At 41.8% G+C, this 144179-nt stretch overlaps 1 protein-coding gene across 10 annotated transcripts; it reads left to right on the plus strand.

Annotated features, from left to right (window-relative positions):
* The first annotated feature begins 6486 nt into the window (after positions 1-6486).
* Positions 6487-93867, plus strand: LOC113023649 (axin-2-like). 10 transcript variants are annotated; one of them, XM_026169866.1, is made up of 16 exons: positions 6487-6674; positions 21261-21462; positions 34906-35120; positions 35295-35349; positions 39598-39715; positions 59082-59138; positions 79020-79963; positions 82493-82633; positions 85310-85412; positions 87218-87358; positions 87963-88384; positions 88470-88619; positions 88706-88939; positions 89075-89179; positions 89560-89685; positions 92209-93867. In XM_026169866.1, exons 7-16 carry the CDS (start codon positions 79131-79133, stop codon positions 92333-92335), a joined length of 2382 nt encoding a protein of 793 aa, XP_026025651.1. In that variant the 5' UTR covers positions 6487-6674; positions 21261-21462; positions 34906-35120; positions 35295-35349; positions 39598-39715; positions 59082-59138; positions 79020-79130; the 3' UTR covers positions 92336-93867. The 10 variants fall into 10 exon arrangements, with proteins under 10 accessions (XP_026025651.1, XP_026025649.1, XP_026025652.1 ...); XM_026169864.1 differs by lacking the exon at positions 6487-6674 and adding an exon at positions 8729-8980; XM_026169867.1 differs by lacking the exon at positions 6487-6674 and adding an exon at positions 8729-8980 and having other exon boundaries at positions 34906-35086.
* The last annotated feature ends 50312 nt before the right edge of the window (positions 93868-144179 follow it).

Here is a 144179-nt window from a genome sequence, read left to right on the forward strand (position 1 = left end):
ACAACATGCTCCTCACATGGTCCAGCTTTTCCCGTTAGGGGCCTTTATATCAAGTCCAGACTGCTCTCTTTATGAGATCACGGAGAACGCCTTGTTCAGCTCTTGATGGTGAAAAAGGGATATCATCAGTTATGGAGACTGTTGAGAACGGTTGTGTGTATCGAATGTCCCTGTCCCTCATTAGCTGGTGTCCTTATTAAGAGTCTCCTTGCTATACCCCAGAGAAGCCCAAAGACAGTCTTCCATGTCACCTACCCCTCCCCATCCCTCGCATATTCCCTCTGTTTCTCTGACATGCCCTTTGAACTCCCCCCAGTCTCCAGCTCCACAGCAACGCTTTGATACAGGCTTCCTCTTTTCTCTTCTCAAGGTGAAGTGCTGGCTACATGTGTGAGTGTGTGCTTTTAAGCCTGAGATGGCCAAAACATGCATTTGGGCCCAATTATGAATCGTTACCTCTCTCATTATTGTGATGATGAGAAGTTGATCCTGTTTTCTTTTGTTTCCCGTGCACATTTTACGTTGTCAAATGAAAACAATGCTCTGTTTGAGGGGGGCTGGAGAGCCTGGAGCCTATTTGGCAGAATAATAGAAGCAGCTTTTTCCACCATAATACATCATGACTTTTCCCAATTTTAACAAAACTCTATTAAATTGATCATTTACAAAAATTTTTACAACATTTTCTTTTCAAAGAAGAGAGTAAAGGTAGGGTGGAGTGGGTGGAGACAATAGCAGTTTGAGTCAAAGGGAATGGTAAAAATGGCCTGTATTTATATAGCGCTTTACTAGTTCCTAAGGACCCCAAAGCGCTTTACATATCCAGTCATCCACCCATTCACACACTGGTGATGGCAGCTACATTGTAGCCACAGCCACCCTGGGGCGCACTGACAGAGGCGAGGCTGCCGGACACTGGCGCCACCGGGCCCTCTGACCACCACCAGTAGGCAACGGGTGAAGTGTCTTGCCCAAGGACACAACGACCGAGACTGTCCAAGCCGGGGCTCGAACCGGCAACCTTCCGATTACAAGGCGAACTCCCAACTCTTGAGCCACTCGATGGGAGTGAGACCTGCTATGATTGATAGTTTGGAGATCATGGACTAAAACAAAAGGACAGGAGGCAGAGCTGGAGATGTTTAGGTTTTCATTGGAATGACCAGGATGGACAAGGTTAGACATTCAGAGGAACGGAACAGCTCAGGTTGTGGGGTCTGAAGACAAATGGCCTGGTAAATGGCCTGTATTTATATAGCGCTTTACTAGTTCCTAAGGACCCCAAAGCGCTTTACATATCCAGTCATCCACCCATTCACACACACATTCACACACTGGACAAAGACAAAGTTAGAGATGCAAGGCTGACAAAGAAGAGGCAAATGGATACATTGGAAAATGAATAATAATGAATATGTGGCTTAAAGGAGGAAAAGAGGAAGATCACATAGAAGGTTCCTGGATTTATTGAAGGACACACAGAGAGTTGGTGTGACAGCAGTCTAAGCAGCAGCCCTCTTGGGCCTTCCCTAGGGTGTCCTTCCAGCTGCACATTCCTTAAACACCTCCACTAAGAAAAATCCTACTTAGATGCCCAAACCACATAAACTCGACAACTCAACACTCAAGTCCGAGAAGTTCCTGAATGACCAAACTCTTCACCGTATCTCTTAAGGAGAATCGAGACATCTTTCAGAAGAAGCTCATTCTTTCATTCAAAGACCACCACTCGTGGCTGTGGGTGACAGTAGGAACTTACACTGACCCGTAAATCGACAGCTCTCCTCGTCTCCACAAATCATTACAACATCTGCAATGCTGCAGATGCTACACCAGCCTATCTGCCTGCCTCTTTTCTTCCCTGACTTGTGAGCAAGAGCCTGAAATATTTGAACTCATCCGTTTGGGGAAGCAACTGATTCCCAGTCAAGAGTGGACAGCCTTCTATTATGTTCATGGAATAAAAAGGTCCTAATTAAACTATTTAGACCTGCAGATAAAACCAAAGCTATATAGACTGTATAAAAAAGAGTCAGGCTATACCCACATGTACACGGGTATTTTTGAAAACACAGCGTTTTCCACGCGTCTGAGCCTTTCGTCTACACATAAACAGCATTTTGGATGACTAAAAACAGAGATTGTTTTAAAAACGAGATTTTTGAAAACTGGTGTTTATGTGTGTGCGATTTAGTCACACAACGTCAAAGGTGTGCGCCTTTTTTGACGTCATGCTGTGCATGAGCTAAATTTCTACAATGGCGAATATACACAAAATACTGTTCCTGTTAATCTTGCTATCTGCAGTTTTTACACACTTACATATACACACGCAGGTACTGTCCCTCCATATACTGTAGAAAGACTGCTTCTATGCACCATCTTTGTTTACTCTTTCCCTCCCAGGCTTCAAGGCTTCTGATTGGCCAATATTTCTTCACAGTTAGGATTATATCGCCACCTGTTGCTTTGGCATGTTCTTGACAGCGTTTTTTGTGTTTACATGTGGATGGGATGTTTTTTTTAAATGAAAACGGAAAATCTCTGTTTACAAAAATACCCATGTACGTGTGGACGAAGCCTTAGAGTTTGAGCTCTTAAACATTAATGACTTGAACCTGAGATTGTTTAGCTTTGTTCCCAACTGCTGACAGGCTGGTGATTATGTTTTGTTAGCTTTATTGTATTTTAACTGTTTGTGTGGGTTTTGTTGAAGTGTTCCAAGTGTTCAGTACCACCGCAGAAAACAAAATATTCATACCGCTTACAGCTGCAAACACACATTTCATGTGCGTGACAGGAAGAAGCCAGCCTATCGGGGCATGTATATTTCCAGGAAATGTTACAGTTTGAATGACGTTGATAAAAATGTATGCTCTTCCGCACATATTTTATGCTTTCACATGAGCTAAAACATTAGCTCTTTCAACAACCACCTTGTGCCCATGTCTCCATTTGTACTTGTGAGGCAGAAATGCCAGCCTCATGTCAGTGCAGCAGAAATAGGTCAAGCATCCACACACGCACAGTCACACACTCACGTACACACAGATAGAGGAATTACTCATTCCCTTTCATGGCCTTTGTAGATGGAGGAAGTGGATGCCAATGCAAAAAGATCAAAAATCCCTCCGTGCGAGAAACAAGTGTCCTCCTCCCAGCAGCCGAGCAGGAGGGAGGAAGAGTCGCTCAACAGGTTTGTGTCACTCCTCTAACACTGCAGCTTTTCACCGCGTGTCCTTGGTTGCTCCATCCTGCCAGGTATCTGTTTTTGGATCCTTTCTTCATGGAAATGTCTGTGCTATCCACGCATCAGTTTGAAGCTGCCTTTCCTCTTCCTGCGTCTGTGGAAAACACAATCAAAGAGAAAAATCAATGTATCCTCAAGCAATAAAAAAGCCAATAGCTTTCATAGAATCTAAATTTAGTGTGGAGTGATGTAGTGAGTCTCTGTTCCGCCCGCCTGAAATTTGCGATCCATTTTTCTACACGCATTTATTTATCAATCATTATTTTATGTTGTTGAACTGTATGAATCATACTTTTATGAACTTTATTTCATTTTGGCAAATAGAAGAAGAATGCATAGGTCTGGGTTTATATCCGGGAGCTAGAATTGGAGGTGATGCCGTTGATGGTAATGTGACAATATCAATTTCCAGAGGAGACTTAATGCCTGCACCAATTATGGGCTTATGAATTTACCCAGGTTCATTATACAAGCTATATTACATCCTGGACTTATCTAATATTAATATCGCCCAATCTTGATTAATAATCTTAGCTCATTTTCTCTATGATTGAAATATATCATGCAGATGACTCTGTAATGATTCGGTGTAATGTAGAAAGTAGCTCTATTGTTTGGGAAAATTGCTTCTTTTGATGGAAAAACCCCTTATTAAAATCCAGTTCTAACTATTACCTCAGTGCCCCCCCCCCCCCCACCCCTGCCCCCCACCCCGGGATAAAATTCATCAACCGATGAACAGTCATATTTTTGATACCCATTGGCCAAATAATGCCATTTTCTACCATTTGCAGCCTGCAGATGCTTTTCTAACCATCAAATGTCTGATAAAATAACATTTATCGGTTCTATCACACCACAGACTTGGGGAGAAAAGGAGGAAAAACATTCAGAAACTTTAAAATGGAAAAGTCTTTTTGATGGGAAGAGCTCCAGCGAGGGCAGTATCTTTCCAAATGATACTTCAGATCTGAAGCCAGTTTATAATTTCTTAGCAATAAGTGTGTCAAATTCTTGAATTTCAGCCAAGTTAAGTTCAGGGCTGTGTAAATCTGCGCAGCTTTTTGGGTCATGTCCATACTCACAGGCACACGTCGTCATATATCCTTGCTTTTATCCTTTTAATAATTTTAAATGGATTACCAGAATGGAATGTAGTAAATACATTCAGATTTTAAGTGAATAATGTATCTTATCCCATCCCTCACGCTCACTGCAGCACTCATCATGCTTCAGTTCAGTATGCGGCAAACATGAACTTCACATAGTGAAGAAATACAATTATGTTTAACCCCTTTCTCACCCTAGGGTTTCAAATATTGTCATTCTGTCACATGTTGCTAGCCTTCTACTTTAAAATTGTTGAAATGTTTACCTATGTTTATTTTTTTGACTGCGCGACAGAGAGATGTAGGGTAATATAATGACTGTAGTTTCTGAACCAAATGCATTCTATTCTGTCAAGGGTGTGATTTGCCATCACTCCTTCGATGCACAAACTGCACCAATATTGGAAAATATAACAATTTAAAGCTGGAAGCGTGGCACGCGCCAAAGGTTTGTTTGCCTCGTAGTTTGTGTCCCGTCCCAATTTGTGTGTCATACCAGGAGCTTTGACAAAACAAGTTTTAAAAGCAGACATGAAATACCTGCACTGCTGTATACCACTAGATGTAAGCCATTTTTTTCTTTTTCTTTTTTTTTTTTGGTGAACTGACCCTTTAACCCATGTTTTTAGTACAAACACAGCTCCTCTGATCTTCCTTAACTCCGTGGTCAAAATGTCAAGAATAGCAATTTTACAGCCTAAATGTGCAGGCTGTCCTAAACTTTGCTGCTTTGTCTTAATAAAGTTCCAAGTTGCAGTCATTTGTGGTCCCTCGCTGCTAATAGCATCCCCTTAAATGAGCTCCCATTTCCTCATCTCATCTGAGCCCAGCATGACCCACAGATAGGCTCTTGTAAATTCTACCCCCATCTGGCTCCTTTTAAGTCTATGTCAGACTATCCATAATCGCTGTCAAAATGGCATTCTGTCACCGCTGCTTGTTATGAGGTAGCACAGAGCAGGAGGCTGAGACATACCAGAGTCAGAACAGTCTAGCGAGTCTGCCAGCCCCCTTCATGTAACATGAGGAAATGAGTTTGTGTCAGGACTATTTTGGAGTTGCTTTGAAGTCTTATTTTACCCCCTTTGCCTCCAGGGGGACAGCACAGAAAGCAAAGGGGGGCTGGGTGGTACAATGTGGGGAAATTTACTGAAATGCCCTGATAACCCAAAAGGCAGTGCAGTCTTGATCTCGTGCCTGGGTGGTCAAATCACATATGCATCACCCCATCAAACCTGTCATCTTTGTTGCTGTGTCGCATGTTTGTGCTGCAAGATTTCATCTTTTTATGCCTGCTGTTGTACTCGTGTTCCTTTCTGCATGCATAAACATATCCTTAGGAGAAACTTTCATTATCCCGAGGCCTTCTTTTCCCTGTCTTTTATTTATGCTTTTTTTTTTCTTTTTACATTTTTTGCTAATCAAGTCTATTGTAATTCATGTATGCCTTCAAGCCTAGAACTGAGCAAACATATATGTTGTAGCGCAACAAAAACTCACATTGTTTGTAGAGTTTTTTGGCCCAGTTTGCTGTTCAGATGCATTCTATGTTGTATCCAACTCCTTTGGTACAATACTTGATAAAGACAAATGCAACAGACAAGGAAAAAAATTAAGACACATCACAATACCGCCACGAAAAAAGACGTATTGTTATTATCATATTGTACAAATTCATAGATCAATAAGCAGCAGTGTGTCTGTCGATATGAGCCGGGAGGGACGGACTCCTCGGTGAAGAGAGGGGGAGGGAAATGATCCTTAGGCGGCCTGAACAATGATTTTTATTCACTCTCTGGCAAACACAAATATGTACACACGCTGGGGAATATCTTAAAATTGGTTTGTGTGCTGAGGCATATATATATAAAAGAAAAAAGCCCAGAAGTGGGCAGTCGGCAGCACCTTGACCTTGAACAGCAGTTTTTAGCTCAGTGATGGGAGCCCATCTCAGAAGTCCTGTTTGCTACTAAACGGCAGCAGTAACAAGAGTGAAAACCTGCAGAACAATAATATCAACACAACGTTCATTCACACATGCGCACATGCACGCACACATCCACATGTACACATGCTTCCCACCCCCTGTTGCGTCCAGAGCGATGGTCCTGGAGTGGGACAGCGAGGAGGGCATCCCGCAGTGCTGTTTGAGCGTCCCTGCCAGCGCCAGACAACTTCACTATCGCTGCCCTAGCAGGGGGCGATAATCACATCAAGCTCCCCTGACAAGAGGCATTGAATTCAGCTTCGGTCCCCTTAAGAGTCTGGCATCCAGCAGTCTCTCGTGAACATGCTGCTGACGTTACAATGAGAAGGTTTGTGTTTTCATTTTTTCACTTTGTGCCATTGCTCTATTTTTTACTCTTTTTTTTGTGTTGCTGCCGCCGAAATGCATTTAGCAGTATTTGGGATTCCATGTGACTGGGGCAACAACATTTAGCATTTAGCAGTATCGAGTGTTACCGCATTGGAGAAGTGTTATTGTATTGGTGCCTTCTGTTTGTCACGGTGAATGCCATACAATGCATAGCTTATGTACCGAGGAATATTTATGAAAAGTTTCCATGGGAAAATTATTGCGTTATTATGCATGTCATTCAAATTTTCTATAGATTGTATCCTGGAATGGTTCCCGAAATGCTCAGATTGCTCTGTTAGCGACTTGATAAAAAGACTGAGAGCCATTAAAATGCTGATATAGATTTGCATTCAGGCTCAAACCCATGCTGGGTGGTGGTAGGGAAAAAAAAGGATACTATCTCTTTAAGAGGTTTCCGTAATCTCCCAAACCACACTTGATCAACGTATGCTAGCTCCTCTGGTTAGCAGAGGAGCTATTGTTTTTTCCAGTTGTTGGCTTTTAGGGTTTTGTTGTTTGTTTGTTTGTTTGTTTGTTTGTTTGTTTGTTTGTTTGTTTGTTTGTTTGTTTGTTTGTTTGTTTGTTTTTTCATTAATGAGTTTGTGGCAGCAAATGTGTTGCATGCACGGACTGGTATCTCCACCCTTACAAGGGTTGTGAATAGTTGTGTTTACATTTCATCAGCACCCTGATACTTTATCATATGGCTAAGTTGGCAAAATGTTATCCACTCAACGAGACTTAAACACCAAGGACTGATCCGGGGCATCCTTTTATCTTCAGAAATCTACAAAAACAGATGAGAGCCACACACATTTGTGGGTCTACAGAGTTTCCCCGCTACCCAGGGAGCCTGGCTTCCAGCAGCTCTGCCCCATTCATCACCTGCTTTCAATGGCCACCACCAAGCAGCCTCTGGCTAGAAGGCCAGGTAGGGTGCCGGGTGGTGTACAATGTTTGGGGGATTAGCAATCAAAAGCGAACGGAGGCTAGGGCTCTCTGTCCTGGCTCGCCATTCATTCCTAGCAGGGGAGGAGAACTCCAGCAGCGGCCAAGGTCATCGTCTCCAGCTCGGCAGGAGGTAACTGGGAGAGAACCCTGGGAACCATTCGTCTGCTTGGTGCTAATCGCAGGCTAGCAGGCTAGCAGCACAGCGGGTGTCTCACCCGCCAAACATTCATCTGTTTGTGCTCTTGGTAGCATGGCTGACAACAAGATAATGCCTTGCTTTTACTTTCCTCTCACTTTCCCCCTCTTTTCTCTCTACTTTCTGTCTTTTGTTGATGTCTTTTGCTCTGTTCCAGCCTGATTCTCTGAGATTTGTTTCACTTTCTTTGAACTTAACTGTATGCTGAGTTAGCAGAACGATGAAGTGGTACAATAGTCTTTTTAGTCTGGCATAAGTTGGCCTCAAATTTTCATGGGAATGATGTCGGTGACAAGTATTGGGATACAAGGATAAAGGCCATTTGAGAATAGAAAGTAAAATGTCTTTCTCAAAAGTTTGTGTCAAGTTTCCATGGTTTCCAAAAAACTGTCTAAACTTCAGTTCCCTTTGTAATTTTGCTTTTGTGTGTGGATGGGAAATCATAATATGGGGAGCAGGCTTAAGACTGAAAAGAAAAGCAAACTTTTTCATTGGTTAGAGTTAGAAGCTTCACTTTGGGTTTGCCATCCATTTTCTCAATGTCATGTGACAGAATAGTGATTATACTCATCGTTTTAAGCTGATTTGGCATCCTGTGGTGCGAGACATTGGTCTGAGAAACCCTGATGGGACAGCTGGTTGTAGACTCACAGACTGTGGCAAGCACAGTGGCCCATGCATTCTCCAACATCGCATGCTACACAGATTAGCTTAACCCGCTAGGTCTGGGAAGGGGGAAGCGAGCAGCGGTGAGGTAACGATGATGTAAAATGAATCGCTGTCGCGTACCAGGCGTTCGGAGGCAAGAGAGCAGCCGTGCCCCGCCACCCCACCCTTCCACAAACACACCCCTGTTGGGATATTGGCAAGTTGTCATGACGACAGGGATGTTCAGCTGATGAAGTCTCGCTGAGCGCTGTCCAATCAGATCGTGGAGCTACAACCGCAGCGTGAACAGGGGAGGACGCACCGATTCCAGTTGCACAATGCTGAGAAAGGACAGGCGAAACCTTGGACCACCAGCGGGAAATTGGCAATCCGGGGGAGGCAGTCAATGGGCCGCCATGGTTCGAAAATACACAAACAGTGGGGGTCGTGGATACAGGGGCTGCCAGGTAGGGGGTCTCCATCATGTCTGATGCTTTTAGAGTCGTGATTCTTTTCTGCCATTAATACAAAGTATTAATGCATTATTTATTTTTACTGCCGGTATGCCATGTTCAACATTGCCATTAGCACGGTTAACATGATGTTTCAGGTTGTTGGATGGAGCTATCGGATTGCTTTAGGTGCACTTTAGCAAATTGGTAAATCACTCCTGCAGGTGGTTTTTACAAAATTTCCACAGCCACAAGAACCGTTTCAAAAAGCAAGGCAAATTTTGTGAAGGGGGGAAATGTCATGTAGCATTAACTTTAATGCAATTTTGTATTCATTTCACTGCGGGATGTGGACCAAGAGTAGAAGAGGCTAATATGCAGAAACTGCAGGTTGCAAAGTGGACGAAAAACTCTCCTGGTGTTAGTTTGATCCAGGCCTTTTATTTCAAACTGCGGGGAGGATTTTTCTTTCATTTTTTTCATTTCTTTTTCTTTTTTTGCTGGCAGACCAAAGGAGAAGCTGAAGCTGTTTGTAGCTCTGTGAAAGATGGAGGGCTTGGTGGGGGCGCACTCTGGTTTTTTCCAAGCACTGCAGGTAGCCATTACGGACATCATCTCTTTAGCTTGTTATTCAAAAACCTGCAGAAACTAGAGCCGTTCACAAATAATATTGCTTTTCTTTGGAATATTGTCCTGTCCGTAAGATGGCAATAATTAGGATTTATTTTTTAGCAGTTCATTTGAGAACCAAACCTTATCTGCCCTCTCATTACCCCTCCCTCGCCCAGCTCCAGTCCCTCTATCGCAGAGTCTCTGTGGGACGCCATTTGACAGACTGACCCCCAGTAGTGCCTGTGTTTGACTCTTCAAACTTGAGAATTAAATGAAAGTTGTCAGCATGGCAAAAAGCACATTTATCAGCATAGTTGACTCTTTAAAATGTTCACTTTAGTTTAGCAGTTTTACAAATGACGGCTCAACAGCGTGATGCAGCGGGACAGTTTTGGGTTTTTTGTGTGGAAATGTCTGGGAAAGTGCTGGCATCTCATTTCTAAAGAACACTTGATGATGTAAAACTGGGAGAACTACAAAGTATTTCCTATTCATTGTTTTAAACTGCACAAGTTGCTTGTTTGAAAATTATGAAGTGGGTCCAATTAACTGTGGGTACAACTGTTGGTTAATTTTCCATGTGTGGCTTTTTCAGTCAGCAATGGTGGGACAAAGCAGTGGATACAACGGTTTCTTTTTTTTTCTTTGTTTTTGATAAATAGTAGGTTTTATTACATACTAATTTTGACTCAGCTCTTTTCTTGAGGAGAAAGTATAAAATCTTGTGTAACCAGAACCACATTTAGGGGAATTCAAAGTCAGAGGCTAAGAATGTTGGCTCTACTCAGATTAATGCCAGGCTTTAAGTAAAACAGAGGTTACATCACTTTTTCCTCCAGGCCACTATTTCTAATCCAGCCCAACCGAGTGGCCAAACCTTCACCTTCTACTATTCTTTATGGGGCCTGGTCTGTCCATTTAGAATGAGCTTTTGAAGCATTTTGGACGAAGCAGACCCAGCCTCATAATGGGAAACTGGATCCAGGCAAAGATCTAAACTACAAACTGATTGCTGTACTATTATGCCATTTAAGATGATAATCAGCACTGCTAAAGGCATGGGGAAAACACTATTTACTTGTTTAACCTTCATGCAACCCCAAGCCAACTGCAATCCAAACAACTTGTTACTAAAATGGAGATAATGGGATCAACTGCAGATTGTGAACTCGAGCATTAACACAGCGACGGCTTCAGAAAAACTTCACAATGTCATCGATATTTTTATCAAAAGTTGCCCAGTATCATTGTTAATGCTTTCATTTAGAATAGAATAATCCTGTAGATAAATATGCAATATCATTTAGGCTTTATAATATCCAAGCTTAACATTTCCTATTAGCCTCCCTCTGTGCTCTAAAGCATCTTAGTGTGTGTCTCTGCTGAAAAAATAGTCAGTTACACATGAAACCAGCTGACCCAGTGAAATGTTGCTTATTCACGCTCACTTCCGAGTTGGAGGGAAGGGATTTTCCCATTGCTCTGGAATTACACACCACAAAAGTTCTGGAGAGTCTGCAGACAATGATGTCAGATTGTTGCGGGCCGAGAGGGCTTTTGGTCGGAAAGCCACTGAAGTGAGATGATTGCTGTTCTTGTGATGCAGATTAGCAACGTTTTAGTGACTGGGGTTAGATGTGGTGAACTCTGTGAGTCCTGTTTTCTTTCTGACCTTGAGGCCTGGGGAGATGTTAACAACTCTGTATTGTCTGAAAAGATTTATCGATTTATTTCAAATGTTATTAGTGTTTATTCGATTTTTGTTTTGGCTATTACAACTCTGTTTTTCAGAAGATCTCAAGTACCATAAAAGTTGGCTTGATTAAGTTGTCAAAGAAGCCACAAAGGCCCTTGGGAAACCCAAAGCAACCTGCTTGCAATTCATTTATGGCATCATGTAATTAACTGCTAATGTCTTCCACTAAATCACATTTTGAAACATCTCAAAAAAGACGAATAAAAAGCGAATGTTTCACAGGGTTGAAGTCAATTGCTAGAGACATATGTGTCAGTAAATGTCCTCTTGATGCTGATTGGACCACCCAGAGGTTGCCCATCTAAAGCCATGTGGTTTCCATTGAAGAAGTTCCACGACTGCGCCCCAAAGGCCGTTCCCCTGCACACCAACCCCACAGATCCAGATCCTGTGATCTGTGGCTGGGGTCCCCTTCCGCAAATTACTGTGTTTGAAAAGAACCCGAGCATGGACAAAAGAGAAACAAGGCCTTCAGACTGCTCGAGAGGAAACGTCATTCCCTACCAGTCAGCCTGCATTCTTCCCAAGAGTGAACCAGAAGTAGAACCAACCATCTGACGACAGCCATCCGGCAGACACTTCACGGCTCACTCAGACCCCAGGCTGGAAATTTCTCTGATGACCAAGTGAAGATGGGGGGAAGTGGTTGTGGAAATTAATTGCCTATCACTTGTCAGTGCAGTGCAGAAAAACAAGCTCTGTGCAACCGTCCTTCTGAAAATCTGTCAGCCAAGGACAATGAATGCATCCCTTTTCTTCCCCACCTTCCTACATCTGATTTAATAGAGAGAGACGTGAAGCACAGACAGAGCTGTGAGGGAGTGTACTGTAGCAATGTGGTCAGGTTGTAAACACACAGACATGAAGAGGAAGAGCAGGATTACAAACAGGTTTGATCTCCTCGGGGCTGTCCAGAACGGCTGACAGAGGAGGAGGGGAAAGTGGGGGGGGGAGCGCTGGAGCGGCGATTCGGGCTCCTTTTATTCACTTCTCGTCCATCAACTACTTCTTTCTTGCCGGCAGCGTTGTCATTTGGGCTGTCCAGATATAACTGAAAGTCCGGCAATGAAAGAAACACTACAATGAAGCGAGAGACAAGCAAACAGGCAGACAAATGTACCTGCAGGCTGAAGTCTTGGAAAACAGCTGAGGCCCACCAATTTGTTAACAGCACAATTTTCAATAGAGTCATAACATTGCTCCCCCCACCCATCCCAATCTCCCTCTGTTTCTCTTTCTCCATTGTTCATTATTTTAAAGCACAGAGAGAGAGGCTGCGTTAACTTCTTCATTCAGAATGGTCAGTGGCGAGACCAAACTGCCAAACAAATCAAATTAAATTCCTCTTTAACGCTTCCTTTCCAAATGAATCAAACACTTGTTTTAATTCCAGTGAAATTGACTTCCATTTATCTTTATCCATTTGTAGTATTATCCTCTTTGTTCATATCCTCATTGGTGTAGGAATGAGCAGAAATAGGCAGATCACGAGATAATGATGGTGGGCCTTTCTTCCGCTGATGAGGTCCAATGTGAGGATGACACGGTCTAAAGATGAACAATCATCCTCCGGAGCCAATTTAGACAGGAGAATTAAAGGTCTTACATAGCTAAAGAGTGAATCACGTCCTCCGAGGTAATGTGTGACATCTAATATCATTTGTGGCTAAAAGGCAGAAATCGTCTAAAAAGAATAATTTTACATCTGCGGGAGAAATGTGACCCATCAGTTAAATCTTGTCTCCTTTAAAGAAGTTGTAAAGGGAAAAAAAGGATAATTCGGTGGTTTTATATAGTTTAACTCTATTTTCTTTATTGGCTGTGAATCACGTTTGCATTTTCAGCTCTCTGCAATACAAGTCTAAATGCTGTTCAGATATATTGACTAAAACATTTAATGATTTCAACTCACAGGTTCCTCAAAAAACATGCAAACTTTGATTTAATGTTCAATAATATTATATTAATTAGAGCCCTAGACACAGCTCTTTAGATGTAACACAAGTCCAAATGGCTTCTGGTAATGTAACAGAAGGTATTTTATTTTACTAGTTCTGAGTCATGTGACTGTATGTGTTGCACATGCAGAGGGGAAATCTGGTTCTTATAAAAAAAAAAAAAAAGGAAAAAGAAAAATTGAGCTCGTGATAGGTTTATGTATGTAAGCGCAGCCGTGATGGATCTGCAAAGACAGAGGAGAAGGAAATGACAAACGATAATGTCCCGCCAGTCAGTGCAGACACACAAACTCGTGGAAATGTACACACAAACACATGGGCATACACACGCACACATCAAATGGAGCTGGAACATCTGCCATACACCGGACCAGTGGTTTAGTTAAAAGATGAGGAGGGGTCTGGTGAATGCTCTGCTATTCATTTATCTCGCATTGCTGCCCATTGGTTTTAATTATGGTTGGCTCTTTCAAGTTAGAAATAGGCATGCTTCAAAAACAGAGATGTCCTTTTTGGTTTTTTGCCATTGTTTCTGTTGGGACTTTGTGCACTGGGGCATGGGAGCAGGGGGGTATATATGTGTGTGTGTGTGTCTGCATGCGTGAAATCTTTCTTTCTGTGTGCCTCCCTGTTCCTCCATCTGTCTATTTGCATGTGTACACACACTTTTGTAATTGATGAGCATTTCTTTGTGTGCGTGTCAGCATGTGCTCTGCCATGTATGTGTAGAATCGCTCTGTCTTATTTTCCCAGCACAGCTGCAACAGGACTGGATTGATGTGTAACCCAAGCCGGCACTTTAAAGGGCGAGAGGCCTGGACAGACGTGGTCTTGCTAGTATACCAGATGGGGCTTTATGATGAAAAGAGCATAATCCCCATCCAGGCGTCACTTCCATCACTTGTGCTCCACAAAGCCATTCAATTTATTGCAAGAAATAATATTTTTTTTCCAACAGTCCCAAACAGAGCAGAGTTTTTTTTTTAAATGTTTCTCTTGCATTCACACTATTTCTGTCTTTATCTTCCCTTTCTCACATCCCTCTGTTTCTCTATCTTTTCATATCTCTCCCATCTCCCTCTTATTCCCCCTCTACCCACTCACCCTTTGCTCTTGAAGACTTGCAAATGTGGCATTAGCTAATATTCAGAGAGCCAGGCAAGCGATCCCTTTTTATCCGCCAGGGCTCTACTGATTGAGCTACAGTGTGCGCATTGGAAATGAGTGCAGCGCCGATGCTGGCAAGCCCCATGCCTCTGATTGGTATTCAATATACATGTGACTGCAGGACATACTAGTTTGGTTTTATGGGTTTACTTTAGCTTTTACTCTCCCTTGCTCATCTTGCTCTAACTCCAGCTATTAAAAATGTCTTTCTTTACCACTGCCACGTACATAGGCGACAGCAAATCGGACAAAGGGGCAATTAATAGTCCAAGCCAGTCTTGTACCATAAATGTGGCCAGTATTTTGTAGCAGGACTGTCAGACAGTCCACTAAATTTGGATTTATCTTCTCCCCTCACTGCTGAGTAAAAGGCTACATTTTTGCTCTTCATCTAGTGAAACTTTATTACAAAGCATAACACAGAATGTGGGTCTCTATTCCCCAGTGTATTTAATTCATGTTGCCCTCTCATTATTTCAGAAATAAATGTAATCATCACCCATAGTAATTGTTATTCACATGGCGCACTTTTGTAGACTTTCTGTTAATAGCATAGCTTAATATAGTAAACACAGTAACATAGTATTTAAAGAGCATATATTACATAATAATCAACTCCTTTTTTTTATTAGACTCTGCTAGAGGAGCTTTGCATGAGTCACTGCATAAAAATAATCCTTTTTTCACAAATAATGGGACTTGCTGTCATCCTTGGTCTGAAATAGGACAATGTAGGTCTTCTTCCTTCTTTTAATCCAACTGTCTTCTGATTGGCTGCCCCTCCTACACAAAAGATTTTAACAGCAGGTGGGTGGGGCTCCAGTGCTCCTGTAGAAAACCTGAGCAGTTTGAAGCCTGAGCTTTAAGCTGATGTTATTTGAAGCTTAAAGTTCACTTCACATTAAACCCATGTTTAATATGAATATCCACCTTTGTAACAGTGCATATATATTATATATGAACTTGGTGTTGACTCTCTCTGCAGTATAGTATCGCTTCCTGTTCCTTTTACAAACGGTACAGTGTAGCCCACTTAAATAAAAACTTAGATAATGGCTTATTTCATAGTTTTCATATGTTTTTTCTCCAAAGCACACTCTTTGGTGAATAACCTGCTAATTATATTCACAGTATTCATTTACTGTTTCTAGGGATTCGCTAACTTAGCTTAATTAGTAGTTGACTCGTTAGCAGCATGGCCTCTTTACCCGTCCCTCATGCACTTTCCTGCTTAGTGTGTCAAGTGTTTAGTTACTCCTTGGTCTCACATAGTTAATTATTATTAATCTCTGTCTCTCTTACATAGTATGTCTTTTGTGCTGCCCCCACCCCCAACGCCCAACCAGTCACAATTTGATCTTCCTGTTAAAAGGGAGTTTTTCCTTCCTATTGTTGCCAAGTGCTTGCTCAAAGGGGGTTGTTTCATTGTTGGGGGAATACGATGGAAAATTAGGAAAACCATAATGGGTCCACGAAGTGTGTGTCAGCAGTACCTCACTTTGTTAAATCACAAATTTCTTGTGGGTTTTTTTTTCTTACGTCATAATACATACTCAACAGATTTTCACTTATCCTTTCAATTGAATGTTTTCCTAATCCTAATTTTCCCCCACAAACACAGGGGAACTGAAGATTTCTTTCTGTCTCAGTCTTACATCACACTTACAAAATGTATCAGGGATTGGGCTTCCATTTACACGAGCTGTAGTGCGCACAAAAAATGACATGGCAGAAGTAGCACGACTCAAAGACAAGTTATCTATGATATCCTCTCTTATGCAGTGATGTACAGCAGAGCACCGGTGCATCAGTCGTGTGATTTCAAGGGACTTTTAATCACTTCAAAAAGGGAGGCATATGAGGGGTGGTGCATAAATACATAAATATAATCTATCTGCACGGAGCGTTGAGAAGCACGCTATCAGTAAAACTCAAGGAAACACTGGAGTCTGTCCCATGTGATGTTGCTGTATGATCGGAAAAGTTATCAGAAATCTTAATAAGATATTTATGTGATGAGAGCACAGCATGTCTTAGTTTTGTGGGCCAGCAGACTGTTGAACACATGGATCTGTTTCCAGATCAAACTTCCTCTTGTACTCTAGGAGAGAGAAAAAGAGAACAGGGCGGTGTTGGTGGTGAGTCAATATTCCACTCCAGCCCAAGACACAATCTTTCCTCTCCTGCTCAAGTCTAAGGGCCTATCTGTTGGTTCTTTCTTGTGGGCCTTGTTCCAGATTTGCCTTGGCCCCGGTCCAGGTGTGGGAAGTGAAGTGTAAACAGTTTACAGATTGGCTGTGGCTGGGGAGGGCCGAGGGCTTTAGCTGGGAGGAATGTAACCTGAACACCACTTCACAGGGAAGCAACGCTGCAAGATGGAGCATTCGTGCATATTGTGTCGGGACCTAACAGGAAACTGACCGAGCAGTTCAAGGGAGAGTCGGCCGGTGAGAGTGGCTGCTGACGTCAGTGAACATGTGGGGGGGTTTCTGGCAGCAGTAAGGGGGCTGCCTGGCTTTTACCCCAAAAGCTATCTTGCTACAGCCAACATTTAGATTGATTGTAGCAAGTTGGGTTTTTTTTGCCATGCTTGATATTTTAGTGGAGAGTAGGAAGTAGAACAGGGTTACATAATTTCAAGATTTCAAAGCCTCATGCAGAAAAATCCCTTGATGTTGAATTTTTGTGATGAAACTTCCACCATAATAACTTTGGCCTCTTAGAAATGCAGGTTTGGGATCAATGTTGAGTTTAGTTAAACTTAATGCAAAACCTTGTGAAACATTTAGGCTGATTGTGGATCAAAGGAGTCCTCCTACATAGTACTGCGATTAGTGCTGGACTTCTGTAAAGTTGAGGGATTCAAAAGAGACAAAAAGCAACCTGTACAAACCTGAAACCGCTGTCACTACTGTGGGACAAGCAAATTTAATCCTACAGGTATCTCAGTCATGTCTTTTATTAACCTGTTCGTACACTGGAAACTACTCAAGAGTTATGGGTTACACTGAACAAAATTTCATATGTTGGTGAATGCACCTTGTGTGTTTCAGCACATCCGGCTTTAGGTGTGGATGCAGCAGTTCTGTCTGATTATCAGGCTAATAATAATGGATTTCATTTATATAGCGCTTTTCAGGACCCCTCAAAGCGCTTTACAATACCACTATTCATTCTCTCTCACATTCACACACTGGTGAAGGCAAGCTACAGTTGTAGCTACAGCTGCCCTGGGGCAGACTGACAGAGGCGAGGCTGCCATATCACGCCATCGGCCCCTCTGGCCATCACCAGTAGGGGGTAGGTGAAGTGTCTTGTGTCAAGGACACAACGACCAAGACTGTCTGAGCCGGGGCTCGAACCGGCGACCTTCCAATTACAAGACGAACACCCAACTCTTGAGCCACGATCGCCCCACCACTAACCCTATTTTGTTTCACTTCATTCATTCAGTCTGACATGTGTTCATGTTGGGAGGGGAGTTCCTTTGATTTAACTCACCAGTGAGTCAAAATTTTAGACTTGTTTTTCTACATGTTATCCTTGCAACAATTAGCGCAGACGTAACAGAGATCACGTCTCCATGTTCGCTGCCATTCTTCTATTGAGAGTTTTTGAGAATGTGCCTTGGCAGTGAAATAGAAAGATGACATCAATATCCAACAGATCTCTATCTCTGACAGTTAAAGTGCACCACACACTTGTAGCATCCACTTTAGGATGCTTTGTTTGTGCCATCCCTCTCTCTTTTTTTCCCCTTTTTGCTTCTTGGTGAAACTCTTTCTTTATAGACTGTCAGCTGTCAAACACTATAGACTCTATTAACACACATATGCATATGGATATGAATCTGCAGGATAGCAGAAACATGTTTTTTGATTGCATGCAGGGAAACAGTCAAGTTAATTTTAGTAGAATATTATTATTATGATTATTATTATTAGTAGTAGTAAACTGAAAAAGGAAGTCTTGATATCAGTTTACTCCACAGCGAGCTTCAAAAGACTGGCTGTAGACTGGAGATGATAAACTGAGTGTCAAATGAGAAAAAATGTCCACGTACATCACTATTAAGAGATTCCACTGAATTATATGTATAGAAAGCTAAAGGGATGACTTTGGCTATCAAATATTATCAAAAATAATTCGATCTTGTTTTGATATGGTTTAATTAATGACAAGGTGGTTGTAAATTTCAAAACTCATAGAAATAGTTTCTGTACAAACTGTCCTCAGATGATCGTACTTCATCGACTACATTTATTCTGTATGTTTATGCAAACACGCACACACACCAGTGTGTCAAGCATCATGCATGCTTAAAATCACCTGGTGTGTCATGATGTGGATGTGCCGTTTCTGTTGTCTGAGAATGAATGCGGCAGAGCCTGCTGTTGCTGTTGCACTAAACCTCAGCACAGGAAAATGAGGTGCTGGCAACAAAGAGCTTTGAGGAAGTAGACGCATATCTCCAAGGACACATACCACCCAGCAGATCAAAGGACCTAGAGGACGCGTTTGATGGGGAAACCACACTGGTTTTCAAAGCATTGTAGTCCTGAATCTCACTAGCTCGCCAAGGCCCATGATAGAAATTCTAATACGTCCGCCTGTCAGTTAATTGAAGCCCCATTCTGTCCCTCGGGGGAAAGCAGTCTGGTCTTTGGAGAGTATCTTTGTCCTGCTGCATGGCCATCATTAATTATTATTCCTCGATCACCTCCTCAATGACACAGTTTATTGTTTGAGTGTGTTTTTTTTCTGTCTTGTCACCATTCTCTTGTCTTGGGAGAAAACACTGATGTTTGACAGAGAAAAAGATCACAGCTATCCACATATTCACTCATATCATATCAGCCTACCTTTGGGGAAGTTGTGTGTTTGCTGAGGAGATGCTTGGTTGTCAGTGTTGTAACATTTGATCATGGGAAAGCGGGGGGGATTCGGAGTCTGTATCATTGTTAGTCTGCATGAAAGCAGAATATATGGTAGAGGACATGAGAAGGACATGAGAAGAAAATCAGCTAGAAGTTTGAAAGTCACTGTATTTAGCAAAGCGATTTTTCTTTTTTGTGTGTGCATATTTTACTCTCGATAGAAGAATAGATACTTGCTTCCAAAGAGCAGCCCTGTCAGTCTAAAGACATGTCCCTTCTTCTGCACAGACAAGCAATGTTCCAGACAGTCAGGAAGTCAGCCCTGCCTGTGTGCACAGTTCTTAGCGAGGAGGAAGTGATGAGCGATGGCAGCCAATCTGAGCTCATCCCCGTCTCGACATCTGGCAGATGTGCTGTGTGGTGTAAAGTATACATTTGATCTTATCAGAATATACTCGTCTAAGGATATCATGCTATCAAGATTAGGGTTATCTTGTCCAGAACTGTGTTTGACAACCACAAACCATGTATGTTTTTCAGCTTGACGTGGATGCGTTCCTAGTGAGCGGGGATGACGATGCGTTCTGCTGACAGTACTGACAAATTATCTCTCATAACATTGACGAATGGTATTAAGTTGCAATGATATCATAGCATTTCTGCAGCTGTGTCAGCCTGGAGCTCTCGCAGGATGCTCTGTATACATATATATATATATATATATATATATATATATATATATATATATATATATATATATATATATATATATATATATATATATATATATATATATATATATATATATATATATATATATATATATATATGTATGACACTCCAGCTATAGACGCTGGCTCTCGCTTTGGGGGTCTAAAGAGCACTTGGAACTCTTGATCAGATCACCGTGGTTTATTGCTATGGCACACAGTGTTTCTATAGTTTCCCTCTTTGTCTTTGTGACCTCCTATCTCCAGACCAAATGACCAGTTAGGGCCTTGAAAGGGAAATTGCATGCATTCCTCCATAATCGTAAGAGGTATTTACATATGCTCTCTAAATAATTATGTGGTCCAGCTGGGAGCATCCAATGAATTTTTCACAAAAGCACTTTCTGTTATTTACATTCCTAAAATGTAATGTGGTTTACTTATGCAGCTGGACGGGCCAAATCAAAGCATTCGTTCCCTGGGACCAAGTGCAGGCAGAAGGAGAGGGAGAAAGAAAAAGAGAGAGAGAGACAGGAGGGGGGCTGAGGAGAAAAAGTTCAAAGCGTGCAAGGTCAAGCTTGAGGGTCATTCTCTCAGTGCCTTTTCACAGCCTGCGTGAATACATAACCAGCAATTGACTTTCTAATCGGGAGGGACCTCATAAAATATGCGGTTTAACAATAACGATTATCATGGGCCCTTTTTTGTTTCCACCTTGTGTGTTAGTCTAGAAGCATCTAAAGTGAGCTGGATATGAAATAATGATGGAGCAACTGCTGGTGCTGGATTCCTTTTGGCTGCATGTTACGCTCCCGAAATACAAAATGACAGCCGACCATTTCCCTCTTGCCCGCATTCATAAAAGCCTCTCCCTTCTGGATTTTTCCTCTGATTGGATCAAAGCTTTGACCTGTGTTTCTAGGTGGCCTTTCCTGATCCCACTGGTGCCTCCAGAGTGGAGACCTTTGCGGGGGCACCTGGGAATTACCTGATCGGCGGCGTAGTCGGCGGCTGTCACCAAGCTCTTGTCTGTTTGATGTCACCTCTGACACCAGCCTCTGTAGCGATCACCGGGGAGATCTGACGCCCTTGCTGGGCTGTGAATAATAGAATACATCTACCTGTCTCAGACCACCATTGTCACCTGTGCTCTCCTATGATGAAATGTTCCCATGCTTACCTCCGTGGGTGATGTGTTCTTCCTGTCCGTTTCAGGGTACAAAGCGAGGTGATGGTGGCGAGCCATGGGAAGGATGTCAACAAGGTGGCTTAGCTAGCAGTGCCCAGTGTTCCCATAACGGCCAAGGAGTGCCTGAAGAGGAGAGTGGAGAGTCAAACATGGCAAAGGATGACAACGGAGAACCGGGGGAATGGAGGACTTCGCTCTCTGAGCAGACTCAGTGGACTTCAGTCAACAGTGAGAGACACCAAGTGATGTTCAGTGTGCTCTCCTTTCCCATTTGTTCAATCTCCAAACTCCCCCACCAACATGAAACTCATCACAAATTTGTGTTTGCATTTTTTAGTGTAAGCATTTGGCTCTTTTTTTGTCTTAAATGTTTTTTTCCCTCTTTTCTGAACAAGTGTCTGTGTTTTTATTTCATAGTATTCCACAACAGTCTCCTTTCCATGAACCGTTTGCTTCCAATCACCTGTAATCAATGACAGCTCCCCCGTTTCATCCTCTGGCCTGTCAGGCTTACCCCAACAAGACTGTGTAAGAGGTCAACACTTTAACATGTGAATCTGTGAGGTTGTTGAGGGTCGACAAGTGCCGATGCAAGTATGGATAAACGAACAGATAGACGGATGGATGAGGATGTGGTGTTTATAGTGGGTGATCGAGCAGCCGTGAGAAAGCTAGAGCTGCGGTTTGGCCTGACCTGTTGCTGTTTCGGAAGAGTCTGTCACTCTTCACATTAACTGACCAAAGGCAGCGCTCCTGCCAGTTGGCTGACGAGGGGATGTTTGATTTTTCTGAGATTGCGTCAAAATAAGGCGAATTTAGGAAGGGTTTTCCCCCAGCTCGTGATATCGGTCAGTACAAATATGCCACAGATGCACGTACAGTAAATCAGCACACAGGAAGTAATATTCATGGTAGTGTGGCTGCGGTGGTTTTCATCAAAGCCACTGTCCTCATGGAGCACACGTGTGTGTCAGGCATCATCTGCTGTGGATTAGCGAGGTCTGGGAATGTCTGTGGGTTGATCTGGCCCCCATCATTTTGTCACCATATGTCACTTGTTATACCCTTTCTAATAAATTTGACATATTTTGTACCGTATGTATAACCCGCCACATATGGATTTCAGCTTGTTTGCAAATTCTTTCTGCATAACATTCTGAACTTTATATGCACATCGCTGTCAACATTAAGCTCAATGTCAGCATTTAAAAACGGGATTCAGCAGTCTACTGTCAGGGCAGAGGAGCATTCACAGTGAAGGTGCCGTACAATGCATCAGGGCTTCCTCACTTCTGTGCTTTTTCTTTCTTTACAAAATTGTCTTTCTCTCCACCACCCGTTTTTTCCATTTAATTTTCTGTCCTAACCTTCCTTCTGCTCATTCTAGCTATCTCTCCTTCTCCCTCCTTCTACCCCCTCTTCCTAGCCTCTCTCTAAGCTGTTTGGAGATACATTCCTCATTCCTTGAATGCACACAGAAATGCTGGGTGCCCTGGCGTCAGCACTTCTTAAAATGGGCTGCTGCCACTGCTGCTCCAGCTCAAGAGAGAGAGAGAGTGAGATGAGAGCAAAAGGAAAATCCAGTAAATCGGCCAAACTCAGGAAAGTACTTTCATTAAAACAAGTTTCTTTGAGAAGGTGGAGGTTGATATGGAACAGCCTTATCAGAAGTGATCAGGCTGCAAAGGGCTACAAGCTTTAGAAAATAAGGATGCATTTCATGTGTACACATATGCAAGGTGGAGACTTTATTTGGCTGCAGGAATCTGCATCACTGAGCTGAGTAGTAAGCGCCTGTCTCAACTCTGTATTTCTCTGCTTGTTACCAGTTTCACTGAGAAACAGTTTCAGTCTGTGTGTGAACTGTGTGTGTGTGTGTGTGTGTGTGTGTGTGTCTACCACCTGCTAAGCCATTATCCCTATAGATCTCCTATTATCCAGTCCACACACGATGAGATTTATTTCTCACCCTGGTCAGTCTCCATGAGAGGTAATTACTAAGCAAGGAAACACGGGACTTCCTGGAAGAAGCTTATCAGAATCCAGACACCATCCACTTTCTTAAATGTGACTGCCAAGCTAGGACTGATAACACAGAGCTACACTATCCCTCTCTTTTTACATATTAACCACAGTGTCCTTCTTTTTCTTTTCTGGCTTTTTTTTATGCCATGATTAATAATTTTGGATTAACTGGGTAATGTGAAAGATGAAGCTGGGGTAATTCTGTTCTTTTCATTTCTCTTGAATACTAGTAATTATCTTAGCATCACATCATCTAACAGTGCTGTAGAGTTTTAGCAGTTTTAAACAACAGAACCAGGCTCAGGGAGGGGCCAGGTTTCTTCCTGAGTCTTTCCTTCTCAGTGTTGCCAGGTGGTCCTAGGAGGTCGTCTGACTGTTTGATTGTTGGGATTTTCTCTGTATTATTGGTATAAGATTGAACTAAATTGAATTGAACCTGATGAATGGTATCCAGTCAACAAGACACACCAGTCAGTCAGATTTAAAGAATATTTGTGGTTTATTGCAGCATACGTCTTTTCACAGTGTTGACCATCCTGATCGCTGGGGGGAAATGTGTATTCCGCAATCAGTTGGCAAGAGGTGGCAAGATTTTGCTGGCAATCACTAGCATGGAACTGGGCAAAAAGAGGTACACACACACCTCCCTGTGATTGAAATAGGTAGTCATCTTATTACAATTTAAACCTGTAAAAATTTAGCTCTGTATAGTCTAAGGAGCTTGGAAAGAAAAGCAGCTGGACTTCGGTAAGTTGAAGACATTTCACCTTTCATCCGAGAAGCTTCTTCAGTTTTAAGGTCAAAGGTGGAGCTCCTTAGACTGCGATGACCTGGATGACTGAGAACCTTGACAGACTTAGCTCTGCATAGTTATAAAAATGAAGAAACTGGTCATACAAACTAAAACGTGCTTATAGTCATTTTCTGGCTTTTGTGTCAGATTGTAAATATGTGTATTCATGCCAGTGAGGCAGACATTTTAACATGAGAGTCTCTGGGGGTTGACTCGCTTATGGAGCCAACCACAGGTGGCTAATCAATGAGCTGCTTTTTTCGCTTCGGTCTTGGCTCCAGGGTCTTTACCTTACAGTATAAAGCACATTGTTGTGATTTGTAGCTATACGAATAAAACTGAATTGAACTGAGTTGAATCTTTCACTCTTGCCACGTAGTTATAATTCACACAGTACATCACTAAAACGACAAAAACACAGCCTTTAATAAACTAAAAGTATTTGTTAATACGCAAGCCAGAAGTCTCTCTACTTATTTCACCATAGGGCAGAAGCATCAGGCCTTCTGTTTTGCCTCTCTTCTTGAATCTGTTTCAGCACTTTGTTATCTGATAACTCCCTTGGGATGTACATTATCACCTAACAGACTGAAACTAGGAAGAAATTTATCAATCAATATCATGCTGTGGTTTTGGTAATCCCTGGCTATGTGTAATAGGTTGCTGAAATCCACTTTTTAACACGCTGACTCAGTCAGTCGAACAGACCCACCAGGCTCTTTCTGCTGCTCCTCCCTCTGCTCTGCCCTTGATCAACCCAGGGTGGAGAATGCACATGGGGACCACCCTTAGATTAAAGGAACCTATTGCTCCCTTGATCAGTGGGAATGAACTCTAAACATACTCAAACACACAGAGAGAACAACATATGTGCGTGATTACATGTACACAAAACACGATGGAATGTCATATGGCAGTATAATATCAACTGAATTTGATGACACACTCTTCACCGAGTATGTATATACATGTGCATAAAGTCACAGTTAGATGCTCATATTTCAAGGAGAGACGCCATGAAAACGTAAAATAGGAGACAGAGACGAGCACAGAGTGGGTTCCCTCATTAAAGTCAGTTGCAAACTATGGTGTGGTGTGCGCTGGTTTCACAGGCCGCTGGTTTTAGCTGGGTGTAAGCTGAAACCTTGATGTTGTGATGCTGCTGTCGTCAGAGGGCTGCAATGTGTCAGCCAGATGAGGTTTGCCATTAAGTCCCTATCACCATGTACAGTACAACTCCCAAAAGACCTTCTGAGCAGTCTCCTGTCAATCTGTCTCTGCTTTCTCCTCCTCGCTCCCTCTCTTGGTTGTTGCCATGGGGTGCGGTAGTGCAATGGCGGGCATCTGAAGGCTGGTGCAGAGAGACGTGGGGTTAAAGATGGAACGGCAAGAGAAAGGGGAACGGGCCAGGCGAGAAAGATAAGGATGAAGGGCAGGGAGAAGGGACAGAAAATAAGATGGAGACTGAGAGAGATGAGAAGAAGGAAAAGGGGGTAAGGAAAACCAAAGAGAGGGGATGGTGGGTGTTTCTCCTTTTATTTTTGCTTCCTTAGAAAATAGCTTTGGACTCTGTGCTTGGCTGATAGCACTGCTACTGGCACACGAACACACATAACACATGCATACACAAACACAAACTCCTTTTGCTTGTTCTGCATGGCAATCACCATGGTAACCCAATGTACAGAACACAATCGGGCTGGGATATTTTTAAGTTTCAAAGGAATGGAAACAACAATAGGGATGACAAAGGGAGGAAAAGATGAGAACTACAGAGAATGAGAGAGCGAGGGAGAGAGAGAATGAGGGTTAAGCCAATCTAAGTGCAAGCAGATGGATACACGAGTGTGTGTTAGGGTGTGTGCGTGTCCAAGGTCACAGCCCAGAACCATCTGTATAGCAAAAGGCGAGAATAAGAGATGGTGAATAACAGGCAGTGCGTAAACACGTTACAATGTCAATGCAGGCAAATTACAATCTAATTTACCAAACAAAGAAAAGTAAACAAAGAATTTCTGCATAGCATCAAAAAAAAACCCTTTATTAATGGTACCTGCAGCAGAGTGAACTGCAGGTAGTGCTAGCTTTGTTATATTGTACTGTTGTATGTATTGTCTGGCGTCTCAGTTGTTCAACACTGTGCTGTACTGTGAGACCAGACTGACCCTGTAGCACCAACTGTGTCATACTTGTCAATAGGATTTCCTTAACATTAATCTTAACCCTCTTGTATGTCTTTGTGTGTTTAAGATAAACAAATTGTGTTTTTTTTTAATTGTCAGAAGTTTCATAAACACTCCAGTAGAATTTTCTGACTGTTATTTCATAGTTTAGGCTTTACAGGGTTAATACATGAGGTAGCATCAGGGATCACGTTAGCTGATTGAGGGATTTCTAAAGTAACCAACCTGCATTTTGCCATACACAGTATAAAATCTGTACATAGCCACCATGACTTTAGCCAATGCGCATTATCCTTCTTTTGACACTGAAAAGGCTGAACAATTTATTTACTATGAACCAAAATGAGTGACTGAGACTATAAATGCATCAGGAAATTGTTTACAAAGGTCAGAAGTAGAAGTCTTAAAGCACTTTTACACAAGCCTTACTCTTCAGATACAAACTACTTCCGCCTTTTACTGTGTGTGGCTTTTACTGGCAACAATGGATATTCTATCTGTCTGTCTCTTTTTGCCTAGTGGGAGGCGACCCGTCTTCGTCGTGGTCTGACTCGGAGCGATGGCGGTCATTCTCAGACAGGCTGGAGAAGGTCGACAAATTGTTGCTATCTAATAAAGTTAACGCAGACAGATTGTTAACACGCTACAATCAATCTGAATCAGTCCGCACTGATGAGCGCAACTAAACTGCAACGATTTAAAAGACTTTTTTTCTCTTTTCTTTGTATACAGGGAAGAATAAGGGTGGTAGGACACATGCTCGTACTCTTGTGCGTGTGTGTGTTTTATGGGTGTATTTATGTATGTGTGTTCTCCCCAACAAGAATTCATCCCTCCTGTCCAGCTGTAGATTTAGCAAGGACAGCTGAGTTCGTTTCAGAAGTTGAAGCAGGTCACAGGTCAGACACTGGAGTAGGTGGCCTCTTGTAGTCAGACCACCATCCAACAGTTGCCAAATAAATCAGTCTTGCTGAGTAGTTTGGCGAGCTTGACATACCTCCCTCCCTCGCACTCTCTCTTTCTGTCTGTCTTCTTCATGCCCTCTTTCTTTTACACACACACATGCATGCACACTTATATCCAAACTAACAGCAGTAAATAAAGCCACATCTGTCCTAGCCGTCCCCACTGGACATAAACGACACAGCCACCTTGAAAATCCTTTCCCTTCACCGATGCTCACATTGACTTCTCAGCATCGGTCCGGCGTCGTTTTCTTCTTGTTTTTGCCTTTTAAATTTCTTATGGCAAGATGAATCAAGATAGTGTATTTATTTGTACGTCAATGTACATATCAGAATGTAATCGAGCTGCTCTGACTTGTACGGGGGGGCTTTGTGCACCACTCGTATTGGCTGATATACTTGTACAAGTATGTAAGTATGCATGCATGCAAATATGTGCACACGTGCTTTACACAGTTCAACTGCCGCCACCAGCACTTAGATCAGACTGCACTGCGTTCAAACTTGCACTGACGTAATGCTTTCCTCATCTATGTGCAGCTGTTCATCACACGTATCGAGGTGCAATGTTGATTTAGAGAATAGAGGAACAATGGGTAGGACCACAGAGGCATGGCTAATGGGAGTTTGACGATCTAGATAGTCTGCAATAGCCTTAAACAGCATCTTCTGTCTAATCCACAGCTAGAGTTTGCATCAAGTCAGACTTTTTAGTTATTCTATGTTTATCCCTAAAGATGTTTTTGACACATATTCTGAAATAAGATTTCTTCAGTGGGAGTATAATTTACAGTGTGACTAGCACAGTTTGTGATGAGCCAGTCTCAGACCATCTGTCAGGTAGGTTTAGGTGTGCTTCTCTGGTCTGGATTCAGATTCAGTAAGGATTTTTTTAGGTGAAGCCCTTCCAGATTTAATGGGCTGTCAAACCAAATATGGAGCAGTAAATGTATTTACTCATCCTCATGAAATAGATGAAGCTGGAACCTTGGTGGCCCAGAAAAACCCTTTTCTCTTGAGACCTCTTGATCTTCTTCTTAATTTGGAACAGTTTTGGTTATTAAGTGATTTCTGTATTTGTGACTTTTCTCGTGTTGAACTTGGCTTAGCTCATTTGCAAAGGATGATGTGATATCATTCAGTGCATCAGTCAGGACAGAGTGAAATTTGAGTAAACATCTGATGACAGTTGTGGCCTGTTTGCTAATGTTGCCAGCACTATCAATCACATGTAACCAAATCACACAGCCCTCACGAGTCAAATCAGAGAAGTTTGGGAATGTAAAAGTCTCAAACAGGAACAGACAACCAGTTACTCTTATTTCAACATCTACAGTCAAATTAAAATCACTAATAAAGCACAGGGAGAACATTCAGACCGCACACAGAAATGTCCCCGGTAACTAAGAGGTTCAAAAAGAGAACCTTTGGCTGTGAGACGACACTAACCAATCCAGCAGACCACTTCTTAGGTTTAAAGTTGGCCACTTGCAACCAGAGATTGGGAAACTATCAGTAATTTAGGATAATAATAAAAATAATAACATGACTCCTCCAACCTAAATCTTCGACTCAACAATAAGTAGAGCATGAAACAATGAGACGATAAAAAAAAAGAGGAAAACTAAAATTACTTGATGGACGGAAAACATGCAAAAAACGGTCTGCAATTCCAGCAAAGAAGAAAGTCTATAGAGAAACATCCTTGTTATCATATGTCATATGAAGTATATATTGGAGTATCTGCTGAGGTGCATCGCAGCCTAGCGTTGTCATCTTACAGGCTCGCATTAAAGTTGATGTCTCAAACATGTTTATTAGATCCATCTTGCAACTTTTGTTTGCAGATTTTGGATTGCTGAAATCTCAGAATGTGTAGGTGCGTTATATACTAATCTAGGTTTTAAAAGTTGTGAATTTTTGGCAGTCAGTATGCTTTGAACAACGTGTTTGTTGAATGGTATCTTCCTGTCCAGCAACAAATATTCCCAGATTGGGTGAGAACTTGTGTGAGTATAACATGTGATGAGTTTTGTAACTTTGCAAAACAGTCAAACAAGTCAAACACTCTTACTTTACTCAGTGATAGAACTGAGCATATAAACTAATCTAACATTAGAAATGTCCTCAAAAACTACATTTTACACAAGATAATAAAAAGTGCCAGAGTGAAAATAGCAATGCATACATGCAAACTGCAGTTCACGAGAACCTGTAAGCAGCTTAGTGTCCACTCATGTGCCCTCTTAAGTTGATGACTCCTTCTGGAGATCGGGGTCGTAATGACAGAAACAAGACACAGAAGTCCTCATAGGTCTTCAGGTCTTCACAGGATCAAGCCAATGACTTCTATCAGGGTCGTGTTTTGTGGTAATGATACAAACTGGAGACGACAGACCGGCGTTGTGTGCCGCTGCAGATAGGGCAGGTTGAGCTCCGTGTGTGTATGAGTTTCACCATGACAATATGCCTCAAAAGATAATTTGATGATCTGTGTGTTTTGCTGCCAGGTTATCCCACCACCTCCACCATCTCCTCCCAACCCCTCCTACTCTGATTCCTTTACAGCCGCAGTAACTTATTAATTTCTGTCAGCTGGTTTTCCCTGCCATTTAGAGATACTACCAAATCACATTATGTCTGTCATGGATTATGTGTACAGGCAATACATCTCCTTGAAGAAGAAAGGAGGAAAAAAAAAGATCAAAGATGTTCTTACAATCACCTCTAAGTGGATACAGGAGGTGGAAGTGTTTTCATGCATGTGCGTGTTGCAGCCCACGTGTTTTATGGGGAATGCAGATAGTCGACAGAAAGGCTTTACATTTTGCTGACTACATACATCAATTTTCTTCATTTATTATAAACTTTGAGGAATATTAATCATCGGCCAGGGATTGTGTTGAGTGCAGTTTGGAATACTTAAGGGTCACTCATGCAAGAGCTGCTGAAGGAATGAAATAAGAGATGCTCATCTCGTGTTATACCCAAGTGAGTCAAATAATAACAACAGAATCTGAGAGGCCACAGAGCCATATTCCCATATTTACCCATATTTGTGTGTGTGTGTGTGTGTGTGTGTGTGTGTGTGTGTGTGTGTGTGTGTGTGTGTGTGTGTGTGTGGTAGAGGATTTGAAGCTGTCACTTTGTAATTACCTCAGCAAATACAGGCTTGGAGAGAGTTGACTGAAGTCTTCCAGTTGGACAGCCCTGGGAGAAAATGAGAAGTGACAGGCCACATAACACAGCGTGGGACGTAAATAACTTTTACCCCCCTTTCTCTCTCTTCCTCGCTCTCTCTTCGTCATAGAAACATGGATGATACTTCAAGGATTTTGAAAGAGAGAGAGAGGGAGAGAGAGGGAGAGATGAGCCGAAATGAGAGAATATCCCTCTCTTTCATCTTTTGAAAAAATCTCTGACATCCTCTCTCACTTGCTTTGATGAAAGTCTTTGGGGTTTTTTTTTTTGGTGTTTTATCCTCTTACATGAGGTGTATGTATTATAGCCTGCGTGCTCCAGTGTGTGACGCATTCACACACACACATGCACGCAAACACACAGGCATTCACACTGGCACGCACCGATATCATCCTCTCACCAGAATGTGTGTAGGTGTCATGAGGAATTGTGTTTTGTGTACGCATGTGTGCGCGTGTGTTTGAAGGACTGTTCTCAGAGCCTGTCGGCATTGGAGGGCCTGAATTTTTCATTCGGCGTCCTCGTCAAGTACAAAAAGTCCAGGGTTTTGTGTTCTACCCAGCAGCCGCTTGCCTTTATTTCTGTTGTCCAGGACTTCCTTTACTGTCCTGTGTTCTTTAAGCTCCAGGCAGGTTGTTACTGAGACAGAAACACTGTTGTTACAGCGCATGCATGTGTATCAATCAGTGTGTGTGTATGTGTCAGTGTGTGTCCTGCATTGATCACTGAAGAAGCACTTCCACATTGGCAAAGACTGATGATATGTCTGCGAGCAACTTCAACCCCCGTATATGTACATTGACAGTATACACACACACACACACATATTCACACAAATGCATAGTATACATCCTTTTATGCTTTACCATCCTGCTTCTGGCTCTTTATCATCAGTGTCTTTCTGCTGTTTCTTTCTTCTCTCCCGCCCTCTTTGCACCTCCACCACTCTGCCTGGCTCTAGTCCAGCTATAGATTGTTAATTGCGGTTTGTACGTGATGCAGGGTCTCGCCTCCAAATACTACAGCGGTGTTCTTTGGCAGACATCAAAGTGTCGGTGTTTCATTCCATGGGGATTAGTGATGGTAGTGTGTGATAATGCCCCTGCCTGCTCGCTGAATTAAATGCCCATGGCTGGGTGCAGGTACCAGGAATCTAATGAACACGCAGTCTTACAGGCAGTCATACACACTACGTACGCTAAAACAATGGGAGAAACACGCAGTTTAGGCAGACACACATGGTAAAACCACTGTGAGAATCAGAGCCTCATTACGGAAAAATACATACATTAAACTGTGAACTAAACATCACGTCTTCCATCTGACGGGGAAAAAAGCTTTTTATTAGCCAATCTGTCCACAAAGATCCACAGTACATGTCCTTCACTCATCTCTCATCTTTCACCCTGTGGCAAACTGGATTTTTAAACGTCTCATTTTTGATCATTCCCCCATACTCATATTCGACTGGTTTTCTCTCTCACTGTCTGTTTTTCTCATCCTCTTTCTCTCTTTCTCACCAGCAAAGTTAATAAAAAAAAAAAGAATTAGTAATAACACAACAAGATAGATAAAAAGCGCAGTCTCTATAGCAACTCTCGCCATGATTTGTACAAAGGACAAATGACAAGTGTTTAAAGGGCTGCGGGGCGTTTTAATGTTCAGTTTATGTTTTCTCTCGTCGACTAAGAAGGTCTCGGGAGACCGCAGGAAAAACAGCCATGAAAGAGAAATTACAGAGACAGACCGAGGGAGAGGCCGAGGGAGGGAGAGTGATAGAAATACGTCCTTGGTGATCAATGCATGTGCTATTGTCTGTTCTGTTTCTTTGCCTGCAAGGACGAAAGCAGAGGAGAGGAGGCAAGTGATGCATACGAACAGGGTTTTAAGGGGCTTATAATAAATTCCTGACCAGACCACAAAAAGAAGTAACTGCACTGCTGCTAGTGTTTAGGTGTGTCTCTGTGTCAGGACATGTTTCATACTGTATGTATGAAAATGTTGCTAGACTTTGTCGCTGCTATTCAGGTCTTTTAATTGAATTGACAACCACACTCACAGGAGATTTAACAGGCGACTCACAGGTAAACCATGCAAGTACCAGGCTGGAACCCCTTTTGTATTTGGAATCTCCTGCTCCACAACATCCCAAAATATCTGGGGAGGTCCTTTGAGCACTATGAACTCATAGTCATGTTCAATTAACCAGTTTGAGATGAAGGGTACACAGTGATCGTGAAGGGATGGACATGGTCGGCAACAGTATTCAGGTAGGTTGTGGAGTTTCAGCAATACTCAGTTGCTACTAAGGGGCCCAAAATGAGCGAAGAAAATATCCCTGACGCCATTGCAACACCACTAAATACACTCGTGAGAGTGGACCAGGAGTTTTGATATTCTGTTTTCTAATTTTGGTGAGCGTGTGAGGATAGTAGCCTCAGTCTCATGTTCTTAGCTGAAAAGGTTTTATGTGTTGTGCATTCAGAGATGCTCTTACTACCTTGGTTGTAAAGAGTGGTTATTTGAGTTACCATTGGTTTCCTATCAGCTCAAAGCAGTGTGGCCATTCTCCTTGAACCTTTGACATCGAGAAGGCTCTTGTGTCCAGAGAACTGCTGCTCACTTGATATTTTTGCTTAATGGGACGATTCTCCAAAAGAGGGAAACCTTAGAAATAGTCATGTGGGAAAAATCCCAGTAGCTCAACTAGGCCAAAATTTCTTAATTCACATTTCTCCCATAATCTGATGCTCAGTTTGAACTTGAGCAGGTCATCTTGACCAGTGGTCCCCAACCTTTTTTGCGCCACGGACTGGTTTATGTCCGACAATATTTTCAGGCCAGGCTTTAAGGTGTCGCGGATAAACACAACAAAATAAAACCAGTACCACTACCAAACAAACCAAACCAAAAATAAATAAATTCATTCATAACAAACGGGAAAAGATGCAGGGAAACAGAGTTAATGATAAAAATGATAAAAATAACGATAAAAGCGATAAAAACCCTGAAAACCATAAATTTCACACCTCTGGCAGCCCGGTACCAAGCGACTCACGGACCATGGCCCGGGGGGTGGGGGCCGCTGATCTTTACTATGTCTACATTCCTAAATGCCATAAGATTAGCTGATTAGCCAATAATGGGCAGCAGAACAGGTATATAATAAATAAATACTTTCAGGATCTGTAAAAAAAATCATAACATAATGGTAAAAAAAATTGCAATTCTATAATGTCTAATTTGCCATAGTTGTAGTACAAAAAATTAATTAGCTGATTTTGGCAGGGTCATGTATGAGACACACACCAATATTCATGAAGTGAGCCAAATAATAACTGACAATGAGCTGATGAAGAAGAAAGAAATATGAGCACTTCCTGATTAGTTTAAATTCAACCTCCATGCTGCTGAAATTTGCCTGGAAGACAAATTAACAATAATTTGTCATAAATACTTCTTAGTTTGGTGTTCAATTTCAGCTTTAACCTGCTGTACCTGCTGTAGTTGTGTTATTATCAGTATTAGATACTCATGTTTGGTGTTATAGTTTAGTTCATGTCAGACATTAGTACCTATATATCACCCTATGTCAGAATTTGCAGTAGGTGTATTGCAGTTTTATACAGAAATGTATAGTAGAGCCAAATTATTCCCTGAAAAATAGATAAATAAATAAAAATAAGCCCCGAGCCCTAAAGGCTAAGATGGAGTTGGTGTGAAAGTGTAAACTGCATCACTTATGTGATTATTTCTGTTCTTCACGGGTTTTAAAATGCGTGTTTCTTACTGACAACACTTTAATCCTCTCCTCTGTTTATTATTGTGACATCCTCATCAGCAGTCTGACATGCTTCTTCAGTGTACAGGCTGTCATTCACACTTGCTTTCTGCTTTCCTCACACTGTAAATATCTGTAAATATACTATAGATATGTGTTGAGGTTCGAGACCAAAGAAAAAGAGGCAGACAGACAAATAGACAGAGACAGAAACACCTCAACAGGACAGAAAAATGACCTTTATTTGTCCTTATGAACTGGTTTAACAGCACGTGGTGGTAAAAGAAAGAAAGGCACAGATAAGGATGGCAACAACAAGGGGAAGAGGGGAGTCTGCGCCAGATAGTGAAAGAGGCAAAGATAAAAAAAAAAGGGCATGCCGGAAAAAGAAAACACACCAAAAAATGAGAGAGAGAGAGCCTTAGCAGCCAGACAAACAGCTCTCTCCACCTTTAATCACCTCCTGCAGGTCAGCTTCTGCCTCGCCTTGACTTGCCACAATCTTCCAACTAACACTGAGCCAAGCCATCAAACAGCTATCTCTTCTTTTGCCTCCCCTTCTCTCTTTTCTCTTCTTTCTCTTTACACAGACAGAAAAGCAGAAAAGACCTTGATGTTTTTCCAATAATTGGCAGCAGAGGTTGACTTTTTTCCCTCTACTCCCCTCCCTCTTTTTCTGTTTATCTTTTTCTTCTGTTTTTTTTGCTCTTCCTCTTCCTTTAGAGATGAATAGTTGGCCCGGGATCAAAGGCAGACCCCAACCAGCCATTCTGACCACCACAAAGGGGCGTTGGGCGCTGGCTTGGGGCCAGGTGCTACACATGACCACATAGCCAGGGACAAGCCGTGCAGATGGGGCCCGCAGAGCCCTTGTCGCCTCCACCCCCTCTGCTGCATACGAGAGGTCAGCGGCTAAAGTATCAGAGCGTGCGCTTCCTGTAAGACGATCTAGCCTCGTGCAACTCATTCCATTTTGTTCCCATCTGTCTTTGTCTTATATTCATGTTTCAGTTTGTCAGTTTGTTTACTTCCTGCAACTGCTATGCCTTTGTTTCCTTCCTCACCTATCGTGCACTCTTCTTCTCTGACTCTGTTTTTCTTTGCTGTTCCAGAGTATGGATCTGAAAGAAACTGTCTGGCTGTACAACGGGAACAGAACCAGCAGAGGTAAACATTTTTGCCCTTGTGGACAGAAACATGTTTAAATGTTAAAGAAGACCCGACTTGAGTTTAGTCGAACACTTCCCCTTACTCTCAACAGTCCTTGTTTAAATATATAAGTCCTGCAGCCAAGTCCGATGCAGCCGCAGCCAGTACAAATAAATTCTTGTGGAGGACACAAAATGTGGGACAGATAAAACAAATGAACAAGCCCTTGTAGTCCAAATATATATGCAACACCCAGCTTGCTTTTCAACTCCTTCAACTGACACGTTTGCAGAACTTGTCTGAGAGTGGCCAAGATGATGTTACTGAGTCAGAGCAGGGCTATAGTCCACGTGTTTTACATGCAAATTCTTATTTTCTGTATTTCAACAAGTCACGCGTGCCACTGTGCACATCTCTTTCACCAGCAGAATCATGACTATTAAAAATCCATTACACATTTAAATCTGTGTTACATCTGCGCCAGTTGCGATATGCTGAGATAGATCACAGTGTGTGGCCATCATATTGTTTCGACAATCCAGTTCTTCCCTTAATTATATTTGGGAATCAAGCAGCTAGCCTACTTAACTTGTGTATTTCTGTTTAGATATCTCAGTGTATCATTACTTAAAATAGTAAAATACTATTATCTGGAATTTCTAGAGCAGAAAAGTTCAACAGAAAACTATGTGACCAGAAGTGAGTGAATTTATGATTTTAGTAAACATTACATGGTGCAATCTTTAACTTTAACTGGTTTGGGGAATGTACAAGTGTCTGAAACAGCGAAAACATCCAGGACATAAAAGAGCTGACATGGATTTATAGGGGTGAAAAAAAGACAACTGCAGTGTTTTTCCATACTCTGCATGCTGTCATCTGTGGATCCCCGGCTTCAGCCATATGTTTAAGATTAGATGTACTCTTTTGTTGGAGGAGAACACAGTCAACAAAGTTCTGCTGCCTCTCCCTCTGGTCATGAATCAACTGGGCTCTGTCCACACTCTCTCCTTATGGTCTTAATTCTATTAAACACAATGATAACACATTTACAGTACGATGATGATGATCGCATGAATAATGTTCCTCTTAATATTTGTGGGCACGTGTTTTTGTTCTGGGGATGTTTGTGTTTAAACTTTGAGAGAAGAATTGGAAAAATTAGAATGACTGGACTGTTTTGTTGATACTTATTGTGCGTATGTATGTGCTTTCACCCCCACACTCTGTGCTACCTGTTCTGTTTGATGTGAATAATTAAGAGTAATTACATATTACAAAAGTTGTAGTAAATGATCCAGTGATTAAAAATTTATTTATTTGAATTCTTGGCCACTTGGGGGCAGCAGATTAAATTGATAATCCAGCACTGACATATTATCTGTTATTATATCATTTGTTTAACTGAAAATGGGAATTCAATCATCAGTAACGTGTTACCTTTCCTTTGTTCTTGAAGAGAGAAGAACACACAGAATAATTTGTAAACAACAGAGATTTGCAAACAGCAAAGTCAGCATTAGTTCTTACCGTGCTTCAGAGCTCTGTTTTGTCTCATAAAATATATAATCCCTAGTAGTTTAAAAGAAATACACTGGATCTTTAGCATCCAAATGCTTCACTGTGTTTACTAGCTAGATAACACACTTTATCTGTTTGCCATTAGAGGCAGGCCAGGTAGTGTTCGCCTGGTTTGTAATGCAAACAGCTGTCTGATGGTGCTGAATGTGGGTCACAAAAACAAGAACAGTTCGGACTAAATGATCCAGCCTTTAAAACTAACAGGATGGTACAAATAATTGAAGTTAGTTATATGTTTGTGGATCCCTATGATCGGCCCATTTACTTGAAACCAGCTCAAATGAAACATCCAAGATATCAAACCAGAAGCCTACCTCACTAAAGCCACTTTCTTTATGTGTCGTCATATCTGTATTTCTATTGTACTTTAATGATATGTTCCTAGATATGCCACTTAGACTGCTAACACCTCAATAAGACCTTATAGGCTTTCCTTTTATTGTCTTAGTAGGTGTGCAACTCTTGATTTGTATGCTTTTAGCAAAGTTACCAATGTCACTAGCTGGCAGAGCACTGTTGGTTAAATAGACCTACTCTACTGTTGCTCAACCTCAATCAACCCTTGTCCACCAAGAACAGCCTTTTCACTGTTATTCTTTAGTGGTATTAAATATAATCACTTCTATTTAAACGATATTATGAACTCAGCCAAAATTGGATTAAAAAAAAAATCTGCCTGTGATATGAGCCACATCCCTCATATCACAGGCAGAATCTATTAAACTCAGGTACTGACCCAGATCACTGTCTAAAAACAAAACCCATGGTGTCTTTCCATGAGACTACTCAAAGACTAACGATCTAAATTTTACAAAATTGCATTTGGAAGGTGAAATAATGGCAAATTCAGAATTTGTGTGGTTTCATTTGGCTTACTTTCTCTACAGTTGGGGCAGCCATGATAGAAGTTAGCACGGCTGCCTCACAACAAGAAGATTCCTGGTTTGAACCTCCTCAGCAGCTGTAGCCTTTCTGTGGGGTTTGTATGTGCTCTCTATGTCTCTGATGATGCCATCGACTGCCTTTAGTCTCCAACAAGTAAGGCGTGCTTGTTAGGTTAACTGATGATTCTAAATTTGGTATTTGGTGCAACTTATCCAAGGCGTGTCATCTCTTTCATACAATATCCGCTAGAATAGTCTCCAGAAGAAAGGGGAAAAAAAGATTATTGCAGTTTGAATCAAAACTGCAAATGTAGTCTCCTAAATACATGAAATATAGCTACTGTTACGAACACCAAGGAATAACTAAATCTAATATGGTCAAAATAATGTGTTACAGAGTATTTTGGAAAGATCCCATGTTTAGTAATCTTTTCTGGCTCAAACTAGAAAGTACGTTTGACTCCTCCTTTATTCACACCAGAGCAGGGCTCTGTATGTTTGATTTGGCAGATTTTTACACCAGATTCCTTTCCTGACACAAGCCTGAGGGATTTTTAGACCTCCTCCCAGGACTAAATGAGGGATATTTTTCTTTTTAGGCAAATATGTAAAACAGCAAACTATGAATCCACTTTTCACAATAAGAATAACACATTTTAGAGGACTTTTTAAAGTACTGCTACATGAGTAGGTTCACAGTATAGCTTAGAAAATGTTAACCCCTGCAGCGTAGAGGTCAATAAAGTTAATTAAATGAAACAACATGGCAGACTTAATATAGAAAAAGCAGTTAGTTCCAACTCAGATAATGGCCCACTTAGCACAGAGAGCTTACTAATTAAAAGAGCAGAAAAATTATAATGCAGTTACCTAAATAGGGTCAACTGGTTGGTTGTTTAGCTTCAGTGGTAACTTCTCAGCTGTTAGACAATTATGAGCAAAGAAGGCTGATGTTGTTTTTCTGTAATAATGGGCATTATTTTCACTTTTATGTGTTCCTCCTACAGAGAAAATAGGCCTGATCTCTCCCTTTGTGGTTGCTCCAACTGCTCACTTCTACCACCCACACAACACATTTTCCCAGGCAACAATGTTCCTACAAAGTTTACACACAATAAATAACGATATGCCCAAAGCAGTTAGCAGTGGCCCCGCTCTCCGTTTCCTGGCTGGAGTTGAAATGAAATGGTAATTTTGACTTGAGGAGGATTTCAAAGGGATGGCCTCTACTTTTCATCTTGGTGCATACCACGAGCTCGCCGACACATTCACGCTGGGATTTGAGGAAAGAAAGAAGAAGAGAAAAAAAGGCCGAATTTTAAGTTTTTCTATGAACTTCCTTCTTTCTTTTTACTGCCATCTCCCCACAGAAAAAGAGATGTAACATTGTTGAGATCTCTCCCCCAGATGGACAGCATTTATATAAACAACCACCCCCGGTTCACAGAACGTTTGATTGATGTGTCATTGTCCAAAGATTGTTTCCAGGCATTTGAATAGATAATTCAGAGTATTTGATGTAGACATTTTTCTTCAAAGAGCCAAAGGTCAGATGTGGGGGTAGAGCAAGGGTGTCCTCCATCTCCCATGCTATTTTTGCATCCAAGGCTCCAACTAGCTTGTCTGCTTCTCACAGGGGAGATTGACTGACACTTGAATCATTCTTCTGCTTAAGATTACAATGTGGCTTCCAAAACTCTGTCGAAAAAGAGATCTCCCTGCAAACTAATGCAAATACCTTTGTCTGAAACAGCAGACCGTAACACTGTTTGGATGTTTCTTGTGTCTCTTTGTTTTCTAGTTCAGCCTACAGTCAGATAGACTGGAGCGAGACCAAAGATACAGTGGATGGATTGAGGAAGAACTCCATTATCTCAGCAGCAAGGAATAAGAAATGGAATTAAAACAGCCGAAACAAGGTTTGTCACACCTCAGCAACGCTGGCTCCTATCTTCCAGAGGGTACTACACTATACAAAATGGGCTATGGCCATTTTCTCATATGAACTTAAGACGATATCAGGAGAATGACGTTTTTTAAAAGAAATCCATAGTTGTTCTTTCTTATTTGTAGCACACAGCAGGAGATAGTCTGCTTCAGCCACTATTGCATTATTGGAAATACATAGTGTGGATCTGGTAAAGAAACCACTTGAAAGGATCTTGCCCGAGGTAGCACCAGACTGTTCTCTGTACTGTTAGCATATCAACTCAGCCCTACACGACACAGACTTTGTGTTAGAGGGCTGACATGTTAAAGTCTGGCCAATGTCCAATCCAGCAGTTGGAGTCTCTCATGCACCTCTGTTGGATAATGCCTAGAAAAACATCCAGAACTGCAATATTGCAATAGGTGTGTAGAAAAAATCAAAACCATCTCCAAATTGTTCCGTGTCTTATCGCTTTCTTCACAGTCTTAATTATGTTCACCCAGCATTGACAGCAATATTGAGGGGACGCTTTTATGGTGTTGGCAGTCACATTCCAAAGTCAGTGAGCCTTGAAAAAAGTTTCCAGATGACAAACGCTGTGTGTGGGAAAAAGGAAAATAAATACACAGTGGTGTCTTCATTATCTCCGAGCTCCACGGCCTATGAAAGAGGCCAGGGTTAATTGCTGTTGATTAGACGTCAGTATGCATGGCTGAGTGAGCATGCAGATCTCACTGAGGGGGCCACAGAGGGAGAAGAGGAAAGGATGAGGTCACTCACACATAGCGATATGAGATCAGTGTCAAGTGTTCTTCTGTTGTGGGTTTAGGTGGCTGGGAAGCAGATTAGGAATATAAATGAGGCGACGTATTTTATAAGTCTTTGGGTGTGGTTACTGTCGCTGTGTTTGCCGATGGCTTTGGTTCATAAATTTGTTTATTATTTTGCTGTATTATTCATCCATCCAGCTATGTGCCATTAAATTTGTGTGGCTCTCAATATTGTCCAGACAACAAATGTAGAACTGGTTGTTGTGAAAGCACATTTATATATGTATCTAATAATATCTGAAATTGGTCGGAAATGTATTAAATTAATTATTCATCACAACTCATTTGAGTTTTAAGGAAATATCTGTGGGTGTGCAAACTGCTGTCTTCAGCTATCTTTGTGTTCTAGTTAATCAGTGTGCTGCTTCCTTTTCATATAAAAACTGTTAATTAAAGGGAATCTATTCTCATATCTGCTCATCGATATGCTCATTTCCAACTCCACATCTTCATTCTTGAGCTCTTTAACGAGTCAGTTAAATATGATCATTTAATATCTTATAGTGGTCATTGATTCAGCCACTAAGTTTATCCCCTGTTGGAACAAGCAGTGTTATGTTATACTGTTGCAAACAGAAGATTTGAACAGCAGGTGAGCTGTCTCAACTCTGCACTTTGAGGAATTGCTGAGTTTTCACGGGACAGTCCAGCAGATGGCCTCACGTCTGACTCTAGAATTCTCTGATATACCGAGGAGTACAGGGCCAACTCAGTCACCGCACTGTGTCCTTGTCCTATTGCCCAAACCATTACTCTTCCACCACCATGCTCGACTCTAAGAAGAAGGATGATTGTGCTGATGTCCCAAACAGTTCTACTTTGGTCCTATCTATATAAAAGACATTATTACAGAAATCTAGTGGTTTGTTCAGCAACTTTGTAAACCTAAGCCGTATAGCCACGTTCTTCTTTAGTGAAGCTGCTTTCTCCTTATAACCCTTCCAGACAGGACACACGTCTTCATCTTTATCTGGTTGTCTGACACCTGCAGACTTTAAGGAGTAGCTCTTGTGTTTTTTGCAGTTTTTCTGAGCATAGCATGTTCTGATGTTCTATTATTGTGACATTGTGTTAACACACACTTGGATGGTCCAGACAAGCAAACAGCTAATGCTTCAGCTTTCATAGAGATGGTGACATTTGCTGTTGATCAGTTATTAAAGTGAACCTGGCTGATATTTCTTCTTTTGATTCCAATTGAAGCATTAAGCGTGTACACATATTTTTATTGGACTGCATAAAGCCAGGCAAAAACTTTTTGATTTTATGCTGCTCTGATTTTTTTTTAATTTTGGAATTTTTTTTGTTGTGCTTGTATTTGCATATGTAACTATACCTATACTCTATGTGCAAAACACAAAATAAGAAAATGCAGTAAAGGTCATTTTAAAGAAGGAAGACATTTTGCTTGGTGACCTTGTAGAGTATCAGTACTTATGGGTTTGATTTTGGCCTCGAATTAGTCAAAAAACCAAACTTCCCTCTAAAAGTCTTGTTTTAGTCAATCAACAATATTCCAAGAGGGACTCTTTAATACAGTTAGTTATAGTATTCCCACCATGGATTGATCATAAACCTTTGAGAAATAAAATTTCCATAACTCTAACCTATATTAAATGTTAACATCCTGACCCTAATATGCTAAGCATTGCGTTCAATATACTATTGTGCGTGTAAAAGATTAGCATGTTAGCATGATGTTAACATTTTGCCCAGAGTATGAGCGTGTTTAAACACAGCCACACGGAGCGGCTAGCATGGCTTTGGATTAAAGTCGAGCATTGAGTAAAGGTTCCTACTCTTGTGCAATGTAAACCGCCATCAACAAGACTTGCGGGCTCTTGCTAGTATGTCTTAATAACGATGTCTGTCTCCTTTTGTGTGTAAAAGATAAACAAGCCCTTAGGTCAACCCTGGGTTATATTTGCCTTTCATGCGTGATTTTATCGCTCTGTTGCATTCGTAGCCAAAATAATAACCACAGTAGAGGTGATTTAGACAGAAGCAGGAATGACAAGCAGACAGTGGAGGGCAGGACGTTGTAACCTTCACACCGTTCAAGAGAGCGAGAGCTTGCTTTGTTTAAATTTCCCACATCAAAGGCTGCAATGCAAATTCCTGCAGCTTCCACGCTGCCATTTGATGTTTCAGGGAGCCAAATTATTGTGGTGATTACAGTAGCTGTACACAACCGGTGGAGCAGGCCAAACAAGGGGCCTTGTTGTGACTCTCAATTAGTGGTGTGACATCTCAGCACCCAACGTCTGAGAAGCGCCTAACAATAAGAGAGGCTGTTTGGGCTGATAAAGTGATTTGGCTTGGTGCGGCCCTTTCATCTGCACCGACAGTGGGGTATTTGAGGCTTCTGGGTATTCTCCCTGCACATCCTCACACCTCCCTTTATTGTGACAATAGCGCCACTGTGTTCAGCGTTTCAAAGAGGCTATAGACCTACTTACTCTGTGAGCAACTTATGTCTGTTGTCACTTAGAAGAGTTTTAATGATTTCGAGGCATCTATAACAATAAATTATAGATGATAAACTGAAATAAAGGCCTGCAGGGAAGCATTAATTAAAGAATACAGGATCGCATGTATTCTTTTATAAACCTCTCTTTCAGAACATGCATTAGATACCACACCATTAGCAGAGGACCATTCAGCGTTCTCTGAATAACCGCAGACACACACAGCCTTCTATGAAGTTGTCGATGTTTTTTTGTTTGCATGTTATTGAAAGCCACAGTGAGTTGAAAGGATAACTTTGCCTGTGGGAAGGACAGAGCACCAGAGGATCAGGTTCAGCTATATTTCTGATAACACTTTGCATTCTGCAGACACCAATGACAGCTCTGATGCCTCGCGTTTGATTGTCTCTTTCATGTTCTCCTCCTGCCGTCGGTGTAAGCAGCAGCACTGGAGGTGGAGGTGAAGCGATGGCAAGCGATGGAGGGAAGATTGAGATGTGTTTCTGTCAGTGTGACGGACAGAGGCACTGGAAGGATGTTGGTTTTTATTGTTTTCATAGATGTAACAGCGAAATAATAGAAATAACCCTCGTGGAAAAGCTATGTACAAAAGCATTAAGACGGGAATCTTTCAGTGCGAGGTAGTACTGTATGTGCAAGAATAGACTTGGCTCACTGTTTCTCGTGGTGCTTCCGACACATGCCCGCTGTCGAAAGCCTGGAATAATAGGATGAGACTAGTGATAGTTTAGTTCATCCTCATTCTCAAAGCTTCAAATAAGACAGTTTTATCAAGTTTTATTGTGGAGAAAAAATGCCTGATCCCTATAAACTAAATAGTACTTTAGGACTAAATTAAGTTGCTATGTCCCCAAAGAGCCAATCAACAGCTGAAAATGAACCAAACATGTTGTTGTCCTGACGTACACATACAGGAGAGGTTCACAGCCGTATAAGAAGCAGTGCTATGAAACATTTGGCAGAAACAAGCTTCTTAAATCATATTTTAGGACCAAGTTGCTAAACATGGAAAGACATTTTCTATGATTTTAATTTCATTTCTATTTGTGCATTTTTTTATGTTTCACTGATCCTTGAAACGAAACGTGTGGTCGTTTATTTAGATAGAGGCATCCAAATTACATTTACTTTTGATCCATGTTTAGTGGTGAGCCTTCCTTCTAGAAGATCTCCTGGCTGCTGTACCTGTCATTTACTCCACAGTACTTCTGCAGCCTCTTAATATGACCTCCACTGTTCTTTAAAAGGGGGCCATTTTCATGTGTCAGTTAAATATTTTCATGGAAATTGCATCAACTCACCTTGCGTGTAGTATTTGATGCTCTGGGATAAAAACACACGTTTGTTTCCTATGTTTTTCCTCTTTTAGTATAATCGTATCCTTTAAAAGCACATAAACACTGTGATTGTAAGAAAGGAATTATAATCAGAGGCCGTCGAAGCTCAGAGAATCACAATTTTGCAGGCTGTCTGAGACCTGCAGTGTTCCTTTCCTATCGTCCCATACGCAGAACATTATGCTGACCTGGGAATTCGTATTCACCACTGTGAGAAAGAAACCCCCGAAACGCTCCTTCTTTCTAAAAGAAACATATAACAGTATTAGATCTAGTTTAATTACACAGGGGCTTGCGGATGGGCCCCTCATCTCTCTCGGCGGTGAAAATGCTTAACGTTTGTTGTTGGTTCAAGGATCTGTAAAGGATGTGCTGGCATGTGTAGGGTTCTGGCAGAGAGGAAACTTGTGGTGGGGGGGTGAACTGTTATTGTTTGAAAAGCGTGTAAGCGGCCTACACAATACCGCATCCACGGAAATGAAGCAAAGACAGAGCGCGAGGGAGAGAAAAAGGCAGAGAGAGAGCAAGAAAGAAAAAAAAAGTCTTACGAAGCTTTGACTGACGACTTAACAGGCGAAACCGAATTTGTCTTTTGCCGGGAGATGTCAGATGCCTTGCCAGTGAGAGAGAGAGAGATGGAAAGAGAAAGACAGAGAGAGAGAGACCAAAAACACACCACAGAATCTCTCTTGCGTCTTTTTCACCCTCTTCTTTCTCCTCCGGTTTAAGACGGCTCCGTGAATGCAACAACATCAAAGGCCTAGCACTCAGAATGTACATTGTTGTTCCAGTAACCACATGAAACAGACAGAGAGAGAGATGGAGAAAGGCTCAGAGAGATGGAGCAAGTTCTTTTTCCTCTTTCTTCCCTTGTACTTAAATAGGAAGCTATGGAGGGAATCGGTTTAGAAACGGTGGAAGATTAACTCTTTTATCTCTTCATTTCAAACGTCCTCCGTTTCCACATCCTCCACATGCTAACCACCGTCAGGATCGTCATGCCTGACCAACACTACTACAAAGGAGAGGTGTCTTCTGTATTAGGACACGTATAACTCCTCCACAAACAGAGCTGATGAGAGCAGAAATAGAGCCGAGGAGGAGGTTTATACAGCTTCATTCCTGACTCATTGTCATTAAGAAAGCCCTCTGTAATCGGAGCTAAACTTAGAAAGGAGCAGGCTCTTTCTCTGCCGCAGACATTCCACATGTGTATGAAAGAGGAACATAACGAAACAGTCCCGAGCTTGAGCCTCAACGTAACGTAACAGGCTTTATTCCTGCCTGGCCTTATCTTTACACAGAGACCACCCAGGAGCAACAAGTCAGTTCTCACCTTTAGTGTGTGTGTGTGTGTGTGTGTGTGTGTGTGTGTGTGTGTGTGTGTGTGTGTGTGAGGTTTGTACTTTATAAGTGTACAGCTGTGTCTGTATACAAGTCCTATGCTTTTATGTGTGTGTGTTTGTGTGTCTGTGAATGAATGTGTTTTCTCTGTGTGTGTGTGTGTGTGTGTGTGTGTGTGTGTGTGTGTGTGTGTGTGTGTGTGTGTGTGTGTGTGTGTGTGTGTGTGTGTGCGCGCACGCACTTCTACCTCCCACCATCTGGGCCCTGTTTGGAGAGATTTTCTGTAAAAATCACAGTCACGCCGTGGCAGGATTACCACTGTGAAAAGCAGCACCTGGAAGAAACTCAGTGCTCCTGCTCCTTTCCCTCAGATGCTCAAAGAAGTTTCTGGCTTCCCAGCTTGAGGCGCAGGATTTGTTTTTGACCTACATGGGCGTCCTAGGCCTCGTGTTCCCTTCCAAAAAGCAAAAAAAAGAAAAGAGCAAAGAACACATCTGAAATTCACACTAGGCTACATTCAGCAAGGTTACAGTATCACCACATTACAGTAGATAAACAACTGCAAGTGTGTGTGTGACTGTGGATGTGCGTTTGCACCATATAAATATATATATTTCCATTTTTTATAATTGTGAGCCAGGACATGGATGATTATCCACAGTGAGATGTAAGCCTGTGAATGAAAGAGTTCAATAATCCCAGATGGAAATTGAGTCGGAGCATCTTCACTGAAGATTTCCCATTAGAAAGAATCTTAGTCCAGGATTAGCCACAATTAAAACTGTTTTGATGTTCCCACGCATACACACAAGCGGGCCTTTCATATTTGCGTTGCCATATAGAGACGAATCAATTGCCTGAATACAAGAAGAAGTATTCGAGTGAAGAGACACGTAGCAGCTAGGTTGGATGTTCGCTTTTATTTCTACGCCATGCCATCCAGAAAATGGTTCTATAAACTGTCGTGTAACGGGAGTGAGACGTCCAAATTTTTTGATGGCTTTACTTAGCAGGTCTTAGATGCTATAAAGGAAATAACTCGTTTTAAAAAGACTCAAGAACTCCTCAAGCTACAAATACTGCAGATAAACTGCTATTTTCATTTCTTTCAGATTCTTATTTTTGCTGATTGGTGCGGAGGAATTACAATTGTTCTTCATATCTCATTGCACACTTAAATCAATTTTGCTTTTTTTTTATCTACAAAATGTAAAGCCATCATATAGAAACGTTGATGATGAGTATTTGGCAAAGTCCCTTGAAAAGCAAGTCTCACAACTTGACAGTCATCATCTGTGGACTCTGGGAATTTAACTTGAAATCTGTATCTAAATAAATCTGGTGATAGACATCATTTTAATTTCAGTGGGCACAGCGACATTGAATCTCCTGTCAGATCTGATAACATTTCAAAGGTTTCTGTCAGTTTTACCTAAGAATCTGGTCTTTAAGTGATGGCATATGAACCCTGCTTCTGGGTCCAAACTACTCTGCATTTATTAAGGCTATTGTGTTTTTAACATATTTTAATGCTCTGTATCCTGTACAAGCCCCTAAAGGTCAATGATCACTGTCCGCCTCTATCAGATTTTATTACTACTGTTCATTTTAAAGCTCAGTTTTTAAAACCTTGCGATGTAACCACAGCCCAGCATGCAGCATTATATTAATGACTTGTGGATGGATTATTGTTCTCCTGACTGAAGTTTGGTCCGTTTACAGCATCCTGCCATGCAACTGCATTTGTCCCTAACCGTCGGGAATCCTCGCGATAACTTTTATCAGGTGGAAAAAAGTTAGCGTTCCTCCAGCTTCACTGTGTTTATATTATGCTAACATAGCTGTGTCGGTAGCCATCACGTAGCACATCATTATATACCAGCCAGCCTATGGTGACCAACCATCCTCTTTCCCCCAGACACTTCCCCACTTTTAATGTTCTGTCCGAGGCGTCCAGGCGGATTTTCGAGATTGATGAAAATGTCCGGGTTTTCCTACAGAGGACTCATATGTGTGATGTCATCCCCGAGCTGCTGCTTTGTGAGTTGTTGTTCTGCAGAGGTTTTTCAAGTTAGTTTTTTGCCCTTGTTGACTTGTAAAAGCTTATATGACATTTTTTGTTTCACCATTCATTAACCGCACAGAGAAGGCATCATTTAAATATGTTAAAATTTTCTTCTTCATGTTCTTCATGTGTCCTCTTTTTTGAAAATCAAAATATGGTCACCCTAAGCTTGCCAAACTTCAGTAACACTACAAACCTCACTGCTGTTTAGTTTTCTGTCTTCATTTATGTTGGAAGCAAAAGCAGAGCTATACGTTTTAATTTTTTCAGAGCGTGGCATATTATGCTTGGGTGGAAACTAGCGAGCTAACTTCCTGCTAACTTCTAACTCTGTTAAAATCTGTTTTTTAATGGATGCCTGGATGTTAAATGACTGTGAAACTCTTCCAGAGGTGCGCCTGTGTGCATGCTTCAGGGGAACAAAGAGTTAGTGTATTTTTGTTTCGACCATTTTCTTCTTGATGGTCTTAACGAAATGTTAGCGTTTCAGAACTTTGAGTGCGTGCCTTATCATGTCCTCCATATTAAATGATATATTAAATACATGGATACACAACATAATGAGCCAACATCTTCTTTTAACTGGTACAGTATTTGTCTGTCCCATCCAGTTCTATATCCAAAATCACGACTTTATGTAACTGCTGTTAAAGTTTCCTTACAGGTTGTGTATTAATATGACTTGTTTTGTCTACTGCTCTGTGCAGACCTTCTTGCCGATCTTGTTGTCATCATTGTCAGCCCAGCGTGGCTATGTGGCCCTTAAGCCATCAAACAACAACAGATGTGCAGGGGGAAGGTTGTTGGCTTAAAGAAGACCCCAGTCCAAATGCGTGTGCAAATACTGTAGCATTACTGCGTATAGCAGACAAAGCTGTGTCTCTAATTACTAAGACAATTGAGTGTGAGCATGAAGCCGAGGAGGGGAACTGCGGTTTAGAGTGAGTGGGTGGTTCGATGTGTCTTCTTTTCCCAGACCCAGTTCAACTAATATGAGGAGTTAGCCATGAAAACAGGTGTCAGAGCAACAACAGATTGTTTCATCCCACAGCATGACTGTGGAGGCAACCAGTAGAGTGAAGTCTCAACATAAAGACAAGCTTGTCTAAATGTTTTTGCTCAGTTCCACAGTGTTTCCTCCTCCAACAACAGCAGCTCTAAAAATACACATTCGAATGCACCTCAAAACACACTCTGATGCCTTTCTTGGTAGTTTCCCCTTCTTCTTCCCTGCAGCAGTAGAGACCAGATGCATAATTACACATTTTAAATGATCAAAACTGTGCAGTCTGGTGAGTCTGCTAAATACAGCCAGTGTTTCATAATGCCAAGGAACTCGTATTAGGAAGACTTTTTTTTATTGTGAATATCACTTCACCAAATGCAGTAATATCCTGACTTTGAGTCCCCTCAGACTGGACTTATGTTATTTTACAGAAATAACCTGCGACACAGACCCAAAAAAGAAAAGGAAACTGATCATTGTGGTGACTGTGTACAATGTTAGTAATTGGCATTAAGGATCATTTGTGCTAAATCCAAATTAAATACCCGATATTCTCCACAATTGTCTGTTTTTCATGGTTATTTGCTGGTGGAAAGAAAAAAAACGTGTGACAGTAATTTGTATAACAGCACTCAGAAATATCAAAACATTTTTGTCATCACACAAGTGCCCAAATAGCAATTAGCTTATGCAAACTGCTGATTGAAGCTTGGTCCACATACTGACTCCTGTTGCCTAGGTAACGCTCTAACGCTAAGGGTGCAACCCTCCACAACAGTCCCAGTTTCTCATATGACCCCTTGGGTAAATTAATTGCCCAGCCCTGATGGAGCCCTGCAATGTATTTACCACCTCCTCAAATGTAGCCTCTCCTGTAATTGGCAGTGCTTCAATTGCCCACCTTGAAGTTGAGAAAAGTTTCAAAACTTCACATCGCCAGCGGTTACTTCTCCTGTTGCTGCTTGAAGTCTCTGAATGTCATTGATTTTCTATGGTCTCTGGGCCCACGTCGCTTCTGGTTGCTTGATATGTGGACACCCACTTTAGCTTGCCTCGTGTGTGGTGTCACACGTCAAGCATGCCCGCCACAAAGAATTGAAACAACTCATAGATGTGCACCCTCTAAAAGCTCTGGATGTTCAATATCACACAGCAAACATTACTATTTCATGTTTTTTCCTTTTTTACTAGCACCATACTGCTCCGTAGAAGCTTTTTCAAAATCAGAACGCAAGATTTTAACAAAGGCTGACACAAAAATTTGTCTAAGCCTGAGTTTTGGATAAACCTTGATGACATCACTACAACACAGTTTGAGTAAAGAGAGTAAAGAGAAGTGCAGGGAAGAAATGGTATTGGAAATGAGGAGTGGAATCGCCATTTTAAATGTCAGAAATAAATCTTTGATTTTTGAATACGTTTACATATTTCTCTTTTTTAAATTGTACTCTTTTAAAAAACAGGTTTTGAAAATCTATTTGGGGTATTGAAAAAGGTTTTTGAACTGAGGTTTTGAACATGCAGTTGGTGGGGATAGGCTAATTGGTAACTCTAAGTCTACGTCTATGCTAATCAGGATAAGTGAAACGCTCCACGTCCACACTATCGTTTTTGATCGTTTTCATCCACACTGAAAACACTATGTTCCTGTACTGCGCATGCGTAAAACGTAAGACCATTTACCTGCATCATTTCCGTCTGCGGTTTATTTACTTTCCGGCTCTTTGAAACGTCGCAGCAAAATGTTGAGGAAAAGTGCCAAGTTTTGAGAGCAAACAAAACAACTGCTGTACAATGCCGTCCACCATCTCAGTTGAATTGGTCACATGACTGCATCATTTGACTAATATGCATCATCGTTTTCGAGAGCCTCCGTTTTCGCAGTCCACACTGCAATGCGAAAACAGCATTTTCTCAGGTGTGAATCTGAGTGCGAATGTTTGTCTGTGGCTACGTCCACACTAATGCGTTTTCCTTTGAAAACGCATCGTTTTCTCTGCGCTTTGGCCTCCCGTCCACACTGAGACGGCGCTTTCCTCAAGGAAAAACGCGGCTGTCTCGTTGCAGCGTGGACACACAAAAACGCAGACTTTCTAAAACGATGATGTATTTTAGTCATGTGATGCAGTCATGTGACCAAATATACAAAGATAGTGCAGTGCATTATACAGCGGTTGTTTTGATTGCTCTCAATTTTGACTGCCCTAAAAAAGATGAATATCAGTTTGTACATGCTCCAGATAGCTTTTTTTCAAATTCTTTAAGTTTCACTCACTTTTGCGCATGCGCAGGACGTAAGCGTTTTCATCTGTTTCATTGTGGACACACGACTCTGTGAAAACGACTGAAAACGCTAGTGTGGATGCGGAGTGTTTTCAGATGAAAACGCCGTTTTCAAATCTATCCGGGCTAGTATGGACGTAGCCTGTGTCTATATGTCAGCCCTGCAATAGAGGGGCAGCCTGTGGAGGATGTATCCTGCCTCTTGCCCTAAGACAGCTGGGATAGGCTCCAGCTCCCCAGCGACCTTGGAAAGGATAAGTGGAAGAGAATGGATGGGATGGATGGGTTTTCATTTTAAATTAAATAATAAATTACTTTAGTAATGTTTAAATAAATAAAATGATTAAAAATGAATTTACTGTTTTAATACATTATTGAAGCACAAAATGCTTTTGGTCCTCCAAACTTTGGAGTCCAAATCTAAGGCGAGGCTCCTAACAGAGGGATTTCAAATGCTTTTTATGCTCCTCAGGAGTATCTGGCACTTTTATTTCACCCGTGCTCTGCCTTTGGTTTAAAGTCTATAAAGCTATAAAATGAAACTCTCAGAATCATGATGTAATAGGATTATGAGCTCATCCTGCCTCCTAGAACCAGCTGAATTTGCATTATTAAAGATTTGGCTATAGATTATATAGTGAAGAAATATTTGAGTATAGTGACTGTTGCGCTACTCCTCTGAAGTGAAGAGTGTGGGATATACTATTGAAAGCTGTGCTCTGAGATAATATGCACAAATATCAGAGCACACACGATTGCTTTATCAAATGGCATCACTGCACTGCTGCAGTTAAAGTTCTTCTGGTCTGGGACTGCACGCATGACTGTTTTCTTTATTCAGAGAGTGTATTTCTTTCAGCAGTACCAGGAACACTCACACAAAAAACACTCTCTCCATTCACATTCTGCACCCCCTCGACCCCACAGCCCCGTGTCACTGTTTACCATTTTGCTGTCCGCCCTCTCTCTTGACCCCGTCACCCTCTGCTTGGTGTCTGGCAGCATCAGCGTCTGATGTTCCTGACATCATCTGTCACAATGACTCCGCTGCCACCTCCAGCTCTACTGTCCATTGTCCGCCTGACAGTGAGCGGCCTTGTTCGGGCCGAGGACGGCGCTGGTGTGGCACGCTCCCTCTGTAAATGATAAAAGAGAGCGAGGGAGTTGAGCTGAAAGCGCAGGCCTTGTTTGGCCGATCGCGCTGGACGCACGATGGTGAGCTGATCGGAAGGCGCCTCTCTCCCCTGACAGTAACTTCTCTGATCAGTCAGATAAAAAAGAAGAAAGAATTTGTTTGATGTTGCGATTTGAATAAATACCATGATGTTAATCGTTTTACAGTGTTAATCACATTTGGTGATAACACATCTGTGGTTTGTGTGTGTGTGACTACATTTGTGCCAGCATGAACACATCAAATCTGTAAATATGAGAGAGGTTATATGCATCAGCTTCAATCTGATGTTTACATTTTTTGACACTCTTTGTCTCTTTTGAGTAACAAAAGTACATTACTAAGTCACATGTGATTGAGATCCATGTATAGGCTTGGAATTGTCTAAAAAGTTTGCATTCAAGAGGCCAGTATGGTGCATCTCTGTCAATATTCACTGATGATTGAATCTTACCCAGCTGATTTTGAAGCATACAGTTTGAAACGTGCAGATGAACAGCTTAGTATTTGTTTCCTGGAATTCCGCTGGGATCCACATCTGGAATTGATTTTTTTTCTTTTACTTTTACTGCACTATGAAAACTCGGGAGTCTGAGCTGAAAGTCGAAATGAGCAGCGGCAACTCAGACGTTGTGATTTTACCCAAACCCTCTGACTGTCAGGTAGCCTGGAGAGAAGCTTCAAGGTGGTAAACTTGCAAGCATCTGGCTAAGCCTCTAAACAGCTCTGAAAAAGTATAGGAAAAGAATGTTTCCGAGCCCCAACTGAGTGTTTTTAAACCAGATGTCTTGTCCTTCTTTCATGATCTGTTCTATTCGATATCGATGTTTGATATATTTGATCTGACGTGTCCATTTGATCATGCGTTACACCTTAACCGGCTGAGACAGTTTGGGGTCTTTTGTAATGTAAATTCGACATCCTATGGCCCATGTCCTTTGAAGGATGGAAGAGACTCAAACAGACCTAGACAGAGAATTTTCTCAGGAATTCACTGTAGGTGTCACACAGACAAAGCGTGCCCCCCTCCCTCCTCAAAAAAAAAAGAAGAATCCTGCTTTCTGCCACACCATATGGAGAATTGTCCCAATTTCTGTTCCTTTAAATCAAATGCAGCACTTCTCAAGTTAGACCTTTTGTAGCAGATACCACATGCGATTTGGGTTCTTGTGTGGCGACGCAAACTTTGTGACTTTTTGATATCTTGGTGAGTGCTGTCTGACAAGTTTCTGTCACTCACGCTCTCTCCTTTCTCTCTCCCAACCAGCAAGCATATTTTCTACACCATCGATTGATTAGCATACATCAAGCCCCTGTCGTCATAGAAAAACTTCATTTGAATCTTCAGTACTTTCTCTGTTTCTTTCAAGCAGCAGCTGTCAGCCACATCAACACTAGACATGCTCTGCGCCAGACAAAGTTAAATTGAAGCACACTCTAACACTATATATAGATAAAATGTCACTTCTTTCAAGAGACAAGGCACCTTCGAAGTCGTCAATACAGACTGCTTTATCATGGGCAAAATAACTTTGAAAGCGGAGAAGAGAGAAAAGATGAAACGATTATTCTCTCTTCCCACTTTGTGCTTGAAAGAGGGAAAAGGCGCGATTATTCTAAAGTGGGTAGAAGCGTTTAAGGGGCTTGCTTTTTGATCTGCCTGTCCATCAACGAAAACGAAGAGCACCTCCTGATGCTTCTGATCGTTAGGTGTCCTCAAAGTGTCTCAAAGTCTCTTTGTTATGGCTGAGTGCGTCGATTAAAGGGAGGAATATCATTTATTCATTTTGCCATTGAGCAAAAGAAAGAAAGGATTCAAGAGCTTAGCGTTCATTTTCGTCAAACTCTTGAGGTGCGGTGATGAAGTCAGCTTTCTTTTCAGAGACGAGCGGAGTTGAGGTAAAAAGATGTGGAGCGAAAGTTTTTGCTCGGCAAATTTTGAAAGGCCCCACTGATCTTTGAGATAAAGTAAATGGTGTTCAAACTTTATTAAACTTTTCTTTTAGCGGCACGCTGCAGGATGACACATCTGAGGAGGATTGTGTCTAACAAGGTGTAACTGACGGTTGTGGCTAATGCATAAACATATGCCCATCACCCCGCCCACACAATCTCTCTCCTTCTATTATGTCTGTATCTGTCTCATGCTGCACACGCGTACACAAAGGCACATGCCGACCGAGGAAATATCGGAAGATTAAGTATATGTTTATTGGGATGTGTCAAATGGATTTTAAGCATGTGGGTACACAGAGCGTGCTAGGGTGTGTCTGGTTCGTCTTTTCACCAGAAGACAATGCTATATTCATCTTTGCTCCATTTTTCAGTTGTGGTATCTGATTTTTAACATGCCTCTCGGTCTGGAAGTCCCTTCCATTCCTACTGTTTCGTTCTTTTTCTTCATTTCTTCTTTTTTTTTTTTTTCAAATGCTCAATCCTGTTGCGAGGTATCTCTTAGAAGTTGAAAAGTTCTTTTCAAGCCCAAAGTTTTTGCCGTCTTCACTTTTCAACTGGCAAGATGAATATCGGTGGGACAAAGCGTAGAAAGGAAAGGCTTTTGACAAGACTTCTGAAGGCCCACGAGCTCGTCCTGTCTCTCCCTTTTGCAGTTTTCCCATAACTGGCTTTCTCGCACGGCTGCTGAAAAGACACAGAATCAAATGCAAACTGAGAAGTCGCAGTCTTTTAAGATACATCAGTGAGGCCCTTGTGGAGATGCTGCTCTGCTTAGGTTTTTCACAAGTTTTGAAAAATGAGAAATTGGTGCATTCTCTCTTGTGATATCAGAGTGGCTGACAGTAAGTTCATGTTCTGTACGTGCAGGAAGACAATGCAATGAATACATGACCTGGAGCAAAACCGAGTGCTGAGGTGCAACCTGGATTTATATGTCAGCTCTTTTAAGTGAAACAACAATTTTGCTGTCATGAAATCACAGAAGCAGTGCTTACTTTAAATGAAACAGACCTTTCCCTCATTCATAGGACTGTGTGTGATACGAGAGCAATGAATCAGCGCACTTATCACGTAAAGCAACATAAGTACTCGATACTTTCTTTTCTTTTCTGACAGCCGTGCGTTGCTCTATGCAGCTTGTGCTGTCTGGTCAGTCTGTGTTAGATATTTGAAGTCTAAACACTCAATTTTTTATGTTCACAGAAGATGGGTGTGGGTGGGTTGGGGTGGATTGGGGGACTGTGGTTTAACACTTTCAAGAATCACTTTGTGGGGCGACATCGCCGGGCAGCCTCGAGAAAAACCTGAAATAGCTGAAACTAGACCTCTGTGCAAATAATCACCCTGGGCCTCTGTAAACCATCATGTTTATGCATTGTAAATTGTGAAAAGGAATGCTTTAACATTGTGTGGCGTATGTATTTCAAGGCTTTGAACATTGGATGGTATCCGAATTTCACCCACACAACCACAGGCTTTTGCTCTCGCCTTTGACTGAAATATCATTCAGATTCCAAAGAGACTAAAAAAGAGCAAGATTTTTTTTTGTTGGTTTTTTTTTTGAGGCTGCCTAAAGAATGTGTCTGAAATTATTCCCAAGCTGCTTTCATGCATTTAGCTACCACTGCTGCAGGTTCAGAAACCCTCCACAGGCTTCTCGGTATTCTAAGTTTTTCTTTGGTGACCATGCATTTTTGAAATTACACAACATGCTTGGGAAGATTTGTGCCTCTGCTTCAAAAATGTTCTGAATCCAGAGAAGACATAATCGTTCAGTCCACCAGTTCCATTAAACTAGACTTACATAGTGAGAACGAGGTGCTCGTATATGCACACAAAATGAGATATATTTAGATACTAAGAAAGGTTGCAGTCATTGCACCGGTCATCTACGTCCTATCTGTAAATTACTTAATTTGCAACACACCTCCTCATCTAATGTATGTTTAGGAACCCTCATGGACACTTTTTGGAAACAGAAACCTAAATGTCTGTCAACCAGTGACTGAGAGATTTATAGGTTTTATCTTCATAACTTCTCTTAAAATTTAGATTCATTGGTATTTAAGCAAATTCAGAAGTCGATTGACTGAACCCAAAAACCTTTTTCTTTTTAAAAATAATACATTTAACATTTTCTCTGACTAAATATGTCCATATTTTGAAACATTTTTGTTTTATTTACAACATTTTACACCCTTTACTTGCTATCTTGGCTAATGTCTGATAATACCATCAGATTTGCTGTGTTGGAGTTTACAGTGCCCCACCTGTCGCGTTTTGATTTCTGAGGCCAAAGGAAAGCTGCCTCTTCACTTGGTAAATACTCGGCTACATTCAAGTCAAGTCAAGTGGCTTTATTGTCATTTCAACCATGAGCAGTGGTACAGTACACAGTGAAACGTACGACAACGTTCCTCTAAGACCATGATGCTACATATAACAGACAATCAACACAGGACTACATAGTGCAAGTGTGAAAAAATTGCAAAAAACAAAAACAGTGCAACACCAGACAGAACAGAACGATACAGAAACAAGACAGTGCGATAGAAAAGTGCAACAATGACTAGCTAGTTGTCCGGTTTGATTGGGTGTCATTTGGTTTCAGTGGTCATAAAAACAGTTAAGGTGAACTGAGAGATGGTACAAAAAGGTCACTGGTGTTACCCTATGAAAATGACCTAAATTTGCATCTAATTAGTAATGCATTTATTTAATTTTTTTCATCAATATGCCACAGATGGTATGAGCCATAAACTCTTCCGAAGTAATAGCAGCCTAGTTGATCACATGGTGATATTGTATTTAAGGCCCAGAAATCCAAAGCTTTAGCTCTGACACAATAAAGTCCTTTACACAGTGAACATATAAAGGTTTTGCAAATATTTTGTGCATCAAATATGTTTGTGGCTCACCTACTCTTAATGCAGTCATTCACGCCAACTGCATAACTTTGCTGGACAAATGAATTTAGTTAGTTATTTTGCTCCAAGCTCAATTTTGTTTTTGTTTTTTAATGCGAATAAACAGATCGGTCCAATCAGATCACTACATCTGGCAACAAGTGGGGCTCGTATCTCAGAATGTGCACTGGTATGCACTGAATATACAATGATGTGGACCGAGTAAAATAATGCTATTTTACCTCAGACTCAAAGCTAGACACTGCTCTGGGTCAGTCGGCCCTCTGAAATTATTTCTCTGCCTCAGATATGATCCCATCTCTGCTAACAAGCGTTCAAACTGCCCCAATGACATCTTGAAAAATGTATGAAAGAGTTTGTGATACAACTCCTGGATCAAAGCATTAAATTCTCTCTGCTGCTGAACTTCTCATGAGATGAACCCAGAATCTCAGTTTATTACTTTTCTTGTTTAGAAGCATTAGGACCAGATCTTCATCACTTGATGTTGATATCATTTTGTTTGCATTTTTTTAGGATGAATTTTTCGCAAAACACAATCTTCTCTCTGTTTATATACATTTCAGGACAAGTATGTGTCTGAAAAAGTCAGAGTTTTGTTTCGTTTTTTCCCAATGTGCTTGGTGAGTAATGTAATGATGTCTAAATCTGCACGTATGTGGGTATTTTTTAATGGAAATTTCCATTTTTCTGTTTTCTGCAAAAAAAAAAAAAGTGAAGCGTTGTTAAGAGCATGCCAAATCAACAGCAAAACCCTTGGCGTGTAGCAATTTTAGCTCCTAGCTTTTTCTGATTAACTTAATACCAAAATGACACTCTTTAAAACCTGGTGGACAGAATTTCACCAGTGCTTATGCACATGAGATTTGTTAAAGTATTAATTAATATCAAAAGTGCCTATTGATTGGTGCATGTTGGCATGGTCTATTGAGTCCATGACTGTGTGCTGTCTGCACATTGTCCTCAATTTCCATTTGTCACAACAGGAGACTGTTCACGAGAAAAACACTGGAAATAATCATTTGTTCACAGTTACCTTTAACTGCTATGTTCTCACATTGACTTAATTACACATAATGCAGTCTGTACTCATATGCTGGGAGGTTAAAGTCCATTTAATGTCAGAGCCAACTGATTCATACATTTCACATTTATAGCTCCACGGGATAATGCATGTCAGACTTGGTATAGCACAAACCCTGGCAAAATATATTCTGTTAAGATCATGAATTTGTACATCTTGCAAAAAGTATGCTCAGTACTGTCCCAGTTTAATTTTAGTTGATTCAACTGCGTTCCGCTGTCGAGGAAAAAATGGCCGAACCCACAAGTGCTTTTGTAACTTTGTCTTTTATTAACTATAATGCTCTAAGTAAATACTCACCATTCAGACAGACACCAGAGAATGTACTGAACTTTTGTTCGCGTTAGATCTTAAAACTCAGTCATGCCTGCACTGCTTTGATCTCGTCACACTGATAGATGTACACATTCATGCATTCCCATGAATGCACATGTATACACTTACACACGCCCAGGTCAAATCCTCTTTTTTGTGAAAGAGCAAAGAGATTTTTATCAGGCAGAAAAGCACGTAGCAACTTTTTGGAACTTTGAAACTCGAAAGGGGGCACCGAAAGGAAATATGATAAGTTATGTCTGTGGAATGTCTCTGCAACAATGTGCAAACATTTTGAACTCTCACCTCATTTGCTGGCTGCTGAACTCTTTTTGTAATCGCTCAGGCATTCCTGTGCATTTGAAAACTTGAATCTAGATTTTCTTCAAACCCTCAAGTCTGTATAGTATCACAGATTATCTCACAGCTCAGTGTCTTACAGAAGCATCTACACAAGGCCTTCTATATGGGACTACCTTTGATAAAACATGCTGTAAGCAAAAGAGCATTTTTAATTTGTTGTTGACTGTGTTTGTTTTTTATAGGTGTCGGCTAAATTTGGGGGAAGACGTCATAAGAACTGAACTTAAATGCTTCAATAGGTAAGTCCATGTCTATGGTTTTTCTCTGGGATTTGAAGTTGTTGTCACATTAAGATGCCACTGGCATTCAGTCTTTGAGACAATTAATTTGCATCATGAGCCCTTTTAAAAAGCTTATTTCTGGAACATGAATTGTCATCCACGTTATATGCATCCGTTGTCACGCTGACAAATGAATCCCCTTCATTCTCGCCAAACTGCACATAACTGTTTAACCCCTTTGATTTCAAGTTTGGAACTACAGTCATTCTTCGTTGTGCTGGTGGTTTGCAATGAAGGGACGACGTGAACTGAAGGGGAGAGAAAGATGGTGGATGACTCAAAACCTTGAGTTTTATAATCAGCATTTTAAACCCCAAGGCTGCCAAGGATGCAGTACAGTCATTTGACTGAAATGCACATTATTAATATGCTTTTCACAAATTCTAACACAGATGAATTTGACATATACTTTTTTGAAGACTACCACATTCCCCTGTTGTTATATCACAGTGCTTCAAGTCAAGCTACAAACTTTAAGTATCGTACAAACTGAACATTTCAAGGTTTTTATCTTGATGTATGAGTCCATTTTATCTTATGTTGGATATTGTTGGGTATTATCATATTTTTAATTGTATCTTGCTTAATTGGGAAAAGTTGGTAAAACCATTATAAGAAATCCACTTGTTCATACAATAGACCTATTGTTTCTGGCCTCCACTTTCAACTCAGAGAGAGTTCAGTGTAGCTCTTCCCAACAATTAATTGGAGCACCTGGGCTTCCATTAAAAAAAAAAAAAATAGTTACACGTTAGCTTAAAGCTACTTTTGGGAACTTTAGGAACCACAAGTAGGCCTGAGGCCTCTGAGGGCAAAGTACTCCATTAGGATAACATACATATGAGGTCTGAGATGATGACATGTACTACCAACTTGTCAATCACAAGGTAGGCCCACTCTAACCACAGCCCTTTTGACTTAAATGCAGACCATTGTTTATAAAATGAAGATTTTGATAAAGGAAAGAAAGGCTTGCTTCCCCATAAGCTTCTATACAACTAGACTTATTTTTGCAACCACAGGAATTGTCAACTGAAACCATTTTAAGTAATCTTACCCAAAAGCTACATCCATGTTTCAATAGATTAGTTCGCAACAGTAACCAACTAAGACTGGAAATATATAGAGTGCAGTGTGATTTGATGATGTCGGTTGAGCTTCAGGTTCTCAAATATTGGCATTTGATTCATTTCTTTGTCATATTTTGAAATGATGCTCAGTCCTAAAGAAACCTTTTCAAGCTTTTATTTGATGAATAACTGGCAGATTTGAGGTAGTAGTGTCATGTATTACTAATATTAAATTATGATATAACTGTTTTGTTGACTACAAAGTAATAACCATGAGACATGATGGCCAAAAATATGGCTCAAAGGTTACAGCTGTGCTAAACAAGAAATGCTTTCTAATAAATGATAAGTCTGGAATTTTGTGATGGAAAATGTGCAGGGACCCTGATTAAGAGGATTCTTACAGGCGTGAGTGCACACACACACACACACACACACACACACACACACACACACACACACACACACACCATTAGTCCCCAGAGCTCCAGCTGCCCAGGGCTCTAAAGTCACGTTGTCCCAGTGTGATTGAAGGTCCAGCTGGTAGACCAGCCCTTTTGATCCCTTTCCCTTTTATGAGAAAGACAAACAGCTCCTCGTAGTCACCCACACTGGAGTGATTGATACACAAGCACACACACACACACACACACACACACACACACCCATGCACACACGCACACACACAGAAGCACACACACACACAGGCACATACACACACAGGCACACACCATGGTTACATAGAGGCAGACACATATGCAGACAGGCACATGTGCACACAGGGAAAGGGACATGCAAATGCACACACACACACGGGTGGCTGTAGCTCAGGTGGTAGAGCAGGTCATCTACTGATCGGAAGGTTGGTGGTTCGATTCCCGGCTTCCCCTAGTCTGCATGCCAAATATCCTTGGGCAAGATACTAACCCGAAATTGCTCTCCGATGCATTCATTGGAGTATGAATATGGGTAAATGTCAGATGGGTGAATGCACAAGTTGTGTAAAGCGCTTTGAGTGCTCAGAAGAGTGGAAAAGCGCTATATAAGAACCAGTCCATTTACCATTTACACAGATATGTATATACATATATATACACACACATGCACATTTTCTTAATGGATGGCCTCTCTTCCACTGTAATCACTCTGCTAATGACCTGCTTGAACTCTGAATGAAACCCAGAGGGTGAGAACAAAAGGTGGGGAGAGCTACAGTTGAAGTCATGCAGCATGTGAACACAGCTGGCTGGAAAGATTTATTGTGGTTTGTTGTTAGATTTTAATAATCTGAGAGTTTTGGTGGTACTGGCTTTGTAATCGGTTTAGATATTTTACTCCATCGTGTATAATCAAGTCCCTGCCAGTTGACAATTTGGCTAAAGTTTGAATGAATTTCCAACACTGGAAACCAGAGACAGAGGTTTTATCTTTTAAAATACTACAAGATGAACACTGAACTGTTGAATCACCAGCTGAACTGTAGCATGCTTCAACCTGGACTCAGCTTAAAAACAATACAAACTGGTCAACTTTTAAACAAAATCAGATGATTGCTGTTTACATGGGCGTGATTAAGTGCGTGTAGAATGTCCAGCCTATTCGGTTAGGGAGTGATATCATCACAACAAGATTCCTTGTCTAATCCCAATCAAACAGAATATGGTAGTAATAACTAAAGGGATGAATCATCTGAATAATAAGAGATGAATTTGAAAAAGTCAAGCTGATTCATTCATGTCACCACCAGAGATGGGCAGTAACGCGTTATTTGTAACGCGTTACTGTAATCCGATTACTTTTTTCAAGTAACGAGTAAAGTAAGGGATTACTATTGCAAAAACGGTAATTAGATTACCTTTACTTTCCCATAGAAACGCTGCGTTACTGCGTTACTAAAACCGTGAATCTTTTGCGAGAATGTCTCACGACAGTGATGTAAGCGAGTGCGCGTTGGTGACAACAGCTGTGTGCAGATCAACAGTGGATCACATATCGAGTGCAGGAGAGAGTATGAGCGTGCAGCGTTTAAAGTGTGGAAGTACTGACCTTACTTTGAGTTTGATTCCATAAAAAGTGACAAAAACATTAGTGTCCGCTGTGCGTGGGAAGAAAACTTCTTTTTACAGCGAAAAAAACCCTAAACTTCCAAGGAAGCACCGAGTAGCTACGACGTAATGGGAAACTCACAGAGCTGCCATATCCTTCCACTGACCGCAGCACACCTGCACCAGGGTAAACCTCCGCCTACCCAACTCCTGCTTTACAGGTGAAAATAGAGCAACAGGACCGCTGAGTCTTTGACTTTATTTATTTTCTGCTGTGTTTTACTTGCATCTATTTGAAAGACTGAGTGTAAACACACAAAATATTTTATTTTATGTGCTGGAATGTGCAGAAAATAGGTTTAAATGTTAAACTAATTTCTTCCAGTCAGAGAATGTTGCATATAATTAAATTTTTGCTTGATGCATAAAGTTAAAAGATTAAAACTAATAAAACAAGTTAAAAAGAGACTTTTCCATTTGATTACATTTTGTATGATGGATTATGCAGAAAAAGTAGAATTGGGCTGAAAGATCTATCGCTTTATCACCTCTTCAGGTTGTAAATCGTGTTTTTAAAAAGTAACTAAGTAACTAAGTAATTAATTACTTTTGAAAATAAGTAATCAGTAAAGTAACGGGATTACTTTTTGGGGGAGGTAATCAGTAATTAGTTACTGATTACTTTTTTCAAGTAACTTGACCAACACTGGTCACCACCACAACCCCCACTTCTGAACAAGAGGTTTTGTTCGTATGTAAATCTGTGCAGGCTACCCATTAAGCATCGTATAAGGAAATGTAGAAGCCTAACCAGTATTACTTAGAAAGTTACAGCCATATTCCAAAAAGTGTATCATGTGATTGCAAAATCATTCATTAAAATGTTCTTATTTCTTGTCTGAAAGCCCAGGAATCTTTTTCTCTTTTACTTTAACTAGAAAGATCTGTTGCATGTATTTTAGAAGTCATCAGTTGCTTGTGTTCATTGAGCTGTCCAGATTTTGTTGTGTGGGGCCAGAAAATACCTGATCTTGATATAACTGTTTTTTTACTTCTAGCATTATTTATCTGGTCTGCTGCTGGTGGGTTTTGTCTTGAATGAGTAACTTTAGCCTGTTGGTAGGTGGGTTCTATGCAATGTGATGGCATCATTAAACATCATGCATAATTTAACTTTTGTGGATACAAATGAGATGTTGTTGTGAAATTAAGACAATGCATAAATGCTAGTCGACACGATGATAATATACTGTCTGATATAAATGAGAACCTTTAGGGACCCGTGTACCAAGTTTGGTTGCCCAACTACTGATGAGAGACACATTTGATGTTTCATATTGAGTAACAGAGTAAAGGCGCCATAGCCAGCACCTTTTTCCTGTATTTATTTTAGTTGTTCCAACCCCCAAAAATGGACTGAACTTTTCTAATGTAGTTAAACTGATTTGGGCTAGCGTAAATTAATAATAGGATATAAAAGGTTTTATACTGAGCAGCAACTTTAGAACCACAGCACCAGAAAGATGCTTCTAATCATAGTTAAACTATTTTAAATTTACATTTACTTATAATGTGAAGCCACTGAAAGAGGAGGGCAAAACGTGCTCCATGGAAACAATGTTGTGTAATAAATTTAAGAAAAAAAAAACATTTATTTTGATAGAAAGTCAACATATGAAGCACTTAACACATTGGCAACCTTTTACCTGGTTTCAAGATAAAACAATCTTGTGAGCCAAATGACTTGTTAGGATCATTTCAGGCTACTTTAACAGATGAAGCGTTTAGCATATGGGTCTGGAGCTTTTGGCTATGATATAAACACAGTTAAGCATTAATATAACTGTTTATTTTATGTGGACAGCATGGATCCCTGTATTCCTAACCATGAGTCATTCTGTGATTTGCAAGGTAATATCCAACCTGAATGTTTAAAGTGGGGTTTTCCAGTAACTGCCTTCTTTTTTAAGTTGTGCCCCTTGCGCCTATTTTCCCCTTTGGCAAACTGAGAGAACAATAGAGGGGACAAAAGCTAGACGATAATAAAGAAGAAGAGAATGTGCAGCCGAATCTTCATTTCCTTGGTGTCTACTGCCCCAGAGGCCGTTACAGGGCCTCCTTATATGGGACCGATCCACGCATGGGATTCAGAACTGAAATGAAACTGAACTTTGATGGGATTTCCCTGCAGCTAAAGTAGTGGGCACTGCGCGGTGGATGACAAAGAGCTTCCGCACGGTGTCATCCTTCTCATTTTTGCACCACAGGGCGTCAGGATGTCTGGGTTTGTTTTTAGACGGGCAGTTTGTAATGATAATCTGAGTGAGCAAAGAAGAGACTAATGCGCTGATGGTTATTTCAGAGTGTATATATAGAAGAGTATGAGAACTCAAGGGACGGTGGCGAGTAGATGGACAGGATGAAGGACAAATGCAGACAGAAGCAGAATATAAATAAAGATGGAAAAAATGAGTTGGAAATCCACAGGCAGACAGAACGGCAAAGGAAAATCAACAAAGAGATATGGGAAAGCAGAGAAGGACAAATGAAATAAAAAGGACAGAGATAGAAATAAAAAATCTAGATACTGGGAGTCCTTAGAGGTCAGACTCTTTTTCTCTCTCTCGCTCCGTTTCTCTTACGGTAATCCCTCTAGTAGCAGTTAGTTGTCAGGCTCCTCCATAAATCAACGTTTGTATGAAATACCAGCAGGAGCCAAAGGTCAAAGGAGAAAATTAGCAGCTGTCTTTTCCTCTCCTTTCATGTTAGCTGGGGGGCTAATCACCAAGTGCCGCATCAGCCTCATTTCCACTTTAAAACAAACTCCCCCGACAAGCCAGGGAGGAGCTGTTTGCCCGCTCTTACATTTTATGGCACCGGGTTTTATTCTGAGATTGAGGAGGGGGGGGATTGGTGGTAGAGGAGTTAAGGGTGAAAGGGTGGGCTCCTATCCCCCAACCCCACCACACTTTCTCACATCTTTTCTCTTACTCCACTTTCACCTATCACATCGTCTTCAGGTGTGGGAGGGCAAACAGCGGAGCATGCTCCTTTCGCACTGCTTTGTTGACACATTTGAGGTGCCGCCGGAGGAGCAGTAATAACTGACAGCCTGCTTTCCCCTCAGCTCAACTCCAAGGTGGTTTTGCTTGTTGATATGGGTCCCGGTGAACCTTGATGACCTTTTCACTCCCACAATCTATTATTCCCCCAGCTTACCGTTAGGGCTTCCCAGTAGTCAAAACGTTTGCATCTTTGGAATAGACGTGGCATTACTGGCTAGCATTAGTAGACTGAAAGTTTCAGAAGTGTTTCCAAAAATGCTGAAGGGTGAAGTATATTAATTTATTTTTGTTCTTCAGGAACTGGAACACATTGAAAATAATTTTCTTACTGCTGTTTTTCTCTTGCTGTGCCCTTTCCTCTACTGTGTTTATTTTTTGTTGTATGTTTTTCTCTGTACATGAGGTGGACAAAATAATAATGGAAATAGCGGCAAAGTTATATTCAGCCTTTTTTTTTAATAAAGCACACAGTCTCTTGGCTCACATGAGTACAATTATGTTACATTTCTGTGGGATGGTCTATTATCCGATGATAAAGTCATATTAAACACAGCCAAAGTTTCAAGTAATGATGTCTGCTTTTTTACAAGTACTGATTATGAATCATAACTTAATTTTTACTTGTGTGGACTCTAAGGAGAGCCAATAACAGTTTTGCAAGTGACCATTGTCAGTTTCTAGTACCGTATTTATACTTGTCCCAATGTGCCTCTGTTGTTCTAAACTAGTTGGCAGTGGAGTTTGTCATACTTGACCTGAAAACAAAAACAAAAACAAAAAGCATCCAGACGTGCACAGGAGGGAATAATGGTACAAAACGGGCCAATCACAGTGATTGATAGGTGCATCAGTGCAATGTGTGCGTAAGTAATAGCACAGCGTTTCAGAAGGGTTTGTGGTTATGACATACCTACATAGGTGTAGATTTAATCCAGCAGCATACATCTCCTGTTAGGTTTCAGACTGCTCTAAAAAGTCTGTCTGGATGAGAACAGATATCTCTTATATGGTCATCTGAGGCACACGGCTCTACTGGTCACCCAGAGCCTCCACCCTTCTGCTATTAAAACCTTCTTTTTGTGAGGAGCAGCCAATCAGGAGTAGGCTGGAAAGAAAGCTAAAACAGCTTGTTTAATAAACAGGATGACCTGATGGAGAAAAAAGGAGCAATTTAAACTGTCAGTCATGGAAAGCTCCTTTATTCAGGTTTCAGAATAAATGGAGTAGAATAGAGTAGCATATATATATATATATATATATGGGGTGACCAAAAATGCTTAACAAATGTACTAAACATCAGTGTTGTTATTGATCAATCATTTATTCAAAATTCAGGTCCTAGTATCTCAGTCAGTTATTCATCTGCATAGCCTGGCTGGCACACACACACAAACAAAACAGAAAAATGATACCTAAACATGTGAAATGGAGGATCATTTGATTGTTGGATGACTCATTCTACCTCCAGCTGCTCCTAAGTATTTCACACTGCCTGAGCAAAACTGAGATAGATAGATCTATTGATCGATCGATAGATAGATAGAGTCTCATTGAAAGCAAAAAATCACAGGCTTCAATAACATTTGCTTTTATAGCGTTTTACATCAATATCAGTGTTTATATATTTCTCCTTCCTCCTCCCTGCTGTTCTCCTCAAACATCAAGTTTCACTTGTCTTCTGGAATGACATGTACATTGTGATGCCAGATTCGCTGTAGTTAAAGCATATAAACAATACATAATACATGAATAAGAGAAGCAGACACGTTTCTTCTCATTTTTCTCTCATTCTTCCATGCCTTCCTCTTATTTCTTTGGCCCTCTCCCCCCTCTTCCTTTCCTCTGCCTTCACTTTACAGCTTTTTTTTCTTGCTACGCACCCTTTCTCCATCTTTTTTTCTCTCTCTGTGGGAATGTTTTCCCTATCGGTTGTCAGAGCAGTCAGTGAGGTGCATAGCAGCAGCGCTTTGTTGATGTTCCTCTTTGCCTATCTGCTGTGCAGTGTGTTTTGAAACTCACCCTCCCTTTGCACACCTGCTGAGAAGCTGCATGACACTGGGAAACATCCCACAAAAGGGTCAAAACACTTTTATCTTAGTTTTGGTTATCGGTTTAGAAACTCTCTCAGGAATAAATGAACAATATGCAGCTGGCCAGAGTTGAAGTCCCAGACGATCGCACTCTTTTGCTGCATCTGGGACTTCCTTTTTTCACAGTAGGTGGGCTTAACTCTTCATTTAGTAAAAATATTATAACCCCAAAGGAAACATTCAAAGCCCCGAATATTATAGTGAACCCAAACACAGACTTATAGAGAAAACTTCATATGCACATATGTGTGAATATGCGCTTGTGTAAACATCACACGGCCTACTTATTGTTAGTGATCTGTAGCATAGACTGTATATAAAAGAAGGACATTGCCACCGGGGTTATTTGGTGGTTTTTGTCGTGTTTTGAAGCCATTGTGGACTCTATGGGAGACCCACATTTAGATCCAACCTCGAGTGGCCATTGGAGGGACTGCAGTTTCACATCTGGTAATCGCTATTTCAACATGTGGATGTTTTTCCTGATTTCTTTCATCACTTTGTGAACAAAGCATTTTTCCTCTCAAACATCCTCCAGAAAACTTGCTTATTATATAATCAGCTTTTCATTATGACTAATAACATGATCGTCATCCTCACAGCCTTCTACTAAGAGCTCTAGCCTTAGTGGATTTGATTTCCACTGTAATCACGAATTTCAAACCAAAAAAAAAGGAAAAGTTGTTTTTCTCATAACATTTTGTTTATGCACATATGACTCACAGTGGCTTCTTACTAAAAATGACTGAATGCTACAAATTAGGCTTTTGGGTGGCTTTGCTTTGTAAGTGCACTTTGTGATTTAACTTTTGGGGACTTTCAGAGTGTGAGGCACAATCTTAAAAGAATGTGAGTCACACTGAAACCATGAAAGCATGCATAAGCACGATAAAAGCTATAGTTGAAGGAATTTTGTTGTTGTCGTTGTTGTGTTCTCTAACTTTAAATTTGATGTTACGGCTGGTGAGTTTATGCAAAGTTTAGCACACAGGCTTATATGTTACAGTGGAAAAAAAATCAGCATGTGTTACAGATGTGCTACTTTCATGCATATTAACACAAACCCTCAGCAACTGCAATGAAAATATGTTTTAATAAAAAACAACCTGAAAAGGTTTTAATGAAATCTAATCGCTTTTCTAGCAGATCATGGTGAAAATATATTCTAGGACAACTAAAAGACAAAAACCATCATCACATGATTGGCAGGTAAGACATTTCATAAGCCAAAATCTCTATTTGACAGCTATAATAAATCACGGATTCTCTCTGGCAAGCGTTTTTGTTTCTTCTTGTTTTATTGGTGTAATTTGCATTTGAATGAGAGATAATCAGAGACTTACGTTTCTGAGTTTCTGATCTCTTGTACTGAAATATTTTTTCTGATTTTCTCCTTTTTTTTTAATCTCAAACGACTTTTGTTGAACACTCAAATGCAACAAGGCTGTGTTTTGAACAGCAAAAAACAATTTGGAAATGAATTTGCCCAGTAAAACTAGAGACTACAGGCAGAAAGTAGTACTCCCTTTATGTACTTCAGAGCACAAAGTGTGTTTGAACTCTCCAAGCTGCTGAATGGGTTTACAGCTTTCTTGCAGTAGTTTGCAATCTGACATAAAAATGAAAGTGTTGTAGTTGCCTAACATTATGCAAATGACTGAAGCCATAATTTTCCTTTACTTTTCACTTAAGCCACTTTTGTAGCTTTTAACCTCTGAGGGCCAATGCCTTGTTTATTACAATTTCTATAACTGATATATCAATGAAATCAAAACAAATCAAAACATGACAACCACACAAAAATCCAGAAGTGCACAACAAGTCGAAACACCAAAGCAAGGCTTGTCATCTTCAGTGAAGCTGCAATTTGCAATGGCAACAACTGCTGGCATAAATTGATCTTAAGTCACTGATGACAATTGATGTTTCTTATATATTTGATACACTAGCAATTGTTTTTCTAGTCTAATGTCAAAGTATAACAAACATCCCCTCAAAGAAGTCCCCAAAATATATGTGGTTACAGTTACAAACAACATTAGTATAATAAGTGCCATTAAAAAAAAGTAATTCCGTTGCATTTTTTGTGGAAGATTCTAATTTTTCACGAGATCAGATCATGCAGTGTCGGTTAACTTTCACATTAGCTTATCAGCTAACCAGCTCGTTAGGTATCTGTGTTACAACTTGTGGTTCATGTGTTTCGGAGTTTAGGTCCTTTTTCATGTGGTGTTTGCATTAATGTGATCTTCAGTAATTATGCTCCCTTAAATCCTGTGAGTGCCACTTTCGTTGCTGTGACAGGCTTCGTGACAAACAGTAGGAAGGAGCTCCAACCTCGCAGAGCTAAAAGTAGAAATTAAAAAAAGGGTTTTAATATAACACCAGTCCTTCACACAGGTGATGAAATATTTGTCTGGTTAATGCTAAGCCACACTGAATTGTTTCGTTTTGCTGCAGAGTCTGACACTGTGTTAGGACATAGCCATACTTGTCTGTTGGAGCGTGTCGGTACTGGCAAGATGTGTATGTGCTGAAATCACAATGGCTATAAATGTTGTACATTAAACAATGAACTGCTGTCACATTTCTCTGCTGGTTTTCTTGTGTACTGTTGTCTCTTCTTGCTGTTCTGCCCAGAATTCAACAGCCGAGTGCCGGATCTATGCGGCAAATTCATTTTCCTTATCAGTGCATTGAATTTGCTGTCCAGCAGAGCCTCGGTTAGTTAGCAGTTGTCAGTTTGAACTAGCATTTTATTTGGCCTCTAATGGGTCTTAGTGCTCGTTGCTATCAAGCACTTTTCAGTATCATTTGTCTGATGCTCATTAAGGACGGCTAAATGAGCTCAAAGTGAACACTCAAACATTTGCCTTGCTTTCGCAGTCACAATCGAGAATCACTTGATTTTTCATGCATGATAAATTAACAAACATAATTAATACTCATGAAATTGTTTTATGGAATTACAACTGCAGGAACAACTGACACAGCAAATTTAGCGCAGTATGCACAGAGTGTAGCATCAAGTCAATTAAACTTCTGGGATATTTATCTGGTCAGTTAAGTAGCAGAGGAGGTTGTTAATCAGTTTCAGCTGCTTTGATGTTAATGAAATTAACAACAGGTGTACTAGAGGGGCAACAATGAGACAACTGCCAAAACACAAATGGTTTTCCAGGTGGACGCAACTGACATTTCTTTTCTTTCTCAGCTTTTCTGACTTTTTCTTTATTAGTTCTGCATTTTGCAAAGCTCAGCGTCACTACTGAGCAATACCTGCGCTTTAATGTGGCCGAATAGGTAGTCCAACTCCTCAAGGATGACACATCAATACGTGCCTTTGCCAGAAGTTTTGGAGTGTCTCCCAGCACAGTCACAAGAGCATGGAGGAAATTCCAGGAGACTATCCTCTATTATAGCTGGACTTTAACCCATCAGCAGGACTTGTATCTGCTCATTTTTGCAAGGAGGAACAAGATGAGAACTGCCCAAGCTCTACAACATGACGCCCAGCAGGGTACTGCTGTGAATGTCTCTAACCAAACATTTTCAAATATACTTAATGTGGATGGCCTCAGCATCCTCTCCTGGGCCCTGTGCTCACTACCAAGCACCATGAGCCCGGTTGACATTTGCCATAGAATCCCAAAACTGGCAGGTCCCCAACTGGTGCTCGGTACTTTTCACAGATGAGAGCAGGAGAACACTGTGGAGAACATTAAACTGCCTGTAACACTGTACAGCGTGTCCAGTTCGTCAGTGGTCAGTGATGGCCTGGGGAGACATATCCATGGAGGGACTTAAAGAGCTCCATGAGCTACGCAACGGCACCGACTGTCATTAGGTATCAGTAGAGATGGGAATTAATAAGAACTCATCAATTAGATTCCTTATCAATTCTGTTATCAGTTCTTACTAGGTTCTAATTAGCTCCAATTTGAGAGTTGCCGCTATCTCTAAGCAGCACATCAAAGACATTACATTTATGCAAATTACCTGCATGTTATGTTGTCACATGTTTGTCCATGTTTGAGTCTTTGCTTTCTTTGTTGTGATCAGTGTTAAGGTCATTACTCCAAAAAGTAATGTATTACACATATTACACAGAACATTTTTCTCAAAAGTAATGCAGTACATTATTTAATTACTCCCAGGAGAAAGTAATTTGTTATGCTACTTGTTACATTACTTTTGCATTTCTCTGTGCTGCAATGAAGTAGCATGCCACATCATTCTTTCACATTGTTTTTTGGGGTACCTTTGAATTCACCCCTCTATAGATTGATAAATTAATTTCCATTAAACTATGTGGCATCTTTCAGTTCCCAGTTCATATCAGTATAGATATGACTTCTTTCCACAAACTGAGATCTGATGTGATTTCAAACTGTCCCTTCATTATTATTTATTATTGTTTTGGGGTTTTTTTTTTTAGCAGGGTAATTTTTTTATAGTTCTGTAGAGATTTATAACAAAGCAATCCAGCAAGCAGATTGTTTTTCTAGCTGTGCAAACTGTCTTCCACCTTAGGAAGAATGAAAGAAACACAAACTGTCGCACACTCTGTCCGTCTGTACAGACTGGCTTGGCAAACATTTGCTCACATCAGATAGAGTTTGGGTTACCACAAAGGTTTGCCAAGCCAAAACGGATTAGGCCAAGCATCACAAGCATTGTTTCTATACATTATTAAACTTTTAAGCCACCGAAAAACAGGATTGTAAGAAAAAAAACGGGGAGAGTGGGAAGAGAAAGTAATTATTCATCCTCAGCACTCACATGCACCCCACAGCTTCTATAGCAAATCCCTCACTCAGCTTTCAAAAGATGACCATTCAAGTTTTATTTCTTATTTTTTACCTTGTTGGAAGCCTAACCTGATTGTTGTCACCCTTGATTTATTTAGACTCTTCCCGAAGTTGAAATTAAAGTTTATTTTCTCAAATTGGTTCTTTTTAAAGGAATGGTCTTAACAAGCCATAACAAGCAGATGAATGGCTGCCTTCTCAAACTTTAAGGGTGTTATGCACCATGTCCGACTTCAAAGCCCGTCTTAACTCCACACTTTAATTGTATCTTCTTCAAGCCTGTCTGCCTGACCGCCATCTGATTCTGCTGACAACTACACTCTTCTCTCTTCTTCATGCTCATCCTTCTATCGCTGCACTCTTCTCTCCGTCTTTCTCCATCTGTCATGGCAGATACAACTTTGCAACCCCCCACTTCCAGCTCTTCCAAAGTCTCCTTGCTACAAGTGTCAACTCAAGCACGAGCCCCAAATTACTTTTTTTGGATGAGTGTTGACATCTACCACTCAGTCATCAGCTCATTCACACTGAATGATGCTATTTGCCTCCCGCTCATCCGCTCTATTTATTTCTCTACTGCCACTTTCTTTCTTTATTCTTTTTTTTTTTGGTATTTCTCTCTGAGCCTACAAACAGACATTCACGCTTCTCTCCATATGGGCTTTAATTTGCCATTGTCCCCCAAGATATTCCTCGCTCAGGCTTGAGATAAAGGGATAATCACTTCAAAGGGAAGCTGAGGGGGAGACTGCCCCCTCCCTCCCAGCTGAAAGGAGAAGTGGACAATACGCTAATTGAGAGGGGGAACTGATCACAGGGTCTGTTCAAAGGGACGCCTGGCCACGCCCCCTCTTTCCTCCGACGCACTTAATTTTATTAGTGTTTATAGTGATGCTTCAGCCAAAATTATCACTCAAACCCACCACAGCCTTTGAACTCCCAAATATTGGGTTATTTGCAATTATCCTCCCTCTGTACTGTTTTTTTTTTTTTTTTTTTTTTGCTTCTGTGCTATTTTAGCTCAAGTGTAGGATTTTGAGTAGAGGAAGGAGGACTAAAAATGAGCTGTATAGAATTTATTGTTCGCTGTGATGTGATGCAAATCCAAAGTTTCTTATGAAAAAGCGACAAAAAGTGGGTATAGAGGCCTACTGTCTGAGTGATGCAATTAATGCAATGAAAAGCTAAAATAATGTTGTTTTAGAAAAATCATTCCTTAATTTTCACTGTCATAAATTTATGTCCTTTTTCCTGTGAAAATACATACCTTGTCTCTGCCTTTAATATGAGCTACAATTTAAGATGATCTTCATCTATGTTCTATGCTGATGCACCAGATGCCTTTAATTTCTTCGGAACCACGAGCTCCCAATTAGCCTCCAGGTCACCCTGTTTTATTGGGGCTTTATAGCAAGTCAGTGGCAGCACTCTCGTCCTGTATTGTGCTTTTAAAGCATTTGGATCTTCCTGTGAAATGGTTAGGGCCTCAACAAAAGGGTCAGGGCAGGGTCAACTTCAAAAAGGGGCTTCTTGCGGCCACTTTACAGCACCCTCTCTCTCTTGACACTGCTAAGCAGAAGAGCGCACATTCATAAGGTCAGCAGGTGTGGTCTCATGGGCTTAGAATCTCATGACACTTGTCAAATGAATTAAAGTAGGCAGCAGCTTGCAGTTTTTCTTCCATCTTTGTTGATCACAGCAGTCTGACTCATAGAAAACGGATTAAAAACAAACAAATCTTCAATAGCCTAACATTACACGTCATTAAAAGTAGACTTAGCAAAGCACGAGCAGGCTCTCGGCCTGTCAGCAAAAATTCATTTTTTCATTTTTTCTCCATTTCCCAGTGATATGTGCGGCCTAATTTAATTTGAGTGAAGATAGCATCTTATCCAAAATGTGAAATATCCTACTTTTAAGATTGTCCTGCACTTCAAAAATTACATTTTATAACCCCTCTATATCACAATTCTCCTTTCAAAGCTGACTTTAAAGATGTCAGTGTGCAGATAACACTACGGCTACATATTTCATGGCTTTAATTTGGACCTCACGATCAGCCAAATGTCACTTGAACGTCATAGTGCCAATGCTGCTGACCTATTTCGCGTTCCATCTCGCAGACTGAGGCACTTATGGAGCATTTTGGGTGCTGGATTGTTTGGATTTGTGCAATGTTCCATTTACAGAATCATCCAGTAGTAAACTAAAAGCAATGATGAATGACCTCTTCATATTCAAACTGTCTCTCTCTCACACACAGACACACTCACACACACACACCCACAAACAAACACACACACACACACACACACAAAAGAGAGAGACTCTGCTGTCTGCTGTCATGCAGCTTTCTGATAACACCAGTGAAAATTTCCTAAAAACATGCAACATTCAGGAAGTGGTTGGCAGGATGTCAATGTAATCAGCTGGACTCCATTGCTGTAAAGAAAAAAAAAGAAAGTACTAGTTTTCTGTAGAAAGCTGAACTATTTCAAAAATACACAACACAATATGTCAGAAACAAAATATCGTTGCAGGGAGCAAGTATAACAGAAACAGTACGATCTTATACTACTGCAGATGGATGAATGGAATTATGATACAGTGATTTTGCAATACTCAACACACGACAAAAAAATCATTTATGATATAACCTATGATATTAAAAATGTGTCATTTAAAATAATTACTTCTCCCGTTTGCCATTTTTCACCCATTTTCTTCTTCACTCCATATTACAGCCATGCTGCTGTAATAAATGCACTATATGGTTTAGTTTGGTATTGTCTTGCAAAAATATGCAAAGTCACCCCTGAAAAAAATGAGAAAATCTTGCATTAAAACTAATTTATACCTTCCAGCAATTATGGGATTTCCCCAGATGTGCAACTGCCAATTCCATAGACACTAATGCGCGCCCATTCAGCTTGCAGAGATGCAAGCTTTTGAACTGAGTGCTGATAACGAACCGGAGGGTCCCTCTGTTATTTTGTCCAGAGAACACAATATTCATGTTTTCCAAAAGGATTTTAAAATGTTGTCTTTCCAATTTTCCACTTTTCCCCAGTCCATTTTAAACAAGATTACAGTGTTTCCCCATACCTCTTCTTTGCATGATAGAGCTTTAACCTTTGTGACACAGTGAACTGTGTTCACAGACGGTGATTTCTGTAAGTGTTCCTGAATTCATCCAGTGATTTAAATGACTGTTTTTTTTTTATGTAGAACTGCCTAAAGGCCTGGAGATCAGGAGCATCAGGTATTGATTTTTGGTCTTGTCCCTTGCGCACAGAGATTTCTCCAAATATTTGTGATATTATTTACTGTAGTTGACGAGATATTCAAAGGCTTTGCAGTCTTACACTCAGCAATATTATTCAGAATTTCCCAGTTTGAAGGTTTTTGCAGATTGGTGAACTGCTGCCCATCTGTACTTCTGAGAAACTCTGTCCCTAAGATGCTCTTTTTATACCCAATCATGTTAATGACCTGTTGGTAACTGTGCTAATTAATTTCAAAAGGTTCTGTGTTCAGGAAATGTCTGTTTCTTTTTTACTTTATTCTGCATTTTGTTGCACCTATCCCAACTTTTCTGAGACATTAAATACCATCAGATTCAAAATGAGCTACAATTTTCACAAGTATTATAATGTATCAGTTTAAGCATTTGATATGTTTTCTATGTTCTATTGTGAAAAAAATCTGGGTTTGTGAGATTTGCAAATCATTGCATTCTATTTTACACAAAGTCCCAACTTTTTGGGAATTGGGTTTGTACATCCAGAAACCAGCAGGTGATGTCTTGATTGTCACACATATACATATCTATACATATGTTGTCTTGGGTTTATGGTTGCTGATCTTACTCAGCAATTAGTAATGCCAACTGGGAACATAAATGAATGTAAATACAAAAGACATGCAGACACAACGGTGAATCCACATGGGATCTGGTACAAAGCATGCTTATTTCCCGATGTATGACATGAATTAATCACCACTTGGGGACCTCAGAGAAGTTGGATTTCATTACTTCTCTTGTCCTGTACCATCATGAGAGTTTTGTGAATTTGAATCCTCTGACTTATATAATTATATTCTCCTTTAAAGTTGATTTCCAACATCAAAGGGACAATATAGCCTTTGAAGTACCATGGGATTGGATCACTGTCTAACCCACTCTTTAAGATTCTGTCACAATGACATTAGGGAAGTCATGTGAATTAAAAGACTAGAGAACAGCTCTTGCCTTTGCTCTGTGTCCAATTTCAATCAAAATGTCATGCTGTGCCATTTTAGCTGAATGTGGAACTGGCAAGTGAGTTAGGTTGACATCTTTGTGGCTAAAATCCTGTGACTAATATGTAAATTATTTGACAGTTACACTCCATGGGATTATCAAAGCAGTGCTATAACCCAAAAGAATAAGTTTTAAATCATCGTGGACATTGTTTGAAGTCATATTTAAGCATAACTTATTTACTGTCATTCCCTGTACTCTGGGGAATCTGTCATTTAGACGGAATATGGGAAAAACTGGGAGTATAATAGTGCCACAAACTGGTGGAATAATTAAGAAATATCCTGCTGTACAACAGGTGATACATAAAGGCTGCAGCAGTATGCACAGAAAAGTATTCATTATAATGGCTTCTGCTACTGCTGTCACTCCAAGGAGCCACATACAACAAAAGTATCGCTTTTGTTTGCTTTGTGTTTCTGTTGAAACTTTGTGTAGTAACAGACAGACTGTGAGAGTAACGCCATTGGCGCGGCAGATCACTTACTTCAAGCTCCAAAGCCTCGGGGAGTTGGCTCGAGATTGCTTGTCTTTGATAAGGTCCTGGCACACAACTAAATCCCGTCCCCGTCTAGAAAAGTTTAATAAACCTTAATAAACGTCGAAACGCTAAAGTCTGCTGATTAAGAGCAGCAGAACAAAATACACGATAAAATTATCAGACAATCCCACTTAACTATCCGTCTTCCTACTCGCTTTTATTTTTTTTATTTTGTTGAATATTGCGAAGCCGGAGCGCTGGGTTTTTATGTATCTTCCGGGACCAGGCCAGCGGTTCATTACTTTGAAGTCCACAGTTAAACCTTTAGCCCAGTTGGTGTAGAAACAGCCCGGAGGATTTCTACCGCCTGCCATGATTTCTTGAAACACTACCTGGGGAGAAAAGTAGAGAGAAAAAAGCTCTTCTCCTTTATTCGCATTTAAGGGTAAAAAAAACTGTCCGATGTGACGGTACAAGGAGCAGAGCCGGGGCTGGTTGTATATATGCGCAGCCTGTTGTTGGGACTACTTTACTTTCACGTTTTCTAATCGAAGAGGCTACTCGGGTACATGGATGGTAAGTTGTAGGAAAGCTGTTCCACAGGCCCCCTCTCTTGGCCGCTTTGATGTGCTGCTGCTGAGCTTTGAAGTTGAGAAATGCGGGCTATGTTTCTTGTTTGTGGGCGAGAAATACGGTGAGATAGATAAGAAGCTTATGTGTGCGCGCGCGCGTATGAATGTGTAGCCCAGATAAAAACCGAATATTTGTCGGATGGTGCGTCTTCTGACTGGGGAGAAAAAGTGGGATGCATTCGTCAGTCGGAGCCCCCCTCCCCTCAACCTCCAGATTTTGACACCCCCAGTGATCTACATAGGGACTGAGCCTGCCTACTCTGAGGTCAGTTGTTGAATGGGACAGGGTACATTAAACTACGGCGCTTGTTTTGCGGACACATGTGGCATGACTTGAAATAGCACGACGTTTTATCTCTATTGTGCTGGATTACTGTTCGGGGAGTTTTTGGAGTGTATTCGTCTCAACTAAAAAATGGAGTAACAGTTTAACTTTTTAACGGGTTTCACTGTGTTTGGATCTGTCTGCGATGGTATGTTATTTTACGCTCGTTAATTCATCCATTGGATTTTAGTGTCGGTTTCACCGTGGTGTATACACTGGTTGTTAAGACTGTAAATGATTGTGTAGCACTTGCAACAGCCTTTTAGAAGTTTGTCATTTATGGTGACAGTGCTTTAGTAGTCTGCATTTTTACGCTCAGGCTCCGATTAAAATCTCTGGCACGGGATCAGTTTTTTTATTTTGTTTTTCCCCCTCCTAATATTAAGTGTTTCTTTTCGTGTTGGTAGTTTAAACACGTTACCGGTTCTGTGGCTTTATTAATGTGCTGTAATAACCTTCTAGATATTTAGGCGACTGATCGCTTCCACTTACGCATGGGCGACCGGATTCTCCCGCGGGGCTTTTTACCTCTCGCACATTACAGCGTTTTAAGGTCATTGTGGTGCAGATCAGGTGCAGTTTGGCTGTTCATTTCTGGGATAGTGAGGACAAGTGTGGAAGTGAGTGCGAGTGTGCGTGATGCAGGCAAGGGGTACAGTACGGTCGTCCGAAACAGATTGGGAATAAATTGGAGTTGAAGCCTGTGACATGGACTCGTTAGGAAAACACGTGTAAGCCACAGTTGTGAGAATACGGTTTGGTGAAGAGTGTGGCTGTGTGAGATGATTATTCTTGTAAAATGTGTTTTGATGTGGCAGATCAATGCACGTTGAGAATGTAGGCTGCAGTTGATCTCTCATTTAGATTATAAATAGATAAATGAAACGAAGAAAGCCTTTCATATTTCCTTTCTCTGTGAACCCGGCGAGGTTTTTTTGAAAGGGACTGTTTACTTGATGTCTTTCTTTGAAGTTCAGCAGGATCTGGCTTTGATTAGATCAATACTTTGTGTTTCAGAGTGAAGAGGAGCTGAGAAGCTCCCCTGCTGCTTTTAGAGAGTGAGGAGGATTAGGCTGGAGCTCAGTGGAGGCACGACGGCACTCTCACACGGCAACCAGAGCTGGAGCCATGAGCAGGGCGCTTACGGAGCACATCAGCAGTAGCTTCCGAGAAGATGCTCCTCGTCCTCCGGTACCGGGGGAGGAGGGAGAGGCGTCATGCTACAACCCCAGCAGATCTGCCAAAATGAGAGCCCAGAGCAAGGTTAAAGATATCCCCGCCGCCTCCGCTCCTCCCGGCTCCACACCGCGGAGGAACGAGGATGGACTCGGGGAGCCAGAGGGCAGCGCGTCCCCGGACTCGCCTCTAGTCCGGTGGACAAAGTCGCTGCATTTTCTCCTGGGCGACCAAGACGGCGCTCACCTCTTTAAGACCTTTTTGGAGCGGGAGAATTGCGTGGACACTTTGGACTTTTGGTTCGCCTGCAACGGCTTCAGGCAAATGGACTTAAAGGATACCAAAACGCTGCGAGTTGCCAAAGTTATTTTCAAGCGGTACATCGAGAACAACAGCATTGTCGCCAAGCAACTGAAACCGGCCACCAAGGCCTTCATAAGGGATAGTATTAAGAAACAACAAATAGACTCGTCCATGTTTGACCAAGCACAGACGGAAATTCAGTCCAACATGGAAGAGAATGCATACCAGATGTTTTTGACCTCTGACATATACCTCGAATACGTGCGCACCGGCTGCGAGAACGCGGCATACATGAACCACGGCGGTCTTGGCAGTCTCAAGCTGATGTGCGGATACCTTCCTCCTCTCATGGAAGAAGAGGAATGGAGTTGTAACGACCTGAAGGCAAAAACGTTAGGGTCTGTGGTCGGACTGTCTGCCAAAAACCTGAGGGCTACCGCTACCATCCGGACAGCAGCTGAAGTGCTGGAAAACAGTTGCAGGTAAGAGCAGCGCCCACCTAGAAGTGCATGCCTGTGTAATTACTTCTCAGTGCTTGTTGCTTTATTGAGCATTGCTTACTGTGGTCATGATCCCTCATTAGTTAAACTACACTGAATATGTGGCAGGTATTTCACAAATGCCTGCGAGAGAGGTAAAGGAACTTGATCAAAGGGTCTCAGAGGAACATGCCTGTATATTTGTGCCCTCCTGCCTTGCAGTTAGTCAAGGGGTTGGAGGGGTGGAGGGGCGGGGTGGGTACAAAACATCAATGCATCTGAGCCTTCCTTTTAAGTAAATGGTGTCTTGCAGGCAGCCCTCTGCTGGCTTGCTCAAGTTTCCTGTGCTTTGAAACCCTTCCTCCGGTTCAGGAATGAATTTAGACACCAAACCTCATGACTGTTACAGCTACATTAAACAGTATGATGTGCTATTGTAAAGTTTTTCAGCTTTTTTTTCCTTCTTTGTTCTGCTCCATAACCCATAGAGCTGGTGTATACTGCCACAAAATCTCATTTATACATAGAAATGGTAATAGAGAGTTAAAAGAACTGTGCAGTCAGTCTTATGCCAAGCGGAGATATTGTTCTCTTGGTCAGAGATGAAAGAACTGTTTGTGCAAAGTATTTGTGCTTTTATCTTAAGAGCTCGTCCCACACATTGTCCAACAGCTGAAATCTTTTCAAGCCAGGAACATTTTCAAAAAGTGGATTTTATGCATGAACCTCCATCAAAGGGTACTTATTTTTTCCACTCAACTACTTTGTCCTCACATCTGGAGGCAATTATTACTTAGAGGTTTGACAATGTCTTGTGGTTTGGTAGGAAAAGTGCAATTTATAGATAATCCATACTTTTCCTGTCAAGTTATCTAAACATTTAATGAGCTGAGATAAAAATTGTCTCAAGCCCAACTTTTTTAATAACAGTGTACAAAAATAATTGATTGAGTGCAATAAGTCTACCTAAGGACTCCCTCGAGGGTTTTAGCCTTCATGTGAGCAGATGTCAGATAACATCTTAGCACAGTTGCTCATTTGCTTGGAAGTGACCGTGTTGGGTTAGGAACCAATAAGCACGGGTTTTGTTGACATGTGGGCATATCCTGCTCTCCTGGTGTGATCCCCTGCATTCTTGTTTTTCACTAAAAGAAAAGCAGGGGGGAGAGAGAGCCCCTTTCTCCCTTCCGTCACCCACACTCTCCCCCTTTCCCCCTGCCTGCCCCTCACCATCCCTTTAGGTCAACCAATTTCCATCTCAAACATGTGGAACTAATTTTGCCACTGCACAGATTCTTTTTTCCCCTTCTTTTTGAGAAACCTCCAACACTAAACTCCAAAGTGATACAGAAACACAACAACAAAAACATCCTCAGCTCAGTTCCGCAGCTTCAACCACCAATCCCACTCTGCCATAGATTGTGTGTGTCAGTGTTTTCCTTCCTCTTTCTTTTCTGCCCAGCACTTTTATCTCACCTCTTTTAACAGAAAAATCTGTCTGACAGAGACTAAGCATGCTTTGGAGGGAGACATGGAGAGACAAGACGAGGGAAAGGGGGGAATACAGGAAGGGGGGGATCATGAAAGAAAGAAAAGAGATGGAGAAAGAGGGGGGGGGGGGTGAGGAGCCAGCTGTGCTAAATACCTGACTCTTTGCGTGGACCTTCCAAAGGTCAGGGTTGTGCTTGGGGCCTACGGCTTTAGTCATGCTGGGGTTCTCCTCAGCACTGCCGGCAGAAGGCATTCTCATAAAGAAAGGGGCCCTCCTTCCCCCTTTCCCTCTCTCCTTCTCACTCCCCCTCTAAAGCTCGTTCCCCCTCCCTCTTCTTCCCTCTTTCTTCCTTGTCCACCCCCTTCACTAGTGGAACAGGAATGCAACACAGCAGGAGAGAGTAAAAAGACAGAGAAAGAGAGAGACTTTAGAAAGGAAAGCAGGGGAGAGTTGGTAGAGGAGGGGCCCCAGACTGGATGATAGCGAGAGAGAGAAAGAGAGAGATAAAAGAGGGAGGGTATGGAGGAGAAAACACTCCAAGGAACAAGAGTGGAGTTTCAAAGTGGAAAAGAGCAGGAGTATGGCGAAAGAGTAGAGGGATAGCAGAGGAGAGAGAAAGAAGGGAAACGCTGGTGTTCATTCACACACAGCACGGCTGCTCATTTCACCCACTCCAACCATAACCACCCCCCAAAACTGAATGCTTGTATTTTAGGGAGGCAAAACATGAAAGAGAGAGTGATACTAGACGAGGCAAGAAAAAGAGGACTTACAGCTCCATCTATTGCACTGTTGTCACATTCCTCAGGCCCCAAACTCTCAGTAAAGTGACTCAGAGATATCTGCAGAGAAAGACGGCAAGACAAAGTCCAAGCAGACGCAAATCATTTTTATAACTATGATATAACAAACAACAGCAGGAAACAGCAAATAAACACAACCCCCATACCCCAGGGGTGTCACCTCTTTTAACTGTATTGATTTGATATCTAGAGACATCACAATAACTCTAGGCAAATGTTTTCCCGGATGATTCACAGGTCCCACCGTCGAGGAGACCCCGCCAGCCCGTACTTTGTGAACTCTGGCTACATTTTTGCCCCTGCCACCAGTGCCAATGACAGCGAGATCTCCAGCGATGCCACAACAGATGATTCCATGTCGATGACAGACAGCAGTGTGTAAGTGTTTGCATTAAAAAAAAAAAAAAATTGGAATCAAAACCCGTTCAGTTTCATTTGAAACCCAGCTGGCTCTGGAGATGTAGCAGCTTCAAAAAGCTCATTTCCTTTCAACTCACAGTGGCCAAAGGTCTGGGAATTTTCTTATTTCCACCAGTATCTGAACGTGCCTGGTCCAGATTTCAGTCATCAACTTTCCAGGAAAAAGTGTAGGGGTGTGAAGAAAAATATTTGGCCTTGTACTTCAACAGAATCAGCTTTTCTTGGGGCCAGGGGACTGCACTGTTGCAAAATAATGGTCTGTAATTTATTTCAATTATCCTCTATGATTGACTCCAGGTAATTCTATTAATGTGCAGTTGTTGCTGTGGCCTCCAGGGAGATAACTCTGGGAAAGTCATTATGTCTGAAGACCTTTTGAAGTTTATTCTGATGTGTTACAGGCTGTAGAGAGGAGAGGAAAAAAATGAGAACGTCTTGATGTGGGTGGGGGTGTTGCCTCATTTTCCTCAAAGTTGATATGTATCCATCCCACCCACCCTTCTGCCACAACAGACTTGTTTTTTTATATTATCTAATCGCTTTTTCCCTTTGAAGAGCTGAAGGAGAGGGGGGAGGGAAATGGCCATTCGGGCCTCAAGACAAACTCATTGAAAAATGTTGGCACCAAATGAAAGAAGGCTTACTCACATGGTGGGTCGGTTTCCTGCCACTGGCCTCTGTGGCGTGCTGAGATCATGTGTCTGCGAGGCTTTCACAGGGGTTACTCATTTCTAGACCTTGGGACAAGACATAAGGAACCCCCCCGCCCCTCACGGCCAGGCAGGGACACCCCTGAAAAAAAATCACCTCCCAGCGCTTCACAGCTTCTCTCCTCCACTCTCCAGAGCCAATAGCAGGAGTGGTGAGGCTCGAAGTGCAAGGGAGTGAGAAAATAAAGTGCACGGAGTATAAAGGGCTTAACTGAATCGCTTTCAGCCTATTGTTAGGTGAGGGGAGCTTAGCGGGATAAGAGGGTGGCTGGCTGCTTTGAAAATGACTTGCACAACTGAATAGGAGATCCCCATAAAGTAAGGGCCCATGAAACCATGAAAGAGTATGTTTTCTCTTCTCCAACCTGGACAAAGCGCTCAGCCATCACATGGTTCGCTGGGGTGGGGACAGTTTGGATTGTTAAAAACATAGTTAGCGAGGGGGAAGTTGGCGAGCTTTGTTTGGGATGTTTTGCCTCTAATTTGGGGGTTCTTGTTAGCTCACGAGTTCCTCTGGGCTGTTGAGTTTTACTTTTGAAGAGTTTCCTGTGTTTCTTCCTGCGCCTTGAGGGATGATGGCTTGTAGTCTCAAGGGTGCAGTTTGTGAAGCATTGATTTTGGAAGCAGGCCCCTCTTACAAGAAGTTCGCTGGAACACAGGTGATATCGGCAGCCTGGCTTCACTGTCTGACTCTTCTTGACAATGTCACACTGAAAATCTTGCACAGAAATGCAAAAAATGTCTAATTGTTGAACAAGGATATGTGTCAAAGTCATCTCCTTTTAACAGTTCTTTACAAAGTCTTTGACATAGAGATCTTTCTGGTTCTTGTCCTGAGCTCTTGTCTCTCTCCGGCTCTCATTCGAGGGAACAATTTGATTGTGTGTCCTTTTATAGTGGTTAAAAGACACTGCAAATTTGAATCTCATTTCCCAGATAAAGAACAAGAAGAGAAGGATTTGGAAGGGGGTGGAAGATGGGGTGGGAGGGGGATTTTTTTCTTCTCTTTTTGCTTATATCTTATTTATGGATTTACTTGGACGCTGGGGAATGCTGCAGCACCAACTTCAAACATTACCTTATCTTACAAACCAGCCTTTTGATGTTGCTGAGATCAGAGGCTCACAGCAGAGCGCTTGCCAAACGAAGATGGCAGCGGGTGCATATGTGCATGAGTGTGAGATTTCAAAGAGGCAGCAGAAAAAGTAGCGTTTGGGCTAGGTCAGGCACTTCTGAGCAGCCAAAACGGCCAAGATAATTGGCCCAGCTTAAGTGGCAACTGACTGGAAAAGCAGACAGAATGAAAAACGGAGAATGAGATTCCCAGAATAAATGCCTAATTGTCCCGAGACTTCTAGCATTCCTGGCTCTATCTTTATTTTCATGTTAATATATCACAGTTTTTGCTAGGCTGCTTTAGTCTGTTGTACTTTCTGACTCTTAACAAGTTGCTCAGTTTGGTGATAATTGTTTTGCTTTTTGAATAACCACAGTCAGGGCTGACACGAGCCAATGTAATCTTATCAGTGGGGCTCTTCTTTTGAAGCCTACAGTGAGATGTTTTGCATATCCCTGCCATTGTCCTGGTGTGTTTTGTTATGTGTTTTTTTATTTGTCTTGGCTTCAAGGGATCTCTGGCCTTTTGATTTAGCAGTACTTTGCCCAGTGAGTGATTTCTGGGTGGTGTCAGTAACTTCCATGATGAGCTGCTGCCAAATGGCCCTCCTCCGCAAAGACGGGCTAATAGTGCTAATGCACCAGTGGTTAATGTAGAGGTAGCGTGACATGTGTGATGAGTATCGGCAAACTATCCAAAACCGGGTGGATGATTGTAGTCAGCGACTTCTAAATAAGGATATTTTGTGTGTTCTTCATTGTCTTTTATTAGTTAAATGTAAATGTATGCCGTCTTTTTGTGTTACAGAGATGGAATCCCTCCTTACAAGCTGGGTACCAAGAAGCAGCTTCAGCGAGAGATGCACCGCAGCGTCAAGATCAATGGCCAGGTTACGCTACCCCACTTTCCAGTAAGTCCTACTTCCTTAAGTTTCGCTTCCTGTCTTAGTGTTTCTTTTTTTGTAATCTGGTGAACTCAAACTTTTACACAACTGACAGACAACTGGGTCCTAATCCCCTCAAGGAGTTGCACTTTATTTATGTATTTATTTTCAGAGCTCGCGTTGTGACAGAATACTATATTTCGTTCCCTCGCTAGTTTCACATTAAAGGCGGCAGGGTTTGCCTATTACTTTGCTTCTTCTTCTGCTGTTTCAAATCCCCCTTCTTCCCACATCTAGAGTCACTTCTCTGGGGCTGTTAATGTAAATGCTGTCACGTCTCTGTCACTGTAGGTCACAAAGCTGATAGTGTTGTATGTTTTCTGGAATAGTAATAACTGTACGGCTATTGAAACTACGATTTAAATTCCAGCACATGAATAGGAGACACATCACTATTCAGTTCCAGTTTTGCTGTATTCCCATCTTGTCCCATCAGTATTTGGGTCAGGTTGTGTGCGCTGATGAATTCAAGATATATTTTTTTTGACCTTCTGAAGTTGTGAAAAGGTTTAAGGAACTGGGTCAAAACAGATTGACACAGGTTAGCAGAGGCAAGAAAATAAATATTCAATTCTTTTGTCTTCATATCCAAACACAGGTGTGTGTTTGTGTGTGTGTGTGCGTGTGTGTGTGTGTGCGTGTGTGTGTGCATGCATTTGACAGTAATGCCCCCCCCGCCCCCACACACACACACACGCACACACACGCACTTTTCTCTCTTCCTCTCTGTCTTTTTTCTCTCTCAGTCTCTCTCTTTTCCTTTCCCACTTGCACTCCTTTAATGTCTCCCTCCTGATTTGGAGATGGCTCTGTCTCCCATGATGCACCAGCCCCAGGCAGCGGGGGCCCCGTGCAGGGCTGGCGCTCCTTTGCCAGCAGCTCCGCTTGCCTTTCTTCTTCTTCCCTTCATCGTGTTTACAAAGAGATGAGAGGAACAACAAAAAAAGAGTCAAAATCAAGAAAGCCAGTGTGCCAAATAACAAAAAAGTAAGAAAGGGAGAGAGAAGCCGGCGCATATAGTTAAAGAAAAAGGAGGATAATGTGACTAGAGTACCTCTGAGCTGCCCTGCATGCAGCCGGGAAATAAATTACTACTTCCCCTCAGATCTTCCCAGTATTTGACTCCTCTATCCTCTCCCTCCCTCTTTTCCCTCCTTCTCTGTCTCGCGCTCTCCCTCTCTCTCTCTCTGCCACCATTGCCACTTCACGAATGTACGTCTCAATCCTCTTCTTTTTTCTCACTGTTAATTTTGTCCCCTCTCCCTTTTCTTCCCCTCTCTCCTCGCTCTCGCTTCTCTGTCGATATCTGGCTTTTATTCGGAGATTTAAAGCTGCATGTCCCTCCCACCCCTAGTGTGCGTTTGATGTTTGACAAGGGCCCTTTGAAGTGTGCTGACTTCAGAGGCTGCCTAGCTGATGGCTTGGTCGGGCTACAGAGGGTGCAGGCAGGGGGCCTCCCCTCCGAGCGAGACCAACTGCTAACCCGCCATTGCTACCCCCTTCTCTCCCCCTCACCCAGCAGCCTGGCACTGCCAAGGGCACTGGGCATGAGAAGATCTAGGGAGGGATGGGCAGCGGAGAAGGTTCAGGTTAGCTCGAGGGCAAGGGCATGTGGATTAGGCCTTTGGAATAGTAGCAGGATTTTTGGAACAAGATAGGATTAGGGCAAGGGCAGTGGATTAATGCACCATATTGCATCCATCAGAAACACTAAGTCGTTACACTAGCACACACTCTAAAGTGTCCTCTTCTCTGTCTTGTGTACCCTGCAGAGGACACACCGGCTGCCTAAAGAGATGACCCCCGTTGAGCCCTCGGCCTTCGCTGCCCAACTCATCGCCCGGCTGGAGAAGCTAAAGCGAGAGCAGGAGACTATGAGCTCACTGGAGGAGAGGCTGCAGCAGATCCAGGAGGTATGGATGCTCTCAAAAATGTTCTAAGTCGTGACACTTCCACTTACTTCCACTTACTGCTATTTGGAAATTGTATCTTGTATCCAAGTTAGCTCAGGCAGTGGTTCTGTGCTGCACTACAAAAGCCTTTACTCCAGTTTGAGCATGTTGAAGAACGGGGTACAGACCAAGGGATTTAAAGTCTGTCTTGGTTTAGTTGCTACTTCGCTTTTCCTCCATGTCCTCCCCCATTTCATCTGGAGGAACTTTCAAACTTATGTTTCTAGACACACTTGAAGTTCCTTCAAATAGTTAGTACTTAGTTACTCTCCAGTGGCACGTTTGCTGAATATGTGTAGTGCCAGTCTCTTTGTGCAGCACAGGCACACTCTGCATTATAGATGAAGCGCACCCAAAGCCTGTTAGCGAAGATAACAGTACGGCAAAAAGGAAACTCAAATCAAGTTATCCAGGCGTTTGCTCTCCCTGACTTCAGAGAACGATAGATATAAGTTGGTGTAAGCTGAGACATGAATTTCTCTGCTGGCTGCATTTCCCACATGTGACTGTATGAATGTTTTGTCAATTGCTTTAAATTGTAAAAAATTCTCTTTTCATTGTCCAGGAAGAGGAAAGGGAGGAGGGCAATGACCTTATAAGCAGCACCTCCCTCCAACACCCCCTGCTCCCGTCTGCGAGCCAGTGTGAGGAAGATCCTCAAGCTATCCTAGACGAGCACCTTTCACGTGTCCTCAAGACACCTGGCTGCCAGTCACCAGGAGTGGTTCGCCACTCTCCACGCTCACGCTCGCCAGACCGGACTGGTGCTGTGGTGTCATCTGGCCACGGGCCCTTCTTTGGTGCTTATCCTGGGGCTTCTAAGGTGCTGATGACAGGCAGGCAGTCTACAAAGCACATCCACCACCACTACATTCACCATCACCACGCTGGGCCAAAGACCAAGGAGCAAATCGAGGCCGAGGCGGCTCAGCGTGTGCAGTGCCTCTGCCCTCAAGGGGGCGCCAATTACTCCGACTTCACACCTGCGTGAGTTTTACTTATAAGCTGTCCCTTAAATGTTTCCTGTGATGAGCTGCTCTTCCTCTGATGCTAATTTGCCTTCTTCCTCCAGTCGCTGCAGCACTTTGTCCAAACGGCCAGTGAAGGCCTCTGATGAGGGCGTGTCTTCACCACGCCTTCCTCTAGTTGCCACCGACCGCTCTCAGAATGTTTGGCAGTGGATCCTAGAGAGTGAGAGGCAGGGAAAGCACAAGCCACACAGGTAAGTGTCTGTTTGCACGAAATGATCTTTAGAAAAGTGCACTGAGTTCTCAGCTCAAGAGGCTGACCCTTTATTTGTTTTAACAGCACTCAAGGCCTGAAGAAGTCCAACCCGCTCGACTCCAAGACCCTGCCTGGTCGAACCTCCTCATCTTGGGGTGGTGGTGGCATTGGCAACGGGGCTCACCTCCGTGGCCATCACCCAGGCCACCCTTTCATTCAGGACCCAGCAATGCCACCCCTACCCCCTCCCAACACCCTGGCACAGCTAGAAGAAGCCTGTCGCAGACTAGAAGAGGTTTCCAAGCCACCAAAACAAAGGTAGGAAACCTTGTAGACAAAACAGTTGTGCACTTGATTTGCTACAACACAACACTCTATAAATGAAGTCCAGTTTCTTTTCTTTGTATTTATACGAAGAATATTGATTTGTCATTAATCTTGTGATTTTCACAGACATTCAACTGGAGCCAGCAACCTTCAGAGAGACAGGAACCACCCGGCAGCTGTCTTCCCCACGGGAAGCAACTCTTTAGCCAGCCCTGGAGTCCAAGCAGACGAGTAAGAGCTCTTTTATTTGTACTTTTGCTAAATCCTTTGTTTCTAAAGCTCAGTCTTTATTACTTTCACAATTACTTTCTAGTTTTCCAAACACCATTACTCACTTATTTTGTAATTCTGTCATTTATGAGTTTTCACCCTCAGATTTTCATTCTCCTCTCTTCTTAGAGAGTCAGCTTTGCTTTGTCTTTGAACTCCTTTCTTAAAGAAAAATAGGATTAGATGTGACATTCTACCTCTCTCCCACATTGCCCAATAGCCCCTGGTTCTTCAAAATAATCAGCCCCCTTCATATATATGTCAGTGAATGTGGTGGATTTTTAAAGCCAACTGAAAACAACCAAGTTTTAAATCTTACAATTTTGATTTTGCATGTTCAGGTCTAAGGAGCTGGTGGTCACCTACTTTTTCTGTGGAGAGGAAATTCCTTATCGCAGCATGATGAAGACCCACTGCCTCACCCTGGGCCACTTCAAGGAACAGCTTAGCAAGAAAGGCAACTACCGGTAAGCATGCGCCACTGGAAAGTGCGCACAGATCACACTTGCAGATACATGCTCGGATGTGTTTAGCGTCACGACAGGGCTAGTCATCTGTGTTTGGATGGGCATTTGTTATTGTGCTTTTATGTGCTTGTCTGCTAAGTGGGAGTGTGAAATACTGGAGCCTGATAGTTGAAAAGAAACTGGGCTGATCCGCTGTATTCGAAGCTTACAAAAATCGGGGAGGGGAGCAGAGGGGATATTCTGCAGCAATTTTTTTTCTCACATCTGGTACTGATTTCCATGCTTAGGCAGCCTTAATAAATATGGCTTTGAAGCCTGGGCCATTTTATTTTGTGCACAAAGACCATTGCAAGGCCCTCAAATTCCTCCTCCACACTATTGCATCAGGCATTAGAATCAAATGCTGGAGGCACCTTCTTCTTCTAATGACAGTTAATGCAGGAGAAATACCTCCTGTTTGAAATGATGAGGGGAAATTCCTTCACATAGTGAAGACTTAAGGTAGTTTCAAAAGTAATAGACAGTTTTAAAGAAAATTCTGAATCAGGGGTTCCACAGTCCAGGAAGTTCAACCTTAATTTATCAAAAAAGTTGTTCCAGTGCCTCTGAAAACAAATGTAGCCTTGCATGCCCGTGACATCAACATCAGGTTTTAGTCACATCTGCTTGTTAGGCAAGACAGAAGAAGAAAAAGGCCTGCAAAACACAAGTCGTTGCACCCCTGCTATCCCATAACTCTTCAGCGAGCGAGTGAAAAGGGGGGGAGGTGGGGATGAAGCGTCTGGCTTCAATGGCAGCAGAATGTGTGGAGTTGGTTAATTTGGACATGGCAGCAGTACAGCTGAGAACAGTACGCCGCAGCTCTGCCAGACGATATTGGTGCCAGATGTTGTGAAGAGAGAAAAATCCTGCCACATAAAACATGTTCCAATGGAAAGACTCCTGTGTCTCTCTGTCTCACTCTCTGCAACAAAGTGATGACTTTGAACTATTTGTGAGTGAAAATGTAGCGTTTTCTTCTATTAATAATTTTTAAAAAGGGTAACACGCTTCGAGAGCTAGGAATGAAACAATGAATTAAACCAGAAAGTTAAATCAACAGAGGAAACGTGTGCATAAATGTCAGATGATTAAAGAAAACTATCGCTGCTGTCGCACCTCTGCACGCTGTAGTACAGTTTTAAGTTTTGCAGCTGTGATAAAGCGGGCCCCTCTCTCTTTTATTTGTGTGTAACAATCAACATGGAAAGTAGGGCTGCATGTGTACATTTTTGTACGCCCCTCTGTACATGTGTTGTTTGAATGACTCTAAGCTGAGCTCATAAAACAGTGAGCCGTTTCCCCCTTTTTTCTCCTTTTTTATATTCTGAACACAGGCACACATGGGCAAAATGAGGCATTTTTCCATTACAAAGCTTATCATTATATCCCCTCCTGCTGATCTTTTGCTGGGTTTAAAGTAGAGAGGAGAAATCATTAGGAGCTCCAGGAGACTTCACAGTCACTGGAACCAAGCTATACCCTGTGAGTTATCTCTGCTTGAGAGAAGAAGAAGAGTGGGTTAGCTAGGTGACCCCTTGACCTCCAGGAGCCCGTCTGAGCAGTCGCCACTGTCCCTCCCCCTTCTAGGGTAAAGCCCCTCAGTCTCGGCACGCATCCAACCCATCACACCCACTCACCGAGCCAGGGAAGGCCTCTGCTCTGCTTCCCCCTGCTTTCTTCCCTTCCTGTTGCCTCTTTTTTCCTCTGTTCTCGGCTGGTGATCGGAAAGCTGCCCGAAGTGTGTGTGCATGTGCGTAACAGGGAAACATAGTACGTGTGTGTTTACGTGCAGACAGCAGAGCGCAGTCTTGCAGTCACAAGCAGACTCTCGGGCACCTGAAATGTCAACCTGTGTGACAGAAATGCCCTTCATTTGACAGCCAGCCCAATTATAAGCCATGGAGACACAGAGAGGGAGGAAAGGCACTGAAGAAGAGAGAAAAAGAGAGAGAGAGAGGCTAGGGGGGGGGGGGCTTAAGACAGCGTCTAATTAACCCTTCAACTTTAATAAGGCCTTACAGGACAGAAAGGCATTTGCAGAATGGCTAGCAGTCAGGATGAACAAGTGGATGAGCACACATAGATGAACACGCACACAAACAGGCTTTTTCTAGCAGCTTGAATTATCACAGGGAGTGTGTAAACGGAGGGTTCAACTCTGTTTGCGCAGCGGTGTGATGTGGAGTCAGGCTCTACCTTTGAAGTGAGCAGGGATGGCATTGAAGGCTATGACTAAGTTGTTTTGAGCAGGATCCATTTCTGGCTCTCAGAGTGTGTGTGTCTGTGTTTGATTTGGACTAAAGGGAGTTGTGCGCGAGCGTGTATATGTAAGTAGTCGTGTAGGTGCCTCAAAGCGCTTTAAAACGCGATGAAATACATCAGATGCATCCTGCTGCCACTCTGTCAGGTTTTGTTTGAGTTCTCACCTACGCTCCACGTTTTCTAATCACAAACCTCTCTTTTTTGTTTTTCCCTTCTCAGGTACTACTTCAAGAAGGCGAGTGATGAGTTTGAGTGCGGTGCAGTGTTCGAGGAGGTGTGGGAGGATGCCACTGTGTTGCCCATGTATGAGGGCAAGGTCCTGGGCAAGGTGGAGAGGATGGACTAAAGGCCACTTTGTGCCAACCAACTAATGCCCTTCCCCCCACCCAACCAAAAGCTAAATCACTTGAGCAAGAGACTGTAATTTACAAGAACACTCTGGACTCCTTTTTTTTTGGTTTCTTTGTTTGTTTCTTTTTCTTAATATTAAGCTAAACAGAGTTAATATATCCAGCACAAGAGGAGCGATTGAAGGAAGACGAGCCAATGAAGTATGCCGAACACAGAGGAGGCGCTGCCCCTCCCCGACTTTCTCAGCCAATCAGCCTTAGAAACACAAGGGAATGACAGACCAATCCAAGGATGACGACGATGACCGGAGGCCAGTGGCGGGCGCGAGACCCCGCCTCTTCTTGAATATAACCACTGAAGATGTAGATGACTGTTGTCTTGTGATGTGTGACAGACTGATGGACTTGCAGGAGGTGAATGCGCAGCGCCACCGACCTGCTCTTAACATTACACTCCAACATCGTTACAAAAACGTCCATACGTGTGCATATACATACATGCATATATGTATATATACATGTATTATATATATAGATGCTTTTTGTCATGAGTTGAAAGTTTTTATTAAGTATTTATTGAAAATGACCTTCCCCCTGTTGTCCCCTCCCCCGAGTCTTCTTAAACCTGTGTTCCTCGCCCTCCCTTTTTTTACAGCCAATGGGTAAGCTGCTTTGAATATTGGGAGAATACTGTGGTGATATAGTTTAGTGTTCTAAGTTACACAGAGGACGTGACGCTAGCCTAGCACTTCTTATAGCCTTGTAGCCACGTCTCTTAGCGGTGGTCTTGTCCGAGGCGCACTCCCTCCACTCTTTTAATGGTCAATCCCAGTCTTATATGCTGCTGATAGTTTATAATAAGCAAGTTTTTCACACTAGCATTTCCTCTCCCTCGTCCTCTCGGCCTCCCTCCCTCCCCCTCCTTTTCGCTTTGTCTCGATCGACAAAGTTCAATCTTTTTTGTTGTGCCTTTGTTTGTAAACCAGGCATTGCACAGGGATGGGGGGTAGAAACCGTTGTAGATTACACACAGAGACGAGACCCGGAGCACAAGTTGCACCACCTAATAATGGCAGTGTTTACAGCCCCCACACCAAAATGACTTGTGCTAACGAGAACCAGTTTGGGTCACCGAGAACGACTTCTTTGAGGAGTTCAGCTAGCGTGTCAAAAAAGACAAAAAAAAGACAAAAAAAAGTGAACGTTGAAGAATTATGGCTCCGATATCTTTTGAATGTTGTTACAATAACACCGTATATAGCAGAGCTCCTGTATACATTGTAATTATGCATTCTGAAGTATGGATACCGACACATGTGATGCACACATACACAAACAAAACACGTACAAACACACGATCGCTGGTGTTTTATGAGTACAGCACCTGTGCCTACATGGATGCCATACCATGTGCTACCCTGTTTCAGGGTTTTAATATATATCCCTTGGTTTTCAGAAGGGTTTTATGTTGAAAAGATATTTTTATGCTTTTAATATCCTGTAATCATGTTTTGGTGTTTTGTTTTTACACCACAGCCTTTTTTTTTGTTTTGGTTCATTCTATCTAAACTGTAAATTATACATTATATAAAGAGTTTCATTTAAAGATTTACATGGACCTATAATTATTGTAATTATTGAGAGATGTAGCCTTTATTAAAGTTTTATATTTTTCAAATGAAAACTGATGTGCTTGGAACTGCTTCTTTCCTGACTCAGAATAACTTATTTTTATTGCTGCGCTGTGAAAATGACTTATTTTCACAGCGTAGCCATATTTTTCAGACAGTTATTTAGACATGATACAAGTTGACTGGAGTGTTTTGTCCACTTAAAGAAAATTACAGTGCTACAGTCGGTCTGGGACATGTGGTAATGCATAAACAGGGGCTGTTTTTACACATGAACCTCGGACAGTGTGAAGGGAATTAGGTCGGGACATTGTCCAAGTTGCTCTTTCTCACGTGTAGCGCACAGCAGGAGAGCGTCTGCTTCTGATGCGGACTATACTATTTCTAGTCAAGTATACTACTAGAAATACTCTGTGGTTTTTTTGTTTTGCTGGTGTTTTTTTCTCAGTGTGTGCTGCCTAAGTAAAACGTGCAGGAGGCAGCACGTTGCGGGCCTTGTCGTTCGATAAGAAGTCAGTTACCTGCTCTATTCTCACATGGCCTTTGTACCTGAAAGCTGGCAGGTCAAAGAACATGTAATAGGCGTTCCCATTGACATTTAGCAATCTCTCAAAGAGATGAAAATGGCCATATTTACATAGCTTAGACACCGGGCTTCTTGAAGCTGTGCTCATTGAAAAACTCAAAACTGAGTAACTCGGCACCTTCACACTTTTAAATTATCGTATAGTTTACCATTTCTACCCCAGAGACCCCTTCACAGAAACCAGGCAGTAACTGTTAAGAAAGTGAAACCACTCCAAGAGTTCTACTGTAAATAAAACGGGTGTAGAATTTGTTGTGCTTCATTTCGGTTGAATTACATTTTAGCATTGTTGCAGTCGAGAGTTGTGAGAACTTGTTAACATCAGCGTTCGGTTCAAAGTTCCCCCACGCCCAAAGGTCTTTATTTTGGCCTCACAGACATGAAACCGTCATCAACTGAGTTTCTAGATGTTTTTGAGGTGACAAGGTCAAAAGGTAGCCTTAGGCTCGAGGTTTTAAAATCGCCCTTCAGGGTGTTTGAGTCACCTTGTAGTTTAACACGTAACAGATTCTAGTCAGAGACCTTTGTTGCGTGTCATAGCTCTGCATGTGAGGTCAGGTCAAATGTCACACTCGGGTCTTTGTAGTTTTCCTTCCTGCTTTTGCTCTTTGACTAGAAATAGAGAAAATGTTACTTAAATAACAACCAGTGCTGGATAAAAGAAAATCTCACCTCATAGCACCGTACAGTTAAATGATGTACAACGATGATGGCAGGATTCCAATAAGTAGGCCAAGAGTGTGGAACCTGTTGTTAAATACTCACAAAAATGAGTCTTGACAGTTACCTGCCTTCTCTGTGACCTTCACGTCTTAGTAATGAAGAACATAAAATGTTGTTATCACCATCAAAGAAGTACAGTATCGTAGCGCTGTGATCATAGCGCGGTGCAGACTGAAGGTGGAGAGGTGACTGAATTTGAGCCGAAAGTAAAACAAAATAAACGAGTTATTCTTGTAGTCTCTTCTCAGACGCATCACTTCCAGGAGTTTCAAAAACCTAAAAGACACAATTTTGTGCTGAAAATAAAATACAACTTTAAATTCACAGATGCCAGCTGCTAATTCACAGCGCAAACAGAAATCATTGAAAGCTTGTAACCTTTTGATGTGCTGCAGACCCTCGGTGGTTAAATGTGTGGGTCCCGTATTCAGCACTTAAATGGAAGACATTAGGCATGGAAATGAGGGCATGGGCTAATTGGTCCTATTAAAGAGCAATGAGAACCAGCGCTACTCTCTGACAGTCAACACAAACATTAATGAAGCACCCTGCATCCCCCATCAGAGGGCCTAGTCATGTTTGCCTCAATTAACTGGCGTTATTTCAGCAGTGGGGGGAAGGAAAGAAATCATTTAATACCAGGAATAACTCGATGGTGGGGAACGCGTCTGCCATGTGCACACTCACTCACTTGTTACAACTCAGTTGAAACTGTTGACATAAGCAGAGACTTGAAATGGTCAGAAAGGTAGCCACATAACAAAGATAACAACAGTCATTACTGACAAGCTTTCACTTCTCATTAAATGATCTTCTCATTTTTTCCCCCCTCTGCAGAAGGAAAACAGACAATGCTCGCCACATCTGCGAGACACTGCTTTTCCTTTCCCAAAGCCCCTTTCTTTAAACGACATTTCTGCAGCTGAGCAGTTTGTATTTTTAACACCGCAAATAGCAGATTAATTCTCCAGCCTCATCAAAGGCACTGAGCTGTGAAACTTCAATACATAATCAATGCATTGCATACTCGCCCAACCTTGAAATCAATTCCTCCATGCTCTAAACTCCACAATAAGGAACTGTCTGGAACGGGGCAGGTGTAAGCCTCCGCCCTTCTACCCCCGCCCTCGCCGACTCTTCCCAACTCTATTTTTACAGCTTCTTGGGGCTCCGGCTTTGAAGGGAAACCTATCCAGGAAAATTGCTTGCATTTTTCCCCACTGAAGCGCTGATAGATGGACATTGACTGTCGCATTCCCTCTCCTGCCCATCAGGAGCCCCTGCTTCTCTTTTCCCTCCCTGTCATCTTCGCTCAGCCTTTCTATGACATTCCAGTCCTAATAGTTGCTTTGTTGAAGTGCTATGCAGGTTATACGGGCTCTGAAGCTTCGGCTGTCACAGAAACTCGCCTTTCTTCTGCTGCTTCAGACTTCTTTAACTCAAATTTTAATTTCGTTGAAGCGTGCAACTCTTTCTATCTTTTCATCAGCGGGAAACTTTTCTGAGTTGTAACTTTGATTTTGGTTGGCAGCACTGCTTTTCTTTCCCGCCACCCTGTACGCCCTATATGTCCCATACGCTGCTACCTTCATCTCCGTCTTTTCTCCAAACACTGGCATTCGTTTCTCCTTGCATTGTCGTAATTGGCATAGCACGGTCGGGGCTATTGTAAACATGCCTGTGTGAGACTGGTATAAAGAGGCACCAGTCACTCCCCAGGCTAAGCTAGTGTGTGAAGCAGGCAGGGGCTGCTGCCTATTGTGCTGGTGAAGCCTTTGTAGATTTGCAGTGGGCCCCATTTTAATCGCCTTCTCATACACCGCCTGCCGACTCGCTTTGCATATTTAATTGCCAGGTAAAATCATTTTGTCGACAATCCGTTTAATTATTTGATTGTACAGTAACCGTAAAGAGTGAGCGAAGGGAAGTGGAAGGGATAAAGGGGGATAGAGAGAAGGCGAGAGACAGAGTGAGAGAGAGAGCAGCAGGCAGCGGAGAAAGAAAAGGGGTCTGTTGCCAGAATAGACATCAAAGCCGTGCCTTGATGTTGATGTTGAATGGGCATTAATGGTTTCTGAAGGCAAGAGATTGCAGAGAAAAAAAAAGAAAGAGAGAGAAGAAAAAATAAACCCTCCTTTTTCTCTGACAATCCCGCCAGCCATCTCAGTAAATGCATAAACACTGAAACCCGGTGCCAGATAGAAGGGGTTGAACAGAGAGAAAGAAAGTGAGAGAAGCCAGTTGGCTTGTTCACTTTCACTTTCATTTCCTGTAATGACTGAAGGGCAAGTAATGAAGAAGAGGTGGGTCAAATGGACTGATTGGAGGTGATTAGGAGACTGTCAGCACATTAAACCTTTAGGTCAAAAGACCAGAAGATTCAAATCAGCGTCTGCTCACTTATCACAAGTCACAAGGACCCAAAAGAACAATACATTGGGTTGTGTTTCATCCCACAGCTAACTAATGTCCTCGCTTTTTCTTTTCCCGTGCACTGATTTTGCAAATCCATAAATGCAGGGAATCTTCTAAGGGAGCACTTTAACTGTTTGATCCACATTTTAGAACTTCAATAGACTGCAATCAAAGAAGTGGACGTAGCCCGCAGGTATGAAGAGTGAAGCCAGTGTGTACTGCTTTCCACCTGCATCCTTTAAATTCTCAGGAAGAGAATCTCTGATTGCAAAAAGACGTCTGTACAGAAAGAGAGCATATTGCCCTTCCTGCTACTAGATTAATTGCCACAGTAAAGATTTTCTGTAGAGTTGAGTGCTAATTTCAGGAAGCTAAAGTCTTCTGCAACACAGTTTGATGTGTAAAGATTGTTCCCATTTAGACTAAACTGGATAAACAGAGCATGCTTTGGGGTGTTGTTACATTGTGATTGACAAGTCACTCCCACAGCAACCTGTCAGTCAGGTTTTAGGCACTGCAGTGCCTATCATGACAATGCTTACATTTAAAATAGCCCTGAATAATTTTTTGGCTTTTCACTGTGCTTTTGTTTTAAAACTCACAAGTGTGTTTTCAGTTCAGCAGGGTTGACAGAAAACGTCAGTCGCTTGATTTTCTCAAGACAAGCTCAGCATCTTAGTCAATATCACAGCTAATGTAAAAGTAGATGTAGGTGTATGTATATAAAATGCAGTAGAGTATAATTCAGAAGGATCCGGTATGGCAAAAATGTTGCACACCTGTTGCAGAGGAGACTACACTTGTGCCTCCTAACTTCAGTCAGCTGCAAAGCCACACTGACACAAACATAAGTCCAGGAATGTCAGCTAGTTTGCCTTGTAAGCGACTGTAATTGTGTTCCACTGGTGTTAGGGCTGGTATGTAATAACAGCTACAGCTGCAAACTGTAACCTAATAGGGTTAAAACAGTTCTGGCATTTTTAGATTAGAGTATTAATCTCTTTCTTTAAGTATTTGACATTACACCTGATTTCAAAAAAGTCAAATGAGCAGCAGCCACTTATGTGCACTCACTGCTGACCATCACAGCTACCTAGAATATACAAGGCCCTCTTATATCCTTCAGAACAACCTTAATTCATGGCACAGAAAGGTGTGTTGCACCATAATGACTTTAATATTGTCTCACAGTTGTCAGCTGCGCATCCATGATGGCAATCTTCCATTCCACTGCATCCAAAGGTGCTCAATTGGACTGAAATCTGCTTACTGTACAGCTAAGTTAAAGGTTTGTATTTTTTTTTTTAAATTTCATTTTGGTTTTATGGTTTTAATTAACTTTAGTGAACTTTAGTAAACTAGTAATTTCTCAAAAACTCCATGTGTCACCTGTTTAAAACTATACCTTTTGGAGAAGTTTGCATTAAATAAGCTACAATTTTTCTATGCTTTACTGCTGACGGCTGAAAAAGTGGGTGAATTGTGAAAGCATGTAAGAAACCACCGACTGTGCAGCAGCAACAGATTTAAAATCTTGCTTTACTCATTTAGAAAAAGCAATCAAAATAAACAAATACGATTTGGGGATTTTTGTTTCTACAGCTGGCAACATTTACACACTGGAAATGATATGAAAGTAGGAAGATTTTGGCATCAAGTCAGTGGAGAAAAATATGAGACTACTTCCTCTGCAGGACTTAACAATGCAACATTTGCATTCGTGAAACACCCCAAACAGTGGAAGCTGTTCTCGCTGCTGTCACCAAACACCTGAATGCTGTCTCGTGTTTCATGATGTGTGCGGTGGGACTTGGCTTTTGCGTGTGAACGGTCCAAGCTAGCAGCTTTAACTGCAGCTTACCTCTGAAATTCATCCAAGACCACCTTGATCCTCTTTTGGCTGGCACTGTCGGAGATCTCTCTCTGTCTCTCTTCCAGTCTGTCTGTCTGTCTCTCTCACCCACTCTCCTCTTTTCTCTTGTGTTGTCAGGTTTGCTTATCTTCCCAGCTTCCCTGAACTATCTTGTTTCTCTGTCATTCTACTATGAGGGTGATGTGTATGTGGGTGATGAGGGTGTTTCTGTTATCTGGAGGGAATATTTAGATTCAACATAACCTTGACTAGCAAGTATGCCTGCTGAGCAAGTACATAGCCCTACTTTATTTACTGACTTAACCAGACCCAAAAATAAATCCTGGTATGTACAATGATGTGAGAAAGACAGGAGGCTAGAACGAAAGGGAATTTTTCTTGACTGTTGATACAATCCTTTTTTTCTAGTTAAATAATAAACTGGTAGTCCAATGACACCCGGATTTATAGTTCATTAACTACCTGCAAGCAAATACATTTTCAGGAAAATACAGAAGCCTTAACGCAATCTGTAAGCAAGGTGGAGGTGTCAGAGTCCACTTCAACTGTGCTGATGTGCTTCATTGGTACAGCCAACCCCATTTCTAAATAATCTATCTAATTAAAGGGATAATGAACTTTTGATATTATTTCACATAGTTGCTCTACTCACGTGGCGCACAAAGCAGGAAATAATAACTTTAGATGCACAACTGGGAATACTCTTTGTGCTTCATGCCAGGATGCTGCCAGAATAAAGCATGCACACAATCCCCAATTGCTAGTAGTGAATGCACTACAATATTAGCTGCCCCACTCACTCTTTGCAACAAACTGACATCCCCCGGCCAGAGAAAAAGAGCTGCTGACATTTTACATGCACCTCTGTCAGATAAGTCCCAGAAAAGTTCAGGAGTGCATGAGATAAAACATTTTGTCAGACAAATTTGCTGTCCAGAAAGTCGTATTCTGATCTAAGAAAAATAAAAAGCTGATTCAACAGTTTTACAAAACAGCAGATGATTAGTAGCTTGATGGACCAAAATAGCTACTAACCAACTTTTCTGAAAGTTTGGGCCTCAAAGGATATCCTTTATTCGCTACTGGAAAAGATACAAGTATGAACTTTTTGTCCTTGTAAGAGGAACTTGATATATTTCTTTTCTTGGAATTTCTGGAAGCCTGAACCTTAAATGCAATTACAAAAATTCTCCAGAATTCTTTTGATGGCATTAATTATCTCTTTCTGTGCCTACAGTAATCACAAACTCAAAGAAGTGTATAGCAGCTTTCCGGCCCACTCGGCTCGGATTTAAGAGCATTCTTTTTGGATGGCATTCGTTCATTTATTTTGGGCTCATCCATCCGTCTCTTTCCCTTTCTCTCTACCTGTGCCAACTCTGTGTCAGCGGTGGATAGGCATTGTCTATTTTGTCTAACTATCCCCTGTTGGGTCTCAACCACCCCCAAGGGAAGCCTGTGTTCTTTGGGCAAGATACAGCTTCAGGCCAAAACCACTGTCAACAAGGGGAACAATTTGGCTGGCTAGGGCCATATTTACAGATTGGTGAGCCACAGCTCCATTTAGCAATGTTCTTTCGTCAGTAAACACCACAGGACGGTATCTTTCTCAGATCTCAAAAGCAGAAACAGATAGAATTATGCCATGCGGCCCAAAGTTGGTCTACTCTGACCGCTGCTTGGACCGCCATTGTTTAGAAGTTCAGAATGGCCAAATGATCCGATAACACAAGTTAGTCATGGCACGTAACGTTGTCCACATTCCTCAGTGACCGAGGAATGCAGTCCCTCGAAAGGCTTCGCCTGTGGCCTCAGTTTGGAGGGTGTGTGGTGTATTTTGAATCCGTTGGACTCTTTTCTTGTACCGTCCTGAATATTGGGAGGCACTTTTCTAAAAATACATTGATTAAGGTATTGTGGTTTTTCACATGAACGCTTGACTCAAACTCCCTTAGGGACGCTGTACATATACAAAGTATGTTAATGTGTCAATACATGGCAACCCAGAGTCTTGTTATCACATTGGCCTACATTACACAGTGGGCAGATTGGTATGCAAACAGAGAACTGGTTTGGAGTTTGGGGTCAGAAAAGGCTTTGAAGCTAAACATATTCTTACAATAAAGACATATTTGGGATGGATGCGACCCATAAACCAGTACCAGTCTGTCGCCTATGAAGTCTGGTCATGAATTGGTGGTGTAGACAAGAAGGAAAATGTCAATCCTTTACGGATAAAAGCTGCTTCTGTGATCCTAGCAGCGTTTTTGGTTGACAAGTAATTGACAAGTAATCACTTGTAGAAAATTGTCTTTGCTGTAAGTTTAGCAGAAAAGCTGACTCAGATGTCTGTGACACTCATTCACTTGTCAAGAAGCCATTAAACTTTAGCAACAATAAAACTGCGGTCTCTTGGACAAGACTCGCTACATTGTTGCCGTTGTGGTTGTTGTTTTGTTTGTCTTGCAGACAACTCACAATGTCTTTTTCTTCTTTTTGTTTCTATTGCTCTTTTGTACAAACAATAGACTGTATAAAAAAGATGGACACAGCCCACTGGTTTGATGACCTGCTTGAAATGATCATCTTGGCTGTTGCCATCTTGCTCATAAGATTTTTTTCTTTTCTTTATTTTCCTGGTTATTATGTTTGAAAAAACTGGGGTGGTCTTGCATTTCAGCACTAGATAGAAACATGTTGACAATTATGGTCAGAGCACTGGTGTCATTAAAGATTTTTCATCTTTTATAGCCACAGAGGAAATAAATGAATCACAAGTGGAAACAAGTTTGTAGAATATCTTCAGCTCATGGAGCAAATCTGTCAATAGCCATAAAACCCAAACTTTCTTACCCGAAAAGCACCAGACTTACTTGATAAATCTGAAAGAAAAATGTTAACAGCTTGAGAAAAGTGCTTCAAGGCAGAGGAGGTGTGAGAGACGTGTATGGCTGAAAACAATAAAATGAAAACCCATATATTATGTTTCACTTGCATGAGAGAAAAGAGGTCAAAGATGTGGACTCTTCCACTTCTCTATAGATATGGCAGTGCAAACTGGTTTTCTTCTGCTATCATCACATTACTACTATGGTTTTGCTTACCTTTATCAAAAGTGCAAAAAGCACACAATAAAACAGCTTGTTCTTCGCATATGTATACTCACACATTGGTTGTACTACCTGTCACTGTTTCTGTTTTGTTGAGCTGTTCAGGATGGTAAGTGGTGTTGGCTAAAGTTACTTTTAAAAGGTAACTTGTTACATGGTAACAGTTCTGAGAGCTGAAAATAATCTGTTACATTGTTACCAACTGAGAAAGTAACTCATTGGAGTTACTTCTGAATTACCAACAGTTAATGCCCCTTCATGTGTTGGTGGATTTTGTTTTCATCCATCCGTTCTCTTCCGCTTATCCAATTCAGGGTCATGAGGAGCCTGTCCCAGCTGCTATAGGGGGAGAGGCAGGGTACTCGCTGGACTGGTTGCAAGTGTATGGCCGGACTAACAAAGAGAAACAAACAACCATTCACACTCACATCTATGGGTATCTAGAATTATGAATGTACCTAACCTTAGACTGTGGGAGGAAGCCAGAGTACCCAGTGAGAACCCACACAAATGCAGGGAGAACATCCAAACGCCACACAGTGTTGGTGGATTTGAACTCAAGACCTTCTTGCTTTGAGGGAACGGTTTTATTGTTGGGCTAACATACACAGACAGACAACCATTCATACCTATGGCTTGTTTAGAATCACCACTTAATCTAACATACATGTCTTTGGACTGTGGGAGGAGGCCACAGTACCCACAGAGAACCCACACCAACACAACAAGAACATGCAAACTTGACACAGAAGAGTCCCAGCCCGCCTGTGGATTCAAACCGGCAACACAACTTACCACCATGTGGTTGTGTTATTTATCAGTTGCACATAAAGGAGGTTACCATAATGCTTTTGCTCTTAGAGCTTTGATGTTGTATCCACAGCGGTGGATTGCTGTTCGTCGACTGAGCACAGTTTGCTCTTTAATGTCATGTTCTTGCCCCTTTGCACAAAAAATTAACAGTAATTGTCTCTCTCCCCAAGACGAGGATTATATACTCGGTTGGGGGCATGGACAAAGACAGCTGCAGTCACCATGGACGAGAAGTCATTCCTGTTATTGTTCTTTGAAGTCCACATGAAGGACATATATTTGGAGCCTCTGTGGATGAGTCCTCACGGTCGTAGAAATTAGTAAGCACCATCTGATGAGGAAAATTTATGTCCCACAGGCCCAAGCAAACCTTGGCATAGTCATACATGCAAAAATGATTGAAGTTGTAGATGACTGTCATTTTTGTCATCTCTTACATGCCGTAAGGTCAAGCAATGGCTGCATCAGTGTACACAGAACAAAACAAGGTTGTTGGTTGTTGGTTTTTTCTATTGATCCATCATGTAGAAGACAGAAGAACACAACTCATCGATTAGTAACTAGAATATGAGTACTAAATTTAGTACAATGCATGTTACTGCAGTAACACCTCCCTTGAACACTGTTGATAAGTAGCATAGAAGAACTAAACACTGATGCGGTCACGTTCTAGATTTACAAGTCAAAAAACTTTGTGTTCCAAGATCCTGAGAAAGAATCTGCAGCAGCGACCAAACGTTGTTGTCCGTACATGTTGTCTTGCTTGGGTGTGGCTGCCTCAGAAAATATTGAACTGCGCTTGTTTTTAGAAACTGGGGAATTTCTCTGCTTTCATCCTAAGACAGCCATAGTCCTTCAGTGTTGTGCCTCACACATACCTTCAGGTCCGCAGTCCATTCCCTAGACGGCTGTGGGAAATGTGGTGAGGCCACTCTAGGTTTGGAAGCCTCCCAGAAACCACAGGGATTAAAAAAAAAAAAACCTCTGTCATGTGATGCAGTCATGTGATTCTTGCGGAACTAGAGTCCAGCGAAGAGGGGAAAGACCGGGCAACAAGTGATTTTCATCAACTTCCTTAATATTATAATCTACAAGAAATTCTAGCACACACAGATTTGATCCTTGTTTAACAGTTCCATGACACTTTCATCTTCTGTCTTTTGCCTCACACTTAAGATTTAACTTGTAAAATATCTAAACTTACCTTTTAAATTTATTTTATCACTGATTTTCATCATCCAAAACAAGTTAAGCCACACTAAGAGTTTACACATGCCTAAATGAACCTCTGAAAGCCACCTGCGTTGCGAGCCCTCAAGCCTGACTGTTTCCCACCCTAAACACTCTGCCTGGCAAAGCTCAGGGCTTAGCCACCATTGTTTACTCTTTACCCACAGAGCCCAGCACCTGTTAGAGATTGAATTCTACACAACCCAGCTGCAAGCCATTTTCATCTAACACCCAAGAAGATAACTACCCCTGAAGCACAAACGATTAGGCTAATCGGCCCTGATGATGGGAAGGGACTAAGTTAGATGAGAAGGTAGAAAGTTGTGTGAACAAAATGGCTGTCTCTGAAGGAATCTTTCTTTGTCCAAACTAGACAACAGTCTTTTAATGAGGATTGCAGTGGCGCTGTCTTTTCTGGTTTATGTTCCTCGTCTCTCGCGTAACTTACTGATGGACCAGCATGGACTCCTTAGTTTAACGAGAGTCCACCATAGTGAGGAAATGGATCTAGAGTCAGCAGGAGCCCAGAGCAGCCCTGTGTGATTTTTTTATTTATTTATTTTTTTCTCTCCTCTCTGTCGCCACTTTGTCCCTCTTCTCCTTTGCTTTTCACACACAGGCAGTTAAGTCAGTTTCCCAATGCTGTGATTGCTCTACCAACATTCTTTGTTCTTGTTTTTGTCCGATTCCTTTAAGTTTATTCTCTCTCGCCCGCTTTCTTGCGGGTTGGTTTTGTTGGGTGAGGAGGTCGAGGCTGGGGGGTGGAAAACAGAGAAGGGGTGGGAGCGGGGGCTGCATTTCCAGCTTTATGACTAACCACATGTGTTTCTAGGTCTTAGTATTTACATGTTTCTCATGGAAAAGAGGGCGGTGGAAGAGGATGACGGAAGAAGAAAGACAGGCATATGGTTCTTGTTTGTTGAATTAAATTCAGAGCCGGACTGTTTGTTTCCTGCGATGAGCAGAGGGAAGTACGTTGGCCTAATCATCTTCAAATCTGACTTTTCCCCTGGCAATTGATAGAGTCGTCCTTAATGTGGGATATTTGGATTAGATCATATACATGTATGTATATCTTGTTGAAAGCACCCAAAATTTAGGTTGTCACTGTTGAAAGACATATTTTAGTTTTATTGTGAAGTCAACATGTTTTCTTATCATGAACTCTGATTGCTTCAGTGTCTCTTTTTCGCTCTCTGGCTCAAGTTCAGCGGTTCACACTCCCCTGCTGTAATCCTTTCACTTGCCTTGGGCACCTCAAATTGCTGGCACTGGCCTTGCCATTAAGGAGCCTTCATGAGAACCACACACTTTTCTCCTCTCCTTCTTCCTCTCCTGTGTCTGAGGTGTATCCACACCAGTCGGTGGTGGTCCAGTTGCCTTGTAGGAGAGGTAGTGAGAGTCGGGGCGTGGGAGGCATTGCTTTCTTCCTTTGTGCAATTGGCTTGTAATCTGCCGAGGACCAGACTTTACATGCAATGAGATCCTTTAAATCGATTGTGGGAGGTAAAGATCTTGGATGCCTGGTTTCATTCGGAAGTGCAGCCTTGAGCATTCCAGGTGTTAGTGTTGCAAAAGTGTTTGGAAAGCTGCGTAATTTACCCTTTACCTACTGCACTTCACCTGTAGCAGTTTATGATTCAAAGTTCAAGATCCTTAAATCAAACCAGATTTCCTTTTTAAGTCATAACCTCTTAACCGTGTGGCTGTTTTGCATCATTTATCAAAATCAATACTTTTATTGGTTTTTATTGAGTTCTCACTTTATCATTGTTAGACATCAAAGCACAAATAACAGTCAACAAAAGTCATCCGTTCTTGATTATGTGGGACTGACACTAAATAATTTCACTACACATGGTTTTGATGTCTGAAAAGCTTTTATTTGTACAAGTGGCTTTCAGATGAAGTGGAAATATGTTTTTGGACCTAGGCAAGAGAAAGTGTTTGTGATTAAGAAATCATTAATATATCCATCAGTGTGTCGGGAGAACTAAAAAACAAATGTGGTATATTTACTGTTTCAGGAGAGTCTCTTTCTTGAGAGAAGTGGTGATGGGCTTGTTCTGGCACGTATGGCTACGCCTGTCTTTGTTGCCTTTGTTAGTAAAGCTTGTTCAAAAGAGGGCTAACACACTCACAAAAAGGCATATGTTTATTTTTAAGATATTGATGAGAAGCAAAAGCTGTATGATGCATGGCAAAGTTGCAGTCACATTTGTCAGAACTGTATGCATGAAATTATTGCAAAACTTCTAATTTGAAATGAGAATAAAACACAGATTTCACACCTGCTAAAAAATATAGTTCTTTTAAGCAAGTATTTCATTTTGGCTTCAAAATTTAGACAGTATAAAATTACTCCTAGAGACTGAAAGGTTTCTGTGTTATCTTTAATGACCAGCAGGTGGCCTCTTTTAATTTTATTCATTTTTACTAATTAGCAGGTATTTGTGCAATGCACATCTACATCCATCCTTTATATACAGTCTTTGGCTGACTATTGTGGGAAAAGCCCTAATAGGTCATTGCCAATTAACAGTACATTGTTTCCAGGTGTAAAATACTTACCGTAATTTGAAAATGATGTACAGTCTACAATCAGTCTACACTCAGTTAAGCTCTAAATCTGCAATCATTTCAACTTGTCAAAGTTTCAGTTTTTGGCAATGACAGTAAAATCTTTTGGACCTGATATGGAACCAACCTGGGACCTATTTCACTAAATTTGCAGCATGAGATGATTCTCCTCATTTTGACACATTCACAAATCAAAACAAACACCAGAAATGCAAAGACCACAGTGCAATCAGTCATTTGTGAACAGTGATTTTCATCCATGCACATGCAATGCTTATTCTGCTGTTTCTAATGATTGTTTTCGGGGAATCTGGCAGGGTTAAACATCTCCGTGCTCACAGCTGAAAGAACGTTTGCATGCAGAAAGATCCATGATGATTGAAAACAGATGATGACATGTCAGGCTAACAAATGTGGTACCAACAGATGTAAAAGGGGGAAAAAAGAAGAAGAATTTTGAGCTTCTTACTGATAACAGGTGAATGCCTTTGCCTTGTTTGAATTAAAGTTGTGAAAATTCATGTAGTGTTGGTTAATAGCAAATATCTCTTCCATTACTTTAACAGAGCTGATACAGAAAATTTCAAGAACTTTCAAAGTTTCCTCAAGTTGAGTGTCAGAAAAGAATAAAACAGTGCGATGAAGCTGGCTCAAGGGCCACAACTAGAAGGACAAGTGTTACCTCTGATGAGAAGTAAACACCTCAGATTACAGCCCAAATCAGCTTTCCACAGTTAGTCGACACATTAACTGTTCAGAGGAGACTACACGGATCGGGCCTTCATGGCTGATACTGCTGCAAAGACACCACTGCTGAGGAAGAACAAAGAAACTGGAGTGGACATCTGTGCCGGGGAAACATGCACTTTGGTCTTTTGGTCTAATTTGAGATTTCATGTTACAGATGCTGCGTCTTTGTGAGAAGTGGTGAAGGTTAACGTTTGAATATGTAGAATATGTAGAGGAGGAGCTGTGACTGTTGGTTAAGGCCAATTTAAGGCAGCATTTAACTAGTATGGCTTCCACAGCACCGCTTAGGGATGCACAATCCCATCTAGTCTGAGCTTAATGGGACCATCATTAGTTTTCCAGCACTAAATCACATCTCAAAGCTCTGTAACGGCTATTTGTGTAAGAAGCAGAGTATTGAGGGCTGCATGAGATGACAAGGCCTCCAGGATTACATAGCCTGAATATAAGTGAGATAGTTTGGTCAAGAGTATTAAGTCATTATTATGACTGAAACACCAAAATTTGGGAAGTATTATACTGCTTTAAATAAATTTATAAATCAAATAAAAGTACATGTCCAAAATAATACTTTATTTGAACTACAATTGGGATTATTTAAAATCAATTTGAGAGACTGAAAGAAAAAAGTAATAAATCCTCAAACAGTGATGTGAAAAAATAGAATTTAAAAAGTAAGTGCATCCTGTGATTTAGCAGCGAGTGGAACCACCTTCAGCAGCAACAACTTCAGGTTATTATTTCATCACTCTTACGTTATTGTGCAGGAATTTTGACCAACTCTTCTTTACTACATTGTTTCAGTTCATTGAGGTTTGTGGGCATTCACCTATTTACAGCCCATGCCAGAGGATTTCAAGTTTAGGTCTGGACTTTGACTGGGTCATTGCAACACCTTGTTTCCTTTCATTTTAAGCCATTCTGTTGTACTTTTGGTGGTGTCTATGGGATAATTATCTTGTTGCATGATATCCTGTTATACTTTGATACTGAGTTCATAGTCAATGGCTGTGGCTGCAAAGCAAGCCCAAGTGTGTTGATATGCTGTAGGGCCTATTTAGAAATCCCAAGTCATCCAAGAGACTTAATCTCTACAGCATGTCTGCCTTTTACCTCCTAGTCTCCTGCTAGCTGGAAGTCCTTCTCCACCGGGAGGTGTTATTCTGCGGCAGGTAAAATTGGACTGTTTCATAGGTGTTGCTTGATATCTACCTTTGAAATGAGTTAAGTAATCATGCCTGTCCTCCTGTGTTTGTTAGGTGGTTCAGCTGTAACTCAGCAGAGCTGCTTGTCCTCTAGTCAGGACTAGCTGCCCTGTTCTCAGACGTACAGGCATTTAAATAGAATTTGTCTTGCAAACTGAAAAGTTGTCTTTAACTTACTTACTTATTGCTCTAACCTGCACTGTGGGAAGATGTTACTGCAGCCTGAGACATTTCTTTGTGATTCACTTAATTTCTTAAGTTTCCATAGTTAAAAAAGTGGCTTGACTAGCAACTACATATACACATGAGGACCGAAATGTGCAAAAGTGAGTAACTTCAGTTATTGCAATATGTAATATTCAACAAGTTTGTTCAAGATGCTTGCTTGTCTGGTTGTTATTGTTTAAATGACTCCAGTCACTGGAAAATTACTGTATAAAACAATAGAACTATAAAGGCATGTCAAAACTCAGCCGAACATCAAAGAGACGTGTTCATTCAAAACAGTTCAGCACCAAATGAGTCACAGGCATCTTTCAGGAGGGATGGCCTGCGGTTTGTCGAAATGGGACGCTGAAAAGGCAAACAGATTATTTATTCATGTGTTGATTTGGTGCTTGTTTTTGTCCCTCTTGTCACACTTCCATTTCAAATGTCAAAGGACCTCATTTGGGCTGTGTCAAAATGCACCATGTGGAGACAGGGAAGAAGTTGTCAGTCGCTCTCGTGGATAGAGACGGCATTTTCAGAGGATCCAAGTTTAGCATTAGCCTTAGCTGTAAACTCTTTGGGATCCCTTCATGAATATGGACCGAGTTGAGATTCTATCTATCGCTTGGGATTGTTAGAAGTGCAAAATGAAAGTGAATGAGAGCATGTGCAGCGAACAGAGGTGGGCGGTCATATGCGATGGCGGACGAGCGCAAGCCAGGAAAGATATTCAGCAGTGCTTTATTTGCCTGGGTGTAGGCTGATGTAAACAAACACAGAGCTTATGCGAGCTTTTGATCTTGTGAACCGTGAAATCTTCCTGCTGAAAACAGGAAAATTAGGCCTCACTGTAGGGAGGGAGGAGGGGCACAGTGGGCAAAGGCTCATGGGAAAAGATATTTAATCTTGAGTCTGGAGTTCCAAGCTATTAAATGAACTTCCCCCTTCTGACTTAATTTGATACAGCTTAACACTGTTTTCCCAAAATGTTTAACCCGGAGGAACTCATAAGGATGCGTATTGGCAGAATTATTGTTCCCTCATCAAAGTGGTACAGTTGTAATCGAGCCCTTTGTAGTTTAATTGTCTTCATTCAATGGCATGTCCTCGTGACAAAAGACCATTCAGAAGGGGCAAACTGTGGATAACGCGGCCAATAACCAGGCGATTAGTTCAGTTTCGTGATAGATGGGGCTCATAAAGAGAGATCTCATGGAGCAAAGCTGATTTTCATCAGACGGCCATATTCTCAAACTCAATTTTGTTGACACTGCAGTAGCAGCTCAAGGGCATGGGGGTGGCGTGGGGCAGCTGGGTGATAAAAGGAGATGGAGGGGGGCTACTTGAGAGACAGAAAAGAGGGAATCAGTTGGTTTGCCCATGAGCTGCGCTTTTAATTTTTTCCCCCTCACGTAGCTCCCTGGTAGGATGTGTGAGTATGGTACAGAGGTGAGCACGCTTCCCTCCCTCCCCCCTGGAAAGCTTGTGCCCAAGAGCTATCCATTTGAACTTCAGTGAGAGGCAGCCTTCTTGTGAGGACTTGAAACAGGCATCTTTGGGAGGCTGTTAGAAGTGCCCAGGCATGCCTTCTTTATCTGATGTGATGTGAAGCTCACTTTTGTTTGATGATTTCATACATAGATACAAACTGGTATCCTTGGCTGGAAAAGAGTGAGAAAAGGAGCAGAGAGGGGAAAGGAAGATGGAAAGACAAGACAGGTCTGACATTATAGCTGCACCACACCTGTTACAGAGTGTTGCTGAGCCAAGAGTAGAAGGCAAATACGATTTAGAGGGAAAGCTCTGCTCCTCCCCCACCAACAGTCACATATGTTGAAAGAATTACTAATCACTATAATCATTTGTCATCTCCATATGGGCCTTGAAATATTCCTTTACTAATGAAATTATACTGTAAAATAGCTGAATACAAATGCTTTGCTTTGTTCAGATCAGGCAGCTGCAAGACTTTGTGAGCTTTATCGATGACCTCCCCATCCAGTGACCGAGCAGGAAGTTTGCTCCCTCTCCGTGGCTTTGTAAGGAAACACTGTGACTTAAAAAGGAAAGGGGAAAGGAAGTGAAAGGTACCCTGTTCTCCACAAACAGCCCAAAACAATCCAGAAGAATTCATTGCTGGGGAGTTTTGTAGCTTCACCAGTCAATAAAACAATTTACTGTGATAAATGAACTCCAGCTTGAACAACAGATCTATGAGTATGAAGGTTTTTCAGACAGTAAAAAGTCAGTTTTTCAATAAACTAAAAAGAAAACACAGCATTTAATAAATCTGGAAAAAATTTCTATCATTTGATCACCATGACTTTTCGCTATAGAGAAAAATACCGTGTTGTCCTTAAGAACCAGGAACACACATTTGCATATATGCCATTAATATTTGTTCAATATATGTGAATGGTGATGTCCATGATGCATCATTGGAGTAGTCTGTTGCACAAATCATAGACTGAAATGATGTCCCATTGTTCCTAAAAATGGAGAAACCCTCTGAGATCTATCGTGTCTGTGGAGGTTCTCAGTCATCCAGGTCATCCAAGCTCTAGACGCCTCTGAGATCTACATTGACACCGGTAACGACTCCAGGCTTAACCCTGTTTCGAACCCTATGTAGTTTTCTTCTTCAACAGTTCTCCCAAATCCTGGAAATCAAGGAACAAGTACAATGATTCTAGGTAAGATAAAAACTACTCACATTTTGTTTTTAAAAAAGCCAAAAAGTCACAGTTTTCACATTCTCCAAAGTACTGGATTAGAGTTGCTGCCTATTACAAGTTGGACCTCACTGGGTTTAAAATGAGAGATTAATCTCTCTACTGCTATTAAGGAGAAAAGTCTGATTTTTCAGCCTACATAAAAGATTATAATACATCTACATCTATTGTGTGAGCATTCAGTCTTCACATTGTGGTTAGATAGAGTTATGGAAACTTGACTGAAAGTTTGATGTGACTTTCTCTGTTTCAACATCCATATTTTCCTCTGATACTGAGATGATTTCTCTAGCAAATGTGCGGCAGATGTCTCAACACTCCATGCTGAATACCTAAAATTTCACAGTGCATTTAAGGTTTTTTACGGCCTTTGTCTGCAGCGGTTGCTGTTCAACTTTGCATGATAATATATCAAAGATTTCCCAATCTAAGTTTGTTTGCCTCTTGAAATGCAGTGTTTGTCTGTACGCTTTGTAAAAATTCCCTTTTGAGAGGAGAAAAAGTAGCCCTGGGATGACAGGCATCATGTTAAAATGGCCAAGTAGCAAAAATGTCACCAAAAAGCGCTTTCTGCGTTACTTTTGATGGAGATCCGCCTTTTAACAAGTTCTGCTTTTAAGCTTGTTTCATATCATAAAGAGAGAGAAAGGGCAGAAGACAGCAGACAAAAGACCCAAACGCAGAGACTTCACTTCTCTCTTGAAGATGTTAAAATTAGTGTCTTAAAAAAAAATCAAAGGCTCAACATTAAACGCAGAAAGATGCTTGAAATGTCGACACTGCAGTGTTTTAGAAAAAAGGACATAAGATGAGAGATACTTGCAACAGACTTTGGTGTCACTTCAAAGCCTGCGCTTTAAGAAAGTGGGCTAATATAATACTGATAGGAGAATCTTTACCTGGCTCTGCTGACCCCGTCTGAAGCTTCTGACAGCCCAGTCGCACATCTCGGGACAATGCCTTCACACCATGAGGTACGGGAGGAGGCAGGGGGGGATCCGCGAGGGTCTCTGGGTCGAGGGGGCTAGGTTTGACGTGTAACCCCGGAGGTCGTTTTGGTCTCCTGCTTTGTGATGGCCTCTTTCTTTTCTTGTTATGCTTAGAAAAAGATGGCCGCCTTTGAACTCCACAGTAGCTATAGAAACGGCTGGAGTTCCTCCACTTTAGCGCTTGGCTGTCAGTGTCTGACTGGGCTATCGTGATGGGCCAGCATCATTAGAAGCTGCCGCACATAGGACACACATTGACACATTTGCTGAGACAGGGTGTATAAACAAGGCCCCGTGGACGTATGTATGTGCGAGTGTGTTTGTTTTTAGGGGGGTAGGGGGGTCACTTTAATTGGCTTGGCCTACGAACTTACGAGCATCAAAGAACCTATGAGCAACAGAGGCCTGATGTGTTTGGACAACTGAGAACTCACTTTTTCATGTCAGAGATTTAAGACTTTGCCAACAAAATAAAAGTTTCACATCTCTTGTTAGCGTTGAATCATGCTGAATCAGGGACAAAAACCCGTGGCAGCATATCTAAGCCCCCATAGTTTAGCTCTGCTGCCATAGGTGAAAGATCAAAGGTTATCATCTGCTAAACAGCACGATTATGACAAACAAGATGAATAAATTCATCCAACATAACTGTAAGTACTTGACATCTTCAGCTTTGTGTTCCTTCGCCAGCCCACTGAATCATAAAACCTTTCTCCTCCTCTAATTTTTTGTAAAGACTTTAATTTTCCAGTTTCTGGAACTTCAAAGAACTGACGATTCGCAAGTCCACATCCCTCTGAGCACTCTGTGAATCTCCATTCTTTCATTTCGACGGCCCCTTCAGTAAATATGTGCAATCGCCCCGCTTTTCAAACAGATTCGTTTCCCATGTATTTATTTTAAATGAATATTATTAGCTGGCCTGGCAAGAAAAGGTTCTTATGCTAATCCACAGGAATCGCAGGCATTTCCATTTAATGCCTACTTATAGGCCATTCTTTAACGACTATTTGCCTCACAGTCTTAGCAAATGAGCTCTGCACCCCAGACTCCACTGCGCTCCTAATTTCATTGGAAAGAAGAAGATTCCCCCCCACCCCCTCCACACACCCCCACCCTCCCCTTTTTACTTTGATCCCAGAATGTGTTTTTGAATTTGCTGGTTGTGTATTCGAACATCAATGGAGCCACGGTTGCAAGTGCTTGCTTTCATTATTTTTCACAGAGATAAAACGAAACAACAGAGGGATGGGAGGGACGTGGTGGGGTGGTGTGTATGTGTGTGTGTGTTGAGGGGGGGGGGGGGGGGGTGCATGATGGGAGGAAATGAGGGAGGGTAGGTGACTGTCCAGGACGAGCATAACATCGCCCGAGAGACTGTGTGAGTGTGTGCGTCAATGTGGAGTTGCATCCTTATCAGATTGTGTACCCTGCTTATTAAAAGCGCTGACCTTCTTGCCAACACTCCTGTTGCCTTCGCTGTACCTCTCCGTCTCTCTTTACAGCCTCATCCTTCTCCCTGAGCAAAGAGACAGAAGTAAGTCATTATCTTACCTATACTGTCAATTTGTCAAACTCGTTCTAACATTTTCCTAGATGGCATATTAAAAATGGAAGTAGCCATCATGCTGTGGCTTTATGATACATTATGTTTTCCCCATTCTTTTCTAATGAGCAAAGGGTAGAGCTTACTGGGTAGGTATAACACACAGACGCAGATAGCTGCCAATAAGTGCTCAGTAAAGTACACATAAAATAATAGAATTTCACTCATTAATCACATGTATACTATTGACACAATTAACAACACAGATATTTGTCAGAAAATTGTATCAAAAATGATCAAAAGAGAGAAATGCAACCAAACCAGCTGAGCAATCAGTGTACTGAAATAAGATACCCATCATCTTCAGCTGCCTATGTAAGAACCTGGCTGTCAGAGTGACCGTGTCCATAATGATGCATAACTTTAAGGTTTGATTGCATTTAAAAGAGCAGGGAATTTAGCTATAGGCACCAAAACTGTTTTTGTCCTATGCTGTAAATATGTAATTTAATATTTGAAGTGTGACACATTTCCATTCTGACACGGAAGTCTGCGGGACTCTTTTTGGAGGGAACCTCGAGTGGCCATTTGAAGAACTACAGTTTTTGATATTTACACACATGGCTTGTCTTTCAGCCCGGAGGTTTCTGGGTATTTTTTAGCCACTTTCCAGTCTAGCAAGGCTAAAATTCTCTGAATTTTAGTACCTAAAGGCATAATATTTGAGATGCCCTCTTTGTCTTTGACAGATTTCAATAATTTTTGACCTCCACCTGGAATCCTCTGTCCACCTAGCGTGGCATTCGGCACCATGACTGCAGTGAATCTGGACTGAAGCATGCCCACCAAGGTAAAGGTATAATGAGTGATGGGACTTCTTTGATTAATCGAAAGCTTTCATCTTCAGTCAAGGCTTACAGTGGAAGACGGCACTTTCTCCTTTCCTGTTCTTCTTTGTCTCTTGACTTGATGTTTGATGGAGAAGACGGAGGGGAAAAGACCTTTAATATGGTCCCCATTCGATTACCACTCTCCTCTCTGTGATTCTCACATCATGCATCCTTTCTCCCTGTCTTCATGGTTTCATAATTGGGATGCCATCACTGAACGGCAGGAGCCAATTTTGCCCGTTGTCAGTGTGCGCTAAAAAGTTAGCAAGGCGACCTTTTTGTGTATGCAACAGCTCAAAATCATTAGTGCCCGGGCTCATAACAACCCTCTGAGAGAGGCTTTTTGGGGGGCTTTAAGAGCACAGCGAGTCACTAGGAGGCAAAAAACAAAAAAAGATTTGCAAGATTTGTGGTAAAAAAGAAGCAAACTTGAAAGGAAAACAACAAAGAAAGCATTTGTTCTTTCTCTGTGCTTGCACCCTCAGTCGAGGGTTCTAATCTCTCATTGTTTCAGACCCAAACAGAGACAAAGGAGTCGCAGATCAAAACAAATGACTATCAAGCTATCAAACAAGCACCACCCTGCTATGATTCCAAACGCTGACTGCGGGAGAGCGAGAAGAGAGTCAGAGTCAGGCGGGTCGCATATTGTTTCCAGTCACTTTGATGCAGAACTTAAAACGCTGGCAAAAAAAAAAAAATCAAACGTCTGCCATAAAAGAAGGAAAGAGGAAAAGGAGAAGAGGGAGAGAGGGGAGAAGAGAAAGAGGGGGCGATGCGAAACATGCTAACACCGCTTGCATATGTGCACTCGCCTTTGTTTCATTAGTGGTCTGGCTGATAACCTTTATTAAGCCTGATCTGGAATTAAACTCACAGACCAGCGGCGCTTTGAAGCCACTACTGGCTCTTTTCCTGTTTGTGCTGTAAATGCAGGTTGTGGTGTGAAGATAAAGCACTTCTGAAGGATATTAAGACTTGAAAGTCCCTTGGCTATTCATTGGTACATATTTGATGTTGTTCTTTTGCTCCTTGGCTAAATTAGCATATCTCTTTCAAAGCCCCCCACCACCTCCCCCACTGACAAATGTAATCCTCTGCCATCATGTGTTCACTAAAAGTCATAAATGATAGAAGTACATTATGTACGCCACTGACACATCAAAGTATGATAACACGATTAGCTGTGATGACTTGGGTTTGTTTTCTCCCCTCCCCTCCTCTCTCTTTCTTCCTCATCATTGTAATCAGCACCCGTTTGCTCCCTCCTGTATTTTTGTCTCTTTCATTTGAGCGCACATCATAGTCACTGTTTCAAAGTCATCTTACCAGTTGCGATGGGGTGAGACAACCTTTGCCTCAGTGCATTCACTTTCATTCAGGCTCTCTCTCCAGAAAATCTTGCCACTATCTAATTTTAGTACGAGATTGCATCGTCTCTCTGTGTGACAGCTCTTTCTTATCCCGCTCCTTCCTCTTCCCAAATCGAGTCATGTGCGGCGGGTGATAGGGCAAATGTGCCACACTACTGTAGATGAGCAGTAGTCTGTAAGTTAAACTGCAAGGCACATTCTCTGGCTCATCACAGTGCACACATCAGAACAAAAGACAGTGACAGCCCCATTGTGATCTATTATTTAGCCCCCTCCGTATTTGATCACTAGCGCGTGCCATAGTGATGATCATGCAGATTAGGGCCTGTTTCTTGCAGCCGCCCTGCTAAACTTCTTTGATTTTATTGTTAAGGAATTTTCATTTTTGCCTCTCTTCGAGGTGTCGATGAGCCAAAGCAGCGATACTTTATATATACCCAAAGAAAGTCTGAAAGTCACTGTAGGCCATCAATAACAAAGCACTGCTTAAGCTGCTTACAAACAACAAGAAAAGTTACTGCCAGTTTGCTTATTGGAGCCATGGAATGACCACATTTGGAAGGCAGGACAGAGTGCTTAGCTATCAGCTAACGCTAGCAAGGCTGGTTACCACGCTGCATCCATAAGGTGTATGGGTGCATCCCAATTCTATAGTGATACTATTAATCACACAGCAAGCCATTTCATTTATATTACTTATCGATACGGAATCAACGATACTAAGTTCAGGTAGCAGCCACAGACTGTGTATAAAAGATTTGGAGGTGAAATCCCAATGTGAAAGCACATGCTGAATATTTTGTTACCTGTCTTCCTTCTTTACCCTAATTTGACCATAATAATGAAATTAACATAATGTCTTCAGTAAGACTTAAAAGTGGCTTAGACCATAAAGTCATCGGCTATTTACTGAGGCCACAGACAAAGTAGACTAATAGACATTTTCCATAGATTTTTATACAACCGAGTGTTGTTTTGAAACCAAAGGTTTTTGCGCCCTGCTGGAGGGTGTAATGCACTTCTGCTCTGGCCTCAGTTTCAGGTCTAGAAGCTGCATTCATCAGTAAATATATCTATATCTGTAACTGTATCTATAACTATTCAGCAAAAAAAAATTAAGCAAAAGAAACAAAGCAAGGAAAGAAACCTGGAAATATAAGTCGTCTAATACGGCCTTAAATAAGGTTACATCAAATTTGCACTGGTTTTATTTGTTCCTACCACCTGTCCTGTCTAACAGAGGAACAAACTTAAAAAAAAAGTCCTTATCAGTGCCTCTAAACCAGATCTGGGAGTCAGCTTGTGAGCAACACACAGCAACACAAGATGAACTTATTCTTGTATACTTTGAATAGCTTAAATGCTTGCTAATAAAGGAGGGCTCGTAATGTCAGAGCGTACTTGAATGTATCACTAAGATGAATTGGTACAAAATCCTATGTTTGCAGTCATATTACACACAGACACAAACACACACAGCATGAGACATGCTGCTTATTTCAGGATTTGAAAGGACATTTTCACTCTGTGGTAAAACGAATGAGCTGATTCCCCACCAAATTAGTCCAGCAACACGTCTTGGAAAGCAGTCAGCATTAATACACAGTGTACACCATTTGTGGTTAATGGTTTGTAGATTCAAAACCACAGTTTAGAAAAAGAGAGGGACTGTTTAAACATTTCCCGTCTCAGTTCCTCCTTTGTCTCTCTTTTGCTGTGTTCCTCCCTTTTATTCTCCCAACTCCTGATGATATCAAGTCACTCGTTATTTAGACATAAACACTGACAAAACAAAGACTGTGAGCTTTTTACTTTGCGCCAAATTAGAAATAAAATCCTTCACTTTAAGCCATTTTGCTTAAATCCAAGTTTGGAAAGCATCTGAATTGCAAAAGAGAATTTGCCTTCATCCCCCCCTCCTCCTTTCAGCCTGACTCCGAGAAAAGAAAGCAGTAATTCAGGTACTTTATTAGGTAAATTATTCCTGAGAGGGCTGAAGGGACACACCAATCAGAGCTAATCTCGTTTGATTCCAAACATGAACGCTGCTCCCTTTAACCTTAACCACTCAGCTGTGCAATTGTTCACTCAGTAGAGAGAGCAACTCTGTACGTAATTAGCGGAAGACCCCTTCATGAATGGAATTAGCATCATCTTTGTACTCTCACCAGGAGTGTAGCCCTAATTATCCATCTGCATGTTCCAAGGGAGGCTATACGCAAGACAGAGGAGGACAATTGTATTCCGGCCCTTCTGGTGGCTCTCGTTTACTGAGTTGTAAAAAACAAAAAAAAGATTTCGAAAGGAGAGACTTTTTGTCCAGTGAAATGAGGGCAAACTCTCGAGTGCTAATTGAAGTGTGACTGCAGATGGGTCTTGTTAATTTTCCACCACTGGGCCACTCTGTAACCTTAGACATGGGCTTTTAAGCCAGCGAATATGTGTGTTTGTCTAAATGTAGCGATGGTCTGTGTGTGTGTTCGATGAGATCATTTTAAGGGGAGAAGAGGGGGTGCCCAGAGATTAAAGTAACAATCCAGTGCTGGGTGCCTGCACAGCGTCCAGCCTCTCCCCTGATTAAAAATGCTAATGTGCCTCTTTTGTGCTTTGATGTAGGACGAACAATGGTGGCGGCACTGGCGGGGGGGATGTTACCATGAGACGATGTAATCCTTTATTTGTCGCCATGCAGTGACACCCAGCTGAGAGCTGTGACAGTCCAAATCAATCATGTCACAGGGAGCCGCCATGAGTCCGCCAGCTAACTATCCCCCCTACTCCTCAACTTCCAAGGCTGCGCAACTCTAATTAGCTTCCCTCTCTCAACATGGTTCAGAAGGGAGGGAACTAAGAAAGATATGAAGAAAGTTCTTCAGCATTGGTGTGAAGTGCAAACATTAAATACACTCACAGGCAGCGCAAACATGAAACACACTATCACTCTATCACACAACAATCAGATGTTTGAGAATAAATGGGAGCATTAGTACAAAATATTTCTGGTTGAGTGCAAAGAGAACAAATGTTCCTTTTAGAAACCAGTTATCTACACGCTCTCAGCTGAGATGATGAGCTAAATGCTATTAAAGCTACATGCAAAAAGCTAGCTATTGAGAGTAAATACATACCTGTGAGCAATCAGAAAGTTAATATATCAGAGACATTATAAGGCAGACACGTGGTTCCTAAATACAATGTCAAAGATGCAGATTATCCCATTAAATTGTTATGAAACTATAACGTGAGTTTGCACTTTTAAGGCCAGTCACAATGGTCACATCAACACTATGCTCAACAGGAAAGGTAGAAACACATAGTTTTAAACATATTTGGGGGGAAAGCACTCTTCTTTCAGGACTAGCATTATGTCTGGACTCCTAATAATTCTAAAATAATAATAATAAGCAGCCAGCTCTGTAACTTGTAAAGCAGAAATGGCAAATTACCAACTACCCAACATGTGATTATTTTAGTCTGTGTGAATTGAAAACTTAGTGATCTGTCTCTTTTATTGTTTTATTGTGAGTGCATGCATAATCTGTCAGCATACTAGCATTTATGTTAGGTCTGTAGTCTTCGATTCAAATTTTAGTAAAACGGACCACAGGAAAAACACATGAGAAATTTCTAAATTACATAGAGTTACTGGCTATAGCAGTCCCACGCAAACAGGACTAAAAGTTTTTAAATTATTGTAAAAAAAATCTGAAAAAAAGTTTCGATAGCTATGTCTTTTTTTTTTTAATCATTTGGACAGTGGCTTTTAAAATACATTGCTAAGAAGCCTTCCAAGTTTAAGACTTCCTTGTAATAGCTTTTAGGCAGGTTAAACCCAAAAGCTTAAAACAAAAGTCTTCTTTCAGCTGCTCCCTTTAAGGGTCGCTACCTCACCATCTCACCAACTATTACATTAGTGATTTAACCACCGCACAACAAAAGTGCTCTGTTAAGGTCTGCTTTTAATATAGGCCAATACTAAAGAACTGAAAAAAACAAGTTCATATTCAGTGTAGTAAAAGATTTTTCTCCAAAGCCAGTCAAGTCTTTAACATTTCACCACTTCACTTAACCTAAAAATAACGAAATTTGAGCACATTTTATATGAAAAATATGTCAAATTCTTCTCTTCTTCAGTGAAGAAAAACATGAGGAACATTCACAGAAGCCCCAAATGTAAGTTTTGCACTAAACCCCCATTGACTAAAAACACAAGTTTAATCCCTGATCTACTGCCTGTTTCTACTTGCTACCATATAATTCTCATGTGATATTTGTTGATCTAAATTTTAGTTTTGCAAGTAAATTATGTGCATTTTAAAACTCTCTATAAAAAATAGTACAGGTAAAAAATTATTGAAATATAATAAAGTAAAGAGTAGCTATTGTTGCCTCTTCTGTAATTACAGAACATTGTTTGTGTCACTGTACATGATTTTCAAAAAACATCACATTCCTATTTACCCGCAGACTCCTCCTGAGATACAGTGTCACTGACACTGTCATTCTGACTGTGGATAGAGACTGTTTCACTTTTCAGACGCTCACGTCCACCCATTGTATTGCTCGCTTTCAGAGTTTTGACCAAAATTTCCTGGCATGTTTACCATGTTTACTCTACTTTCATCACACCACGATCAGGATGTGACACTGCCGTGACTCTGTTTCAAGACGTCTCCTCAGCTTGAAACCGTCATCGTTGTCACACCCTGGCGATCTGTCGCTCAGCTGCACGCGCACAAAGCTTGAAGATATTCTCTTCAGAGAGAAGTGTGTGTGTGTGTGTGTGTGTGTCTGAGAGACAGAAAAGGGGGTGCTGGGATATGAAGTAGAAGGGCTTTTATCAGCCTCTGAGTTGGAAGTCTTTGAGGGCCTTCTCAGAAGCTCAGCATTTCTTCCATTGTTCTATTTCCATCCCTCGCTTCGCTCCTGTCACATGTAAAATTACAAAAGGCCTCCTATACCCCTCCACCCCCCCCCCCAACCCGTACACCTCCCCTTCACTCATATTCCACCCCTTTCCCCATGTTCCAACGTCACAGAGGCATATAACCCACTTAGATTATTCTCAAAATACTTCACAACTTTACAGTCTTGCTGCCGCAAATTGGAGTTCAGGCAAAGAACTGGAACTGGAAAGCTGAGGTTGTGAACCTCTTTTGGTTTGAAGCATGAAGCACATCTCCCAATTTAAACCAAGACATTCCCACATACTGGAAACTACTGTAGCTCCACTGTGCCACACACTGTGTACACATGATAACTGTGTTATGGGAAGGATTTGTCATCTTGAATCCCCCACCCTCAACTTTGATTCTGTTATTGTAAATATGTGCAGCTATAACAGGAAACCTGCAGCTCACACAGTCTCCATCTAACCCAAGGGATGGGTGGACAGAGTTTACTTGGTTTGTGCGTGTGATCCTTGGGCAAGATGGCGTATTTACTGTACACGGTAAGTTGAAATCCTATCGCAATGATAGTTGACTCCGTCTTTCTCTCACAAACATGCATACAAACACTGATATCTGAGACCTTGAGAGGCCTGCCTGCAGGCCTGCACCCGTTAACAGGTGATTCTAGCATGACATCTCATCTACAAGCCACAGAGGTCTTCCCCAGCTCTCCTTTCTCTGTTTCTATTATAGTCACATTTTTTCTTGCCTTATCTCAGCCATATTTCCCCCTTTCCTGACTCTGTCCCTTCTACTTTCCTTTCTGCTTGTGATCTTCCCTTCCCTTCTTTCCACCCTAAGGCAAGAGGTGACTTCAGGTTTCAGTGGCAGTTGCAGGGAAATAAAAGGATTAGTTGGCCATTTCCCTAAACATAAACTGCAGCAGGTGTATTGGAAATACCCCGTCCGTGCCTTTGTGCAGCAGAGATCACCTTTGATTTTTGAGACGCATCGCCTGAGAGCATGTGAATGCAAATAGAGTTATGTTTCCGTCACTGTGCACTAAACATTAACTGCCCATCGCCGTGGGGTGCAATGTCTCCAGCATGCACCGCTGATCCTGCCTCCCCCCCTCTTCTGTACACCAACACAGCTGATCCTCTGTCCGATGTAATCAAATATGACACCAGCTTGTGCAAACAACAACTTGGCTATGTAATCTGTGCCATTTTCCTCCCCTCTCTCTCTCTCTTTCTCCCCCTCCTTCACCCCTCCTCACCCAGCTACTTTTTCTTCCTCATTCCTTCACCGTAGATAACCAGAGGTGATTTCAAACCCTCAACATTCATATGTTGCGGGAGAGCTTGTTCTTCTGCATGTCGGCATGTTGTCTGAGAGTTCATACGTGTGTGTGTGTGTGTGTGTGTGTGTGTGTGTGTGTGTGTGTGTGTGTGTGTGTGTGTGTGTGTGTGTGTGTGAGGCGAATAAAGGTATCATTGTTGGTTGCAGGTGTGTGCTTGTGCCAGGCAGGCTTCAGCAGAGGATCCTGAGAACAATGGCTCTCTGTTGGAGAACACACCTGAGTCACAGAGGGGAGGTGAGAGGGCCCGATCACTGTAAGATTACACAAGAGCAGACTTCATTAAACGTGAGGGGGCAATGGAGGGATGGAGGGAGGAAAAGATAAAAAGGTGCAGGAACGTGGAGGAGAAAGGGAACGTGGGGGGAGAAACGAATGAGGGGAATGTGGCGAGTGGAAAAGGAGCTTGTAGTGAGCTCAATGATGAATGAAAACTAATGTAACAATATGAGGACAGAGGAGACAAGGTTACAGTGGATGCACAGCAGGTGCAAGTTCACATGGCAGGCAGTTGCCTCCATTTATTTTCTAGAAGAAGAAAGTAGTCCTGTGTGCATATGTCAACAGATATGGCCATGGACAGACCAGGATATAAAAGCAGCACTGGAATTTGACTCAGTCTCACAACCTGCCGAGGGGTTGTCTCATTAACCTGATTATACCATGGTGTGTGTATGTATGTATTTGTACACTTGTAGCTGCTCATTCACTACTAACTAAACTTTAACACTGCCACATAAACACTGTAAACTACACCATAGCTCCACAGCACAGACTGAAATAACCACAACACCAAACAACAATTTGGATGTGAGCAACAGTCGCATTTGTTAAGTTTTAACTTAACCATAAGACTGTAAACCAGCTTTCTGTTCTTATCCAGGCTTATTTCAGTCAATTAATTCCAATGTACTGACATTTTGAGATGTCATGGCAAGTGTAATTAAAGCTGCAAGTAACGATGATTGGGCCCTCGCGTCTCGGCACATGTTGAGGCATGCTGCGGTGAAAGTGTGCTGAGGGTCGGGCGTGGTGCGTTCGAGGCATTTCATGCAGTCAATGAGATGTCTTATACCCTCAATTCTCATTTGGCTATTGCACAAACAAGTTGCTCATGACATCTTGTGCCCCGTGGATGGTTTATTAGAACATAAACTAAATATATGTCATTTTATTGTGTAAAACATGAATGAAAATTTCATGTAGATTACACACTGTTTATTGCCTGTTGCTGTGTCACGATCCTGGGTCTTAGGACCCAGTGTTTTGAGTTTTAGTTCATTTTGATGTTTATAGTATGTTTAACTCATTAGGCCTCCTATGTTGATTTGCTTATTAGTTCCCCCTTGTGTTTCAACCCATGTTAAGTCTCCCCTGCCCTTCATGTCTCTCTGTGCCCCCTCTGTTCTGTTTATGGTGTGTCTTTGCATGTTTGAGTTTCTTGTTTTCTGTCACCCTGCATTGTGCATTATGTTCTCATGGTTGGTCTTTTGTTACTCCCTCTAGTCTAGTCTCTTGTGTTCAAAGCTGAGTATTTCCCTCTGTGTATTTTGGTTCTTAGACCTCTGCCTTATGGTTTGTCTCTGTTTCTTAGTTGCTGTCTCCACTGTGTCTAGTTCGCGTCTCTGTGTGATACTTCCTGTTTTACTTTGAAGGTCCATGCCTCATGTGAGTGTTTCTAGTTTTGCGTCTCTGTCTCGTCCAGTCCTGATTTCTCCCAGCTGTGCCCTCCTTCTGTGTCTCATTCCCTCGTTATCCCTCTGTGTATTTAAGCCCTGTGTTTCTCTTTGTCAGTGTCGTAGTCTCCATCATAGCTGTGTGATTTTTCCCTGTGCTTTAGTTTTCCCAGTTTAGTTTATTTTGTATTGTTTTTCGTGTCCCACTCCACGCCAGCAATAAAGCTGTGTTTTTTGAGTTTACCTTTTGTCTCTGTGAGTTTGCGTTTGGGTCCTACTTTTGCCTGCACACAGCCGTACTGTGACAGAAGACTACGACCATTACATGGACCCAGCAAACCGCTCTCAGCTGCGTGAGCGTCGGGATGCTGCCTTTGCTGAGCTAGAGGAGGAGCTCCGCTTGAGGCCGTGGCGCACTCCTGACTACGGGTGGATTTTCCGAGGAACGCGGCTGGCTCTCGGTGGTCCCCGGAGCTGCCGAAAGCCCCCACCTGCCGCTTCACCTGCACCCAAGTCGCGGCCGCTTCAGTTGGGAATTCTCCGCGTCCCTTCAATTGCCCATGCTCCAGCCTCCGTGTCGCCGTTCTGCACGCCGGAGGCTCGGCTATTCTCTCCGCCCGCTTCCCCTCCCCGTAGGAAGCGGCGCACACGCCGCAATAAGATGGACCATGTTAAGCAACTCCCGGTGGTGAGTAACACTGATTATCCTTCTTCCGCTTCTCTGGACATTAAGAACAATAGACACACTCCTGATCCTGTCGATGTGTCCCTGATGGACGATGACATAGACTGGGAGAAGTTTTTTCATTTTGCTCCCTCTGAACAGGGAGAAATCACAGACAATAAGCACTCGCCAAAGGCTGTAAATGCTGTTAAAGGGAAAACTGTGAACCACTCTACCAGGTCAAACACACTCAGTTCCGGTTCCGTCTGTTCGGGTTTTGTCAGGTCCGGTTCAGTCATCCCCAAGTCAGCTCACTCTACAACTGTCAACCCAAGGATTTCAAAAACTATTAAAACAAGGACTGCTAATACTAAGACTGCAAAACATGAAGTGGACGGCGGGTTCATTTTTGATAGATCTGTTTTTGTCGACCCTGAGCCTGCTGTTTCTAAGACTGTTTTTTCTGAGCCTGCTCCTTTTCCTGCTCGTGTTTCTCCTCCCGGGGCAGCTCGGGCCCAGCGTACCTCTGCACCCGTACCAGTTCCTCGGGTGGGGGAGGCTGAGGCCCAGTTGGTCCCCGCTCTGGTTTCCAGGCCGGCTGAGGCTCTGTCCCTTTCTGCACCCGTACCAGCTCCTCGGGTGGGAAGGGCAGTTGCCCAGCCGTTGCCGGTGCCTGTTCCGGTCCCCGGGGTGAGGTCAGCCAGGATACAGCCCGTCTCCGCACCCGTACCTACTCCTCGGGTGGGAGTGGCTAGTGTCCGGCATGTGCCTGCGCCCGTCCCTGTTTCTACTAAGGGCTCAGGAGAATTCGGTCTGCAATCCACACCGCCATCACTACTGCATGCCTTTCAGTCTTTAGCTCAGTCATTAGCGCTGTTAGCCACCCAGTCCATAGTACACTTTCCCGTGCTTCCGTTAGCTCAGCCCTTAGCCCACTGTGCAGCTCAGCCAGCTCCCCATTGTTCAGCTCAGTCATCTGTTCCGTCACCCACTCAGCCTTCTGTTCAGCCGGTGGTCTCTGCACCTACTGGTCATGCCACGTCAGCTGGTGGTTCCGGAGAACCACACCAGCCTCATGCCTCGTCCGCTGGAGGGCCCGAGGGGCCCGTCCAGCCACCTGTCTCCGCTGGAGGGTCCGAGGGGCCCGTCCAGCCTCCTGTCTCCGCTGGAGGGTCCGAGGGGCCCGTCCAGCCTCACGCCTCGTCAGCTGGAGGGTCCGAGGGGCCCGTCCAGCCACCTGTCTCCGCTGGAGGGTCCGAGGGGCCCGTCCAGCCACCTGTCTCCGCTGGAGGGTCCGAGGGGCCCATTCAGCCACCTGTCTCCGCTGGAGGGTCCGAGGGGCCCGTCCAGCCTCACGCCTCGTCAGCTGGAGGGTCCGAGGGGCCCGTCCAGCCTCCTGTCTCCGCTGGAGGGTCCGAGGGGCCCGTCCAGCCTCCTGTCTCCGCTGGAGGGTCCGAGGGGCCCGTCCAGCCTCACGCCTCGTCAGCTGGAGGGTCCGAGGGGCCCGTCCAGCCACCTGTCTCCGCTGGAGGGTCCGAGGGGCCCGTCCAGCCACCTGTCTCCGCTGGAGGGTCCGAGGGGCCCATTCAGCCACCTGTCTCCGCTGGAGGGTCCGAGGGGCCCGTCCAGCCTCACGCCTCGTCAGCTGGAGGGTCCGAGGGGCCCGTCCAGCCTCCTGTCTCCGCTGGAGGGTCCGAGGGGCCCGTCCAGCCTCACGCCTCGTCAGCTGGAGGGTCCGAGGGGCCCGTTCAGCCTCCTGTCTCCGCTGGAGGGTCCGAGGGGCCCGTTCAGCCTCCTGTCTCCGCTGGAGGGTCCGAGGGGCCCGTTCAGCCTCACGCCGCATCAGCTGGAGGGCCCGAGGAGCCTGTCCAGCCGCCACCTGCGACCGCCTCGTCGTCGCCTGGTCCGGCTGCATCCGAGTCTTCGTCGTCGCCTGGTCCGGCTGCATCCGCCTGTGCTTCTGCTACGCCTGGTCCGGCTGCATCCGCCTGTGCTTCTGCTACGCCTGGGCCAGCCTCTGCCTGTGCTTCTGCTACGCCTGGGCCAGCCTCTGCCTGTGCTTCAGCGTCGCCTGGTCCTGCCTCTGCTTCAGCGTCGCCTGGTCCTGTGCCCTCCAAGCCTCGGCCGGTACGTCTGACACTTGGGCGCCGCCGTCGCCTTCCGCACGGCCGGCCCCCTGATCGCCATCGCCTGAGTCGCCGCCGTCGCCTTCCGCACGGCCGGCCCCCTGAACTGTTTCCACGCTGTCGCCTTCCGCACGGCCGGCCCCCTGATCAAATGAACTATGGACTTCTGGACCGTCACCCTCCGGGTCGGCCCCCTGAGGAGTTGTGAACTGTTCCCTGCGCTCCTGTGTTTTTGATGGACATTGTGTTTTTGTGGCTTTGTTTACCATTTAGTAACATATTCCCAGTATTAATAGTATAAATATTAACAGTGACTTCAAATAAGGTTGAAATCACTATATCTGTAAAGAAATAAAACAGAATGTTACAGAGCTGCTATCATCATTACTATCTTCTAAACGTCACTTTGTGAATAATGCAGACATTAAAAAAAACGCATGTATGTATGGGAGGAGGGTACAATACCACCACCTCATCTGTCAAGTGAACATTTAAAGATGAAACACTGCGGCACCGCGCTTTCAACTGTATAGCAGGTCACTTATGGACTAAAGGGATCTACTTTGCGACTGTCTGTTGATGAAAGTCCATCCCCAAACAGCTGGAGGGATATAAGCAGAACAGTCACTCCATATGGAGAATGTACAGCGCCAGCTCATAAATGGCAGGCTTTGAAACAACACCAGAGCAGCTTAGGTGCAAAGCAAGATGAGGAGTGAGCACGTCACAAGAGACAAATCGAGATTCATGAGGAAACCTAGAAATCTTCTCCTGTCAATTTTGTTTGATCAAAATGAATCCAAAAAAGAGCTTCATGTGCAGCTGGATGACGCTGCAGGTCACTGGTAATATGACCAGACACTAGCGCAGACTAATCACATGCATATACTGAGGTCAAAGCTCAGTTGCATGCTGCTCTAATTTTGTAGGCTTCCTGTAATTGTTAACGCCAACTCAGACATTAGTCAGATAAAGATACTGCTAATGTGACTGTACTAGACATGAAGAATGCTCAGCTCTGTTAGATTACAAATGATTAGAAAGAAAAAGAGAAAATCACATTCAAAGGCTTTTGTCACTAATTTATGACATGTTCACTCTAAAGTTGGATAAGAGGGAGGAGAAGCGGTGACAAGATGACAAAAGAAAATTGTAGCGAAAAACTTTGAGAGTTATTTCACTCTTCATCTCCCTTCCTCCTCCTCTGTCCTTCAATCATCCCTCCCGCCTCTCTCTATCTCTCTGCAAAAAGTTCAGAAAGTCAAAACATCCCTACTTTCACACAGGATGAGAGCTGTTTCTGTCTAAACTCCTCAAACATGAAACACAAATGGTATGTAAATGTCGTCTTTGATTCTGTTTAATGTATCCAGGGTACAAGGTGCAAAGAAAAAAGGAATCTTCTCCTCTCTGCCTATAAAGCATTACCATACCCCTTTACAGGACAGTGGACCACCTACTGGGAGGATAATAGGAAGAAATTGTTTTGCTATGAGATGAAGCAATAAAGGAAAAAATATGATTTTTCAAAGAGTTTTCTTCCTCTCTTCAACATTCTCCACGCGTTCCTTCTGCAGTGCATTAGACAAAAAATTGTTGAGCACTAATTGAGTGATAGCTGATTGCTGAAGTGTTCATCTTTGATGTTTTTTTTTCTCCTTTTTCCCCCCATGTTAATTTAACATCAAGAAAGTGGCAGGTGTTTTCAAGGAATTAAGACAAAGTTTGAAAGGGGATTGTGTGTGTGTGTGTAAGCATCTACTAACGTGCATGTATGAGTGTAAAGTTTTTAAATCAGGTGGGAAAGTGTGTTAAAGACGGAACATCCAGAGACTGTATATAAACGATGGACTAACCACTGCGATGCATTGCTGCCATCTTGGTTTTTCAGCAGCCTGAAGTTACCGTATTTGGACATGACGTTAATGTGTTAAATTATCAGCTATTCCTGACTATATGAATGCAACGCAATATCACAGATACCTATAGTGATACGTAAGAAAAATCACCTACTAAGATTTTACTCACCAAAAACTGGAGCATAGAATTCTTGGACGGTTTATGCAGCATTCCGTTTACAGTAGGAATAGATGGAAAAACACATTGATGGAGAATCTTTAAAATCTTGGCTGCTTACAGAACGGTAACCCTGAAGTTACAGTGTTTAAATGTCACCACTAGATGTCAGCAGATTGCAGATTTTGGTCAACGTTCAAGTGTATCCTCTTAGCTACCGCGGCCGCTATATGACAAACAATGTTTTAACCAGCCAAGATCATAACCTCATAACAGCCGCGACCAGCCAGTGTGTTTCTACTTCTGTTTATGTACAAAATTTGTACACACTGTTTTGTAACATATGTTAATAATATCAACACTTAGCAATAACTTTGGAATAAATTACAGATATATGTAAATCAAATATTTTATGGTATTTTAAGCTTGTATCCCGGTCGCCTTTCAAACAATCTGTCCACCATTCACCTAGGTGAGTGTACCCAGAGGTGTGTCCAGATTGGATCTGAGTTTTTCCCTGTTAGTGTAGGCTGTTTACCTCAGTTGTCAATATGCTGGGTGAGAAGTATCCACATCTCAGGAGGAGGCTGTAAAACTTTGTAAAAAGAAATCTGATACAACTTGATAAATCAGTGAATCTCAGTTCTGGCTGATGATAGATATGTACTAAGGTGAGTTGTTGAGGATATCCTGAACTATTCTGTTGGTAAGCATTGCTGTTGTTACCATTGTTAGCTGCTGTTACCCAGTATTAGTGAAGCACATCTAACATAGTTGGACATTTCGGGAATAAACTCTTATATGATGAGAGAATGTAATCAAACTGTTTATCAAAGAGAAAGTGGGATTTTTAGGACACTAAATAGCAGCTAACATTTGCTGGCATAGTGTTAGCTTATAACCAGCAGTTTATAAGCTAACTCGTTATCTGAAAATGGAAGGGTCGCATGTCTCATCTGCTGCCACTATGTGACAATATCAGAAACAAATAAGCATTCTTATGCAGATTTTTGTGTGTGTTGGAACCCTGACTTCAGATTAAGAGACGAGTCAAAAAGGAACAGGATGATGTTTTATGGCTCTAGCCACATACACAAAATGAGATGAGGTGTCCATCACGGTCACTGTATTTAAGATGGTGGGGCAACACAGCGGTTTCCACAAACTGGAAAATCTAATTACACATTAACCAATTGTATATTCAGGAATACACTTTTCTCTTTGAATAAACTGAACAAACAACTGACTGTACCTTTTTTTATCATCCAAAAAACAAAGTATACTGTGGTTGCCATGATTTCCTCATGGGTAGGCACCGACTTCCTTACACACAATGATACAACAGATGGATGTAGTTTCGTGGAAAATAGTCCCTAAAACTTTTCACAGCTAGGTGTTGCTGACCTACATGTCTACAGCGCACTAAAGCAGCTTTGAATAAAAAGTTTCTGTTAGTTGCGCGACTCAGGAAATTTGATTCAGCAAAAACACTGACCTGTGTGATACTTCCCTTAAAGACTGTACAGAAAGATTTTTTTCTCAGTCCAAACTTGCCATTTATCATAAATAAAAAAGAAATGAAAATGTGTCTATTATGCACCCTGTGAGTATCATTTTAACATAAATGCTAATATCTTACATAAATGCTACAGACATAAAAGGCCTTGCAAGACATGGGTTTAGCACTGCCTGTTTCAACACCAACAATGACTGCATCTGACTAGACTGGCAGGCCTGATCCAGCTGGGCTTGACAGCAAAGCACACATGAAAGAAAGGGATGGAGGGATGGAGTGGTGAGCGCAGGGGAGAAAAGCGAGGGATGAACAGAATCACACACTGGGATCCTGCTGTTCACAGCAGCAGGTGCACGGGGAGAAAGGAAGGGGGTAGAAGTGATGGGGAGGGGGGGTTCAGGGGTTTTGTGGAATGGAAAAAAGAGCATGTGATGGGTTCGTGGGTAGGGGGGGTAACATATGGGTAGCATTCACTAAATCATACTCACTGCTTATAAGCCAATGAGACGGAGTCCCCACATGGGTTTCAATAAATAGAATCCCTGTTTGATTTTGTGCTAGCGTGAAGCTTTTCATTATGATCCATTGAACTTCTGATGACGCTCCGGACTGCGAGCGGCATTCGAGCCGACACCGCCGACAGCAGGAAGGCACACGCTTTGCTGTCTGCTGCCCGCTGTGTGAAGGTAAACAGCGCAGATAGCAGCGACTGGCTGTCAAAAGGCACATCAAGAAATATCTTTTGACCTAGCTGAAGATTGTAAGTGCAGTCTTTTTTTTGTTGAATCACATGCCATAAATCTTCCATGTTGCTTGAAATATGTGAACCATGTAGCCACAAAAGTCCCATTTCTCTCTGCTTTTGCCTTTCTGCAAAGCATGAAGCTCTACAATTTGGTTCTGAAATATGGCTTTGAACCTTTTAAGGCACGTGGAAATTAGATATTTAACCTTTAAACAAAATAATTTCATATTTTTGTGAAAACAGACCACGTTTGTGAGAGTATTCAGCAGGTAAAGAAACCAACTGCAGGGGGTTTTTGTGTTTTTTAGTTACTTTTGTCATTAAAAAAACGATAACTAACTGATTGAACCAGTGCTAACGTCTTCGTCTGTGCTCCCCTGAGCTAGTTTGTGCCCTAACAAAGATTTTTTTCAAAAAAGTAGGGGAGGTGGAGTGGGGAGTGGGGGTGGGGATATATCAAATTACAGTACATCAGTCTTGAGGAGAAGCATCTTTCTTGAAGACTGGGCGTTGACAGATAACAAGCGAACAGGCAAGGGAGGATAGCTGAAGATCTCTGCCTTTGATGAGACGTAACAATATCCAAATCCCCGACCGCCTCTTATTTAAGTTACTGAGGACTCTAAAAAAAAGGGAAGTTATTCCAAAGTCGCTCAGAAGCTTGTGCGCTTTAGGTGAAGGGAGGGAATGGAGGGAGGAAGAAGTAGAAGAGGGGTGGAAGTGGGGGGAAAGAAGATAATGTTTATGCATTAGATTTTCAAAGTGCTTTTTTCTGCAAGGAAATTCAGATTCAAAGGTGTACTTCTTGCAGGAAGATCTAAAGGATTCTTTCTCCCTTTCCCTGTTATTGCTTGAGTGACAAAGTCTCTCTGTAGCTTAGCCAGGACTTTGTATGCACATTGTAACTGAGCGTGAGAAGGCCCTACATAGCTACAGTATGTGCACCAAGAGGACCGAGTGATGTATAACTGTATATTTTTTATATAATATTCTCTACGCTCGAACTACATATTTGACATCAAAGAGGAAAGTAAGTCTAAAGAAGCACCTGTGTTAACTCAAGTCAAGCACCCTGCCGCCCACAAGCAATGCGACCGTGCCCACAATGGAGCCTGAACTGTGTGCCCACAGTTATCGCTCTAAATTCAAACTCATCGGAGCAATATTAACTGAGACTTTTTCTAAGTGGAAGTTTGAACTCCAAAACTTCAGAGGCAGAGCACTTTGAAAGAGCTGAAGGAGCGGAGATGAGAGCGCGAGGGTGTGTATGTGCATGCTTGCGTCGGATAGTTGCTGAGCGCAGCACTCGTACATACGTGTGATTAAAAATTCAAATGAGCGCCTTTAGAATCGATGGAAGGCTTTGAGGCTCCGTAATGAGGCTGATATATGAAGTTTAAACATTCGAAGCTGCTGGAAGTGCCACCGTAGAAAAAGAGACAGAGAAAAGGGGAGGGAGGCAAAGAAAGAGGGGAAGATTTGTGGCTTTGATGCAGGGATATCACCGTGGGGCATGGCTGGTTGGCTGGGGCTGGCTGGTACCGGGATCCGGAGCGCTTTCAGAATGTCTGCAATGCTCCCCGAGATACCATTTCGAGCAATCTCTCGCCAACAGTTTAGGACAAACCAGGAGCGAAGCGGAAGAAATGCAGAAAAAGAGAAAGAAAAGTGGATGGAAGAAAGCAGAAAGGGAGATGGGTGGATCAAAGAGGTAGAGCGGAGGAAGAGGAAGAATTCCCGCTATCAGTTCTCCGTATACACCTGTCAGTCACACGCACGCTTGTACACTCAAGTGCATGCACAAACACACACACAATAGGGTTTGGTGTGAGGACTTCGGACAGAAGAGGTAATAGTTCACATGCTACACTGTGTGTGTGTGTCCACATAGGGATCCGGACTCACACACACTGTTCTACTTCTATCTGTGGAAGCAGTGGGAGTCTAGTGCCACTTTGAACTTGCCTACCATTAAAAGCCTGACAGAGTTTTGAAGAGGCCTATTGAAAGGGAACCTGTGCATTTATGATGTAAATGTATTTTTTTCCAGCCCTTTCTTCTTCTCCCCCCCTCCATTTTTTTTATTTTGACAGCCTTTGAAATTTGTCATATGCACATCCAATTTAACAGCCAGAAAAGACTTCTTTGGCCCCCTTTTTTCTTTTTCGCAACAATCCATTTTCATATCAACTTGAAAGGAATTGGCTGAATATTTTTGCTTGATTTTCTTTAATGTGATCATCACTGTTCCAGTCGCTCAGCGTGTTGGAGTTATATTGTTTTAGTCAGATAATTTTCTGTCAGATTTACTCTCATAACCAATTCTTCAAAGGGAGAAAACAAGTGATTTTCTCAAAAGGACAACAGAACCTTCAGTACTTGCGTATCGCCTTTTCTTTCACTTTAAACCAACTCGGGTAACCTTTTCTTTCATATGCGGCACGAGACTTCTTCAACTGCTCCGAAAATAAGTTTCCGGGTTTCTTTCAACCCTATTTTTACTGGGTCAAACAGCTCTGGCAGCCTCCATTAAATTGTCAGTCAGCAAAGATATTTAAAAATGATGAGGCTCATTCTAAGGCCTGTGTTGTGGTAAGCCTACATGCTGACCATCTCTGTGTCTGTAGTAATTATATATGCTCATACTAGACGATGCAGGAACAGACAATTTATTTCCAGCACCAACAGTTGCTCTGCTGGAAGTAGTCCACCCTTCATTTTTCAAGAAAAGAGATGGCGTCAAGAGGAGCTGCAAACTTGTGACTTTTAATGAAGACGCCTCTGTCACAGCTAATCCTTGCCACTCAAACTGCAACACTTGGGGCTGAAAAGTGAAGCCAACACAGAAAAAATTGCTATTGTACTAATGGCCACTTGAGGTTAGTTCCGACAGAGAGTAAATCCCTAAAAACTTAGGCAAAAAAAAATAAACGTTACAACCTGGTCTGTATTCGATTTCTCGATCAGATCAATTGATTTGTTCTGCAGTCATGAATCAACCAACCTCACATGAAAGCACATCATCATGTTACCGATAAAACAATATAGACATAAATTGTTCATCGGCGTGATGGATGCTGGAGCAAAGCTGTTTTTAAACCTCTTTGCTTTGCACTTTGGTACCAGAAACGTTTGTCCAGGGTGAAGAAAGTGAAACTCACTGTGCAAATTGTGTCAGTCATCAGGAATGCTAGGTTCAGCTGTATTTGTTTGATTGAGTTTGATTGAGTATAAACTATTGCCTTGTTTTTAACAACTACACAGGAGGTTTATTATTTGTAACTCCTTCACTTTTAAACTTTATAGAGTTTTAACATAACACTGCGTTGACTGGTAGGTGGATGTGAATGTAGCAGCCCTCCATTAATTGGGGCTAATTTGCAGGCATCGGGACAATCTTATAAAACATGGAAACAGCCTGCTAATCAAGCTCGGGGAGTCCACTCATTCATCTAAATATGGTCACTACTAGTTCAAAAAAAAAAATCTACATGGTGGTGACTAAGAAGCAAATGCTGAGATTTACCCCAGACCACTAAATGACAGTTCTAATCATCACAGATACAAATCTCTGTCTACAACTCTCTTACTGTTCATGAAATAGTGGAATAGGCTTTGAAATAAATGTCTTCTTTAGTCACTCTTTTGATCTTTTGATCAGTCTGAACAGATCTCTACTACTGTTTTTTCAATCCATCTGTGTGTGTGTGTGTGTGTGTGTGTGTGTGTGTGTGTGTGTGTGTGTGTGTGTGTGTGTGTGTGTGTGTGTGTGTGTGTGTGTGTGTGTGTGTGTTTGGACCAGTTCAAAGCTTCCAGCTGGACGCAGCAGTGCTCGGACAAGAGAGGATAGTTAAGGCATGAGAGCAAAGATGGGGGAAGGGGGTGGATGATGTGGATGTGTTAAAGAGTGTTTGGGAGGCGTTTCACGACAGCTGGAGCCTGACATTGCTTCACTTGCTTTCCCACCTGTCAGTAAGTCCCCATATCCACCCACATGCACATGAAGAAAGTTTTAATATGAAAATATATGCAGTGTTGGCTCATTCACAAACGTATGCATATTGATCACAAAGGGCAAAGGGCAACTCAGAGCTTCATCAGAGTCAAGTTATAACAGAGTTATTTCAAGTATGGGTTTTGGACTTGCAAATTGTGTCCATATCCAAGCTGTAGTCTCTCCTGGGAGACTCTAATTTGTATACCCACCATGTACGTCTCAGTGAAATTCTTGTAAATTTGAGCTCAAAACAGGACGTTCAGATAAGAGATCCTCTTCAGCATTTCTTTTCCACAATATATGCAGCACCTAAAAATACTTTTCATTTCTGCATACAAAGGTTCTCTATAAATCACAAAGCATGTTAACAGCAGATTAAGAGCAGACTTTGTGATACACATCAGCAGTTTTTTAATGTTGTTACAGAGTGGGTTACCTTTGTGTGGTTGAATTTGAAGAAGTTTTTAAAAAAGGAATTGTAGAATTTCAAAATCTAAATTTAATCAAAAGGAATCATCCAGCAGCACCGTGCAGTACTCTTTTTTCATCAAGAAAATGAAACATTGTTTGGAAAAGTCTTTGCAGCGTTGCTGAAAAAGTGCAAATGTTTTATACTCGTGCATCACAGTTCATCCCAAACCATCTTCATGGCCGTAGCAGTTATCACATGAAGGGTCTGAGGCATTTTCCTTTTTGTTGCTTTGGGATGAACCTTTTTCTCCACCCAGATTGTCAGCCAGGCTTCTTCCATCCATTCTAGTTAGAATATTTCTTATTGCAGTACAGTATTGCTGTAATAATGTTACACCGTTTGCACCAACAGCATTTTATCACAGACAGATTTGACAGCCAACAGATGTTTGTGCTTATATTGATTTTTTTTTCTCATATGGGATTGTTGCATTATTGGCTCCCATCTGTGATGGTGTTGTGTCTTATACACTCAAAAATAATATTTATGCTCAAAATACTGACTTTAAGTAATTTGATTTTGTGAAAATTTCCCATTATTTCTGTTTAATGAGTAAAATGTAAAACAATAGAGTTTATATTTACAGTAGTTACTTCAGTCACAATTATTGCTTTGTGTTTATGAAAACTCGTAATTTTCTTTTTCTTTTCTTTGTTAGGGCAGATGAGGTGACTTTAAGAAGCCAATTAGGTTATTTTCTTGTTGTCCATGAAACCTGTCATACTTTGCTTGGAGTGTTTGTACATTTTTCACTTGTACTGTATAAAGTAATTTAAAACGAAGCTTTTCCTTTGTTAACAATACACTCCAAATGGCATTAATAAAGCATTGCTCAAAGTGTTAGAGGCCTCACAATGTTTTTTCATGTTCTGCTATTTAAATAAAAATAGGTATGTATCACAATTTTAAATATTATGAGACTTAAACAAAATAAAAGTAAAAATTGCTAACAGAACACACAAATCCTTTACAGGCCTAAACATAATGAGAAATCACCATATACTCCATATATACTGTCAGTATATGTTGGTGAGCAATGTAACAGTACAGTTTGGAAACATTCTTCAAGAAAGTAGTGAACACTTTCAGACATGAGATCCCTATTAGAGCTGATGTGTATCTTTTTTCACTGCCGACCACCTATAGGTTGAGAAAGATGCTTTGAGCTGTATATCCTTCACTTATTCGCTCACACACACACCTGCATGTTGTGTTGTTGTGCCTATGAGTGGTGGCTGAGTCTTAATAAAGCCTAATCCCCGCCGTGCATCCTCTCTCTGTACCTCAACTCCTGCTGCTCGTCTGTCTCAAGAGTGCTGTAATTTACTGTCACAGAACTCCTCAAACCGGCCACCACACCGTGCACTGAGGGGGACAGGAGACTAGGTAATACAGATCACCGTCAAAAAGAAAGAAAAAAAAACATTTCTACTTCTCCTTCTGGAAAAAAAATCGAATAAAGTCTTAAAAAAAGGAGAAACTGTTTTTCTCAGACTCAAACACACACAGCAGTTCGCCCAGCTTTGTTTAGGTTTCTGAGAAGAGAAAAAGGAAGGGGGGAAAAATTGCTTGGTGGTTGTCAACAGTTGAAGCTACAGCCGCACCTGGCATCGTGCTACTGGTCTTTGATCACTTGTCGAGTGAAATTCTGCCACTGGATTAAAGTGAAGGAGGGGGCAACCAAGGGTGGGAGGACTAGAAAGAGTGACAAAGGAGAAAAATACAGAGAGGACGACTTGTCTGAAACGTAGCCCTGTGTGTTTTGTGCCTTTAATGTTGCATGCAGTACCCTGTTGGCTTTAATTAAAATCAGCGTGAATTGTTGAATTTGTCCAAAGGCCCCCCCACTCTATTCACACCCTAACATACCACACGAGCTTTGTTTTTTGGATTTGCATGCAAAGTAAAGATTGTCACCTTTGAAAGTACAGAATCCAACAAAAGACACATTTGTGATTAGCAATTTTATCCTCAGTGATATATTGGACAAATCAACACAACCCAACACTAATCCAGGGTAGCTAGTGTTTCAAAAAACTAACGGAGGCAGGTTAAAGATTCAGCAGTGTCTGCTGTTTTGTGTAGATGATGCTCTCAGTTGTGCTTTGTGAATGTGTGAATGTGTGTGTGAATGGGTGGATGACTGGATATGTAAAGCACTTTGGGGTCCTTAGGGACTAGTAAAAGCGCTATATAAATACAGGCCATTTACCATTTATTTACCATTTGTTCCCATATGGAAAAGATATATATAAATCTTATAAAGTTTGTATCTGTCTTGTGTGAAACTTGTATGAAAAGCATACAAGAGTGAAAACAGATATAAGATCCCTTGAAAAATTATATAATGAAACTTGTATGTTGTGGATACTTACTAAAGCAATATATGAAAGTATTGAGAAAGTGGCCACTTTCATGAGTAAATCATGTACGTTTTTACTATTTCTTTTCCATATGGGTTATTGGGAGTAATATTTATTCATCAGCACTTAGCTGATTTTTTTTTAAAATCTACCTTTTAGTGTTTGCTGCTTTTCCTTAAATAAAGCTGCAGATGCCTTTGCTGCGACCCCCCTGTGTGGTGCGACAGGTGCCGATCGCACACTGTAGCCCTGCTGTGTAAATGTAAAGCAGCAATTAAGTCTCTCTTAGAAATGCCAGGACGTCCAAGCTAAACTGTGAGCAATACCAAGTTAACACCTTGCGTGGGAGTCCTGGCAGAGCACCATTACTTTGAATGGTGGGAGCGACCTTCATTGAAGCACTAGGAATTCCCTCCACTTGACAGCTGGCTCTCACGTACGCCCTACACTGAGCATGTGCTAATGCTGTCAGAGATGTTTGGGAAGAGAACTGCTGGCATGCTAATCTGTGCTATGTTTGCCACAAGGCTGAGCTGAACTGAGCAGTCCATGGCAAATAAAGCGAGGTGCTGACAGTAGTGCTACCAGTTGTTCAGGCTTCACCACTGGGGTGGTACTGGGAGATAAAAGGGAGCTTTGATTTCCCAGGTTACCATGGACGGTCACAACAACTGGGTGAGTCTAATAGCAGGGGCGGTAGCCGCAGCAGCTGGTTTATGAGTGATATCACCATGGGGGTCCACCAGCATGGAGCTTGCAAGCTACACTAATTCAGTCATATACCCACATGTGCTGCATGTCACATAATGAGGGTTTGTGTGAAATACAGACGTCATCATTGTCTGGAGAGCACATTAATAAAGTTAGCTCACACTTCAGCTGCCACGGTGATGAATCTGTTTCTGTGACAGTTGACTTTAATCTCCAAACCACCAATGTGTACGTTACTGAAGGTTTGCCCTCCGTTACACAGAACTGACAGTATTCATTCATTCATTTCCACGCACGGAAATGAATGAATGAAGCTTTTTATTTTCAGTCTAATTGTACTATTAATCAAACCTGGGAGTTCATGTTAGTTGCATCTGGCAACAAAAAATTATTTTTATTCATTTATTATTTCTCTGTTTAGATTAATTTTATTTCAGTAAATAAAATCTGTAGAGGTTAAATCTACAGACAATTTGATGAGTTTGTGCTTAAAATAAATATGTGTGTTCTCATAAATTCCTTTTAATTTGGTATTGTCTTAGAGTCAATTCAAAAACTTAAAACTATGAGTTTTAAAACTTAGAAACAGTTAACATTAAGTTAGTTATTATTAATCTCTGGTTCTCTTCCACAGCATGTCTGTGTCTTTCTCCTTTCAGCCCCAACCAAGCAACAGACCAGCAGATGGCCACTCCTCCCTGAGCCTGGCTCTGCTGGAAGTTTCTTCCAGTTAAAAGGGACTTTTTTCCTTCCCACAGTCACCAAAGTGCTTGCACATAGGTTGGGGTTGTTGTTGATTGTTGGGGTTTTTTCTCTTTTCTCAGTGTCATTTCTTTAGCTTACAATATAAAGTGCCTTAAGGCAACTGTTGTTGTTATTTGGCACGAGAAAATTATTTTATCATTTTATAATAATATGAAATTGAATTGAACTGAATAAGATCATTTTGTCAAATTGTGATTATCTAACCAGTGGCAGCAGATGGCTGACCTCCCTAGCCATGGTTTCCTGGACGTTCTTCCTCCCCACTTTCCCTTGTATATAGGGGATTGTCTTTAGCTTACAACAGTATAAGATGAATAAATAAATAATAAATTCACAAGTAAAACTAACTCATTCAAATAGTTAACATATAATCAAATAATTTTAACTCCCAACTTACTTTACTTTTTTTTATAAGTTTAAAAAACAGACATACTGGAAAGTAGCTCTGTGTCTCTAACACATGTTAAAGTAAATCATGGTTATTTATTTTCATAACAATGGAAATAATTTTAAAATATATTTTTTCTTAGTTGAAAGAAATCCAACTCAACTGGGAAAATGAACGAACATGCGAACATGCATATTTGTGGTGTATTTCTGCATGCTGGCTTCATAAACCGATGGTATTAACATGTTGTCTTTGTTAGACACAGGGCATGCTTTAACTGGCTTTAACTGAGTTAACAGGATTAATCAAAGTACTTTAAAAAGAATTTAAAATAAAACATTTAAGTTACATTAAATTTGAAATACAGAATGAATTTTACCTAAATATAATATATGAAGTATATTTTTTTTGATAAGCTTACACAGCATTAAGTTTAAGACCAACACCACTCCTTCTTGGGGTGCTATCTGATTAAATCTTCCAGCAAAACTATAAAACTTATTTGCCCTAATTATAATTTTTTGAAAGAAATTTAATTTAAATGCAAAAAGATAATGTACCAAACATTTACTTCAGATTCTTGGTACATAAACAATGAAAATACATTTGGCACCAGCAGATGGCAGCAGCTCAGCACCAGCATGGAGCATCAGTGACCTCCTCATCTTACTGCAAACAGGCTGTGAGAACACTGCTTCTACACTCGTCCCACTCAGAAGAGCACAGCTCTCACCACTGTTTCACTTCTGCTGACCAAGTGATTTCACGAACAAGAGATCATCTGCAATATTTTTATCACCTGAGTATGCAGTGTGTTAAAAATGTTCCTCGTCCCCAAGGTGAGAAGTTATAATATTTTATCTCAACTGAAGGGCATATTTGTTGAAGTAGAAAAAAAAAGCAAATCAACAAATACATAGATTCAAGAAAGTAAAGAGAGTGATTTTACTTTTATTTTGCAGGTGCAGCTAGATACAGTAGAAGTGATCAAAGGTCTGCAGGTTGAAAATAACACAGGATGTTGTGCTTCTCTGTGTGGGCCATAAAATACTGTAAACAGAGACATTACATTTAGAATTACAAAGGACATCTGAGATCTAGAGTTCGGTCACAAGCTCTAAGTTTTTGAAACCAACTAATTCATCTTTTGTTTTTTGCTTGAATTCTTCTTGGGCATGCTGGAGATCACAGCTCATGGTGGCCGTAGTCTGGATATAAAGAAACATTTTGCTTTTTTCTAAAAAGAAAACCAAACAAACAAAAACCACACCAGGCATTTTGACTTATCATACCATAGTGTGATGCATCACTGATGTACTAAGTAAAACCTGAGAGGACCAGTAAGCCACTACAGTCTGAGGAAGAATTCACCAAAGCACCATGCAGCAGCACAGTGACGAGATTTCTTGTTTCAAACTTCCTGGTTGGTTAGGGTCTTTCTGTGTAAAGTTAACTTGTCTTCTTTGGCCTGCTTGCACTTCCCGAGTGCTCCCACATTACAAATACATGCATGTGATTCAAAAGCTGACTATAAGTGTGGATGTGATGGTTGTCAGTTCCCCTGCAGTGGAAAAGGCAGTTTGTCTATGGTCTACCTTCTAGCTGGAATAGCTGGAATAGGCCTCGACGCCTATGTTGAAGAAGCAGTTAAAAAAATTGATGGATAATGATAAAGCCTGAAGCAGCTTATCAGCAAGAGCAGCTTTATATTGCATAAAACATCCATTCACACTGTCCATGAACTGATTCCCTGGCTCCAGAATGATTTGTGGTATTTTCTAGAGAACATGGAGACAACTTCTCCCAATTTTTTGTACTGTAATTTGAGATGTATTTGTGAAAATATGAAGCAAAATCTCTCTTCAAAATTTCTGATACAGGATACAAATACAGAAAACCAAAAACTCCAATTCTTTTAGAATTTTCTCACAAATTTTTTTTTACTGTGTGAAACAAACTAACAAACACATAAATCAAACTAGGTACATAACCTCTTTAGTTGAGGTAATTCTATCTCTATTTTCCCTGATGAATTCCTACTGGGACCTAAAGTATGTTTGCTACTGTTTAGTCAGTTTAGAGTATCTCACACAAGAGGCGAATACAACAGGCTTCAGAAGCAAGATGATTTATTTTAGCTATAAAGAGAAATTGATTATATTTACTTGTGCATTTCAGGATCTTTATTTTACCATCCTAAGTTTAACTGTGGTTAACTATAGATCGACCAGATATTAAATCCTGCGCTGCGAGTTAAGAAGGACCAGAGGTTGTGAAGTAAACAGCAAACCAGCCTAGACAAGACCCACCTACTTACTTACTGTTTCTGTGCCCATGGGAATGTACTTTGAGGACAGGTGCAAAGTCTTGCATGCTGTTCATATCTATGTTTTTGTTCACGTGTGTGTACATGCATGCATGCATATCTAGTCAAGTGGGGGTGTGGCGACCTCTACAAACCCTCTCCATCTCGCTGTGGTTCCATGGGAACCTGTGTGCAGTTAATCCCCCTTTTGGTTGGAGAGGGCTTCTCCAAACAAATCATCCAGCTCTAAGACCCGCTGCTCGTCAAGTGGGCTCCTGGCTCTCTTTGCCAAGCCTCACCAAAAAAACCTCTTTTTTCATATGCTACACATAAAACAGCTACCTACCGTGAGGCAAATCCCCTCGTCTCTGTCTCTTTTCTTCTAAGAGCAAAGGAAGGAGGAAGGAATGGGGTGTGGATAAGCCAGACCAGCAGGAGACTGTCAAGTTGAAGAACTAAGATGACCTGTTTTGGAAATGGGAGTGAGTCTGAATAATGGCTGCTGGTAAAGGGGTCATTGTTTGATAGCAAGAAATTGAGGATAAAGGTATAGATCTCAGCACTTTGATGTACTTTCCTTTATTATACATAACAGTACTGTACTGTGTAATGAACTCTGTGTCAAAGTATTTGTCTGGACTGGACTCATTTTCTTTACTGTGTGTTTTTTTTTTATATATCTGCACAGTCTGAGAGGAAGGAGTGTATCACTCTAGTAAATCCGCTGATTCTGACAAAGATAAGGAGTAAACCCGTCATCGTTTATGTATGGTCAGTTACGTATACTAATATACCCATTCGACAGTATCATTTGGTCTGTGATTTTAGTCCATTGTGGTTGGTTACCAGTAAACATGATGATGTATCGTGTGCCATTTAAATTTTAGGTAAATGCTATTGTTATGAAATGAAAATGAAAAAATGCTTCAAAAAGCATTGTATCATATTAAGTTTTAGATTTGGATTAATAACTTGTTACTAGGCAACACAACCATATACAATACAATACATATCATCACCACCATCACCTCTGATACAGGTTGGACCCTTCACAGTCCTAAAATATACCTGTGTGCCAATTTTATTTGCTCAGCTCCTCATCTTACCTCCACCAAAGAGCTCATGTGCTTGTTTCTGATTGTAGGAGGAGTTTGTGGGCAAACAAAGAGATTTTATAAATGATATTAG

The sequence above is a fragment of the Astatotilapia calliptera genome, chromosome 6, assembly GCF_900246225.1.
Source record: "Astatotilapia calliptera chromosome 6, fAstCal1.2, whole genome shotgun sequence".
Taxonomy (NCBI): domain Eukaryota; kingdom Metazoa; phylum Chordata; class Actinopteri; order Cichliformes; family Cichlidae; genus Astatotilapia; species Astatotilapia calliptera.

Excerpts from the sequence above, each read along its gene's own strand:
- LOC113023649 (XM_026169866.1), top strand. The coding sequence starts at position 79,131 with ATGAGCAGGGCGCTTACGGAGCACATCAGCAGTAGCTTCCGAGAAGAT. Across the intron at positions 85,413-87,217 it reads TTACGCTACCCCACTTTCCA|AGGACACACCGGCTGCCTAA; the intron begins GTAAGTCCTACT and ends TGTACCCTGCAG. Across the intron at positions 89,180-89,559 it reads CCTGGAGTCCAAGCAGACGA|GTCTAAGGAGCTGGTGGTCA; the intron begins GTAAGAGCTCTT and ends TTGCATGTTCAG.